Genomic DNA, 144,179 nt, shown 5'->3' on the forward strand with positions numbered 1-144,179 from the left:
TCAACTTGTCTGACCTCGAGAAATGGTATGAAAATGAATCCCAATAAATAATGCTAAATCATGTGATGAAAATACCATTAGCTCATGTGAGGATAAAATCTTGAAATGTCTAAGTGTGCACGATGATCATGATGAGAACATTTCTAATAATGAAGCATGTCTATACGTTACTTGAAAACCTTCATGAGCATTGCATGGTACTATCATTTATGGTATGGAAATGAATCTCAATGAATGATGTGAAATCATGTGATGAAAATATCATTGGCTCATGTGAGAATATAATCTTGAAATGTCTAAATGTGCATGATGATTATGATGAGAATATTGCTAATAATGAAGCATGTTTGATATGTTCATTTGAAACCTGCATGAGCATTGCATGATATTATTATTTGCGCACTTATTATTTTGCGCGGCGGTTATGTATCGGTGGGTGAGAAAAGGATATCCTAAAGAGCGCCTGACGCGGGAAATGTGGCCATAGACCCGGTAGACAATGCTCAAGCCAAATTAATGGCTAAATAATTTTTCTATGTATATGTATGCATGCATGTGAATGAAAGGCCTTGAGGGCTGATATGCTGCATGGAAAATTATATATATTCATGAGAAATGAAATGATGCATGAATTGCATAACGCCAATGGCATGGAAATGATCATAATGATTGAGAAATGAAATGATGCATGAAATGCATAATGACCATGGCATGGGAATGATAATAATAGTGGGATCTAATGGGAAATGTTACTCGTACTTGGAAAGTCGAGTCTATTCCATTTTGGTTTATCCATGTCTTGACTCTATTGTCCTTATTGTTGTAATATATATACTTGCTGAGCCTTGTGGCTCACCTTGCTTATTCCTGTCATTCCAGATAAGGGATAAGCTATTGCTGAGGGCGAGTCCAAATGAGGCTAGAGCCCGGGTTTAGTTGTGTACAAGGATGTCCCAGCTTCAAGATCTATGGGTGTAATGTTGAGGGCAGAAAATAAAGGGTTTAATGTGTTGTTAGAACCTTAGTGTCCTTTTATTTGAAAAATGTATGGGTGGTAAGCCCAAGATGATAATGTAAAGGGTGTGTAATATTTACCTTGAGCTCTATTTGATAGTGAGCAAATGTGGAGATGTTTATTTTGGCTCCTGATGATTAGTGAGCAAGTAAAAGAAAAAAAAATAGTAATATGGTGTTTATTTTGAGTTATTATTTTTGTATCTATTTTGTGACGACCTCCTTTCGGATTTCCTATGCTAGCGGGATGATCCGAGAGAGGGCCGCTACACTTTCACCATTGTGTTGTCCAAAGGTTCTCTGATCAAGTCGCTCAACATTATGGGAAGTGCATGGAGCATTATGAGAAGTGCATGTATGTTTCTGTTTTTTCTATAGATTAGTACTAACTATCTAGAACATGGAGCATTATGGGAAGTGTATGTATGTTTTTGTTTTTTCTTCTTTGTACAAGTTAATGTATTTTTTTTCTTTTGATAATTTCTATCTTATGCAATCAATGGTTAACTATATTGTTTGTTTTACAAGCTTAACAATTACAGTAATATTTCTAAGTCTCTCCTCAACATTGTAGAATACATTATAGTTTCATTTATATGTTTTGAGAACTATTTAAAAAAAAAAAATCTTTCAAAATAAAGCAATTGTAGGAAACCATAAAAAAGTATTTTATGGGTTCAATTGAAATGATTTTCACATGAATATGAAAATTATATAAAATCAATGGTATTTTCAAACGAAGAAGAAGGAAGAAGGGGTAGAAAAAGAAAGCGATGAGCTTTTTCATGTGAGTAGAGTCGTAGGCAAGACTTGGAAGAGACGTATAATGGGGAAAGCAACGGGAAAAGAAGAGGAGGGCAACACGTACAGGTCATTTCCCGAAAAAGGTATCAGTTTTCACTTTCTTTATTTACCTATGCATGTATATACATATGTGTATGCTTAGAGATGCATATTTATGTTAGGGCCATTTGCTACTCCCTACAATTTTGCATATTATTCTTTCTACAATTTTTTGACAAAGTATCAACATTTTGACCTTTTTTATTTCGCTAAAGTCGTGATATTAAAAATGATTAAACGATTTTCAGCTTAATGCATGTTTATATTCATTGTTTAATTATTTCATGTTTAAGAACTATATACATTGCTTTCAAACACGTGACATAGGACAAGTTTAGCCTTTCAATTTAATACGTATCTGAATTCAGTGTTGGATTATTTCACATTCAAATTCGATATTCAATTTTTTTTAGTTGCACCATGCCTTCAGGCATGGGTTATCTCTAGTATACTTATATTATAAATCTAATAATTATAATAAATTAATTTGATATGTTATAAATACTATTTTAATAAAAAATTTGTAAAAGATAAAAAAAAATTCAAAAATGTTGTCACGGTATTCTTTATATATTTTGAATGTTGAGTAATCTTTAATTTTTTAAAGAAGAAAATTTTGATTATTTTCTCTATCATATATAAAGAGAAAATAAGACATTAAGACATATTTTCTCTGATATATTTATATATATATATATATACATATACATACACACAGACATGCACCTAATCCTAATCCAAAACCATTCTAAAACCCACCTGTCTAGCGTCTGCAGAAGGAGCTTCTTCTATGGCGGTGTGTCCTCTTCTCATTTCTCCGCCATGCCAAGTCTCCCCCAAATTCAGCCCTTTCCAATTCATTCACTGTGCTATCATATACGGATCCAATGCCGTTTCATCCACGCCAAGAAGAGTTGCGGCTATCTCTGGAAGAAGTAGTAGCACCGCCGCATCTCGAGCAGCCTCTGCCGCCGCAGTAGCTCCTTCGCCCCAGGTTTACGCTGGGGAAGAAGACCTCGACCTCGCCGTCAACATCGCCGACGATGTAACCCAGGTTCTACTCTCAATTCGCCCCTTTCTCTATCTTTGTAAACAATTATGTTACGAAAATGCATTGACTGCTGATAGGAAGTATACGTGATCCCTAATTACCTTTATCATTTGAGAGACGATATCTAAATGGTATAGTTTGGTTATTGGAAGAATGTTTCAAATAGTATTCAACAATATGGCTCTTCATGAGGTAAAGCGATTCTGGCAATTAGGAAAATGGTTTGGTCATTGCAATTGTAATGTGATGGCCTCAACTAGAATCAACTTGGGAAAAGATCTAGATAACTCTAAATCGACATGGATGTCCATATAATATTTGGCATTGATATTGAGTTATGTGCGATTATATTGGTTTCACGAGACATTGCATTATGATTAAGCTAGTACTTGTGTTATATGAAATATTGCGTGTCATTTCATTACATGAGAAGATTAATGATTGTAGTTTTTTTTTTTATTATGTTATTACAAAATCCTTATATTCTAGTTTTATATTAATTATTGCAAAACTTATTACTCGGTAATCTGTGGGCTCACCCATCATCTTTTTACTATTTTGGGTGACCAAGAGAATGAATAGATTTGGACTCTGGTCTGGTGCTGCAAACCAATACGTTGTGACTTATAAGATTTGTTTTTTCTGATTTTCTTATTTTATTATGCTTTGGACATTAATTGAATGCATTTGGTGTATTTTAATGGAGTTCATGGGCTATAAATGGTGATTAAATTTGAGTATTTTAATGGAAGTAAAATATATATTATTGACTGAATTAGGTTTCTGTGTTTCTTGAGCTAAGACTTGAGTTTCATGGTTGGTCTTGCCCTTAGTGTGTGCAACACAGAAATAGTGTGGTTAGGTTTTTATTTTTATTTTCCCAATTTTTGTTGGAGTCAAATCTTTTTTTGAAGTTCTGAGCAAACTACATGCCATACAAAGTTCTCTCTCTATCTCTATATATATTCAAATAAATAGTGAGCTATATTAGAGTAAATTCATATGAGTGCCTCTTGTGATTTATGCCTAAATCACTAACCCAGAAGAGACATGGATGTTTGTTTGTTTTCCATCATGTGTCTGTAGGAAAATGCTTGTAGACTGCAACTATATTGAGTATCATCTTAAAAACTAGAGCTCATAACCCTTCTTTGCATGCTAACATTATAACATTGTATACAGAGAGAGGGGGAGGGAGTACCCTGCCTCCTCTTTGCTTTTATATTGGCGCCACATATCACCAACTAAAAACCATCTTCGAAGATATACATTCGGCATTATCTATTCAGGGTTATATATTATGGGTGGGCATCCTGGTTGTCCAACTCAAATGACCAACATCTTATGGCACACTGATGGTTACTGTTTCTCCCAATTTTTTGGTAGTAGAGAAGCATGAGGCCATACTACCTAATAGGTTTTGTCTAAAGGTATTTCCATATTGTGTTTGATACTTATGTCTGACTATTACACATGTTCAGAGACATTTATGCTTTCAATGAGTTCCTATTTTTTGTTTCTATGTATAAACTACTGAATAACATTATACTTTTGGGATATTCATATATCAGTTTTTTGTTTTTAAACATTGGATGTTGAAGAATAGTATGTTTTAGGAGTCCAGAAAAATCTTTGGAGAATCATTTGGATGATTTCCCAAATCTTAATAATGAATCCTCGTTCAGATGTACCCTAGGACTAATTTATTTGAGAACAGTTAGTTAGCTGATATTTAACATGTAATTTCCTCCTTAGAGTTCCAAACTGATGCCAACAACATATTTTTTTTACTATGGTTGCTTACCTTTCTGTGTTTTTGGCTTCTTATGGTGACAAATTGATATAGTTGATTGGGCAAACACCAATGATATATCTCAACAAAGTTACAAATGGCTGTGTGGCAAATATTGCTGCAAAACTAGAATCTATGGAGCCTTTCCGAAGTGTCAAGGATAGGTAACTTTCTATTTGGGAAAAATGATGCTTTTCAAGTTTATGTCCTTCTAGGAGTATTTGATCTGTTTGCGACTGCTTTTTCTTTTGCTGTTTGATTCTAAAGAATCATCAGAGTATCTGGTTTATCTTCTTAGTTCGAGCTCTTACATAACTCACCTAGATGGTCACTCATCATTTGGCAATTAATGAATAACAGAATCACATACAATGTATGCAGTTTTTGCTATTTTGTGCCTGCTGGATTTTGACTTTTTATGCACTTGATGTTTCAGAGTTGGTTATTGTATGATATCTGATGCAGAAGAAAGTGGGGCAATTTCTCCTGGGAAGGTTAGCATTGTTTTTCTATTTTTGATTTGCAAGAGTCAGGTTATATGCTCATCTCATGGGAACGATAGCATGATTTTCTGTTGCTCTAAATTACAGGAATGAATTGCATATGTCAGGTTAAAGGTTCATCAGTAAACTAATTACTTATTTTTTCTTCATAAATTAATGCTTGAATAAAAGCATGCATTCGGTAGTAACAAATATGTCTTAATGTTTGTACAGAGCATATTAGTTGAACCGACTAGTGGAAATACAGGACTGGGTATTGCATTCGTTGCAGCAACTAAAGGGTACAAAACCATTCTCACCATGCCTGCATCCATTAATCTTGAAAGACGGCTCCTTCTGCGTGCACTTGGAGCAGAGATTGTTTTGACAGACCCAGAAAAAGGAGTAAAAGGAGCTGTTGATAAAGCTGAAGAAATTGTTCTGAGCACTCCAAATGCATATATGCTGAAACAGTTTGACAATATGGCAAATGCAAAGGTCATTGCTGTTTTTGCATTTCTATGCATTTTTATGCATCTTGCTTGTGAACAAATTTTGTTTGTGTTTTCTCAAAGTGCTTATTTCCATGAACACAGATCCACTTTGAAACCACGGGCCCAGAAATATGGGAGGATACCAGGGGCAGTGTTGATGTCTTTATTGCAGGAATTGGAACTGGTGGTACCATCACTGGCAGCGGACGCTACTTGAAAATGATGAAAAAAGATATTAAGGTAATAACCATTCTTTCCGGGAGGGACACAATCCTTATACTTAATGGTATATTTCACAATCATGAATTATAGTTGGTATCATACAAGATGATTTATGGTTATCTTTCATTGTTTTTTCCTCAAGGATTATAGTAATATGTTGCATTAAGACTTGGCATGTTGGCTACAATAGTGGACTATAGTTAATATTTACCGATCATCTTTATGTGGATTTATTGGAAATTATATTGAATGAATTGCAATGATTAAAGAGCATGTTGGTGATAGGCTTGATGCAAGCTAAACGTTAAGAAACTAATCTGTCTTGTTATTTGGCACTAGTCTGATTCCCTGGCTGTGCCATAGAGTCTTGTTTCAGAAACCTAGTTTATTGAACCATAAAAATGTAAGTACTAGTGCCATAATCAAGTTTTTGTTCCTTACACATCAAACAATAGGTTCTGATATAGCACCTGTAGCAAAGAAGGAGGGGGGAAGGCATGATTAACAATATTTCAATATTCAATAATCCTTTCCTTAACCCTCTTAACATTCTCATTCTTGCACTAGAAATATTATCAAGACCATGAAATTAATGAAAACTTAAAACAGAAAATAAATCTTCAATTTGTCATCCACCACATGGAATATATATGCAAATCCCTTTGCTTAGCCTAGGGTTGTGCATAATTTGGTTCAAATCGTTGAACCAAACCGGACCAGTGAGTTTGATTTGGTTTGAGTTTTTTTTTACAAAATGGTTTACAGTTTGGTTTAGGTTTGTGAAACAAAAGACCATAAACCATAAACCATATTATATTATATATTATACAAAATCTAAAATTCTAAACTAGTAAAGCAACACAGTGCAACATGTATAAATTCTGTTTAGTTTTGTGAACTGCTTAATTATATTGTATTCTATTTTTTTGTTTCATTCGCAAGTGGATAGTTTCAGCTTTGATGGATAAGTATTAGAAGTTTGGTTGATGTTTTTCCCAAAAGAGTTTTAATCGTAGTGTAGTGGTTGTCTTGTAAGTGTATAAGTGTAATAGTTGCTGCAAACTGTAAAATATGTTTATATATATATAGCCATTATATTGTTTAAACCATGGTTTTAACCAAAAAAAACTGCAATTTTATGGTTTGATTTTGTTTGGTTTCACCACTAAAATGGTTTGGTTTGGTTTGAATTTCTTCAAACCGTAATATGTGGTTATATTATTTCAAAATTCTTCCAAAGCAACCCAAACCAGACTGTGCACACCCCTAACTTAGCCAATCCCCTTCAATTTCCTTTCTTCCTGCAGATTAAGATTGTGAAACATTTCCACACCACTTGATGGTATAGTACAAACTTAATGGTTGATAACCTCTGTATTTAATAATGAGTCCTGAAACCTTCATGCACTAGTACTCTCTCTCTCCCCCTCCCTCCCTCCCTTTGTGTTGCATTTTTGTGTTTGGAATGGGTAACCTGAGCAAGGTAGGTGTATTCGGACCTACATTTTAGAAGTCAAGGTCTATATTGCTATGGTTCCAATCTAGATACACTTACGTAAATAATGTGAAGAATTTGATAATAGAAAATTTTGAAGAAATGGACACTAAATATTCATGGATGTTTAGAACTATTTCCTCATGTTAATTCTTGTTGCATGAATAACTTGGCGTTTCTCTTATTTTGGGTAGGTGACTTTTCTCTCTCTTTCCCTTTATTTGTACTAGAGGTGATAGGCACACACCGTGCTACAATATGTCTATGGTGTTGCCTTTTTCAAGTTTTCCTTTTTTTTTCATCATTCTTCTTCTCCCTGTATACTTGTATATCAAAGAATTTGTAGGGCAACAGTGGAATTGGTTTAAGTTAAGGTAATTGGGCAACTATGGCTGGTATATATATTACTCAAGACAAAGGTGTCAAAAAGAGTGTATGTAAAATTTATTTTTAGGATCACCCTAGCAAAGCCTTCAAAAATGGGAAACACTAACAGGTGTTGTCCCTTTATATTCATTTTTTATCTTACTGAAATGCCTTATCCTAGCCATAATAATATAATTTGCTTGGTGTGATGGTCAAGAAGATTTATTGTAGCTTCGTAGGTAACAGTAAAATTTAATTTAATTGAATGGGCTTTGGTTTGTAGCAAGCTAACAAAATTGGTTTGAGTCTTAGCTCAGGTTTGAACTAATATGAGCATGATATGTTATGTCTCTGAATTGCCTTTCTATTTCCTTTTACTTGAAAAGCCTAACATTTTTGTGAGATTTATTTCCTTCCCTGTATTTAGACATGTATAGAATGTGTTTATAGTTAACTAGTTATTAGCTAATAATTAGGGTAATTAGTCTCCATGATTTAGGCTGTAATTATCTCCATGATTAGTGAACAGATTTGGTCCCTAGAGTAGGGAACTCGAACTCAAGTCGAGTTTAGATCAAAGAACTCGCTTACTTTGATTCAATAGATAGGAAACCTATTTATACAAGATTCTATTGCTATCTAATCCTATAAATTAGGAGCTAATATACAACAGAAAATAAGATAAGAATATTTCTATCTTCTCCTATTATTTTTCCTAAATTTTAGGAACTTATCTAGCTGCTTCTTTATCTTCTTTCTTTTGAACTGCTGGTGGCTTATCTACTGAATCAGCCTCTTTATCTTGCTTCCCGTGACTTCTTCATGGGCTATGACTCTGTCCAAGTAGTAGTGGGATCCCAATGACTTTCTTCCACTTGAGATGCAGTACTGGTGTGATAAAAGGCTGTTTCATTAAATATTACATCACAAGAAACAAAGAATTTTTGTGATGTGGGACAATAACATTTATATCTCTTTTGGGTAGGAGAGTAACCAATGAAAATACACTTGAATGACTTTGGTTCTAGTTTGTGACGGTTTGGGCTGGTTTGATAGACATAGGCTACACATCCAAACACCTTTGGGGTAAGAGTATTGAGAATCCGAACATAAGGAAATGTAGTCATCAGGTTGTTCAAGGGTGTTTGGTATTTCAGAACTTTGGTTGGGAGCCTATTAATCAAGTAAGTAGCTGTTAGAATTGCCTCCCCCCAATACCTATTAGGAGTAGAACTTGTGAACATCAAGGATCTAGCCACTTCAAGTAAATGGCGGTTTTTTCTTTCAGCTACCCCATTTTGTTGGGGAGTGTAGGGGGATGTTCTTTGATGAAATATTCCATTTGTAGTGAGATATTGGGTAAATGGGTAAGAGAAGTATTCTCGGCCATTATCAGTCCTAAGGATGCAAATAGAGGACTGAAAGACATTTAGAACAAGCTTATGGAAATTCTGAAAAATTGCACATACCTCAGATTTTTCTTTCATTAGATATACCCAACATACCCTTGTGTGATCATCAATGAATGTCACAAACCATCTGGTACCATTCAAGTTTGAAACCCTAGCTGGACCCCATATATCACTATGGATCAAATGAAATGGTTTGGAAGGATTATATGCCTTTTGAGAATAGGAACTGTGAGTTTGTTTGGCAAGAATGCAATGGTCACATTTGAGCTCCAAATTAGCTTTATTGATGAATAAATTGGGAAACAAATGTTTCAAATACTGAAAACTAGGATGACCAAGACGTTTATGCCATAACAAAATTTCTGAATTCACACTAACCGAAAAAGAAAAACTACGAGTCAACTGACTAAGAAAAGCCTTGTTGTCCAATACCCAATAAAGCCTATCCTTCTCCTCAGCACTGCCAATCATCTTTCCCGTGGACCGATCCTGAAAAATACAATGTGAGGAAGAGAATGTCATGGTGCAATTTAGGTCATTAGTGAGTTTACTCATAGATAACAAGCTACACTTCAAATTTGGCACATATAAGACAGATTCAAGAACTAAACCAGCCACACATACTTTCCCTTTTCCTTTAACTGAAGATATTGTTCCATCTGCCATTAACACAGTTAGATCCCTATTTTCCAACTGAAAATTTTCAAACATAGCCATGGAACCGGTCATATGATCGGATGCTCCTGTATCCACAACCCAACTGCTGTTGCTTATCCTCCTAGTAGTTAAGGAAAAAACTGTGTTACCTCTTTGGGTGAAAGATGGTGCTGGAGTTGTTGCTGCTGGTCCATCTAATTCCTTTTGAATATGTGCTCCATTCAGTAATTTCTGCAAGAAATCTACTTGATCTGCTGTTAGATTCAATCCCATACCTCTTTCGTTGTTGGGAGGACTTGCAGTTGCAGGCATACTTGTAGCTGTATAGGCTGGTCTTTCCCTCTCCTTCTCCTTCTTGTTTCTTGGTTGCCATTTTGGTGGCTTCCCATGGAGTTTCCAGCAGTTGTTTTTTGTGTGGTAGGACTTATTACAGTGTTCACACCACTGTTTAGCCTTCAGATTTTCTTCTTTTCTTGTTGCAGCAAGGGTAGATCCAGAGTTGGGTTCTGCTAAAACAAGCATGACTCTCCTTCTGCTCTCCTCACGTCTAACTTCCGCGAATGCTTCTCTAAGTGTTGGTAGAGGCTTGATGCCTAAGAGGCGTCCTCGAACCTTATCCAAGTCTGAATTGAGGCCTTGAAGAAAGTCGAAAACTCGCTCCTTCTCCTGCATCTTGTTATATTTCTGGCTGTCACTTGAGCATTCCCACTTCGGGTCATAGTACAAATCCATTTCTTGCCATAGCTCTACTAGATTGTTGTAATATTCAGTAACCGAGAGTCCACCTTGTTTTGTAGTCCGAATGGCTGCTCTAATCTCGAAACATTGAGCAGTATTCTCAAGGTCGGAATATAGCTCATGGACTGCACTCCATACTTCTTTTGCAGTTTTATAAAACAGATAGGTTCGGCCTATCTTTGCTTTCATCGAGTTGATTAGCCATGCCATGAGAATAGAGTTTTCTACTTCCCATCGCTGGTAATCCTCGGACTCTTCTTGAGGTGTTGGGATGGTTCCAGAAAGATAGCCGAATTTTCCTTTGCTCTTAATCACCAAAGCCACGGACTGAGACCATTCCCGAAAATTTCTGCCATTTAACTTGTGCTGTGTGATTTGCAGAGGTTGGCTATCCATGGAGAAGGTGCTGGTGGGCTGCATGCTAGACTGCTGAGATGCTGATCCGAGGGAAGACTTCTCAGTCGCTGGAATGGCTGTTGGATTAGGGCTAGCTGTCTTGATCAAGATGCTCAGCTATAAAGATCGAGCTCTGATACCATGAACAGATTTGGTCCCTAGAGTAGGGAACTTGAACTCAAGTCAAGTTTAGATAAAAAAACTCGCTTACTTTGATTCAATAGATAGGAAACCTATTTATACAAGATTCTATTGCTATCTAATCCTATAAATTAGGAGCTAATATACAACAGAAAATAAGATGAGAATATTTCTATCTTCTCCTATTATTTTTTCCTAAATTTTAGGAACTTATCTAGCTACTTCTTTATCTTCTTTCTTTTGAACTGCTGGTGGCTTATCTACTGAATCAGCCTCTTTATCTTGCTTCCCGTGACTTCTTCATGGGCTATGACTCTCTCCAACAATTAGATCCATTATTTAGGACTTACTGTAATGAGCCTATAAATAACATAATTGAGGGACTAATCTCTCAAGTTCTCTCTCCTAATCACTCTCACATGGTATTAGAGTCTGTATTGAGAAAACCCTAAAAATCCCCCGCTGTCTCTATTTTGGCAGATCTCACACCCTAATCTTTCTCTCTACCCACAACTAGTTGAGCCTATTGGCACTTTTTCCAGTGTTTTTTTTCCAGAAAACCAATCACACTATCATCCTCGAACACTTCAAATCGGCCAACCCCCAGTGTCGCGCAGCCATTGATGAAGAAACGCGCCCCCACGTGCCACCGCACACAATCTACTTCTGCCTCCACGTGCCAACTTGTGTAGGCGCGTCCGTTGTCGTCTTGCCTTCAACCACTCCAGATCAGACCTCCAGCACCCCCTAAGTCCATTTCCTTTGTCAAAACCCTTGCCATGTCTGGCCTTAGTGACACCATTTTTGCCTCTAGTGCTCTCATTTTAGCATCTGACACCTCTGCTGCTGCTCAAACCTTTGTTGTCTCCAATCTCAAGACACCTAACACCACCACTATCAAGTTGATAGGGTCTGCCAACTATCTCTCATGGGCATCCTCTATCAAAATGTGGTTCAAAGGACAAGGCCAAGCCAATCATCTTACCACAAAGGCTGAAAGTGTGCCAGTAGCAAACCGGGCTAGATGGGAATAAGTTGATGCCTAGTTATGCAGTATCCTATGGCAATCCATTGATCCATCAATCTTACAACTCTTTCACCCCTTTGAAACTTGTGCTAACGTATGGAAAGAAGTTGAAGAGTGCTATACTAATGCTATCCAATGCTTGTATATTGTGGTCTCTAATATCAAGAATCTCAAGTAAGAGACATCCATGGAATCTTATATTGGGTAGGTTCGAGCACTCATGTAGGAATTTGATGCTCTTCTCCCTCTTACTACTATCCGCACTTAACAGATTGCACAAAGAGAGAAATTTTTCATGGTTATTGCTCTCTCTGGACTTAAACCTAAATTTGACGCTATCAGACATCAAATCCTGACTAGCTCCACTAATCCTACCATGAAGGATTCCTTCAAAAGGTTGTTGAATATGATAGGTGCACACGATGTGTCCTCTTCATCTATTGTTGTTCCTCCATTTGAATCTTCGGTTCTTGTATCTCAGGCCTCCAACTTAGGAGGAAACAAGGGACGTAACAATAGTTGTCCATGTCCACAGTGCACTTTGTGTAAGAAAATGCGTCATTTTGAGGAAAAATGGTGGAAGAAACATGGTCGCCCAGCTGGTCCACCTATATCATCTACCAGTACTACTAATGTGTTTTAGAGTGATCCTAGTCCCACCCTATCTCCACCGAGTTCACAGTTGATACCTATATCTGTAGTCGAGTATGATGCTTTCTTGAAATTCTAGGCCGCACAATAGTCTTACTGTGGTAACCCCATTGCTTGCATTGCTAAAGGTCTATCTCTTAGTCCTTGGATTATAGATTTTGGTGCCACTGACCATATGTGTGGTAATAAACTTCTTTTCTCCTTACTTACCTATTTTGATACTTTGCCCACTATTACCCTTGCTAATGGCACCAAAATTGTAGTTAAAAGGATAGGCTAAACTACACCCATCTCATCTTTATCTTTAAATTATGTTTTATATGTTCTTGGTAGTCCTTTTAATTTAATTTCAATTAGCCAGCTCACTAAAACCCTTAATTGCTCAGTCACCTTCACTCCTACCTATGTTTGTGTACAGGATCGGGGTATGGGCCAGACAATTAGCGTCGAGCATGAGTCACAGGGTCACTACCATCTAGCTATGCCTAGTTCACCAGTAGCCTACACCAATATCACCTCTCTTGAACTCCTCCATCGTCACCTTGGTCACCCGAGTCTCTCTAAATTCAATAAATTTGTTCCAAGTTTATCCTCTTTATCTATTTTAGATTGTGAGTCCTATCAACGTGGAAAACACACTTGTAGTCATTTTCCCCATAGAGTCCCCAATTGAATTGAGTCCCTTCTCTCTTATTCACACAGATGTCTGGGGTCCTAGCCATGTTACTTCTATTCTTACTTTGTTACCTTTATTGATGACTATTCTCATTGTACTTGGCTCTTCTTATTGAAAAGTCATTCAGAGTTGTTTTCCATATTTCAAACATTTTGTGCTGAAATAAAGACTCAGTTTGGCAGAACTATTTGTGCCTTGTGTAGTGATAATGCTCCAGAATATTTCTCATATCAATTTACAACATTTATGGCTACTCAAGGCATTTTACACCAGTCTTCTTGTCCATATACTCCACAACATAATGGAGTAGCTAAAAGGAAAATTTGTCATTTAATTGAGACTGTCTGAACTCTATCATAATCATTGCATGCCAATTTTCCTTCTCAATTTTGGGGTGACATAGTTCTTACTGCCTATTGTCGCGACCCTAGGGTTTAGCTAGGGTCTAGGAAGGAAATGGGAAGAATTTGGGAGAGGAACAGAGAAGAAATTGGAGGGAGATATATAGCAGAAATTAAGAGAAAGGGAGGGAAATAAGGAAGAACTAGAGAGAGAAAGTAATGAGGGAAATATGAATTCACTAAATCATTCCAACATACATTTCTCTATATGTTATGGCTTATTTATAGGCTGTTCAAGTAATAGAATATTGTAGAATAGCACCCATGTGCACTTTAACAGAATGAATAGCATCTCCTAACCAACAATTGTAACTAATGGCAGCATTGCCCCTCTAATTCCTCTTGGGTCATGACAATTTCCCCTCCTTGAAAGGTTTCTTGTCCCCAAGAAACTTATTACCATTGAACCGTTGTTATTCATCCGGTGCCCATCTTCACCAACTGATTTCTTCTTCGCCTTTTCTTGTTCTCCTTTCGTATTACCCTTTTCTTTTGATTTCTCTTTCCTTCTTCCTTAATAGAACTACGACTAGCGGCAACCGAGATGCAGCTGATTGATTGCACCTTCAACAATTCCGAGTCTCACTGCAAAGAGCTGCCATAATCACACTTGAATCGCTGCTATCCATTTCCACAGCCGAGTTTCCAGCCACGAGGCTACCACCTGCTTCGTCTTCAGCTTTTGGATTGCCTGAATTGCCTAGCCTTGTTTCGCTCTAGGCAACTGATCTGTAATCGACAGCCTTCCTTACTCCTAGAATCTTAGTTCCATGCTCGCCCAGACCTATTCCCCCTTCTATGTTGGTCGATTCTGCTGCAACCCATAAAATGTGCCAGAATCAAGTCAGAATTTGCCTAGAACTCACCTTTCGCTCAACTTCCAAATCTGAGTTGAGAATCACAATTGAAATCGAGGCAATTGAGAATTGCTGCTTGCAGAATTCTCCTCTGGACCGTTTCCGATGGTGCCTGCCTTCACAACTCGATCACAGGCAGTGACCTAGATTTGCTTTGGATAATAGCCGAAGTCACATGTAGTGGCCGCGCCTTCCTTCTTGCCTCGCTCAAGGCTATGATGCTTCCTATTCTCCTGAATCAACACCTCTGATCTGCAATTGAATTGTCGATTATCGAAATTGCTTGCAACTAATCGCTATCTACCCATGGTCCAGTGGATTCAATGATCGCCCAGGCCGGTGCCTTCTTCTCCACCCAATCACCGACCTCTAGTTGTCGAAATTCACCTGAATTCCGTGCCTCAATTAATTGGATCGGCTCTGCCTCAATACGTTTCTGCTGGAATCTAGTTAGAAATAACCTGGAACTTGCCTCCCTCAGCTTCCAGAGAACCAAGCAGATCCACTTCGCTAGGATCACTTCTGATCAGCAATTCGCTGATGTTCCACAATCACACAAGAGATTGTTTCTTGCCTTCGCCTTCCTCAAAATCCAAATTCAGCAGTACTAAGCTCGCCTCAATCAACTGCACATGACCGCGTATGTTCACAGTCACCGTCGGAATCGCCTTCCAAGTTTCGAACACAATTTACTAGAATTCATAGTCGGAATCAACTCCGAACTCCGCCTTCAAGATCCATTTTCGATCCCAAAACCCGCTGCGCCACTCTGATAACAACGTTTCTGCTGTGCCAATACTTTCGGAACTTGATTGAATCGATTCGGCCTCCAATTTCAAGACATATCAGATTACGGAACCAGCTCCGCCTACGCAATTCAAATCTGAGACGAAATTTACAACCACAAGACTACCTTACTTCTCGACTGAATCAAGTCAGAGATAACCTGGCCACAATTCACCGGAATTCCACCAACCTCTGTTTAGTCAAATTTGATAGATTCACCTCAAGCTCCATTGCAAATGCCAACGTTCTGCTATTATGAACTTAATCGCCGCTTCGTCTCCAATTCCGAGCCCGAAGTGCTTTGCTCTGATTAATTTTCCAGTCACCAGAATTGCAACCAGGACTGTTGGAAATTAATCCGCCCTAAGTGTCGAAAATCATTGCTTCGATCAATTCCGCAATCTATTGTTTGAATTTGCTATGGAATCGCCTTGGTCAATTGCTACAACTTCCGATTCACAACCAAGAATTGTCGGCTCTGATACCAAATGTCACGACTCTAGGGTTTAGGAAGGAAATGGGAAGAATTTGGGAGAGGAACGAAGAAGAAATTGGAGGGAGATATATAATAGAAATTAAGAGAAAGGGAGGGAAATAAGGAAGAACTAGAGAGAGAAAGTAAGGAGGGAAATATGAATTCACTAAATCATTCCAACATACATTTCTCTACATGCTATGGCCTATTTATAGGCTGTTCAAGTAATAGAATATTGTAGAACAACACCCATATGCACTTTAACAGAATGAATAGCATCTCCTAACCAACAATTGTAACTAATGGCAGCATTGCCCCTCTAATTCCTCTTGGGTCATGACACCTATTACCTTATTAATCGCATGCCCTCTTTCGTTCTGCAGGATCAAATCCCTCATAGTATTTTGTTTCCTACTCAGCCACTTTATTTCCTTTCTCTTTGTGCCTTTGGTTGTGTTTGTTTTGTGCATTGTCTTAACTCCTAGATGGGACAAGCTCACTGCTAAGGCTCTTAAATGTATTTTATTGGGCTATTCCCGATTACAAAAGGGCTACAAATGTTATTCTCTTGAGTTAAATAGATACATCATGTCTATTGATGTCATTTTCTTTTAATAACAATCCTTCTTTCCAATTGCTCAGCTTGACTCGCAAAGCATTGATCAGGTTTTACCCATTCCCTTTTATTCTCCTTCCTTGCCTTTAGAGGATTTGCTATCTCTTCTCCTACAGATCCTCCTCTTCTCACTTACCATCGTCATCCTCGTCCTGTTACCAGAGCTAGCCAACCCATGCAGACTCACTCTCTCCGGCTGACGTCCCTCATACCACGAATCTGGATCCAGATAGTCTCCCTATTGCCTAACACAAAGGTAAATGGTTTACTCACAATCCTTACCCCATTTATCATTTTTTGAAATATGACTGCCTATCACCTACCTATTGTGCCTTTGTTTTGAGTCTTTCTTCTGTCCCTATTCCTAAAGATACAAGTGAAGCTTTATCTCATCCTGGTTAGTGCTAGGCCATACTTGATGAGATGGAAGCCTTGCACTCTAATGCAACGTGGGACCTAGTTCCTCTCCCGCAAGGAAAGACCATAGTTAGTTGTTGATGGATTTTTACTCCCAAGATTGGCCCTGATGGAACCATTGATCATCTCAAAGTGTGTTTGGTCGCTAAAGGGTATACTTAGATCTACGGGCTGGATTACAATGGTACTTTCTCTCGAGTGGACAAGATGGTCTTTGTTCGTCTATTCCTTTCTTTGGTTGTTATGCATCATTGGTCACTCCATCAACTTGATATTAAAAATGTGTTCTTCATGGTGACATGTAGAAAGAAGTGTACATAGAGCAACCACCTGGGTTTCTTGCTCAAAGGAGTCTGGGTTAGTTTGCAAACTCCGTAAATCTTTCTATGGATTGAAACAATCTCTACGAGCGTGGTTTGGTTGGTTAGTACTGTGGTTCAGACATTTGGAATGACCCGGAGTGAAGTCGATCACTCTGTCTTTTATCGATACTCACCATCACAACAATGCATCTACCTCGTGGTTTATGTAGATGGCGTTGTCATTACTGGGAGTGATCAGGTAGGCATACAGTAGGTAAAGGAACACCTATTCAAACATTTTCAGACGAAAGATATACGGTAGCTCAGATATTTCTTGGTTATTGAGGTGGCTTAGTCAAGAGATGGTGTTTCTATATCACAGAGAAAGTACGGATTGGATATCTTGGAAGAAACTGGTCTATTAGATTCCAAGCAAGTTGACACTCCAATGGACCCTAATACCAAACTTCTACTAGGTCAGGGGGAGCCATTGTCAAACCCTAGGAGATATCAGAGACTGATGGGAAAGTTGAATTACCTCACAGTAACACGACCGGACATCTCTTTCACTATGAGTGTATTTAGTCAATTTCTCAACTCCCCATGCAACTTTCACTGGGATATTGTTCTCCGTATTCTGAAGTATATCAAGAGTACACTAGGGAAAGGATTGCTCTATGAGGATAGGGGATACTCAGAGATTTGGCGCTATTCATATGCTGATTGGGAAGGATCTCCTTTTGATCGGAGATCTACTTTAGGGTATTGTGTTCTGATTAGAGGTAATTTAGTTTCTTGGAAAAGTAAAATGCAAAATGTGGTAGCAAGGTTAAGTGCTGAAACAGAGTACCGAACCATGGCTAATGCGACACGTGAGTTTATGTCGCTCAGGCAATTGCCACAAGAACTAAAGTTGTGTGGAACGTCTCCCATGAAGCTTGTGTGTGACAATCAGACTACACTCCATATCGCCTCAAATCCAGTATTTCATGAAAAGACCAAACATATTGAGATTAACTGTCACTTTATCAGAGAAAAACTAGCTGAAAGTGTTATTGTCACTAAGTTTGTTAATTTCAATGATCAACTAGCAAATGCCTTTACAAAGTCACTCAGGCGTCCTCGAATAAATTACATTTGTAACAAACTTGGCGCATATGATATATATGCTCTAGCTTGAGGGGGGTGTGAGATTTATTTCCTTCCAATGTATTTAGACATGTATAGAATGTGTATATGGTCAACTAGTAATTAGCTAATATTTAGGGTAATTAGTCTCCATGATTTAGGCTATAATTATCTCCATTATTTAGGACTCATTTATTGTAATGAGCCTATAAATAACAGAATTGAGAGACTAATCTCTCAAGTTTTTTCTTCCAATCACTTTCACAATTTTGATATTCCTCTTTGGAAATGTATAGGAATTTCACGATGGTACTGCTAGGGAACGCTTTATTGTGTACTATGGAAATATTGAATAATATTTCTTCCTTATTCTGAGATATTTGTTGGATTATAAGATTTGAGTACCATAATATGACACTCTTAGTTGTCAAACAAAAAGAACACATGCTATAATTATCATAAAATGATCCCATCTTTTTATCTGTCTGGTCTACACAATCCCTGGATTGCAAGAGCTTTACTTATCATGCAATTTTATGCGTTCTCTGGGTGAATGCATTCTTACTATTAGTGAAAGTCTATGCAGTTCCTAGTGGTTATATGGAACTTGTTTTGTGCATTTCTCCTCTGACAAAATGAACGGTATGGGATTGGATATCATAGATGCTTATTGGGCATGAGTCCTGCTTCTTTTTGTTCTGAGTGCACAATGTCATATAAAGTTTGAAGTATGTCATATTTTCTATAATCAGGTAATTGGAGTGGAACCTGCAGAGAGGAATGTAATATCTGGAGAAAACCCAGGTAGAAGTATTCTTCATATGAATATTTTTTTATTCAATTCTTGCTTTTGGTATTATTTAAAGGATGATTTTGTTGGTTCCTCCTGAAAAGATATGATACATTGTGCAGGTTATATCCCAAGTATATTGGATATTAATTTACTTGATGAGGTTTTAAAGGTGAACTTCCCTTCTCTTGGATGTTATATCCCAGACTTGGTGTTTATGATCTTCCTTTGGTGGAAGAATGGTATTTTGTTAGTTTCCCAAACTTCAGCATTATCATTTTCCATATAAAACTAGTGCATTGTCATGGTTGAGGTGGTTTACACTGCTTTTTTTACCGACTTTTTTTGTTTGTTTGCTTAAATGTTTCATCTTGGGAGATATCATTGCCCTGGCAGCTCCAAGATGATACCGTATTTTATGCTACTGCTTTTCACATCAAACCTTTAATTCCTTGTGTGCTTTTTCCTTTGTGATTTAGCTACAATTTTAAATATGTGTTTCAAAAGCCTATGGTTTTACATATATTGAACCCAAGTCTAGCCTGACTTAACTAAGAAAAGCTTTGACCATGGTTTCTTTTGTGCAGCTGTTTGCAAGCGTTATCGTAAATTTAATTTTTAATTATCTATATTAAATATATAAATTTTTAGATCATATGAAAGTTGCCTTGCGCTTTCTTTCCTTTTTTTTTTTTTTCATTAACTTGGGGATACATTGACTGAATGTTGAAATTATTTCTTTGTGGCACAAAAGTTGATTCAAGGATTTCTTAAGTCCTTCAATTATTATCCAAAAAAAGTTCATTTCATTATGGCATGAGAGTTAATGGTTGATGCATGGTACACATATAAAATGGCTAGGACCAAACTAAGTGACCAATCCTCTTAGATGAACATTATGTGCGCTGAATTTATCTGCAAGAAAGTAATGAATTCTTTACATCTGAATTATGTTTCTTCTTCATTTTCTTTTCATGCCATGATATCTGATACCACCAATTTAGATGTAATTATCTTGACAACTTGATTTCAGTTTTTGGCATTTGGAAAATGTAGGTTACCAATGATGAAGCTGTTGAAATGGCAAGAAGGTTGGCTTTGGAGGAAGGTTTGCTGGTAAGTAGCAAGTGTTTTCAATGTCCAACTTAGAACAAAAGTTATGCTCACTTTTAGTGTTCATTTTTTTATGGCTTACATTAAAGATTCTGGTAAGAAGTTAATTTACCTGATAGCTGTGACAATATTGATCATGCTGCACCAAGAAAAGGGACGAGCAACATACCTACCATCAGAAAGGAAAAAGAAATAAAAGGATAGAAACCTGATCTTTTTAGATAATTTAACTTCTTAAGTTGAGTGTGTGGTGTCTTCTTTTCTTGAAAGTAAGAAGAGAATAACAAGCCCCTTGTATGTATTTCCTTTTTGTGTCTGTGATTCATTAGTGGGAGTTTTTCATAACTTGCTTATTATAGGAAAATTATTATCCAGTAATCTGAAACTGCCCTCTAAAAAGTTTCCTTGTTGATCCTGCTTGTTAATCCTAACTTGTTATCAGTGGAGTCCTAATCATCCCTGTATTTTAGACCATTTTGAAACAGTGACTCATTACATTATCTAATTAGCTTGTGAAGACTATAACGTGGCTCACTAAAATTATGAATTCATAAGTAAAACTTGTATAGTGGTTTTTCTGGTACTGCCAAGTTAACTTATAACTTTATCACATAGAAAGAATGTGTAATTTCAAGACCCCAAAGATTTTAGTCATTCAAGAAGACCTGGACAAACTTTTTGTAAGTTCTCGTTGATGAATTAGGATGATATCTATGAAGGTGCAAAGGCTTGAGAAGCTGTAAAAGACCTTTCTTTAGGTGGTGTGGGAGATGGGCGCAATTATCATTTGGTGGACTGGAATTATGCATGCTCCATTAGGGTGGCAGGTTTCTGGATTGAAGAGTTGTGGTTGAAATCAAACTTTACTGGGCAAATGGCTGCAGAGGTATTCTAAAGGGGTTTTCTCTCTAGGGTTTAGATTTCACCTCTCTAGGGTTTCCATGAAGTTTCTTTCATGATGAAGCATGCATGTTTCATGCTTATTCTTTGGCCTTAGACACCCTGAAGCCTTGTTATTACCCCATGGTTCCTTATGGATTTGTTTGTTTTGATCTCCATGCTTGTTACTGTTTAAATCTTTTGGTTTTGCAGAGAGTTGATTCTTTCACCTCCGTTCTTTACTTTTACACTGAAAATATTTGCTTAGGCCTTATAAGCATTTGTCAGTCATTGAAACAAAAGTTTGGGGTTAATGGACAACTTATGCAAGTTGGCACGACACTAAGAAGTGCTTCTAGTTGTCTCATGATTACCTTGTCAGTAATTGTAAGCTTGGGGGGCATTCATGATTTGCTTATTTTGGGGGCTTTTTTCTGTCTATAGCCTGTTTCGATGGCAAGCGCCTTTCAAGCTTGGAGGGATTTATTCTGCTTGAGCTTGGTGGAGTTCCCTTTCCAAGGCAATGGCTGTCTTGGCTGTTGGGCTAGTTTCTTCCAGTGGGTTATTAAGCCCAAAAATTTTGAACTAACAACCTGATTGGCGTAGATTATATTGCTATATCTTCTGCTTCGATCAGTTATTTTGGATGGTTTCTTTGTTCTGTCACATGGGGTGGTGTGAATAGTGAATGTTTTGAGATTATCAGTGAAAGTCATCTTTTGCATGGTTTTGGCATTCATGAATGTAGCTATTTGGCTCTATGACCTTGGTTTTGAAGTCCAGTTTTGACTTTTGGCCTCTGTCATTCCTGGGTATGCAAAGGTTATGCTTCTGGTGAGATTTTTAAGCTTTTGATCGATTATATTGTCCTGCTGGTTATGAGTGTAACATCATTTGCTATTTATGATTACTCTCTACCCTGCTCCCGTCTCTCCCCATTATCCGTTCTTTGTTAGCGATTGAAATAGTCACAAAATCCTTTGTTCCATTGTACTTTATGGAGATCATGTGGATGCATGAGAGGATATTTTGAGTAATATAAAGGGCAAATTGCACCTAGACTCCCTATGGTCTGGGTCATTTGCACAGAGACGTGCTTTAAAAATGGCTATGGAGGTCTTTATGGTTTAGGTTTTTTTGCTTAGACACCCCCTCTATTACTAACTCTGTTACTTAAGCCCTAATTAAGATAAATTAAATCAATTACAATTTACATGCTAATAAAGTTAAATTAAAGCTAAATTTTAATCAAAATAAAAACAAAAAAAATTATCATCAGCTGGAACCCATTGCCAGCAATGGGTTCTAGCCGGCCACTAGTGGTTTCTGAGAACCAGCTGACCGCTGGTGGGTTCCAAAGAACCCATCTGGATGATGGATTCCAGTGAACCCAACGTCTAGATCTGGGTCTGGGGAGAGAGAGAGGGAGGAGCAGAAGAAGATGGGTTCCAGTGAACTCATTGTCCAGATCTGGATTTGTGGGGGAGAGAGGTAGAAGAAGAAGAATCTAGCCTAGCTTCAAACTGTTTGCAAACAGTTCCGTTCTCTTGCAATCCTAGAATAACATCACCTCTTGCTGGAAGCAGGCTCGATGAGATCATAATTCAACATTTTGGCTTCATAACAAAAACAGATACTGTAGCAGAAGAGAGTAAGCAGATCTTGTTGTAGCAGAAAACAAACTGAACGAAGTTACCAAAAAATCTTGGGTTGAGTCACAGACAAGGTCGCTTTCTTTAAGACGTTTTGCGGCTCTACCCAAGGTTGTGCAAGCAGTATAACAGCCACATCTTCCCCAGGATAAAACAGCTCAGAATCACCTCTGTCTAGGACCTCCCTTGCACTGAAGGCCAGAATACAAACACCCTTTAATTGCTAAAAAAAACCAGAAACAACCAGAAAATTTTCAGTTGTACAGAATAATTTTTTTCCTTTGAATGCTGGTTTTTTCTCTCTCAGAAACTACTGCTTTCTGTTCATTTAAATAGCAAAAACAGCAACATAAAAGAAGGAGATAACAGGGAAGAAAACATGGGTAGAAGAGGAGATCATGGAGAGATTTTTTTTCTTTTTTTGAGAGAATAATCAGGTAGTATATTTTTTTTTAAAAATTGTGGACTGAGTCTCCCCTTTATTTTAGGAACAATGGTATGCACGGTTGGCCACAATCTTTAAGAGATAAACACTGATTTTTGTTTATGGAAAAATTTACACATGTTCCAACAATCCCCCACTTGAATTTTTAAAACATTTTCATCGAGCCATACAATGTAAAATTGTGCATAAGCAAGAGGGTCTATCGACTTGAACCCTTACATAGTGTAGATGATTTAGATTTTGCTGGAGCAACTCGTAGTTTTGAACTCTATCTCTAATAGCATCCCACACACGACCCTACTAGGGTGAAGTTCAAAGCCCGTGCTTTACGGCCATGCACGTGTTTCCCAGTGTAGTGAATGCTCTAGAGAATTTGCTCACTATCCCATAGGAAGCGCCCACACTTCCACATTCATTTAGGTGAGTCTATCAAGAGTACTCCTGTAGCTAGGTACTCCACTCCACATAGAGCTTTAGAACCCATTAAGAGTTAGAAATAACTCAGCCTTATACCACTTCAGGATTTCATGCTTCAAAGTACGATATTCAGAATAAAATTTATATTTATAATAGCATGATTCGTCTCATATCACATCATGACTTGTTATTACCCATTGAACCTATTTCTTGGGATCTCCAGTCTACAGGTTAGGTTTCCCTCATAAGTGGCTCATCAATCTATGGGCTCAAGTCCCATTCCTTTCGAGGTTTTGAAAACCTTTTCTCGAGCTAATCCTTCAATAATAGGGTTAGCCAAATTTTCATCAGTTTATACATGATCCACTCTCACAGCTCCAATAAAGAGAAATTCTCTAAGGGCCTGTTTGATTGGCCATATTTTCCATGAAAAATGGTGGAAAATGGCCATTTTCCACCCAAATTCCAGCTTTTGAGGTGTTTGATTGACCAAATTTTTCATGAAAAATATTTTTCAAGTTGTGGCCACGTGATGCTCTTTTCCCACTTTTGTTGGAAAAGAAATTCTCACGGGGCCGGGGGGGGGGGGGGGGGGGGAGAATAAATTTTCTTGGCAATTGCACTCTCACTCTTGACCGCTCCTTCATCCTCTTGTTTTGATTTCTGACTTTCCCCAAGATCTGAAAGTAGATCTGCAGTGAGAGAAGGGCAACGAGAAGGGGAGAGGCTGTGACAGACTGAGCGAGAGAGGGCAAGCAAATGAGAGGCAGCGGCAGAGTGAGCGAGAGAGAGGCTGAGGGGTGAGCGACGGCCAGTGACAACTGCTCCTTCATCCTCTTGTTGGGTTTGTATGTATATTTGATTTATTTTTTGTTGATGTAATATGCCTCAGTATCTGCATAAATTGAGAATGCTAATGTAGCTGTAAAGTGCCTGCAGTGGGCTGCAAGGCATGAGGTGGAATATTCAAAATGAAAGATAAGCTGGCATGGATATAGACATGCCACATATTCTAGTTTTGACCTGGTTTTTAGGTTTCTGTTATTGAATCTTGTTAGAATTATTAGTATATATTATAATTATTATATGTGCGTTTTATTTTGTAATTAGATTAAGTCCATAGGTTTAAGGCCCATTATGCTAATTATAAATAACAAGCTAAGAGAGGCTAGTCTCTTAGGTTTTTCTCTCCTAATTATTTTCTCACATGGTATCAGAGCCACCGGAGACAAAAAAACCCTAGCCATCACTGTGTATCGTTTTCCAGCCTACTTTTAAACCCTAACTGTCACTGCTTATACCGAAACCACACTGTCTGGCCACCACCTCACCACACCGCCACCACCATCGAGTTCACCGCCTCTAGATCGGCCGACCGCCGAAGAATCGCTGCCGCCAGACCAGCCACGCGCCCCCATGCGCCACCGCCACGCGCTGCCTCCGACTCCACGTGTCGGCGCGTCCACCGGTCTTCTTTCGCTGAATTCTCCAGATCTGACCGCCGACGACCCCTAAAGCTATTTCTGGTGTCAAAGTCCTCATCATGTCTGACTTTAGTGCCGCGGTTTCTATCGGTGCTACCCCTACTTTGGTTTTTGCCGTTGCTCCTACTGTCTCTCAATCCTTTGCTGTCTCTAATCTTGAGATAGCCAATATTACCACTATCAAGTTGATAGGGTCTTCCAATTATCTCTCATGGGCAGCCTCTGTCAAAATGTGGTTCAAAGGGCAAAGTCAAGCGGATCATCTTACCACGAAGACTGAAAGTGTGCCAAAAGCTAATCGGGAGAGATGGGAACAAGTTGATGCCCAATTATGTAGCCTCCTATGGCAGTCTATTGATCCATCCATCATGCAGCTCTTTCACCCCTTTGAAACTTGTGTTGATGTGTGGAAGGAAGCTGAAGAGTGTTATACAAACGACATCCAACGTTTGTACACTGTGGTCTCTAATATCAAGAATCTCAAGCAGGAGTCATCCATGGAATCTTATCTAGGGCAGGTTTGGGCTCTAATGCAAGAATTTGATGCTCTTCTTCCTCTTACTACGACCCACACCGAACAAATTGCTCAACGAGAGAAGTTTTTTATGGTTATTGCTCTCTCCGGTCTAAAACCAGAGTTTGACGCCATCAGACATCAAATCTTGACCAGCTCCGCTAACCCTACCATGAAGGACTTTTTCAAAAGGTTGTTGAATATGACAGGTGCACATGGTATGTCTTCTTCTTCTCATGTTGTTCATCCAGCTGAATCTTCAGCTCTTGTATCTTAGGCTTCCACCGTTGGAAGAAATAGAGGACGCAATAATAATCGCTCACGTCCACAGTACCTTTTGTAAGAAACTGGGTTATCTTGAGGACAAATGTTGGAAGAAACATGGTCGGCCAGCTACTCCACCTGCATCATCTACCAGTGCAGCTCATGTATTTCAGAGTGATCCTAGTCTTACTCAATCTCCACTAGGTTCACAATTGGTACCTATGTCTGCAATTGAGTATGATGCCTTCTTGAAGTTCTAGGCCACCCAGCCGTCTCATCCTGGTAATCTCGTTGCTTGTGTTGTTCAATGCTCATATGTTAGTCCTTGGATTATAGATTCTGGCGCCACTGACCATATGTGTGATAATGAACTTCTTTTCTCCTCACTTACCTATTCTGATACTTTACCTATTGTTACCCTGGCTGATGGTACCAAAACTGCAGTTAAAGGGATTGGCCAAATCACACCCACCTCTTATTTCTCATTAAATTCTGTTTTATATGTTCCTGATAGTCCTTTTAATTTGATTTCACTTAGCCAACTCACCAAAACCCTTAACTGTTCTGTTCGCTTTACTCCTACCTCTGTTTGTGTTCAGGACCAGGGTACGGGGCGAACGATTGGCGTCGGGTGTGAGTCACAGGATCATTATCATCTTGCTGTGCCTAGTTCACCAATAGCTTGCACTAGTGCCGCTTCCCCAGATCTTCTCCATTATCATCTCGGTCATCCTAGTCTCTCCAAATTGAAGAAATTAGTTCCTAGTTTGTCGTCATTGTCCACATTTAATTGTGAGTCGTGTCAGCGTGGTAAACATGCTCGTCATTCTTTTTCTTGTCGGGTCAATAATAGGGCTGAGGCTCCCTTTTCCCTTGTGCACTCTGATGTATGGGGGCCCAGTCGCGTCCATTCTACTCTTGGTTTTTCATATTTCGTTACTTTCATTTATGACTTTTCTCGTTGCAATTGGTTGTTTCTTATGAAAAATCGGTCCAAGTTTTCTATTTTTCAGACATTTATTGCTGAAATAAAAACACAGTTTGGAGTTTTTATATGTGCCTTACGTAGTGATAATGCCCTTGAGTATTTTTCTTCTCCATTTACTACCTTTATGACTTCTAATGGCATCTTACACCAATCCTCTTGTCCTTACACACCTCAACAAAATGGTGTTGCTGAGCGTAAGAATCGCCATCTTATTGAGACTGCACGGACGCTCCTTTGTCATCTTATTGAGACTGCACAGACGCTCCTTTGCCATCTTATTGAGACTGCACAGATGCTCCTTTTACATGCCAATCTTCCCACCAAATTTTGGGATGATACCGTTCTAACTGCATGTTATCTCATCAATCGCATGCCATCCTCAGCGTTACAGGAGCAAATTCCTCATTCCCTTTTGTTCCCTACACAACCACTTTATTCTGTTCCTCTTCGTGTTTTTGGATGTATCTGTTTTGTGCATTCTTTTTCACCTGGACAGGATAAGCTTGCTGCAAAATCTCTCAAGTGTATCTTCCTTGGCTATTCCCGGTTGCAAAAAGACTATAAGTGTTACTCTCCTGAACTAAATTGTTATTTTTTGTTTGTTGATGTCACATTCTTTGAACATCAGTCTTTTTTTTCTGTTGCTTAGCCTGATTCATAGTCTTCATCAGGTTTTTCCTGTTCCTTTTTTTTTTCTTCCGCTGTTCTCCTCGGATCCGTCTATCTCCTCTATGGCGCCTACCCTACTGTTTTTCGGTCCACCTACCACGGCTCCTCCACTTCTTACATATCACCATCGTCCTCGTCCCACTACCGGTGCCAGCATTCCTCTAGCCCAGGACTCTCCTGACTTGCTTTCTTCGTCTGTTGTCCCTCCTGCCCCGGATCCTGAGCCCGACAATCTCCCTGTTGCTCTTCACAAAGGTACACGGTCTACTCGTAATCCCCATCCTATTTATAACTTTTTATGCTATGATCGTTTGTCTCCTTCTTATAGTGCCTTTGTTTCGAGTCTTTCCTCTGTTTCTATTCCTAAAACCACAGGTGAAGCTCTGTCCTATCCTGGTTGGCGCCAGGCTATGTTAGATGAGATTGACGCCTTACATTCAAATGGTACTTGGGATTTGGTGTCTTTACTACCAGGAAAGATTCTCATTGGTTGTCGTTGGGTATTCACACCCAAAGTGGGTCCTGATGGCCAGATGGAATGTCTTAAAGCCCACTTGGTTGTCAAAGGCTTTACACAGATCTATGGGCTGGATTACAACGATACTTTCTCTCATGTTGCGAAAATGGCCTCTGTTTGCCTCTTTCTCTCTCTAGCTGCTACGCGTCATTGGCCACTCTATCAGCTTGATATTAAAAATGCATTTCTTCATGGTGATTTGCAAGAAGAGGTATATATGGAGCAACCACCTGGTTTTGTTGCTTAGGGGGAGTCCAATGTAGTCTGCAAACTCAAGAAGTCTCTCTATGGTCTGAAACAATCTCCACGGGCGTGGTTTGGCAGGTTCAGCACTATGGTTCAAGCCTTTGGTCTCACTCGAAGTGAGGTTGATCATTCGGTTTTCTATTGCCATTCTTCTTCCTTATGTATCTACCTTGTGGTTTATGTAGATGACATTGTTATCACAGGGAGTGATCAGGTTGGAATACAGAAGTTGAAGGAACATCTACATCAGCACTTTTAGACCAAAGACTTAGGCCGACTTCGGTATTTCTTGGATATTGAAGTTGCTCAATTAGGAGATGGTATCTCAATTTCTCAGAGGAAGTATGCACTGGACATCTTAGAAGAAACTGCTATGGTAAATTGCAAACCAGTTAACACCCCAATGGATCCGAATGTCTGACTCTTGCCGGGACAGGGGGAGCTTCATTCAGATCCTGGAAGGTATAGGAGATTGGTAGGCAAGTTGAACTATCTCACAGTCACTCGTCCTGACATTACTTTTGTTGTGAGTGTAGTTAGCCAGTCCCTTAGTTCACCATGTGATTCTCACTGGGATGCTGTTATCCGGATTCTGAGATATATCAAAAGAGCTCCAGGTAAAGGGCTACTCTATGAGGATAAGGATCACATAGATATTTGTTGTTATGCAGATGCAAATTTGGCAGGATCTCATTCTGATCGTCGGTTAACTTCTGGGTATTGTGTTCTTGTGGGAAGAAATCTAGTTTCTTGGAAAAGTAAGAAACAAAATGTAGTAGCTAGATCTAGTGCAGAGGCAGAGTATTGGGCTATGGCTAATGCAACTTGTGAGCTTATCTGGTTTAAACAACTCCTGCAGGAACTCAAGTTTTTTGAAGTGTCTCATATGAATCTTATTTGTGATAATCAGGCTGCCTTACACATTGCTTCCAATCTAGTGTTCCATGAGCGGACTAAGCATATTGAAATCAACTGTCACTTTGTTAGAGAAAAACTGGTTGAAGGTGTTATTGTTACAGAGTTTGTTAACTCCAATGATCAACTTGCAGATGTCTTCACCAAGTCTCTAAAGGGTGCTCGAGTGGAATATATTTGTAACAAGGTTGGTGCATATGATATCTATGCTCCAACTTGAGAGGGAGTGTTAGAATTATTAGTATATATTATAATTATTATATGTGTGTTTTATTTTGTAATTAGATTAAACCCATAGGTTTAAGGCCCATTATGCTAATTATAAATAACAAGTTAAGAGAGGTTATTCTCTTAGGGTTTTCTCTCCTAATTATTTTCTCACAAATCTTAGTTGCTATTTTTTAGCTAATGTAATCTCAGTTCATGGGATCATGGGTAGTTTTATTTGGCTTTGGTGGTTACATTTGGTTGTATTTAAATCTTCTTTGGATTCAATAGAATGTGAGTGTTGTTCATTAAAAAACCCTTCTCTATTTTTCTGCTGTCATATTTTTCAGTTTGCAGTCCTTTGTGTCTTCTTGAGTTTTTTTGCTAACAAACTGGTATCAGAGCACTATTCTTACGAGATTGTGAGAATTTGAGTGTTCACCTTGCTCAAAATCAAACCAAAAACCATTACAACCTCATCCTCTACCAAACATGGATGCTGAAGCATCTTTCACAGTTGCTGCTCCTCCAGTGTTTGAGGGTGAAAATTACCAGGTATGGGCAGTCAGAATGGAAGCTTATCTTGATGCAAGTGATCTTTGGGAAGCTGTGAAGGAGGACTATGAGATTCCTCCTTTTCCCAATAATCCAACAATTGCACAAATCAGGAATCACAAGGAAAAGAGGCAAAGGAAGTCAAAGGCAAAAGCATGCCTGTTTGTTGTTGTCTCTCCATCAATCTTTTCCAGAATTATGACCCTGAAATCAACAAAGGAGATCTGGGATTTTCTCAAGCAAGAACATGAGGGCAATGAGAGAATCAAAGGGATGCAAGTGCTGAATTTAATTAGGGAGTTTGAGATGCAAAGAATGAAGGAGTCAGAGACAATCAAGGAGTACTCTGACAGACTGTTGAGCATTGTCAACAGGGCAAGATTGCTTGGAACTGAATTTCCTGATTCTAGAGTAGTTGAAAAGATTCTTGTTACTGTCCCTAAAAGGTTTGAAGTCACAATTTCCTCTTTGGAAAATTCTAAAGATCTGTCAAGCATTTCTTTGGCAAAATTGTTAAATGCTCTACAAGCTCAAGAACAAAGAAGGCTCAGTTGAAGGAGCATTGCAAGCTAAACACGAAGTCAATCAAGGCAGCAAAGGAAAAAAAAAAAAAGAAAGGGAAAAAGAACAATGCAGAGCAGGCTGAAGCTGCAAACAGCAGCAATGGAGGTGAAAGCAAGCCATCCTAACCTCCATGTCAACATTGTGGGATCCTCATTTCAAGTGTTGGAGGAGGCCTGATGTAAGATGCAACAAGTGCAATCAATTAGGCCATATTGCAAAAATTTGCAGGAACAAAAGACAACAGCAGCAGCAAGCTGAGGCTCAAATTGTCAATCAGCAGGAGGAGAACATTTACTTATGGCAACCTATTTTGCTACCAACAACTCAATTGAAAGCTGGCTCATTGACAGTGGCTGCACCAATCATATGACATATGATCAACTTTTCAAGGAGCTTGACAAGTCTAAAGTGTTAAAAGTCAGAATTGGCAATGGGGAGTGTTGGTTCTGATCTGGACTCTCTTAGACACACACTCCTTTCTTATGATAAATATCAACTCTCAAGAAAAAAAAAAAAAACAGAACACTGTTAATCAAGAATTCTCTACTTATTATTGAATAAAAAGCAAGACCCTTATATAGGGATATTACATGCAGATTACATGGGAAAATCATAACAAACTAGAACATTATTAACAAACTAAGTTGTGCCCCGAAGAATAAGTCATCAACTAACCCACTGCCTACAAACAAGGACATTATTATTCCATCACTCCTGCTGACTCAGTCACATAGCAGACCTGGTTTGCTAACTCCAACACTCCCCTTCAAACTAGGTTTGATTGTGTTCTCCTTCACACTTAACTTCCTTCATCCCAAGCAGGCCTTGAATATTTGAAAAACTCTTGAATGACAATGGCTTGGTGAAGATGTCAGCCACCTGCTTAAGTGTGTGGCAGTAAGCTAACTTCACAGTCTCTTGTCTAACATGATCTCTGATAAAGTGGAACCTGGTATCAATATGCTTGCTTTGCCCGTGTTGCACTGGATTTTTGGCAAGTTTAATTGCTGATATATTATCTACATAAATCATGATTGAGCCTTCCTGTGGATACTTCAATGTCAGTAACAGATTCTTCAACCAAATTACCTCTCAAACAGTGGCGGCAGCTGCAACATACTCAGCTTCACATGAGGATAAGGCCACAATGCTTTGCTTCTTTGATGACCAAGAAAAAGCAGTTGAAGTTCCAAAGAAAACATACCCTGTGGTGCTCTTTCTCTCAATTGGATCTCTTCCCCAATCACTATCCGAGTATCCAATCAGCTCAAACTTCTGTCCATATGCATAATGTAAACCAAAGTTCAAAGTCCCTTTAATGTATCTTAAAATCCTCTTGGCTGCTTGCCAATGTGATTCCTTTGGTGCCTCCATATATTGACTCAACAAGCTAACTCCATATACTATGTCGGGCCTCATCATGGTCAAGTATATGAGACTTCCAATTAGACTTTTATATTGTGTTGAATCAATGTCATCACCCTCACCTTCTTTGGAAAGCATATGATTTGTCACAACAGGAGTGTTAATGATGGTGCAACTAGTCATCCTGAACTTGTCAAGTATTTCTTTCATATATTTCTTTTGAGAAAGAAATATTCCATCACCACCTTGATGCACTTGGATGCTCAGGAAGTAAGACATGAGTCGCATATCAGTCATTTTAAACTCCTAAAACATGTTGTGCTTGAAATGAGCAAACATACCTTTACTATTTTCAATGAACAATAAATCATCAACTTAAATACACAGCACCATAAATTCCCCATTTTTGGCTTCTTTGGTATATATATTGAATGATCGTATGTGCATTGCTCAAAACCATTCCGTTTGAGATATTCATCAATTCTTGAATTCCAAGCTCTAGGGGCTTGTTCAAAGCCCATACAAAGCTTTCTTCAAACGATAAACCTTGCTTTCATCTCCTGGTACACAAAAACCTTCGGGCTGTTGGACATATACCTCTTCTTCAAGTACCCCATTAAGAAAGGCGGATTTGACATCAAGCTGATATAGTTTCCACTTTTGGGTTGCTACAAGTGAAACAACTAATCTAATTGTATCAAATTGAATTACTGGAGCAAATATCTCGTCATAATCGATCCCATACTCTTGTCGATACCCTTTTGCCACAAATCTCGCTTTATAGCGATCCACACTACCATCTGTAGTTCTTTTAATTTTGTAGACCCATTTTACACCAATTGCCTTGTGTTGTGGAGGAAGTTCAGTGAGTGTCCAGGTGTCATTCTTCCCAAGAGCCTGAATTTCCTCTCTCATGGCAACTCTCCAGCACTCCTTTTCATTTGCTTCCTAAAAATTCAGTGGCTCATGGTCAACCAATAGACACAGCAAGTTGGTGTTCACTTCTTCATCATAGGTAATCTCTTGTGTTGCTTCATACAGGTCCCTCAAGCTTCTTGTATGCAAAGGAGGTGTTGAACTTGTCAAAGGAGTAACATCACCATGTTCTTCTTGTGGTGGCATTGGGAATGTCTGGACTAATGGTGATGGTGTTGAGGTTGTATCTCCAGAACCTTGGTGCCCTTCATTGTCTTCTAGATAAATTGTTTCAGCCACTGTCTCTTGATTGTCCCACTTCCATGTAGCTCCCTCATCAAAAATAACATCACGACTGATGAGCAACTTCTTTGTCAAAGGATCATATAGCTTGTACCCCTTTGATTCTTCACTATATCCCATGAATATGCACGACACTCCATGATCATCAAACTTTTGCTGCCTAGCCTCGGGTACTTGAGCGTAGGCAATACACCCGAACACTTTAAGATGTGAAACATTGGGCTTTACTCCACTCCATGCCTCATGAGGAGTCTTGTGCTGGACACTCTTTGTGGGACATTTATTCAACAGATAGACTGCACATGCAATTGCCTCTTCCCAAAACACTTTTGGCAGCTGTCTTTCTTTTAGAAGAGCCCTCGTCATGTCCATTATGGTGTGATTTTTGCGTTTCGATATGCTGTTTTGCTATGGAGTATAAGCAATGGTGAGCTGATGTCGAATTCCATTTTCCTTGCAAAACATCTGAAAGCTAGTGGAGGTATAATCCCCTCCATGAATGGTAACAAGCTTACACCCACTCTCATTTTCAACAAAAACCTTGAAAGTTTTGAACACCTCAAATGCAACAGATTTTCCTTTAAGGAAATATACCCATATTTTTCTACTAAAATCGTCAATGAATGTAATGAAGTATTTATTACCTCCAATTGACATAGGCTCAAAAGGTCCACATAGTTCAGTGTGGACAAGTTGTAAAGGTGTTGTAGCCCTCCATCTTTCTTCTGTAGAAAAAGGTTGTCATGTCTGCTTTCCAGCAACACAAGTAGGACAAACACAATTTAGCCCCTCAATATGTGGCAGACCTTGAACCATTTCTTCCTTCTATAATAACTGTAGGCCATGTAAATTGAGATGCCCGAAACGTAGATGCCACTTCTCTGTCTCATTCTCTAAATGGGTAAATAAGCAATTTCCTGACATTATGTTCAACTGTAAGGGAAACATACGATTTGGACTCATCTGAATTTGAGCAATGAGTTGTCTTTCAGCATTTCTCAGTTCCATAAAATTGCCCTCCATATAGATCACATGCCCCTTTTGAAGTAGTTGCCCAATACTTAAGATGTTGCTTCTTATGTTAGGAATATAATAGACATCAGATATGTGTGTAATTGAACCATCCTTTTGAGAGATAGTTACCTTTCCTTTTCCAGCAATTTTGAGCTTTGACCCATCTCCCAAACTAATTGTTCCACCTAAAAGTTCTTGGAGTTCCACGAAAAACTCCTGTCTTCCACACATGTGGTTGCTTGCGCCCAAGTCCAGGTACCAAATATTTCCTTCTTTGAGTGCCTCAATTCTAGCTACTAGTAATGTTAGTTGCTCCTGTGACACATCTGACTCTTCACAAATAACAACGTTGGCTCTTCAAATGAACCACCTGATTCCTCAGCAAAATTAGCCAACTTATCAATCTTGGTTGGACAATTAGAGGCACAATGCCCATACTGTTTACAGTTCCAGCACTGCACATTCATTTTTCTTTCACCATACTAACCTCTACCCTGCATTGAATTACCACAGCCACCTCGACCTCGATAACTGTAGCCACCACAGCCTCGTCCTCGTTCCCCACTAGTACCTTCGAGGACAAGCTTCGATTTTAAAGCCTGCTCAATAGTTGTTCCATCCCCATTTTTCCGAAAACGTAATTCATGCACTCTTAGTGAGCCGAGCAATTCTTCCGTACTCATGACCTCCAAATCTTTGGATTCTTCAATTGTTGTAATGACATAGTCAAAGTTTGTTGTCAATGACCTTAGCAACTTTTCATTCACTCGAACATCATCGAGTTTTTCACCATTCCTTCGCATTTGATGGATAATCCCAATCAACCAAGTGAAAGTAAAGCAAGATCGCTACGGGGCAAGCAGCGTAGTTCAAAATTTTGAACCTTACCCCGATCCCGGCGATTGGATCAACGTCGAAATTAAATCATTCACAAACAAATAAATAAATCTAACCTTTAGATTACCGAGTCGTTCGCGGATTTAAGCCGTCCAAGTGTCCGGCCTCTAACTCGTGATACGCGGCACGCGTCCGTTGGCAAGGAGAGCGGAATAGGAGTGCTAGCTCCTTCTCCTTTGCGCGGCTTGTGTATGGACGGGAAAATAATTGATTTTCAACTCTTGAAAACCAACAAAATAAGAGGCATAATTTGGGCATCTCATAAAGGGCTATTTATAATGAAGCATCCTCCTAGGGTTTTCCCAAACCCTAGGGAACATGGATTGGGCTAGCCCATTAATCATAGTCCAACTAGAAATTAAAGTGGCCCAAATTCATTTATAAATATGTGGCCCAAATCTAATTCAAGCCCAAATAATTAATATTTAATATTTGGCCCAAATCTTATTTAGCCCAAATATAATATTTATTATTTAATATTTGACCCAAATCTAATTTAGCTCAAATATTTAATTTAATTTAATATTTGGCCCAAATACTTTATTTGGCCCAAGTATTAAATTAAGCCCAAATTATTAAATTAGAAACTTCTTTCTAATTTAATCATTAAGTTAGAAACTACTTTCTAATTTAATCAATTGCTATTTTAGGAAACTTTTTCCTTTATGACGACCCCTCGTCATATCGACGTCATTACGTCTGTTTGTTCTTTTCCCGTGAGAACCTACAACGGCACAACTTCTTGCCGAAGTGTCCCACTTAACCATACGTCCGCTTTCCTAGTTTAAACCAGGGACCGTGCCTATTGCGTATGACTCATTAGGCTTCCGAATATGTTGGCAATGTGTCGGTACGAACACATAAGACAAGATTGGCCTCTAGCAAGGCGTCATGCCTACCCAATTATTCAGAAGGATTCATAATCCGCAAATAACCTTTCACGAGCATGGTTACCGTGTAATACGATCCTCTCGTCAATGTATCTTATGTGATCTCAAGTATGGCGATGTGTTGCTTGATAATGATCACATGAGTTTTCTTCGGTCTTTCGGATATCTTCACTTAATAGAAAGTGAATCAATAACTCCTTATTGATCTCTTTCACCATGGCCATGGATTTAAAGTGAATATCCACCGAAGGCGCCTTAGATACATCATCCTCTATCAAGGGATAGACGAGTCCCATCTTGGCTATGCACCCATCTCCATAAGCCTCATGATATACCCAACGATCGCCCACGTGCAGCCTTTGTCTAGGCCCATCGAAACGATGTCAAAGCATACCGGTCTTCTTATGAGATGACCGTGACAACCTCAGGTCCAAGGATTAGTTACACCCATCTCGTATGAGAATTCCATCAACATATAACCAAAATGGATTCTCATGGCGAGTCATGTCCAGTGACACGTTCTCCAACATTGGTCACCTATGTACTTGTCTAGGCATCCCCATGCCTATGGGTGTGAGACCCCCATTGCTATCACATAGCAAAAACATAACACATACAAGTCTTACCACAATTGTCAATGTCCATTCTTGACATTGCTACGACTTGGGACGTTTAATGATGTCTATAAACTGTGATGCATCATCTCACATCTTTATAGATTATTCACAGTATACATCATATGGACTTCTATCTAGTTTCATTCGGTTATTACAATAATAACAAGAAACTAATAGAATGACTTCTTGTGAATTTGAATAACTCCTTATTCAAATAATAACATGATTACAATTGTCAGTGTACAACATGCCCAATCTGATTGGGTCTAGAGCACCTACACTAACAATCTCCCACTTGCACTAGAGCCAATCACTCATGTATCTTATACCTGATGATCGAACATGACTTTCATGTTTCTCCTGGGATAGAGCTTTAGTTAAGAGATCTACGACGTTGTCATCCGTCGACACTTTCTCTATATATGTCACCATAGCTGATAATCTCCATTATCATATGGTGATATCGCAATACAAATTTGGTCCGTTGATGAGACCGTGGTTCCTTCGCTTACGCGATGGCTCCATTGTTGTCCCAATAACTGTTATTGGATCAACAATGCTGGACACCACTTTAAGTTCATCAATGAACTTACGGATCCATACAACCTCCTTAGCTGCTTCGAAGGTTGTTATGTATTCGACTTCAGTTGTTGAATCTGCCACTATCTCTTGTTGGAACTCTTCCAACTCATGGCCCAGCCATATAGGCGGAATATGAATTTCGACTGTACGTGATTTAAAATCATCATGGTCAAATTGGAAACTGGCATCCATGAACCCCTTCATGGTATGCTCTTATTCTCCATATGGCAAAAAACATCTCTTTAGTGCTTCACAAGTACTTAAGAATGTTTTTCACAGCAATCCAGTGTTTCTAACCTGGATCAACTTGATATCTACCACATATGCTCAAAGTATATGCGATATCAGGCCTCGTACATAACATGACATACATGATCGAGCCAATAGCCAAGGCATATTGCGCTCGACTCATCCTATCTCTCTCATCTTGTGTCTTTAAACACATAGCCTTGGAGAGATGTATTCCATGTGACATGGGAAGACTTCTCCTCCTAGAATCTTCCATGCTAAACCTCTTTAGCACCTTGTCAATGTACGCACTATGGGAGAGTGCTAGCAACCTCCTGGATCTATCTCTATAGATCCTTATTCCCAGAATATAGGCTGCTTCTCCCAAATTCTTCATGGAGAAAATATTTTGAAAGCCATATTTTAACTAATTGCATCATGGGAACACCATTCCCTATGAGCAATATATTGTCCACATATAGGACTAAAAGGACTACCACGCTCCCACTAACCTTCTTGTAAACACAAGGATCAACTTCCCTTTTGTGAAAAATCAAACTTTTTTGATATTTTCATCAAAACATTGATTCTAACTCCGGGATGCTTGCCTTAGTCCACAAATGGACCTTTGCAAGTTGCAAATCTTATTTGCATGTTTATGAGTAACAAAACTATCAGGCTGTGTTATATACACATCCTCTACCAGGTTTCCTTCAAGGAAAGCTGTTTTGTCATCGCCAAAACCCAGAGTCAATGTCAGACATTGCCTCATCATAGGTAGTAGGCTCATCGTTCACAACCAGAAGCACATCTCCATGTGCCGAGATGAGAAATCCATATCTCTCTTGCTCGCGACGAACCCTTGTCGACCTATGAGGTTCTTGTGTAGAAGGTTGGGGAGTTGACACAACTTCTTGTGTATGATCTTTCTCGAGTTCCTGAAGGGGAGTATTTGTTTGTGGTTTGCCTCGAATATTATTCGAGCTTAACATTCCTCCCACTAGCCACAGCATCTAAGAATTCCTTCTCAAGGAATACCACATGCTTGGCAACAAAACACCTTTTGTTCACATGGGTGGTAAAATTAATATCCATTTGGATATCCCACAAACAGATATCTCGTCGATTTGGGTTGTAGCTTATTACTGTCAACACGTTTAACATAAATTTGACAACCCCAAATCTTAAGGAAAGACAAATTTGGCTTTTTTCCTTTCCATATCTTATATGGAGTCTAAGTAACTGATTTACTTGAAACCCTGTTCAAAACAAAGATCGCGGTGAGGAGTGCGTATCTCCAAAATGAAATAGGGAGTTCAGCGCGACTCATCATGGACCAGACCATGTCCAACAAGGTCCTATTCCTCCTTTAGACACACCGTTCATCACTGGTGTTCCAAGTGGAGTCCATTGTAAGAGAATCCCATTCTACTTCAGATGATCTAGAAACTCACTGTTCAAGTATTCACCACCTCAATCTGATCGAAGTACTTTGATACTTTTCTCAGTTTGTTTCTCTACTTCAAATCTGAATTCTTTGAACTTTTCAAAAGTCTCAGATTTGTGTCTTAAAAGATACACATAACCAAAACATGATCTATCATCAGTAAAGGTTATGAAGTAGACATACCCACCTCGAGCCTAGGTGGACATGGGCCCACTCACATCAGTGTGCACAAGCTCTAGCACTTCTGTGGCCCTCTCTCCCTTTCCTTCAAAAGGAGATTTAGTCATCTTACCAAGTAAACAAGATTCGCAAGCACCATCTGATTCATAATCAAATGTGCTAAGGTATCCATTTTTATACAAATTGGATATGCGAGTCTCATTTATATGACCAAGGCGACAATGCCATAAATAAGTGCTATTTAAATCACCCGATTTCAGTCGCTTAATATTTATGTTATTAATAGGAGTATCAACATCAAGAATATACAAACCGTTACATATTGTTGCTTTACCATAAAACAACTCATTTTTATAAAATGAACAACTATTGTTCTTAAATAAAAATGAAAATCCATCTTTGTCCAAACAAGAAATAGAAATAATATTCCTAGTCAAACTAGGAATAAAGTAACAGTTATGTAAATCTAACACAAGCTATGTGGATAATGTCAATAAATAGGTCCCTACAACCAATGGAACAACTTTTGATCCATTTACCACGTGTAGGTACACTTCTCCTATTATTAATCTCCTCGTACTCCTAGGCCCATACACAAAAGTGTAAATATGAGCACTAGATCCAGTATCTAATACCCATGTGGATTGATCAGAAGTAGATAGATTAATTCTAATAACATAAATACTTGAAGTGCCTTGAGTAGAACTCTTCTTGCTCTACACTTCTCGGTTTATCACAGTGGAGATAGATTGCATCATTTTTGCCTTTTGGGTTTTAGTCTTCTGGACTCTTCCAGATTGCGCTATGGAAGAACTCTTCTTCCTTTTGGCTTTCTTACTCTTGGGCTTACCCCTGTACGCCTTGGGCCCTTCAACTAAGAGAACACTTCCCTTAATCTATAATCAATTTTAGGTTTGGTCTCCCTTAGTATGGACAACCACTCTCCAAGAGTCTTTTCCATAACTTTTAGGGAGAGACTATAGCAGCAAATCTAAGGTAAGTTTCAACATCCATACCCAAGTTCAGCTCTAGCAACCTATTGATAAAACATATCATCTCCATGACATGCTTCTCAACAGATGATCCTTGAGCCTAGCCATGATCTCATAGGTATCATAACTCTTATGTGGCGACCTATGTTTCGGGGTCATGGCAGCTGAGACGATATATCAAGCGATGATCATATCACCCATGTGCATCGTCCAGGCCTAATGTGCTATTATTTCTTTAACTGGTGGCTTCGTAAAAAGATAGCTCTTTATCGCATAAAGAATCTTATCACACATGAGGACTATCCTCAAGATGATCTCCCAGTCATAGAAATTAGTCAGTTGAAGGTATTATTGCCCTCGAGTATCGATCTTATCGACATGTTTCCAGACATTCTGGATCAACAACTGAATAGAGATATTATTATAATCATATTGAATTACGAAATCATAAATTGCAAGAAGTAACATTTTATGATTGCTCCCACTATTTTCTACGAGTTTGCCACCCTCAAGACATAACTCGGGAAATCCCGTTGGAAGATTTCCTAGTGAGCTAGGATCCCATCTCCCCTCGCACAACCTTGAGTGACTCAACAAATTGTGTTAGGATCGATTAGGTAGGTACTTGCTACCAATTGCATCTCCATGCAACTCCTAGATTCATTGGGTTGACAACTCCTTGCCAAGCACATCTTATGTGACTCCCAATCTTTGCCTCTATACTCAGTAAGGCCTTGAGTGACTCAACAAACCCCACCTTTCTAGTTAAGTCGAACCCATCATTCAGGGACATCTCATGGCCCATGAAGCATAGGAATCATAGGTGACACATGACCTTGAGTGACTCAACAAATCAAGTGCCAGCTAGAAACCTAATGCTTCATAATGATGGAAGGCAAGTTGGCTTAATATTAATGAGGGATTTATTATTTATTTATTTAGGTCTCATCACATGCAATTAATCAAATTAATAATGCATAATAAACGACTCAAACCGGTGTATGGTATGGATAACTACGGCTAGTCCCCTCGAGCCATAGAAGGGAAGCTAGCTGGTCAAACCTAGGTGAAGAATCACATCTTGCTTCATAAGCACATTCTTCAAGCCTTCATTGGTCTTCGAATCTTGTCTTCAATTTGGCTCCATCTCTTGCTCTTCATACAAACTACAACTATCGCTACTCTATTCTATTCTACATACATTACATAGAATCAGAAACCCCGAGTTACATTCGGGGGGAGTGAGATGAGAAGAGAATGTACATCAGAGTATAAGAGAGGCAGGACACGCAGGCCCTATTTCAAAAACCAAATTTACAAGCATTCATTCCCAACATAAAATAAATGGTCGACTCGATCCATACCATACACCCATGCAATCAATCTAATTGATTCATTTAGATTATGTTAATTAATTGTCGCATCTATTTCAAACTTAATGAAACGCTTTCAATAAATTGAAAATTTGTATAATTTTGGAAAAACAAAATTGTTTTAATTGTGTTGGGTTTGGGCTCCATCCATTAGTCTAACTAACAAGGCTCAACAGGCCTTGGATCAACCAATGTATGTCAAACATACATTAGCAGCCCAATAATTAATAAATAACCCAATTAATGGCCCTGGCCCATTTTTAATCACGGCCCATAAGTGTCATACACTCATGGATCGGATAAAAATAAAATTAAATAGCCAAACAATTTGGCCGGGCCCCACCAAAGAGAACAGAACGCACTAGGCCACCGAAGGGTCGGCCCGGATGCTTCACGGGGACCCCCGGGAAGGGTCAAACCGAAGCCCGAGGGAGCGGGAGGGGCCGGGAGGCGGTTGGGCAGCATGTCAAACATGCTGCCAGGCCTGGGCGCGCATGGGGCGCGCATGGGCCGCGCCTGGCGCGCCCGGCCGCGCGGCAGGGGCCGCTGGGGGCGAGCGCGGCCCACTGGGGCCGCGCGGGGCGCGCAAAGGCCTTGCGCGGGCAGCTGGGGGCCGCGCAAGGCCGCGCGCGGGTCGCGGGTCGCACCCGCGGGCCGCGCGCTGCTCGCGGGTCGAACCCGCGGACCGCGTGCGGGTCGCGGGTCGCGCCCGCGCCCGGCCGCGCCTTGCGCGCGCGCGCGGCCGCGCCTGGGGGCGCATGCGCGCGCGCGCGGCTGCACCTGGGCGCGCCATGCGCGCGCACGGCCGCGCACGGCCGCGCCTGGCCGGGCCCTGCGCGCGCCCAGGCCGCCCCAAGCCATGCCCAGCGCACGCGGGCCCCGCTCGGCCGCGTCTTTCGACGCCCCGGTGCATCCGTATGCACCCCGAACCCCGTTTTGCCCTTTTTCGTGTCATACACGATCTTTTTCCCTTCACCCAAAAACGTTTTGCAATCCAAAAATACAAACGCAACAATCATTTAATTATTTCACAAATAACAACATAACCGAATCCGCACGTAAGGAATTGAAATATTTCGACGATGGCTCTGATACCACTGAAAGTAAAGCAAGATCGCTACGGGGCAAGCAGCGTAGTTCAAAATTTTGAACCTTACCCCGATCCCGGCGATTGGATCAACGTCGAAATTAAATCATTCACAAACAAATAAATAAATCTAACCTTTAGATTACCGAGTCGTTCGCGGATTTAAGCCGTCCAAGTGTCCGGCCTCTAACTCGTGATACGCGGCACGCGTCCGTTGGCAAGGAGAGCGGAATAGGAGTGCTAGCTCCTTCTCCTTTGCGCGGCTTGTGTATGGACGGGAAAATAATTGATTTTCAACTCTTGAAAACCAACAAAATAAGAGGCATAATTTGGGCATCTCATAAAGGGCTATTTATAATGAAGCATCCTCCTAGGGTTTTCCCAAACCCTAGGGAACATGGATTGGGCTAGCCCATTAATCATAGTCCAACTAGAAATTAAAGTGGCCCAAATTCATTTATAAATATGTGGCCCAAATCTAATTCAAGCCCAAATAATTAATATTTAATATTTGGCCCAAATCTTATTTAGCCCAAATATAATATTTATTATTTAATATTTGACCCAAATCTAATTTAGCTCAAATATTTAATTTAATTTAATATTTGGCCCAAATACTTTATTTGGCCCAAGTATTAAATTAAGCCCAAATTATTAAATTAGAAACTTCTTTCTAATTTAATCATTAAGTTAGAAACTACTTTCTAATTTAATCAATTGCTATTTTAGGAAACTTTTTCCTTTATGACGACCCCTCGTCATATCGACGTCATTACGTCTGTTTGTTCTTTTCCCGTGAGAACCTACAACGGCACAACTTCTTGCCGAAGTGTCCCACTTAACCATACGTCCGCTTTCCTAGTTTAAACCAGGGACCGTGCCTATTGCGTATGACTCATTAGGCTTCCGAATATGTTGGCAATGTGTCGGTACGAACACATAAGACAAGATTGGCCTCTAGCAAGGCGTCATGCCTACCCAATTATTCAGAAGGATTCATAATCCGCAAATAACCTTTCACGAGCATGGTTACCGTGTAATACGATCCTCTCGTCAATGTATCTTATGTGATCTCAAGTATGGCGATGTGTTGCTTGATAATGATCACATGAGTTTTCTTCGGTCTTTCGGATATCTTCACTTAATAGAAAGTGAATCAATAACTCCTTATTGATCTCTTTCACCATGGCCATGGATTTAAAGTGAATATCCACCGAAGGCGCCTTAGATACATCATCCTCTATCAAGGGATAGACGAGTCCCATCTTGGCTATGCACCCATCTCCATAAGCCTCATGATATACCCAACGATCGCCCACGTGCAGCCTTTGTCTAGGCCCATCGAAACGATGTCAAAGCATACCGGTCTTCTTATGAGATGACCGTGACAACCTCAGGTCCAAGGATTAGTTACACCCATCTCGTATGAGAATTCCATCAACATATAACCAAAATGGATTCTCATGGCGAGTCATGTCCAGTGACACGTTCTCCAACATTGGTCACCTATGTACTTGTCTAGGCATCCCCATGCCTATGGGTGTGAGACCCCCATTGCTATCACATAGCAAAAACATAACACATACAAGTCTTACCACAATTGTCAATGTCCATTCTTGACATTGCTACGACTTGGGACGTTTAATGATGTCTATAAACTGTGATGCATCATCTCACATCTTTATAGATTATTCACAGTATACATCATATGGACTTCTATCTAGTTTCATTCGGTTATTACAATAATAACAAGAAACTAATAGAATGACTTCTTGTGAATTTGAATAACTCCTTATTCAAATAATAACATGATTACAATTGTCAGTGTACAACATGCCCAATCTGATTGGGTCTAGAGCACCTACACTAACAATCTCCCACTTGCACTAGAGCCAATCACTCATGTATCTTATACCTGATGATCGAACATGACTTTCATGTTTCTCCTGGGATAGAGCTTTAGTTAAGAGATCTACGACGTTGTCATCCGTCGACACTTTCTCTATATATGTCACCATAGCTGATAATCTCCATTATCATATGGTGATATCGCAATACAAATTTGGTCCGTTGATGAGACCGTGGTTCCTTCGCTTACGCGATGGCTCCATTGTTGTCCCAATAACTGTTATTGGATCAACAATGCTGGACACCACTTTAAGTTCATCAATGAACTTACGGATCCATACAACCTCCTTAGCTGCTTCGAAGGTTGTTATGTATTCGACTTCAGTTGTTGAATCTGCCACTATCTCTTGTTGGAACTCTTCCAACTCATGGCCCAGCCATATAGGCGGAATATGAATTTCGACTGTACGTGATTTAAAATCATCATGGTCAAATTGGAAACTGGCATCCATGAACCCCTTCATGGTATGCTCTTATTCTCCATATGGCAAAAAACATCTCTTTAGTGCTTCACAAGTACTTAAGAATGTTTTTCACAGCAATCCAGTGTTTCTAACCTGGATCAACTTGATATCTACCACATATGCTCAAAGTATATGCGATATCAGGCCTCGTACATAACATGACATACATGATCGAGCCAATAGCCAAGGCATATTGCGCTCGACTCATCCTATCTCTCTCATCTTGTGTCTTTAAACACATAGCCTTGGAGAGATGTATTCCATGTGACATGGGAAGACTTCTCCTCCTAGAATCTTCCATGCTAAACCTCTTTAGCACCTTGTCAATGTACGCACTATGGGAGAGTGCTAGCAACCTCCTGGATCTATCTCTATAGATCCTTATTCCCAGAATATAGGCTGCTTCTCCCAAATTCTTCATGGAGAAAATATTTTGAAAGCCATATTTTAACTAATTGCATCATGGGAACACCATTCCCTATGAGCAATATATTGTCCACATATAGGACTAAAAGGACTACCACGCTCCCACTAACCTTCTTGTAAACACAAGGATCAACTTCCCTTTTGTGAAAAATCAAACTTTTTTGATATTTTCATCAAAACATTGATTCTAACTCCGGGATGCTTGCCTTAGTCCACAAATGGACCTTTGCAAGTTGCAAATCTTATTTGCATGTTTATGAGTAACAAAACTATCAGGCTGTGTTATATACACATCCTCTACCAGGTTTCCTTCAAGGAAAGCTGTTTTGTCATCGCCAAAACCCAGAGTCAATGTCAGACATTGCCTCATCATAGGTAGTAGGCTCATCGTTCACAACCAGAAGCACATCTCCATGTGCCGAGATGAGAAATCCATATCTCTCTTGCTCGCGACGAACCCTTGTCGACCTATGAGGTTCTTGTGTAGAAGGTTGGGGAGTTGACACAACTTCTTGTGTATGATCTTTCTCGAGTTCCTGAAGGGGAGTATTTGTTTGTGGTTTGCCTCGAATATTATTCGAGCTTAACATTCCTCCCACTAGCCACAGCATCTAAGAATTCCTTCTCAAGGAATACCACATGCTTGGCAACAAAACACCTTTTGTTCACATGGGTGGTAAAATTAATATCCATTTGGATATCCCACAAACAGATATCTCGTCGATTTGGGTTGTAGCTTATTACTGTCAACACGTTTAACATAAATTTGACAACCCCAAATCTTAAGGAAAGACAAATTTGGCTTTTTTCCTTTCCATATCTTATATGGAGTCTAAGTAACTGATTTACTTGAAACCCTGTTCAAAACAAAGATCGCGGTGAGGAGTGCGTATCTCCAAAATGAAATAGGGAGTTCAGCGCGACTCATCATGGACCAGACCATGTCCAACAAGGTCCTATTCCTCCTTTAGACACACCGTTCATCACTGGTGTTCCAAGTGGAGTCCATTGTAAGAGAATCCCATTCTACTTCAGATGATCTAGAAACTCACTGTTCAAGTATTCACCACCTCAATCTGATCGAAGTACTTTGATACTTTTCTCAGTTTGTTTCTCTACTTCAAATCTGAATTCTTTGAACTTTTCAAAAGTCTCAGATTTGTGTCTTAAAAGATACACATAACCAAAACATGATCTATCATCAGTAAAGGTTATGAAGTAGACATACCCACCTCGAGCCTAGGTGGACATGGGCCCACTCACATCAGTGTGCACAAGCTCTAGCACTTCTGTGGCCCTCTCTCCCTTTCCTTCAAAAGGAGATTTAGTCATCTTACCAAGTAAACAAGATTCGCAAGCACCATCTGATTCATAATCAAATGTGCTAAGGTATCCATTTTTATACAAATTGGATATGCGAGTCTCATTTATATGACCAAGGCGACAATGCCATAAATAAGTGCTATTTAAATCACCCGATTTCAGTCGCTTAATATTTATGTTATTAATAGGAGTATCAACATCAAGAATATACAAACCGTTACATATTGTTGCTTTACCATAAAACAACTCATTTTTATAAAATGAACAACTATTGTTCTTAAATAAAAATGAAAATCCATCTTTGTCCAAACAAGAAATAGAAATAATATTCCTAGTCAAACTAGGAATAAAGTAACAGTTATGTAAATCTAACACAAGCTATGTGGATAATGTCAATAAATAGGTCCCTACAACCAATGGAACAACTTTTGATCCATTTACCACGTGTAGGTACACTTCTCCTATTATTAATCTCCTCGTACTCCTAGGCCCATACACAAAAGTGTAAATATGAGCACTAGATCCAGTATCTAATACCCATGTGGATTGATCAGAAGTAGATAGATTAATTCTAATAACATAAATACTTGAAGTGCCTTGAGTAGAACTCTTCTTGCTCTACACTTCTCGGTTTATCACAGTGGAGATAGATTGCATCATTTTTGCCTTTTGGGTTTTAGTCTTCTGGACTCTTCCAGATTGCGCTATGGAAGAACTCTTCTTCCTTTTGGCTTTCTTACTCTTGGGCTTACCCCTGTACGCCTTGGGCCCTTCAACTAAGAGAACACTTCCCTTAATCTATAATCAATTTTAGGTTTGGTCTCCCTTAGTATGGACAACCACTCTCCAAGAGTCTTTTCCATAACTTTTAGGGAGAGACTATAGCAGCAAATCTAAGGTAAGTTTCAACATCCATACCCAAGTTCAGCTCTAGCAACCTATTGATAAAACATATCATCTCCATGACATGCTTCTCAACAGATGATCCTTGAGCCTAGCCATGATCTCATAGGTATCATAACTCTTATGTGGCGACCTATGTTTCGGGGTCATGGCAGCTGAGACGATATATCAAGCGATGATCATATCACCCATGTGCATCGTCCAGGCCTAATGTGCTATTATTTCTTTAACTGGTGGCTTCGTAAAAAGATAGCTCTTTATCGCATAAAGAATCTTATCACACATGAGGACTATCCTCAAGATGATCTCCCAGTCATAGAAATTAGTCAGTTGAAGGTATTATTGCCCTCGAGTATCGATCTTATCGACATGTTTCCAGACATTCTGGATCAACAACTGAATAGAGATATTATTATAATCATATTGAATTACGAAATCATAAATTGCAAGAAGTAACATTTTATGATTGCTCCCACTATTTTCTACGAGTTTGCCACCCTCAAGACATAACTCGGGAAATCCCGTTGGAAGATTTCCTAGTGAGCTAGGATCCCATCTCCCCTCGCACAACCTTGAGTGACTCAACAAATTGTGTTAGGATCGATTAGGTAGGTACTTGCTACCAATTGCATCTCCATGCAACTCCTAGATTCATTGGGTTGACAACTCCTTGCCAAGCACATCTTATGTGACTCCCAATCTTTGCCTCTATACTCAGTAAGGCCTTGAGTGACTCAACAAACCCCACCTTTCTAGTTAAGTCGAACCCATCATTCAGGGACATCTCATGGCCCATGAAGCATAGGAATCATAGGTGACACATGACCTTGAGTGACTCAACAAATCAAGTGCCAGCTAGAAACCTAATGCTTCATAATGATGGAAGGCAAGTTGGCTTAATATTAATGAGGGATTTATTATTTATTTATTTAGGTCTCATCACATGCAATTAATCAAATTAATAATGCATAATAAACGACTCAAACCGGTGTATGGTATGGATAACTACGGCTAGTCCCCTCGAGCCATAGAAGGGAAGCTAGCTGGTCAAACCTAGGTGAAGAATCACATCTTGCTTCATAAGCACATTCTTCAAGCCTTCATTGGTCTTCGAATCTTGTCTTCAATTTGGCTCCATCTCTTGCTCTTCATACAAACTACAACTATCGCTACTCTATTCTATTCTACATACATTACATAGAATCAGAAACCCCGAGTTACATTCGGGGGGAGTGAGATGAGAAGAGAATGTACATCAGAGTATAAGAGAGGCAGGACACGCAGGCCCTATTTCAAAAACCAAATTTACAAGCATTCATTCCCAACATAAAATAAATGGTCGACTCGATCCATACCATACACCCATGCAATCAATCTAATTGATTCATTTAGATTATGTTAATTAATTGTCGCATCTATTTCAAACTTAATGAAACGCTTTCAATAAATTGAAAATTTGTATAATTTTGGAAAAACAAAATTGTTTTAATTGTGTTGGGTTTGGGCTCCATCCATTAGTCTAACTAACAAGGCTCAACAGGCCTTGGATCAACCAATGTATGTCAAACATACATTAGCAGCCCAATAATTAATAAATAACCCAATTAATGGCCCTGGCCCATTTTTAATCACGGCCCATAAGTGTCATACACTCATGGATCGGATAAAAATAAAATTAAATAGCCAAACAATTTGGCCGGGCCCCACCAAAGAGAACAGAACGCACTAGGCCACCGAAGGGTCGGCCCGGATGCTTCACGGGGACCCCCGGGAAGGGTCAAACCGAAGCCCGAGGGAGCGGGAGGGGCCGGGAGGCGGTTGGGCAGCATGTCAAACATGCTGCCAGGCCTGGGCGCGCATGGGGCGCGCATGGGCCGCGCCTGGCGCGCCCGGCCGCGCGGCAGGGGCCGCTGGGGGCGAGCGCGGCCCACTGGGGCCGCGCGGGGCGCGCAAAGGCCTTGCGCGGGCAGCTGGGGGCCGCGCAAGGCCGCGCGCGGGTCGCGGGTCGCACCCGCGGGCCGCGCGCTGCTCGCGGGTCGAACCCGCGGACCGCGTGCGGGTCGCGGGTCGCGCCCGCGCCCGGCCGCGCCTTGCGCGCGCGCGCGGCCGCGCCTGGGGGCGCATGCGCGCGCGCGCGGCTGCACCTGGGCGCGCCATGCGCGCGCACGGCCGCGCACGGCCGCGCCTGGCCGGGCCCTGCGCGCGCCCAGGCCGCCCCAAGCCATGCCCAGCGCACGCGGGCCCCGCTCGGCCGCGTCTTTCGACGCCCCGGTGCATCCGTATGCACCCCGAACCCCGTTTTGCCCTTTTTCGTGTCATACACGATCTTTTTCCCTTCACCCAAAAACGTTTTGCAATCCAAAAATACAAACGCAACAATCATTTAATTATTTCACAAATAACAACATAACCGAATCCGCACGTAAGGAATTGAAATATTTCGACGATGGCTCTGATACCACTGAAAGTAAAGCAAGATCGCTACGGGGCAAGCAGCGTAGTTCAAAATTTTGAACCTTACCCCGATCCCGGCGATTGGATCAACGTCGAAATTAAATCATTCACAAACAAATAAATAAATCTAACCTTTAGATTACCGAGTCGTTCGCGGATTTAAGCCGTCCAAGTGTCCGGCCTCTAACTCGTGATACGCGGCACGCGTCCGTTGGCAAGGAGAGCGGAATAGGAGTGCTAGCTCCTTCTCCTTTGCGCGGCTTGTGTATGGACGGGAAAATAATTGATTTTCAACTCTTGAAAACCAACAAAATAAGAGGCATAATTTGGGCATCTCATAAAGGGCTATTTATAATGAAGCATCCTCCTAGGGTTTTCCCAAACCCTAGGGAACATGGATTGGGCTAGCCCATTAATCATAGTCCAACTAGAAATTAAAGTGGCCCAAATTCATTTATAAATATGTGGCCCAAATCTAATTCAAGCCCAAATAATTAATATTTAATATTTGGCCCAAATCTTATTTAGCCCAAATATAATATTTATTATTTAATATTTGACCCAAATCTAATTTAGCTCAAATATTTAATTTAATTTAATATTTGGCCCAAATACTTTATTTGGCCCAAGTATTAAATTAAGCCCAAATTATTAAATTAGAAACTTCTTTCTAATTTAATCATTAAGTTAGAAACTACTTTCTAATTTAATCAATTGCTATTTTAGGAAACTTTTTCCTTTATGACGACCCCTCGTCATATCGACGTCATTACGTCTGTTTGTTCTTTTCCCGTGAGAACCTACAACGGCACAACTTCTTGCCGAAGTGTCCCACTTAACCATACGTCCGCTTTCCTAGTTTAAACCAGGGACCGTGCCTATTGCGTATGACTCATTAGGCTTCCGAATATGTTGGCAATGTGTCGGTACGAACACATAAGACAAGATTGGCCTCTAGCAAGGCGTCATGCCTACCCAATTATTCAGAAGGATTCATAATCCGCAAATAACCTTTCACGAGCATGGTTACCGTGTAATACGATCCTCTCGTCAATGTATCTTATGTGATCTCAAGTATGGCGATGTGTTGCTTGATAATGATCACATGAGTTTTCTTCGGTCTTTCGGATATCTTCACTTAATAGAAAGTGAATCAATAACTCCTTATTGATCTCTTTCACCATGGCCATGGATTTAAAGTGAATATCCACCGAAGGCGCCTTAGATACATCATCCTCTATCAAGGGATAGACGAGTCCCATCTTGGCTATGCACCCATCTCCATAAGCCTCATGATATACCCAACGATCGCCCACGTGCAGCCTTTGTCTAGGCCCATCGAAACGATGTCAAAGCATACCGGTCTTCTTATGAGATGACCGTGACAACCTCAGGTCCAAGGATTAGTTACACCCATCTCGTATGAGAATTCCATCAACATATAACCAAAATGGATTCTCATGGCGAGTCATGTCCAGTGACACGTTCTCCAACATTGGTCACCTATGTACTTGTCTAGGCATCCCCATGCCTATGGGTGTGAGACCCCCATTGCTATCACATAGCAAAAACATAACACATACAAGTCTTACCACAATTGTCAATGTCCATTCTTGACATTGCTACGACTTGGGACGTTTAATGATGTCTATAAACTGTGATGCATCATCTCACATCTTTATAGATTATTCACAGTATACATCATATGGACTTCTATCTAGTTTCATTCGGTTATTACAATAATAACAAGAAACTAATAGAATGACTTCTTGTGAATTTGAATAACTCCTTATTCAAATAATAACATGATTACAATTGTCAGTGTACAACATGCCCAATCTGATTGGGTCTAGAGCACCTACACTAACAATCTCCCACTTGCACTAGAGCCAATCACTCATGTATCTTATACCTGATGATCGAACATGACTTTCATGTTTCTCCTGGGATAGAGCTTTAGTTAAGAGATCTACGACGTTGTCATCCGTCGACACTTTCTCTATATATGTCACCATAGCTGATAATCTCCATTATCATATGGTGATATCGCAATACAAATTTGGTCCGTTGATGAGACCGTGGTTCCTTCGCTTACGCGATGGCTCCATTGTTGTCCCAATAACTGTTATTGGATCAACAATGCTGGACACCACTTTAAGTTCATCAATGAACTTACGGATCCATACAACCTCCTTAGCTGCTTCGAAGGTTGTTATGTATTCGACTTCAGTTGTTGAATCTGCCACTATCTCTTGTTGGAACTCTTCCAACTCATGGCCCAGCCATATAGGCGGAATATGAATTTCGACTGTACGTGATTTAAAATCATCATGGTCAAATTGGAAACTGGCATCCATGAACCCCTTCATGGTATGCTCTTATTCTCCATATGGCAAAAAACATCTCTTTAGTGCTTCACAAGTACTTAAGAATGTTTTTCACAGCAATCCAGTGTTTCTAACCTGGATCAACTTGATATCTACCACATATGCTCAAAGTATATGCGATATCAGGCCTCGTACATAACATGACATACATGATCGAGCCAATAGCCAAGGCATATTGCGCTCGACTCATCCTATCTCTCTCATCTTGTGTCTTTAAACACATAGCCTTGGAGAGATGTATTCCATGTGACATGGGAAGACTTCTCCTCCTAGAATCTTCCATGCTAAACCTCTTTAGCACCTTGTCAATGTACGCACTATGGGAGAGTGCTAGCAACCTCCTGGATCTATCTCTATAGATCCTTATTCCCAGAATATAGGCTGCTTCTCCCAAATTCTTCATGGAGAAAATATTTTGAAAGCCATATTTTAACTAATTGCATCATGGGAACACCATTCCCTATGAGCAATATATTGTCCACATATAGGACTAAAAGGACTACCACGCTCCCACTAACCTTCTTGTAAACACAAGGATCAACTTCCCTTTTGTGAAAAATCAAACTTTTTTGATATTTTCATCAAAACATTGATTCTAACTCCGGGATGCTTGCCTTAGTCCACAAATGGACCTTTGCAAGTTGCAAATCTTATTTGCATGTTTATGAGTAACAAAACTATCAGGCTGTGTTATATACACATCCTCTACCAGGTTTCCTTCAAGGAAAGCTGTTTTGTCATCGCCAAAACCCAGAGTCAATGTCAGACATTGCCTCATCATAGGTAGTAGGCTCATCGTTCACAACCAGAAGCACATCTCCATGTGCCGAGATGAGAAATCCATATCTCTCTTGCTCGCGACGAACCCTTGTCGACCTATGAGGTTCTTGTGTAGAAGGTTGGGGAGTTGACACAACTTCTTGTGTATGATCTTTCTCGAGTTCCTGAAGGGGAGTATTTGTTTGTGGTTTGCCTCGAATATTATTCGAGCTTAACATTCCTCCCACTAGCCACAGCATCTAAGAATTCCTTCTCAAGGAATACCACATGCTTGGCAACAAAACACCTTTTGTTCACATGGGTGGTAAAATTAATATCCATTTGGATATCCCACAAACAGATATCTCGTCGATTTGGGTTGTAGCTTATTACTGTCAACACGTTTAACATAAATTTGACAACCCCAAATCTTAAGGAAAGACAAATTTGGCTTTTTTCCTTTCCATATCTTATATGGAGTCTAAGTAACTGATTTACTTGAAACCCTGTTCAAAACAAAGATCGCGGTGAGGAGTGCGTATCTCCAAAATGAAATAGGGAGTTCAGCGCGACTCATCATGGACCAGACCATGTCCAACAAGGTCCTATTCCTCCTTTAGACACACCGTTCATCACTGGTGTTCCAAGTGGAGTCCATTGTAAGAGAATCCCATTCTACTTCAGATGATCTAGAAACTCACTGTTCAAGTATTCACCACCTCAATCTGATCGAAGTACTTTGATACTTTTCTCAGTTTGTTTCTCTACTTCAAATCTGAATTCTTTGAACTTTTCAAAAGTCTCAGATTTGTGTCTTAAAAGATACACATAACCAAAACATGATCTATCATCAGTAAAGGTTATGAAGTAGACATACCCACCTCGAGCCTAGGTGGACATGGGCCCACTCACATCAGTGTGCACAAGCTCTAGCACTTCTGTGGCCCTCTCTCCCTTTCCTTCAAAAGGAGATTTAGTCATCTTACCAAGTAAACAAGATTCGCAAGCACCATCTGATTCATAATCAAATGTGCTAAGGTATCCATTTTTATACAAATTGGATATGCGAGTCTCATTTATATGACCAAGGCGACAATGCCATAAATAAGTGCTATTTAAATCACCCGATTTCAGTCGCTTAATATTTATGTTATTAATAGGAGTATCAACATCAAGAATATACAAACCGTTACATATTGTTGCTTTACCATAAAACAACTCATTTTTATAAAATGAACAACTATTGTTCTTAAATAAAAATGAAAATCCATCTTTGTCCAAACAAGAAATAGAAATAATATTCCTAGTCAAACTAGGAATAAAGTAACAGTTATGTAAATCTAACACAAGCTATGTGGATAATGTCAATAAATAGGTCCCTACAACCAATGGAACAACTTTTGATCCATTTACCACGTGTAGGTACACTTCTCCTATTATTAATCTCCTCGTACTCCTAGGCCCATACACAAAAGTGTAAATATGAGCACTAGATCCAGTATCTAATACCCATGTGGATTGATCAGAAGTAGATAGATTAATTCTAATAACATAAATACTTGAAGTGCCTTGAGTAGAACTCTTCTTGCTCTACACTTCTCGGTTTATCACAGTGGAGATAGATTGCATCATTTTTGCCTTTTGGGTTTTAGTCTTCTGGACTCTTCCAGATTGCGCTATGGAAGAACTCTTCTTCCTTTTGGCTTTCTTACTCTTGGGCTTACCCCTGTACGCCTTGGGCCCTTCAACTAAGAGAACACTTCCCTTAATCTATAATCAATTTTAGGTTTGGTCTCCCTTAGTATGGACAACCACTCTCCAAGAGTCTTTTCCATAACTTTTAGGGAGAGACTATAGCAGCAAATCTAAGGTAAGTTTCAACATCCATACCCAAGTTCAGCTCTAGCAACCTATTGATAAAACATATCATCTCCATGACATGCTTCTCAACAGATGATCCTTGAGCCTAGCCATGATCTCATAGGTATCATAACTCTTATGTGGCGACCTATGTTTCGGGGTCATGGCAGCTGAGACGATATATCAAGCGATGATCATATCACCCATGTGCATCGTCCAGGCCTAATGTGCTATTATTTCTTTAACTGGTGGCTTCGTAAAAAGATAGCTCTTTATCGCATAAAGAATCTTATCACACATGAGGACTATCCTCAAGATGATCTCCCAGTCATAGAAATTAGTCAGTTGAAGGTATTATTGCCCTCGAGTATCGATCTTATCGACATGTTTCCAGACATTCTGGATCAACAACTGAATAGAGATATTATTATAATCATATTGAATTACGAAATCATAAATTGCAAGAAGTAACATTTTATGATTGCTCCCACTATTTTCTACGAGTTTGCCACCCTCAAGACATAACTCGGGAAATCCCGTTGGAAGATTTCCTAGTGAGCTAGGATCCCATCTCCCCTCGCACAACCTTGAGTGACTCAACAAATTGTGTTAGGATCGATTAGGTAGGTACTTGCTACCAATTGCATCTCCATGCAACTCCTAGATTCATTGGGTTGACAACTCCTTGCCAAGCACATCTTATGTGACTCCCAATCTTTGCCTCTATACTCAGTAAGGCCTTGAGTGACTCAACAAACCCCACCTTTCTAGTTAAGTCGAACCCATCATTCAGGGACATCTCATGGCCCATGAAGCATAGGAATCATAGGTGACACATGACCTTGAGTGACTCAACAAATCAAGTGCCAGCTAGAAACCTAATGCTTCATAATGATGGAAGGCAAGTTGGCTTAATATTAATGAGGGATTTATTATTTATTTATTTAGGTCTCATCACATGCAATTAATCAAATTAATAATGCATAATAAACGACTCAAACCGGTGTATGGTATGGATAACTACGGCTAGTCCCCTCGAGCCATAGAAGGGAAGCTAGCTGGTCAAACCTAGGTGAAGAATCACATCTTGCTTCATAAGCACATTCTTCAAGCCTTCATTGGTCTTCGAATCTTGTCTTCAATTTGGCTCCATCTCTTGCTCTTCATACAAACTACAACTATCGCTACTCTATTCTATTCTACATACATTACATAGAATCAGAAACCCCGAGTTACATTCGGGGGGAGTGAGATGAGAAGAGAATGTACATCAGAGTATAAGAGAGGCAGGACACGCAGGCCCTATTTCAAAAACCAAATTTACAAGCATTCATTCCCAACATAAAATAAATGGTCGACTCGATCCATACCATACACCCATGCAATCAATCTAATTGATTCATTTAGATTATGTTAATTAATTGTCGCATCTATTTCAAACTTAATGAAACGCTTTCAATAAATTGAAAATTTGTATAATTTTGGAAAAACAAAATTGTTTTAATTGTGTTGGGTTTGGGCTCCATCCATTAGTCTAACTAACAAGGCTCAACAGGCCTTGGATCAACCAATGTATGTCAAACATACATTAGCAGCCCAATAATTAATAAATAACCCAATTAATGGCCCTGGCCCATTTTTAATCACGGCCCATAAGTGTCATACACTCATGGATCGGATAAAAATAAAATTAAATAGCCAAACAATTTGGCCGGGCCCCACCAAAGAGAACAGAACGCACTAGGCCACCGAAGGGTCGGCCCGGATGCTTCACGGGGACCCCCGGGAAGGGTCAAACCGAAGCCCGAGGGAGCGGGAGGGGCCGGGAGGCGGTTGGGCAGCATGTCAAACATGCTGCCAGGCCTGGGCGCGCATGGGGCGCGCATGGGCCGCGCCTGGCGCGCCCGGCCGCGCGGCAGGGGCCGCTGGGGGCGAGCGCGGCCCACTGGGGCCGCGCGGGGCGCGCAAAGGCCTTGCGCGGGCAGCTGGGGGCCGCGCAAGGCCGCGCGCGGGTCGCGGGTCGCACCCGCGGGCCGCGCGCTGCTCGCGGGTCGAACCCGCGGACCGCGTGCGGGTCGCGGGTCGCGCCCGCGCCCGGCCGCGCCTTGCGCGCGCGCGCGGCCGCGCCTGGGGGCGCATGCGCGCGCGCGCGGCTGCACCTGGGCGCGCCATGCGCGCGCACGGCCGCGCACGGCCGCGCCTGGCCGGGCCCTGCGCGCGCCCAGGCCGCCCCAAGCCATGCCCAGCGCACGCGGGCCCCGCTCGGCCGCGTCTTTCGACGCCCCGGTGCATCCGTATGCACCCCGAACCCCGTTTTGCCCTTTTTCGTGTCATACACGATCTTTTTCCCTTCACCCAAAAACGTTTTGCAATCCAAAAATACAAACGCAACAATCATTTAATTATTTCACAAATAACAACATAACCGAATCCGCACGTAAGGAATTGAAATATTTCGACGATGGCTCTGATACCACTGAAAGTAAAGCAAGATCGCTACGGGGCAAGCAGCGTAGTTCAAAATTTTGAACCTTACCCCGATCCCGGCGATTGGATCAACGTCGAAATTAAATCATTCACAAACAAATAAATAAATCTAACCTTTAGATTACCGAGTCGTTCGCGGATTTAAGCCGTCCAAGTGTCCGGCCTCTAACTCGTGATACGCGGCACGCGTCCGTTGGCAAGGAGAGCGGAATAGGAGTGCTAGCTCCTTCTCCTTTGCGCGGCTTGTGTATGGACGGGAAAATAATTGATTTTCAACTCTTGAAAACCAACAAAATAAGAGGCATAATTTGGGCATCTCATAAAGGGCTATTTATAATGAAGCATCCTCCTAGGGTTTTCCCAAACCCTAGGGAACATGGATTGGGCTAGCCCATTAATCATAGTCCAACTAGAAATTAAAGTGGCCCAAATTCATTTATAAATATGTGGCCCAAATCTAATTCAAGCCCAAATAATTAATATTTAATATTTGGCCCAAATCTTATTTAGCCCAAATATAATATTTATTATTTAATATTTGACCCAAATCTAATTTAGCTCAAATATTTAATTTAATTTAATATTTGGCCCAAATACTTTATTTGGCCCAAGTATTAAATTAAGCCCAAATTATTAAATTAGAAACTTCTTTCTAATTTAATCATTAAGTTAGAAACTACTTTCTAATTTAATCAATTGCTATTTTAGGAAACTTTTTCCTTTATGACGACCCCTCGTCATATCGACGTCATTACGTCTGTTTGTTCTTTTCCCGTGAGAACCTACAACGGCACAACTTCTTGCCGAAGTGTCCCACTTAACCATACGTCCGCTTTCCTAGTTTAAACCAGGGACCGTGCCTATTGCGTATGACTCATTAGGCTTCCGAATATGTTGGCAATGTGTCGGTACGAACACATAAGACAAGATTGGCCTCTAGCAAGGCGTCATGCCTACCCAATTATTCAGAAGGATTCATAATCCGCAAATAACCTTTCACGAGCATGGTTACCGTGTAATACGATCCTCTCGTCAATGTATCTTATGTGATCTCAAGTATGGCGATGTGTTGCTTGATAATGATCACATGAGTTTTCTTCGGTCTTTCGGATATCTTCACTTAATAGAAAGTGAATCAATAACTCCTTATTGATCTCTTTCACCATGGCCATGGATTTAAAGTGAATATCCACCGAAGGCGCCTTAGATACATCATCCTCTATCAAGGGATAGACGAGTCCCATCTTGGCTATGCACCCATCTCCATAAGCCTCATGATATACCCAACGATCGCCCACGTGCAGCCTTTGTCTAGGCCCATCGAAACGATGTCAAAGCATACCGGTCTTCTTATGAGATGACCGTGACAACCTTAGGTCCAAGGATTAGTTACACCCATCTCGTATGAGAATTCCATCAACATATAACCAAAATGGATTCTCATGGCGAGTCATGTCCAGTGACACGTTCTCCAACATTGGTCACCTATGTACTTGTCTAGGCATCCCCATGCCTATGGGTGTGAGACCCCCATTGCTATCACATAGCAAAAACATAACACATACAAGTCTTACCACAATTGTCAATGTCCATTCTTGACATTGCTACGACTTGGGACGTTTAATGATGTCTATAAACTGTGATGCATCATCTCACATCTTTATAGATTATTCACAGTATACATCATATGGACTTCTATCTAGTTTCATTCGGTTATTACAATAATAACAAGAAACTAATAGAATGACTTCTTGTGAATTTGAATAACTCCTTATTCAAATAATAACATGATTACAATTGTCAGTGTACAACATGCCCAATCTGATTGGGTCTAGAGCACCTACACTAACACCAAGAATGATAGTCTGATACAATTTCTCTATCCTTCATGCGAGCTTCTTCAAATTCTCTTCGTAGTGTCTGTAGATGCACTTTCTTGACTCTTTCTACACCCTTGTAGATAGTCCCATACCTCTTTACTAGTGACAGCCTCTGAAATCTTCTCAAATGTGTCATTCTCCAGACCTTGATAAAGAAAAAACATGACCTTTTTATCCTTCTTCCGTTGATCTTTCAGAGTGGCTTTTGCATATGCATTGAGAGTGCTCTCTACTTCAGGAGTGGGTTCAACATAGCCGATAGTGACAACATCCCACAAGTCTTGTAACCCAAACAACACCTTGAATTGAATGCACCACTTGCTATAATTGTCTTGTTTTAGCACTGGGATTTGTAGTTGAACGAATTTGGAACCCATCTAGATCGAAACCTGGCTCTAATACCACTGTATTGGTTCTGATCTGGACTCTCTTAGACACACACTCCTTTCTTATGATAAATATCAACTCTCAAGAACAAAAAAAACAGAACACTGTTAATCAAGAATTCTCTACTTATTATTGAATAAAAAGCAAGACCCTTATATAGGGATATTACATGCAGATTACATGGGAAATTCATAACAAACTAGAACATTATTAACAAACTAAGTTGTGCCCTTAAGAATAGGTCATCAAATAACCCACTCACTGCCTACAAACAAGGACATTATTATTCCATCACTCCTACTGACTCGGTCACCTAGTAGACCTGGTTTGCTAACTCCAACAGAGAGCACTTGGCTGTCAAAGGAAAAGGGGAAGTAGCAATTGAAAGTTGCACAGGTACAAAACTCTTAATTGATGTTCTTTTTGTACCTGAAATTGATCAAAATTTGATTAGTGTGGGACAACTGCTAGAGAAAGGTTTCAAAGTCATCTTTGAAAACAAGGAGTGCCTGATCAAAAACTCAAAAGATCAGGATATGTTCAGAATCAAAATGAGAGGAAAAAGCTTCTCATTAGACCTTATGGAGGAAGAGCAAGCTGCATTTCCAGTCTCAATCAACTCAGCTGAGCTTTGGCATAAGTGACTTGGGCATTTCAATCATGCAGCCTTACTTTTGATGAGGAAAATGGAAATGGTGGAAGGCCTACCTCCATTGGAAGAACATCTATCAAGCTGCAGTGCTTGTCAATATGGCAAGCAAGCCAGGCTGCCATTCACAAAACAGATTGGAGAGCATCTCAGAAGCTGCAATTGATTCACACTGATCTCTGTGGACCTCTACCTATTCCATCCTTAAAGGGAAGCAAATACTATGTTGCATTTATTGATGATCTTACCAGAATGTGTTGGATTTATTTCATGAGGTTTAAATCAGAGGTTGCAAGTTTGTTTTGGAGATTCAAGGCTTGGATTGAGAATCAAAGTGGTTGCAGAATTCAAGTCTTGAGATCTGACAATGGGAAGGAGTATACTTCAGAACAATTCAATCAGTTTTGTGAAAAGACTGGAATTGAGCATCAACTCACTACTCCCTACACTCCACAGCAAAATGGAGTAAGTGAAAGGAAAAATAGAACCATAATGGAGATGGTCAGGTGTATGTTACACGAAAAAAATCTACCAAAAGAGTTCTGGGCAAAAGTAACAAATACAACAGTGTTTCTGCTGAATAGACTTCTCACTAAGGCTGTCAAAGGAAAGACTCCAATCAAGGCTTGGTATGGACAAAAACCCTCCTTACAGAATCTTAAAATATTTGGTTGTGTTTGTTTCTCACATGTTCCTCAGGCAAAGAGGGACAAACTGGATAAGAAAGCAGAGCCAAGCATTTTCATTGGCTACAACAATGTTACGAAGGCTTACAAGATCTTTCAACCTCAAACAAGGAAGATCTTGGTAAGTAGAGATGTTCAATTTGTTGAGGATGAACAATGGAGCTGGAACAGCAATAAAGAACATCAAAATTCTGATCTTTCGTTTAAACAAGATGAGAATTTTGATGACTTACCTACAAGAGGAACTAGATTGCTTTCTGACATTTATCAGAGATGCAGTGTTGCTATTCTTGAACCTGCAGGATATGAAGAGGCTGAAAATTATCCAAGATGGATGGTTGCAATGCAGGAGGAGTTGAGAATGATAGAGAAAAATCAGACATGGGAGCTAGTTGATAGACCTGAGCACAGAAAAGTCATTGGTGTCAAATGGGTGTTTAGAACCAAGCTGAATGCTAATGGATCCATTAACAAGCACAAGGCAAGGCTAGTGGTGAAAGGCTATGCTCAAGTGTTTGGTGTAGATTACTCAGAAACTTTTGCTTCTGTAGCAAGATTGCATACTATCAGGTTGCTGCTGGCACTAGCTGCTCAAAATGGATGAAAGGTATTTCAACTTGACGTTAAATCAACTTTTCTCAATGGATATCTGCAAGAGGAGATTTTTGTTGAACAACCAGAGGGATTGTTGTAAAGGGTCAAGAGAACAAAGTTTATCTCCTTAAGAAAGCTCTATATGGATTGAAACAGGCTCCAAGGGCTGGGTACAACAGAATTGATCAACATTTGTTGAACCTAGGCTTTGTGAAGAGTCTGAGTGAGTCCACTCTTTATGTTAAGCATGCTGATAAAAATATTGTGATTGTCTCACTTTATGTAGATGATCTCTTAGTGACAGGAAGCAATGCAGCACTTATTGAGCAATTAAAAAAAGAGATGACTAGGGTGTTTGAGATGACAGACTTGGGAGCTATGGCATTCTTTCTCGGCATGGAGATCAAACAGAATCAGCTTGGCATTTTCATATGCCAAAAGAAGTATGCTAAGGAGATCCTAAAGAAATTTTAGATGGAGGAGTGCAAGCCAATGAGCACTCCTATGAATCAGAACGAGAAGCTTTGCAAGGAAGATGGAACTGAGAAAATGGAGGAGACTAACTACATAAGTCTTATTGGTTGCTTGATGTATCTTACAGCAACAAGACCTGACATACTACATGTTGTAAGTGTTATGTCTAGATTCTTACATTATGCTAGTGAATTGCATCTTAAAGCTGCTAAACGTGTGCTTAGATATGTCAAAGGAACAGTTGATCATGGAGTCAAATCAACAAAGTCAGGTTTTTCAGTTTCTTGGTTTTCTGGATAGTGACTGGGCTGGTTCCCTTGATGATATGAAAGTACTTCAGGGTATTGCTTCACACTTGGCTCAGGAGTATTTTCATGGAGTTCAAAAAAGCAGGAGATAGTGGCTCAGTCAACTGATGAAGCAGAGTTCATTACTGCTATAGCAGCAGCGAATCAAGCTCTGTGGCTAAGAAAATTATTGGCTGATTTGTATATGGAACAGAAGGAAAGCACAAAAGTCTTTGTGGATAATCAGGCTGCTATAACCATTTCTAACAATCCAATTTTCCATGGAAAAACCAAGCATTTTAACATTAAGTTGTTTTTCTTGAGAGAAGCTCAAAAAAATGGTGAAGTTTGTTTGTTGTATTGCAAAACAACTGATCAAGTTGCAGACATATTCACCAAGGCATTTCCTACAAGCAGGTTTGAGTTTTTTAAAAGGAGACTTGGAGTTTACAACTACTGATGCAAGGAGGAGTGTTGATGTAATATGTCTCAGTATCTGCATAAACTGAGAATGTTGATGTAGCTGCAAAGTGCCTGCAGTGGGCCGCAAGGCATGAGGTGGAATATTTAGAATGAAAGATGAGCTGGAATGGATGTAGACATGCCACATTTTCTGGTTTTGACCTGGTTTTTAGGTTTTTGTTATTGAATCTTAGTTGTTGCTATTTTTTAGCTAATGTAATCTCAGTTCATGGGATCATGGGTAGTTTATTTTTATCTAATGTAATCTCAGTTCATGGGATCATGGGTAGTTTTATTTGGCTTTGGTGGTTACATTTTGGTTGTATTTAAATATTCTTTGGATTCAGTAGAATGTGTGTTGTTCATTAAAAAACCCTTCTCTATTTTTCTGCTGTCATATTTTTCAGTTTGCAGTCCTTTTTGTCTGCTTGAGTTTTTTTGCTAACAAACATTTTTTGAATATTTTGTGTATGTATATTTGATTTATTTTTTGAATATGCATATATTTTATTATTTTATGTAATTGATTATTGATTTGTGTATTTATTGATTATCTGCACGTGTGTGTGATTATTTTCATGGAAATGGCAATCAAACACCAAAAGTTGAAAAAATATAATAAATTAAACTAATCAAACACCTTCAATTGACATTTTCCCTGAAATTTAATTATGGGCAATTCAATTGCCTGGAAAATATTTTTTTTTTTATGCAAATTCTATGCTTGCAATCAAACGCACCCTAACAATATTGTGTTTGCGACGTATCTATCACCTTTTTCCATTATAATAACGGTTTTGAACTTTTGCAATAGCCGCGACACTATCATAATAGATCAAGACAACTAGAATCGGTCTCTCCCATAAAGGAATATCAATCAACAGACTCAAACTTCTTAACCATCCTGCTTCCTCACTAGCTGTGGCTAGTGCTATCATTTTAGACTCCATTGTAGATTGAGCCAAAATAGTCTGTTTCTTAGACTCCCATGATACAGCTCCACCAGCTATACAAAATATGTATCCACTAGTTGCCTTGGAATCATCTGAAAGGGTGTTCCAATCAGCATCACTATATCCTTCTAGGACAGTGGGAAACTTCTGATAATGTAATCTAAGGTTCATGGTCCCTTTAAGATACCTCATTACCCTATCAATAGCATGCCAATGCTCAATGCTAGGTCTACTGGTATACTTGCATAGTAATCCTGCAACATAAGCTATGTCGGGCCTAGTGCAATCAATAGCATATTGTAGACTGCCAATGATGCTTGCATACTCAGATTGTCTAACACTGTCACTGGTGTTCTTGAACAACTTTACACTAGGATCATATGGTGTACATGCAAGTTTATAGTCAAAATATTTATATTTCTTTAAGATCTTCTCAATATAATGAGATTGATCCAAAGAAATCCCCTTTTCAGACCTAGTGATCTTGATTCTAAGGATCACATTCTCTTATCCAAGATCTTTCATTTCAAAGTTAGCACATAACATAGATTTCACATTATTCACGACATGAGTATTAGAACCAAAAATAAGCAAGTCATCCACATAAAGACATATGATAGTGGAAAGGTCATTTCCTGCTTTATAATAAATGTATTTGTCACTTTCATTCACTTTGAACCCATGTGAGATGACAAGATTATCAAACTTTTCATGCCATTGTTTGGGTGTCTGTTTCAATCCATAAAGAGATTTATTTAACTTGCAAACTTTGTTTTCTTGACCTGGAACAACAAAATCTTCAGGTTGGTCCATGTAAATTTCTTTCCCTAAATCACCATTTAAAAAAGCATTTTTAACATCTATTTGGTGCACTACAAGATCATGAATAGCAATGAGAGAAAATAGCACACGAATAGATGTAATTCTAGTAACATGTGAATAGGTGTCAAAGAAATCTACATTTTCTCTCTATCTAAATCCTTTGGCAACAAGACATGCTTTATATTTATCAACGGTGCCATCGGGTTTCAATTTCCTTTTCAATATCCATTTGCAACCTATTGTTTTACAACCTGGAGGTAAATCTACTAAATGCCGAGTTCCATTAAACTCAAGAGACTATTTCATCATGAATTGCTTCTTGCCAAAAGTCAGCCTCTAATGAGGTTAAGGCTTCCTTGAGGGTTTGAGGATCATCTTCTAAGGTAAAAGCATGGAAATCAGAACCATAATCTTTAGCAGTTTGAGCACGTTTACTTCTCCTAGATTCAGATTCTAACTCCTTATTAGATCCATTAACACTAGTCATAGGCACATTATTAGATGTTGAACCCCCACTATTCTTCAATATAAAAGGAAATCTATGCTCATAAAAATCAGCATCCATTGATTCAATAGCAACATGAGCATTCAAGTCAAAAACCGGTAAGCGTTACTATTCTCACCATAACCAACAAAAACACATTCATATGCTCTACTAGCAAGCTTATTCCTTTTGGGATCCGGAATCCGAACATAAGCTAAACAACCCCAGATTTTAAAATATGACGAATTGGGTTTCTCATTTTTGAAAACTTCATAAGGAGAAATTTTACTTTTTGATTTGGGAACTCTATTCAACACGTAACAACAGTCAACAAAATTTCTCCTCACCAATAAGAAGCAGCACCAGAATTAAGTAAAATAGCAACTATAGATTCAGCAAAAATTCTATTTTTCCTTTCAGCTTTACCATTCATTTCAGGTGAATAAGGTGCAGTTTTCTCATGAATAAGCCCATGGGTTTTATAAAAATCAATAAACATGCCAGACTCATATTCAGTGCTTCTCTATCACTACATAATTTCTTTATCTTTCTATTAAACTGATTTTCAATTTTTGTCACAAATAATTTGAACATGTCAAACACTTCACTTTTATTTTTTGTAAGGTAGACAAAAGTAAAATTAGAACAGTCATCAATAAAAGTAATAAAGTAGTGTTTTCTGTTTCTAGTCAAAACACCATCAGATTCACATATATCAGAATGAATCAAATCAAGTGGCTCAGTTTCTCTAACTACTGATTTGTGAGGGGTTTTGGTAATTTTAGCTTTACTACAAAATTCACATTTTTCAAAGTCATTCAAAGACAATTTAGGAATAAGTCCTAAGCTACTCATGTTTTTAATGATGCGTTTGTTAGCATGACAAAGTCTGGCATGCCAAGTATTAAAAGAACACATGTAAGCAGAATGTGCAATTTTATTAGCATCAACATTTAACTTAAACATTCCATTAGTAGCATAACTTTTCCCAATAAAAACATTATTTTTAGTAATGGTATACAAATCAGCCCCAATAGTTTTGAGTAAACCCAGCCTTGTTGAGAAGATAGCTCGAAACTGAGTTATTTCTCATCTTTGGAGTATGCAAAACATCTTTAAGTATAACAGTCTTTCCAAAGGTAAACTTTAATTCCACCTTGTTAATTATGAAGCTCCAAACGGTGTCGTCTCTCTTTGCTGACTGGATGGCCACGTGCAGCAACCGCGTGCTGCCATTTGGCAGCCGCTGGATGGCTGCACGTGGCAACCATCAGCTGACCCTCAGCTGGCGCCTGATCATGCTCCCTCATCCTTTACCCGATCATCTCCTGCTCTCCTGCTCCTCTGCCGTTTTCTGTTAGGATTCTAATCGTGCTTGCACGATTTGATCTGGTCCATTAATCCTCACCTTTTTGAGGCGCAATCCCAGCCGCTCTTGATCGCTTTTAATTGTTGCCTCGAGATGTGAACCGTAGAGAGAGGCAAAAGAAAAAAGTCGGAAGGAAAATCAGAAAGGGTTTCTCTATCGGGTTGGTTCTTGCGGGTTGAAGGCTCTCGCCTTCTGGCTAGGGTTCTTTCTAGTTTGTTCCCGAATTCTTTTTCTGTACATGTCTGTATAGTTTTAGTGGTTCGATAGGTTTGCCTTTAATCTGTATTAAGTGATTGATTGGCAGTTTGTGTTCTCGAACCATTGATTGTTTGAGGGTTTTGTTTGAGGGCTTATGAGAGTGTAATCCGATTTTTATCTCATAGTGCAGTGAGCTCTTATCTCTCGAGCTCAACGTGGATGTAGCCTCAGTTTGAGGTGAACCACGATAAAAACTCTTGTGTCTCTGTTTTTTTTATATTTTTTGTTTCTCTGCGTTTGTAATTTTTGATTCCAGCACTGTGAATGTTTGTTTCATTTAGACCATCAAATATTTTGTGATTACTTAAGAAAAACCCTAAGTTTTCTGTCGAGTCTCAACACACCTCACCAATTCCAGCAACAATAGTGATGTGGGCATCACCCAACAGCATTTTTTTGTCCTCAGTTTCAGAATAGGACTTAAACATAACACGATCATAGCAGACATGGCGAGAAGCACTTGTGTCTACCCACCACCCTTCGGATCCTCCAACAATGTTGATTTCAGAAATCATAACAATAAGTTGCTCTTTGGTAAGGTTCACCTGTGGAGCAGGACAACGCCTATTCCGGCAATTCCGAGCCAAATGGCCAGGCCTGTTACAGTTATAACATATAAATTGTCCAGAATCATTCCTTGAAGGGGTTGTTGTCCATTCTGATTCTGTGGACCATTCTTGTTTTGATTGTTGTGGTTGTGATTGCAATTCTAATTTTTCATGTTTTTCCCTTTGGGTTTTAGAATAGCAGAGGTTGATTTCTTGTTGTTATTTTTGTTTGACATAACAAGTACTTCATCTTTCTAATCCTGTTTGCGGGCTTCCTCCTCAATACGAAGACGAGGGATCAAACTTTCTACATAAAGCTCTTTAGTTTTTTGCCTAAGGAACATTCTTAAAATCTTTCCAGGTAGGGGGTAATTTGTCAATCAAAACAGCAACTTGAAAATTTTCATCTAGAGCCATACCTTCAGAAATAATTTCATGTGCTATTTTTTGTAGCTTGTGTGACTGAACCTCCACAGATTTGTCATCAGTCATTTGGTACTTCAAATAGTGGCTGACTGCATACTTCTTTGTTCCAGCCTCTTCAGTGTTGTATTTTTTCTGAAGTGCATCCCAGATTTCCTTTGCAGAGTTTTTAGAACAATAGTAGTCATACAAATCATCAGACAGCCCATTAAGAACAAAGTTTTTGCAGAGAAAATCAGTATCGACCCAAGACTCATATTCTTTAGTTTGTGTATCAGTAGGTTCCTTAGGCAATTCTGGTTTTTCAGAATTAAGGACAGATGCTACCTTTTTCATGGTTTGGAAAAACAACATTTTCTGTCTCCATCTTTTAAAATGAAGCCCCTCAAAACGAAAGGGCTTGTTCTGATCAGTAGTGGCGTGATCAGTCAGTATTCATGGCAGAAAGAAGCCATCTTAAATTTGTAGCAGCAGAAAGTAAACAGATCTTGTTGCAGCAGAAAATAAACAAAATAAAGTTACCAAAACATCTTGGGTTGAGTCGCGGACAAGGTCGCTTTCTTTAAGACGTTTCACGGCTCTGCCCAAGGTTGTGCAAGCAGTATAACAGCCCCTTCGTCCCTAGGATAAAACAGTCCAGAATCACCTCTGTCTCAGACCTCCCTTGCACTGAAGAAGGCCGGAACACAAACACCCTTTGATTGCTCAAAACAACTAGAAAATTTTCAGTTGTACAGAATAATTTTTTTCCTTTGAATGCTGGTTTTTTCCCCTCTCAGAAACTACTGCTTTCTGTTCATTTAAATAGCAAAAACAGAAACAGAAAAGAAGAAGAAACAGGGAAGAAAATGTGGGGAGAAGAGAAGATCATGGAGCGATTTTTTTTTTTCTTTTTTTGAGAGAATGATCAGGTAGTATATTTTTTTAAAAAATTGTGGACTGAGTCTCCCTTTTGTTTTAGGAACAATGGTATGCACGGTTGGTCACAATCTCTAAGAGATAAACACTGATTTTTTTTTATGAAAAAATTCACACATGTTCCAACAGGTACAAGCAGCTTGGGACAGGTATTGTTAAGCTGAGCACTTATGGGATTTATTTGGTTTTGAGTCTTATCTCCATTTGCATCTCCTCTGTGTTGCCAAATAATTAGTGCATACTTCTAGACACCATAATTGCTGGTTCCTGGTTTTTCATTTTTTGTGTAAATTGTTTCAGGTTGGAATATCGTCGGGAGCTGCAGCTGCTGCTGCCATAAGCCTTGCAAAGAGACCTGAAAATGCTGGAAAGCTAATTGTGGTGAGCAGTTAATTTTTTTTTTTGCTTCTCTGTGTGTACAAATTGGCATACACATATTCCTTAAATTTTATGTGAATGAATGAGAAAACTCTTAACTTTGATGAGGACATGTCTTGCCTTATCTAATGCTTCGAGTTGCTTAGCTTGGCATCATAATTCCTCTATTTTACTTTGTCAAAAATATTTTGACTCCCACATCTTCATACTGGTTTCCATGACCAATATCAATAATACAAGTATTGGGGAAGAAGCTAGGCAACTAACTAAAGTAGAGAGTGTCTATTACCTTGATGGTAATGAAAGAAACCATCAACATTCTGTAAGCCTTTAATGATTGAACTGTATGTCAAGAAACCTAAAATGTGGCCTCCAACAAACAAACCTATCCTTGATTCAAGTACAAAGAGATAAAAAGAGAGGTTTAGGATGTAGAGATAAAGAAGTTGTAGGTTCGGAGATGGGTTGGATTTAAGCTTCTTTTTATAAGTATTCAATTGTCAGAATTCTGAAAATAAATTGTTGGAAATTCTGTCCTGCTATATAAATGTTTAAGGAAAAAAAGATGGAGAAGTAACGGGTTATGACCAAGGGAATGACCAATTAGACTGTTCTTGTGAAGATAATAGCTGGATGCCAATTGACTAAGTTTGGAGATTGAATATGGTCTATATATTTACCTGCAAGCCATAACTTCGACTGTACTTGTGAGAGAGTAGAAACAAATGACTGGATCAAGTATGTTTTAACTTATTCCTCAAGGTCACTGTCTAACATTTTACATTTTATGGTTGACAATGTTCAATAGTTTTGTCAAGGATCAAGTATGTTAGCTTGTAATAACATGTAAAAGTTGTAGGCTGCTGATCTTTCTTTCCAGGTGACTGGATTACAGTATGGACAATACAGAGCTTTCTAGCTTTACGCCTAATATATAACTAATTTAAGCCCATGGCATTAGAGCATTAGAGCATTAAAGCAGGGGGTTTCTCTCTGCAATCCCCATGTCTGGGGGCCCCCTTCTCGACTCTCTCTGTTGTCTCTTGGTGAAGCTAAGCACTGCCGCTCAATCACTGTTACCATACTCCGCTGCAGTTGCCACCACCGCTAGTGACCATCTCTTCTCCTTGGCTCCTCTTCGTCGAACCACCACAACTGTCAATTGTTGTGGCTACCACCATCACATTTTCGTCAACCCTTAGGGGTGCTGCATTAATTTACCCAAAATCAAACTACAGATTCAGTTTTGATTTTTCCAACTGAAAACAAAAACTAAACACAAAATTTGAAAACTTAAACTAAAAATGAATACGTGAAAATTAGGAACAAAATCAAACAGGCACTTGATCTTTGTCATGCCCCGCCCCCAAACTTTTGTGATTTGTCATAGCTGGCACCCCAACTTTATTGACACAGTCACTGCCACAAATGCCCTGCTGGCATTTTCATTTGCCTTGTAGTAGTGCTAACCCATAGCAGGCAGTACTTATTTTACATATTAACAATCCATATAGTCAAGACCATCTCCAAGGACCAGTCAGAATCACTGCCTATTTGGTATTTATCTCATCTATCACAACCTGATTGCCACTGCTGCCAGTACTAATTATTAGTTCATTGAATAAGAAACTAAACACCACTAGCTTATTGAGCAATTTCTCAGGCTGCTCTTACACTTAGTTGTTTCCCATTTAGTACGACATTATTTTCTTATAAAGAGGAACATTAACTTGTAATTTAAGTGTATTATCATTTTTTTGACTGGTGTAATTTTAAGGATAGTATTTTAGTTACATGGTGTGGGAATTTCAAGATTCATTTGATTGAACTGTGCTGGAGAATTTTTTATTGAATATTCCTGCCTCTTGTGGACTATTCTTGTAATGGTCTGGGAAGGCTTCTCTCAATAATTTTAAAATATTTCTTAGAACCAAGTTTTCCACTGAAGTTCCTCAAAAATGTATTGTGGTCACTGGGAAATGAATTGCCGTTTACATTGTACTATGTTAAAAGCTTTATTGATAGGAGAGTGGTGTAGCTGGTGATGTTACATATTTGTTTTCATGAAATGCTTCATGGCCCATGCAACTAGCTCTTAGGAGCAGTCTGAACCATTTAGATTTGGTGCAAGGATCCAAAGATAAAACCTGCCCGCTCTTGACCATGTGAACTGAGAGTAAATTGTGTAGGTTAGCTCTTGTGTCAAGAAGTGTGTGGCTGTGATTCTAGAATCTCTTTTCTTTTAACTGAAAAAAGTAAGAAAGATCAAAGAATTTTCACAAAGACATTTGTATGTGTATATATCTATTTCTCGGTTGGTAATAACATTAAGTTTGCTCCTTTGTGATTAAAAGCTCACTGGTTCAACTTGTAAAATAATTTTTTTTGCCAAAACACACACACACACAAGGGGAAGGCTGCGTACATGGGAATTTTGTGCACTAGCGATGCCATTTATGCATGCATCTGTGTCACGAAAGGGAACTTACAAGAATGTATATCATAATTTCTCTATGGACATGAACATGAGGACTCCACTTCACTCTTTTCTCTGCTGATTTCCACTCTGACTAGCAGCTAACTCTTCTACTTACGCAGGTTGTATTTCCAAGCTTTGGTGAGAGGTATATTTCTACTGTTCTTTTTCGTTCTATTCATGATGAGGTTCGAGAAATGCAGCAAACATAGTGTACATCTTGACCCTTTCACCTCCTCAACGGCAAGGACAGCCTGTCTTCTTCATGACTAGGTAAGGTGTTTAAGCTACTTCCGTTGATATATCCATTCCATGCCAGACGACCTCTCATTTGTTCTCAATCATGACTCGACACAGAAATTTGTGAATGTGTTCGATACGAGGGACTGCTGTTTTCAAAGTTTTAATGAGAATGTTGCTCATATTTCTCATAAGGATACGAGTTACAAGTTGTAGTCCAAAGGAGTGGCATTTACCATGGCTTGATGAGGGAGCTACATCTACTTAGGAAAGGGAAGTGAGCAACAAAATGAGGAGTAAGACCCTCTAAATCAATTCTGCCTTAAAAGTTTTATAGTACACACCATAGTGATACAGACACATATGCACGCAAAGAGTTTGAAGTAATGCTATGACTTGCATAGCCGTAGTTTTCCCCATCCTTTGTTACTTTTTGGTGGACTTCTCATTTTGGTTGAATCCTCTGGAGACAATGTCGAATCATGTTGTAGTTGTACCATTTAAAACAATGTTTATGTTGCAAAAATGCCTCATCAGCTGCATTATGCAGACATGGGCTGCTGACATGTGCATGGGAAGTGGTCAAACTGAATATGCCATGTCTTACCAAATCTTTAGGAAGTTAGTAGTGGGTTAGTGGTGTTTGTTTTTTGGCTTGCTAATAGGAAGATCATGCCTAGTAATTTGGAGTCATTTAGTTTTCTGTTAAAACTCTTTTGTATTTAAGGAAGATGAATTGAATGAAGTAGTAGTACAACTTTTTCAGTTTTACATTCTCATTGTTCCTTCTTAAGACATTTTTTATGCTTTATCTCTATAAAAATTCAACAAAATTGGTATTAGAGCTTATTTCTTGAGGGATCTGAGTATCATTAATCAAATGGTGGCAGATAAAGCATTCTCAGTTGAACCACCGGTCTTTGATGGTGACAACTATCAAGCCTGGGCTATTAGAATTGAAGTTCATTTGGATGCTTCGGATTTCTAGGAAGCAGTTGAAGATGACTACGAAGTTCCTGCATTACCTATTGTGACGCCCCGGCCCCACTACCGGGTGCCACCATACCATACATTACAACCTAGGCCCCCTCCAAAGGACGACTATACCCCTGCCAATATAAAGTATTAAAATAATATGGGCGCCCTGGGAGGGGTCCAAGCTTCGCCGCCTTCGACTGGTCGGGAACTTGGGAGTAAAATGCATAGGCAACGAAAACTCACCCGAATCTCGTGCCTGATTAGGCCCTTGGAGAATGATTTCAATTTTAAATAAGCAAATACCAACATGCACAATAAACTATTCCAACCATCAAACATATTTAAACATATCTCAGATTCCGGTCGTAGCCGACCGGTACAAGTTTCCTACACCTATTGGGTTTATTCATATATTAACACACAGTAGATATATTACATTATTAACATTTGGGGTTAACCCACACCTTCACGGTTAACAATCACTACCAATTGGCGGCTCATCTATCAGCATCGCCTTTCCCTTCTCGGATCCCGAGCCACCTGTTGGGTTAGTGGAAAAAATATAGGAGTGAGTCCGAAGACTCAGTAAGGGCAATATGAGTTTCAGTAAATTAAAATGCATAACAATTATAGAATAATGTGAAGTGTATCATGCATGCAGACCTGTCTACCTCACCCTGATCTGGATTTTGGTGGCCCCACTGATTTCATTTAGGACCCCATCTCGAGACTCACACGGCCCAAATCTACAGCCCCATGCCTAGACACTTCTCCCACAGTCTAATACAAGCCATGCTAAAATAAATTTACTCGCAAATCATAATAAACCTTACCGCGCGCTAACCACTTGCTTCGCGTCGGTTTTACGTTCCAATTTCCTATACAATTATAAAATAAAATAATTTAATTAAATACACAGTTAATTTTAATTATTACCGTTACATTGCTAAATAATATAGCTAAACATGTGATTAATCTTTAATTAACACTATTAAATAAATTTAAAATATTTTTATACCTCGCTTATATCCTCAGGCAGAGTTTCTGCGTGTTAAAAATTACAGCGTTACAGCAGTGAAATCACTACTATTTATAGGCGAGGAAGGGAGGAAATTCGGCTGAGGGGGTGAAGAATTTGGGCTACAAGGAGCCCCCAAATGCAGCCACGTGGTAGCAAGAGAGTTGGTAAGGGTGGCTGGCCAAGAGAAGGCCACGGCCGCGCCACATGGTGCGGCCTGGGCGTGACCTGAGGTGCGCTTGGCCGCGCGCGCCCGCATGCATGGGCGCCAGCTGGCGCCTCCAAACGGCGCCGTTTGGCACCTAGAATTAATTCCAGCCAAAAAATCACCCAAGCCAATTCGATCCCGCGCCTGCCTAGTAGACATGGCCAAAATTGAACCGGACCGGCGGTTCGAACCGGAACCGGACCGGCCGGAACCGGACCCGGAACCGGCCGAACCGGAACCGGACCGAACCGGCGAAATTCGGTCCGGTTCCGGTTTAAGGTTCCGGAGAACCGGAACCGCCGGTTCCGGAGAACCGGAACCGCTGAACCGGAACCGCCGGTTCCGGTTCCGCGGAACCGGCCCCCCTCCCCCCCCCCCCGTGCGCGTAAGGCCGCGCACGGTGCCCCCCCCCCCCCGCGCGCGCGTAAGGCCGCGCCCCCCCTCCCCCCCCGTGCGCGTAAGGCCGCACACGGTGCACCCCCCCCCCCCCCCCAACGGTCCAAATTTGGACCGTTGGACACCCCCCCCCCAACGGTCCAATTTGGATTGGACCGTTGGACCCCCCCCCCCAAACTTTTTTTTTTTTTTTTAAATTTTATAATTCCTATCTATATATACCCCTCCCTCCCCCACTCATTTTTCACACTTTCTCTCTCTCTCTCTCAAGTCTCAAGCTATTATTATTCTCTCAATTTTGTCTCTCATTTAATATTTTAATTTCAATCTTCTCATTTTGTTATTTATCAATTTATTCAATTATATTGTTAATTATTTATTACTTGTTACTATATTATTTTATCATTATTATATTTTTTTATTATCATACTTTTTTCAAAAAAATGGCAAGTGAAGGTAGAAATGTTGAAAATGTTGAGTTTGAAGCTCAAAATTTTCAAACACAAGAGAGTGAAACTCAACAAAAGGGAGGTGGAAAAATTTCTACTTCTGATATTTTTAATATTCATTTCAAGAAAACACCAAAAGGAGATGGTAAATTTGATGTATCTTGTAATTATTGTAATCAAGTATACAAATTCAAGCAAGGAGGTGGATATGGCACTTTCGCCCGACATTTGCAAACAAAGCACCCGCTCAAGGTTGGATTGAGCCGCGATCAAACACAAATATCCGGGTTTGATACCTCTTCAAACTCTCCTCAATTATTTCATTATAATGAAGCTAATTGTAGGTCTGGTTTAGCTGAAATGGTAGCAATTGATCATTTATCTTTTAATTTTGGTGAAAAATTAGGTTTTACTCGATTTTGTCAAAACTTTGTTAATCCTAGTTTTAAATCAATTCCTAGAAATACTTTGAAAAGGAATTTGTTAAAATTGTTTAAAAACTCAAAAATTGAATTGATAACATATTTTCAAAACAATAATATTAATGTTTCTATTTGTAGTGATATTTGGAGTGATCATTGGCAAACTCATTCATATATGGGTATTACTTGTCATTGGGTTGATGAAAATTATGTTTTACAAAAAAGAATTCTTGCGTATCGATGTTTTGATGAAAGTCATAATGCTGAAAATATTTGTAGATTAATTCAACAAATTTTACAAGAATATAGATTAGTTAATAGAATTTTTTCAATTTCTTTTGATAATGCATCGGCTAATACTGCTTCTATTAATGAATTGAAAAGAATTTGCCAACCAAATTTTGGTGGAAGATTTTTTCATGTTAGATGTGCATGTCATGTTTTAAATTTATGTGTTCAAGATGGTATTAAGTCACTTAATTCTTATTTAGATCCAATTAGAAATGTTATTTCTTATATTTGGGTACACCCTCGAACTGCAAAAGCATGGGCACATTTTTGCACCTCCAATGGTCAAACCCCAAAACGTTTTTCAAAAGATGTCCCTACTCGTTGGAACTCAACTTTTAAATTACTTAATCAATCTTTTGAATATAAAGATTTATTGTGTTCTTTTGCAGCAAATTATATTCCACAATATCCTATTTTTCCAACTATGTGGAATGTTTGTAGTTCAATTTTGAATATTTTACGAATTTTTAATGATGCTACTCATACACTTAGTAGTGTTTATAAACCAACTTCACATCAATTTTTAATAGAAGCAATGAATGTGGCCGGTGTATTAATGGAAGGAATTAATGTTGAAGAAATTTGTCATGCTGTTTTAGAAATGAGAGAAAAATGGTTACGTTATTATCAATTTATTCCTGAAATTTTTCTTGTTACTATGGTATTTGATCCTAGGTGTAAATTTGATGGTTTAATTGAGTGTTTGTCTAACTATTATTCGTTGTTAGGATTAGAAAATAATGAAGAAATTGATGTGAATATTATAATTTCTAAGGTTAGAACTTTATGCAATCAATTATATGAAGCATATGTTATTGCTCCTAGTAGTGAAGAATCATTTCCATCCATGGCTCCGCATTCCTCTTCCTCCCAACCAATGAAATGGGGTCATAAATTTTTAGATCAAAGGAGGAAAAAACCTAGATCGAGCTCACATTCGGAGCTCGAAACTTATCTAACCACAGTTTTTGAGTTTGGTGATGATACAGGTTTAAATTTTGAAATTTTGGAGTGGTGGAAAAGGCACAAGGAGACATTTCCAACTCTTGCAATTATTGCAAGTCAACTTCTTGCAGTTCCAGCTTCAACTGTAGCCGTTGAACAAACATTCAGTAGTGGAGGCAACATTTTGGACGAAAGAAGATCAAGATTGGCTCCAGAATCATTGGAAGCTCAAGTTTGCCTCGATGATTGGGAAAGAGCTAACATGCGACGTCAAGAAGAACTTATCCATTCATCATCATCTGACGAATGGGTTAATGATGGTTCAACAACGGCGACTTCCGACTCCAATGAAGATGCGTAGGATCCAAGTCCATATTTTATTTTTTTTCACATTTGTAAAAATTAATTACTTGTATTACATTTTTGTTGTAATTATTTTTTAATGAAATTAAGTCTAATTCTATTTTTTATTTTTTATTTTTCACATTTGTAAAAATTAATTACTTATATTACATACTTGTTTAGTTGTTTTAATTATTTTTAATGAAATTATTACTTATATTTCTTCAATTTTTAGTAGTGTTTTTTTATTAAAAATATGGTTGAGAATATTTATATTTACAATTACATTTAACAATTAAAAATCGAAACCAAACCGAACCGAACAACGGAACAAGGACCAAAATTGAATACAACAATATTTAAAAAAAATTAAAAAAATTCGGTTTGAACCGGAACCGGAACCGTTGACCGAACCGGCTCAAACCGTTGACCGAACCGGTTCAAACCGTTGACCGAACCGGCACGAACCGGAACCGGAACCGAACCGTCCCAAACCGCCCTTGGGCGGTTCGGTTCAGGTTCAAAGATTTCTTGAACCGGAACCGGCGGTTCATGAACCGGAACCGGCGGTTCATGAACCGTGGCCATGTCTACTGCCTAGTAGCCTCCCACTCGTGCGACCGCTCGCGCTGCTTCTCGCCCTCAAACAATATGCATGCCCAATTAATTTTAAGGTGATCTAGGGCCATTTTCGAAAATCACACCACAGCCCCCCAATCTTCCAGAATTCACACACACCCCCACACCTCATTTTCCTTATTTCACCTACACCCTAAAATTTCCAAAAACTCATTAATTTGATTTATTCTTTTTTTTTTCCCACTATTTCTATAAATATCCCTATAACTTTAATTCTTTAATAAATCACAAATTACCATAAACCCAATGATTTATTATTTTTTTTCAAAGTCTAGGGTGTTACAGTCTCCCCTCCTTATGAAATTTTGTCCTCGAAATTTTATACACTTTATTCTATCATACATAGATCCTCAACATTAAGTGTGACTATCAAATAGGTAAGGATATTTCTCACGCATTTCTTCTTCCATTTCCCAAGTCGCTTTTCACTTCGAATGTTTGACTCCATTGCACCTTTACCATAGGTAGACTTCTACGTCTTAATTGGCGGTCCTGGCATTCTAGCACTCGTACAGGTTGCACCTTGAATGTCATATCAGGTTGAAGTTTAACATCCTCAACGCGCACTTCCATGTCCGGATTATATATATGCTTTTGTAACTAGGAAACATGAAATACATCATGCAGTCCGATTAATGCCTCTGACAACTCCAGACGGTAGGCAAGTGGCCCAACTCGATCCTTGATTCGATATGATCCCAAATACCAAGGTCCTAGTTTTCCCCTTCGTTGATGTCTAAATGCTAGGCGTATTGAGGTAGCTCGAAGGTATACTAAATCTCCTTCCGCAAACTCTAAAGGTCGGGTCCAATGATTTGTGTACTTTTTTCTGTCGGTCTTGGGCCGCTTTCATGTTCTTACGGACTATTTCTATCTGTTGTGTTGCTTTCTCCACAACATCTGTTCAGGCAAGCTATTTCTCCCCTACTTCAAGCCAGCACACCGGTGATTGACACCGTCATCCATACAATGCTTCATATGGAGCCATCCCTATGCTTGCTTGATAGCTATTATTATAGGCAAATTTTGCCAAACTTAGATATTCATCCCAATTGCCTCCAAAATCTTACACACAATCCCAATTGACTGTCTGTCTAAGAATGATAGGCTGTGCTAAAATTTAATTGAGTCCCTAGTTCATCTTGCACAGCTTTCCAAAAATTTGACATAAATCAACTATCCCTATCCGATACAATGCTTACAGGAACCCCATACAGCTGAACAATTTCCTGGATATAAAGTTGGGCAAGTTGCTTAGCGCCCATAGTGCTCCTTATAGGTAAAAAATGCGCTGACTTTGTTAGTCAGTCCACAATAACCCATATAGCATCAGCCCTTCTTAGGGTCCGGGGTAAACCCAAGATAAAATCGGTTGTTACATGTTCTCATTTCCATTCCGGGATTTCTAAAGGTTGAAAGCTCCCCGATGGTTTTTGATGTTTGGCTTTTACCCGTTGACAGGTGTCGCATTTTCTTACAAACTTTGCCACATCTCTCTTCATTCCTGGCCACCAGTACATTTCCCGAAGATCACGATACATCTTGATAGCTCTAGGGTGTACTGTGTAGGGTGTTCGATGTGCCTCATTCAGAATTTCCCATTGTAGCTTCCCCAAGGCTAGCACATACACCCGCCCATTCATTCGGAGTATTCCATTGCGATACTCAAATCCCGGTTGCTTAGGTAGTCCATTCTCATCTATCCATTGTTCCAAATTCCCTTCCTGAGTTGTAGCCAGTTTAATCTCATCCCACAGATTAACTTGTAATCGCATCTGTGCTACAATCGCTATGTCGCCTTGTGGTTCTACTTTCAGGGTTAAATTTGCGAGCTCTTCAGTTAAGGCATGTAAACGGATAGCCAAGCATACCCCTGACGCAACGCCTTTCCTACTCAATACATTTGCTACCACATTTGCTTGTCTTAGGTGGTACTGGATGGTACAGTCATAATCTTTTGGGAGCTCCATCCACCGACGTTGTCGAAGATTTAGATCTCGTTGAGTGAAGATATACTTTAGACTCTGATGGTCCACATATATAACGAACTTTTCTCCATACAAGTAATGTCGCCACAATTTTAAGGCATGTACCACGATTGTCAATTCCATATCATGTACCGGGTAATTCTTCTCATGGGGGCGCAGTTGTCTAGATCCATATGCAATCACCTTATCATGTTGCATCAATACGCACCCCAGCCCTATTCCCAAGGCATCGGTGTACACCTCATATCCTTCAGACCCTTCAGGTATAGCTAATATTGGTGCTTCAGTTAACCTACACTTGAGCTCCTGGAAAGCTTTTTCACAAGATTCATCCCAGACAAAACTTGGTTCCTTTCCGGGTCAATTGAGTTAAAGGGGCAGCAATACTCAAGAATTTCTCAACAAATTTTCGGTAATTCACCGCTAAACTAAGAAAACTTCTAATCTCAGTGACAGTAGTAGGTTGTGGCCACTCTTTTACCGCTTCCACCTTGGCAGGGTCCATAGATATGCTTTATCCTGAAATTACGTGCCCCAGGAATGCAACTTCCTTCAACCAGAAATCACATTTGCTAAATTTGGCATAGAGCTTGTGCTCCCTCAGCGTTGACAAAGTAATTTTCAAGTGCTTCCGGTGAGCTTCCTCATTAGACAAGTATACCAATATATCGTCAATAAATACAATAATAAATTTATCCAGATAAGGTTGGAACGTCCGATTCATAAGATCCATAAAAGCTGTTGGTGCATTGGTTACCGAATGGCATTACTAGATATTTGTAATGGCTATACCGTGACCGAAACGTTGTTTTGGGAATATCCTCCTCTTTTATCCTTAATTGATAATACCCTGATCGTAAATTAATTTTAAAGAAAATTCGAGTCCCTTGTAACTGATCAAATAGGTCATCAATCCGGGGCAAATGGTACTTATTCTTTATTGTAACTTTGTTTAGAGCACGATAGTCAATGCACATTCTCAGACTACCATCTTTCTTTCGTACAAACAATACAGGTGCACCCCAGGGCCATATACTGGGGCGAATAAAACCCTTGTCCAATAAATCTTGCAATTGAACCTTAAGCTCTCGCAGCTTTGTTGGGGCCAATCTATATGGAGGGATAGATATCGGTTGAGATTGAGCTTCAGGAGATAAGTCAATAGCGAACTCAATTTCTCTGTTAGGTGGTAAACTCGACAAATCCTCTAGGAATACATCCGGGTACCCCCTTACAATTTCAACATCCTCACATTTTCTTTGTGCTTTTCCATTAGTCACCATCTGCATCGCGTACCCTAGGGCCCATTTTTCGAGACATTTTTGAACTCTTAATGCAGATACAATTTTCAAGGGTTTCCCTACTTGGGTACTGACAAATCTTACGGTCTATTATCAGGTCCAATTAGTCTGACTGCTCGTTTCCTACAGTCCAGCTGAGCTTGGTTTTAGGATAGGAAATCCATCCCTAATATAATATTGAAATCTTGGATCTCCAACAAGTTCAGGTCCACTAGAAATATGGTTTCCCCTATCGTAATTGGACACTCCGGCACTATCCGTTGTGAACAAAACCAAGTTCCCATTGGGGTTTGCACACTCATAGGTACAGTGGACTCTTTGGTGCTTAGTTCCACACATTCTACTGCGACATATGATATAAATGAGTGGGTGGCTCCTGAGTCTATCAATGCATGCATACATATATCTTGAACAAGGAGCTTGTTAGTGTAGATGCTCTAGACCCAATCAGATTAGGCATGTTGTACACTGACAATTGTAATCATATTATTATTTGAATAAAGAGTTATTCAAATTCACAAGAAGTCATTCTATTAGTTTCTTGTTATTATTGTAATAACCGAATGAAACTAGATAGAAGTCCATATGATGTATACTGTGAATAATCTATAAAGATGTGAGATGATGCATCACAGTTTCTAGACATCATTAAACATCCCAAGTTGTAACAATGTCAAGAATGGACATTGACAATTACGGTAAGACTTGTATGTGCTATGTTTTTGCTATGTGATAGCAATGGGGGTCTCACACCCATAGGCATGGAGATGCCTAGACAAGTACATAGGTGACCAATGTTGGAGAACGTGTCACTGGACATGACTCGCCATGAGAATCCATTTTGGTTATATGTTGATGGAATTCTCATACGAGATGAGTGTAACTAATCCTTGGACCTGAGGTTGTCACGGTCATCTCATAAGAAGACCGATATGCTTTGACATCGTTTCGATGGGCCTAGATAAAGGCTGCACGTGGGCGATCATTGGGCATATCGTGAAGCTTATGGAAATGAGTGCATAACCAAGATGGGACTCGTCTATCCCTTGATAGAGGATGATGTATCTAAGGCACCTTCGGTGGATATTCACTTTAAATCCATGGCCATGGTAAAAGAGATCAATAAGGAGTTATTGATTTACTTTCTATTAAGTGAAGATATCCAGAAGACCGAAGAAAACTCATGTGATCGTTATCAAGCAACACATCGCCATACTTGAGATCACATAAGATACATTGACGAGAGGATCGAATTACACGGTAACCATGCTCGTGAAAAGTTATTTGCGGATTATAAATCCTTCTGAATAATTGGGTAGGCATGATGCCTTGCTAAAGGCCAATCTTGTCTTATGTGTTTGTACCGACACATTGCCAACATATTCGGAAGCCTAATGAGTCATACGCAATAGGCACGATCCCTGGCTTAAACCAGGAGAGTGGACGTATGGTTAAGTGGGACACTTCGGTAAGAAATTTTACCGTCGTAGGTTCTCACGAAAAAAGAACAAATAGACGTAATGACGTCGATATGACGAGGAGTCGTCATAATGGAAAGAGTTTCCTAAAAATGACAATTGATTAAATTAGGAAGTAGTTTCTAATTTAATAATTTTCTATTTGTTGGAGTGGCAAATAGGAAATAAAATATATTTGGGCTTAAGTTAATATTTAGACTAAATTAGATTTGGGCCAAATATTAAATTAAATATTATATTTGAACTAAATTGGATTTGGGCTAAATATTAAAATAAATATTATATTTGGACTAAATTAGATTTGGGCCAAATATTAAATATTATATTTGGACCAAATTAGATTTGGGCTAAATATTAAATAAAATATATTTGGGCTTGAATTAGATTTGGGCCATAATATTTTATTTAACCTATAAAAGGATTGGGCCATTTAATTATATTTCTAGTTGGACTAGAATAAGCCCACTTAAGATTCTAATTAAATTAGAATTAATGGGCTAGCCCAATCCATTAGGGTTTTAGAAACCCTAGGATATTTCACTATAAATATCCTTTTATAGGTTGCCCATTATTGAAGTGTTTTTGGTGTCGTTTTTCAAGAGTTGAAAAACGTATTGCCGTTCACTCTTCCCGTTTCTTTTGGCATCGATTTGAAACGTGGGTGTTCTTTTACCGTCCATACACAAGCCGTGCAAAGGAGAAGGAGCTAGCACTCCTATTCCGCTCTCCTTGCCAACGGACGCGTGCCGGGTATCACGAGTTAGAGGCTGGACGCTTGGACGGCTCGAATCCGCGAACGACTCGATAATCTAAAGGTTAGATTTATTTATTTGTTTGTGAATGATTTAATTTCGACGTTGATCCAATCGCCGAGATCGGGGTAAGTTCAAAATTTTGAACTACGCTGTTTACCCCCTAGCGATCTTGCTTCACTTTCAGAGCGTACCTTCAATCACTTGTGGGTTTGATACCGCGTCCACTTTGGTCAGATTGAACACCCTCCCAGTTGCTGCTCGTGCTCCCTCCCCGGTTGATCTCGGCGGTCTAGTCCTTCCACGTTGGGGACACCAAGAAGCTATGCGCCTTGGTGTATTGCAATTAAAGCATACTATCGGTTTCCTCTGGACCCCTACAACTGGCGGGTCTATCTTAACAGTATTCGTCTCCAACCATTTCAGACAATTTCTGACTATATGCCCCGTCTCACCATAGTGATAGCACTCCCTGGTGACTCTTGAAATTCCGCAGGGGAGATTCCACCAGTGAGGTTTATGACATTTGGGGCATGCTTTTAACTCCTCCTTAAATTTACCTGCCCCCGGGCGAGTGAACCGATATCCCTGCTCTGGCACAACCTTTTTTAGCCCCTCACTGGACGGTTCCTTTGCTCGAGTGATCTTCCCATAATTCATTAGTCTCTTTTCAATATTCACGGCCTTAGCCACAACTTAATGAAAAGTATGAGCCTCAACATAGCTCATCCCTCGACGTACCTCCGAACGTAACCCTTGGATAAACTGGTCCATCTTATCAACCTCTGACAACATATAAGTTGGGATATATTTCAACAACTTCACAAATTCATCTTCATACTATGATACCGTTAGGTGAGACTGTTGCTTGAGTTCCATGAAATTTTGTTTCTTCCGAATCTACCAATCGTGTGGATAATACTTCTCGTTAAACGCTTCCCTAAACTGTTCTCAACTTATTGGTTGTGCTTGCTCCTCGATCGTAGCCAACCGAGCATTCTGTTCTCGTAACGTCTCAGTTGTCAATCGCCACCACACCCTGGCTTGTTCGATGAATACAAAAGTGGCGCATCTCACTCATTGGTCTTTAGGACAATCCATATATTCTAACAACTAATAAACATCTTCTACCCAATACTCCACTATGCTTGGATCAGCCTCCAACTGTCCTTTGAACGTTGGAGGGTGCAAATCCACTAATGCTTTCAGCCAGCTGGACGCTTTGGTATCCACTTGGCGACCACCAGCTGGTTCTCGCCCCATTAAATGACTTTGGACCTCTTCAGAACACTCAGTCCCCCTCCTTATGGCCTCTGGGCCAGTATTTCCTGACTGAGAATTACGGATAGTTGCTCGTGTCACTGGCGCCATCTGCACGCTACAACTATTTTTCATTAAACACGTGTCATCAAAACGTAACAGCGAAGGTTTATTAATCACAAAGAAATTACAGTCTATTTCTTACAAGCACACAAATTTACAATTTATTAACACACTCTTAACTTGACCGACACGTTACTAACCAAACTAACTGCCCATATTTTACATTAACACACCATCTACATTTCTAGTATCACACACAAAGTTAGTAGTTCCCCAACTATCCAACCCTCAACTTTGGTTTGACATTCTCGGCTAAGTAGCACTCGCGGTATCTCCCACAACTCGGGAGGTCGTTTCATCAACCAGCTGTGATAGATCCCCATTGCTCGATACGCTGAAAAAAGGATTCAGGGGCAACGCCTCCATGGTCTCCATGGCTCCTCACATCTCAACCTCCATCGGGAGTGCGGTGGGAAATACCCCAATCCTCGCCAGATCGTCAGGCTCCACGCACAGTTCCCAATCCATAGCCTAGCGCTCGATCGCATGAATGAAGTTACCATAATTGAATCGTAAGGTCATATTCCACATTAAGGCATCCGTACGCTCTCTCCAGATGTCGTTCATATGCTTTCTTGCGAATAACACTTGCTTCTCTGACAGACCCCATAACTCCGTACATATGGTGTTTCGAAACACCTGGTTTACCCTATACAGGAAGCTTAAAATTCCCTTATTGAAATGTTGACTACCTCCTATCAGAACAGACAATTCTTGCTCCCACTACCACCATAACAGATCCACGAGTGAAAGATTCGGGTCTGGACCCGGCACGCTAGGGCCTGCCTCACCAAAATTCATGATGGTATTCTATTATCTGCACATAAAATCGAGGGTTAGATCGATAACCAGCATAAATTTCTCCCCCCCCCCCCCCACGAGGCCTAGATTCAGGGATTCACACATCCCTCTGCTCGCTATCCTAGGAAACACAATTCCTAAGAAAGCCCACAATACAGACCATGCCTACCCAGGGGAGTATTTCAACTCCAGTTACGACCTACCCCGTCCCAGATGTGCATTCCCAATCCCATCATCCACATTTTGGTGTCGCCGATTTTTTTATATTTGGCCCTAATCAACACATCATGCCGATCACAAACCCCGCTCTGATACCACCTTGTGATGCCCGGGCCCCACTACCGGGTGCCACCATAACATACATTACAACCTAGGCTCGCTCCGAAGGACGACTATGCCCCTACCAATATAAAGTATTAAAATAATATGGGCGCCCTAGGTGGGGTCTAGACTTCACCACCTTCGACCGGTTGGGAACTCGGGAGTAAAATGCATAGGCAGCGAAAACTCACCCGAGTCTCGTACCTGATTAGGCCCTTGGAGAATAATTTCAATTTCAAATAAGCAAATACCAATATGCACAATAAACTATTCCAACCACCAAACATATTTAAATATATCTCAGATTTTGGTCGTAGCCGACCAGTACAAGTTCCCTACACCTACTGGGTTTACTCATAATGAGAACCTTAACTTGATTCCAATTTACTTCTGATTAAATCATAACTGCCACTTATAATTAACACACAGTAGATATATTACATTATTAACATTAGGGATTAACCCACACCCTCACGGTTAACGGTCATTGCCAACTGGCGGCTCATCTATCAGCATCGCCTTTCCCTTCTCGGATCCCGAGCCACCTGTTGGGTTAGTGGAAAAAATATAGGGGTGAGTCCGGAGACTCAGTAAGGGCAATATGAGTTGCAATAAATTAAAATACATGACAATTATAAAATAATGTGAAGTGTATCATGCATGTAGGCCTGTCCACCTCACCCCAATCCGGATTTTGGTGGTCCCACTGATTTCATTTAGAACCCCATCTCAAGACTCACATAGTCCAAATCTATAGGCCCATGCCTAGACATTTCTCCCACAGTCTAATACAAGTCATGCTAAAATAAATTTACTCACAAATCATAATAAATCTTACCGCACGCTAACCACTTGCTTCGCGTCGGTTTCACATTCCAATTTTCTATACAATTATAAAATAAAATAGTTTAATTAAATGCACAGTTTATTTTAATTATTACCGTTACATTGCTAAATAATATAGCTAAACATGTGATTAATCTTTAATTAACATTATTAAATAAATTTAAAATATTATTATACCTCGCGTATATTCTCGATTAGAGCTTCTGCGCGTAAAAAATTACAGCGTTACAGCAGTGAAATCACTGCTATTTATAGGCGAGGAAGGGAGGAAATTCGGCCGATGGGGTGAAGAATTTGGGCTGCAAGGAGCCCCCAAATGCTGCCACGTGGCAGCAAGAGAGTGGGCAAGGGTGGTTGGCTAAGAGAAGGCCACAGCCACGCCACATGGTGCAGTTTGGGCACACCTGAGCTGCGCTTGGCCGTGTGGCTATGCGCGACAAGGCCGCGCGCGCCCGCGTGCATGGGCGCCAGCTGGCACCTCCAAACGGCGCCATTTCGCGCCTGGAATTGGCTGAAATTAATTCCAGCCAAAAAATTGCCCAAGCCCTTACGTTGATTCGATCCCGTGCCTGCCCGATGGCCTCCCACTCGCGCGACTGCTCATTCTACCTCTCGCCCTCAAACAATATGCATGCCCAATTAATTTTAAGGTGATCTAGAGCCATTTTTGAAAATCACACCACAGCCCCCCCAATCTTCCAGAATTTACACACACACCCCCACACCTCATTTTTCTTATTTCACCTACACCCTAAAATTTTCAAAACTCATTAATTTGATTTATTCTTTTTTTTCCCACTATTTCTATAAATATTCCTATAACTTTAATTCTTTAATAAATCACAAATTACCATAAACCCAATGATTTATTATTTTTTTTCAAGGTCTAGGGTGTTACACCTATGAATCCAACAGTTGCTCAGATCAAGAATCATAAGGAGAAAAGGACCAGAAAGTCAAAGTCAAAAGCAAAAGCTTACCTGTACTTTGCAGTTTCAAGCACAATATTTACCAGAATCATGAATCTACAATCAACAAAATAGATCTGGGAGTATCTAAAAAAAGAATACCAAGGAAATGAGATGACAGAGAACATGCAGGTGCTGAATTTGAGATGCTAAGAATAAAAGAGTCAGAATCTAGAGTACTCTAACAAGCTGCTCAGTATTGTGAACAAGGTGAGACTACTTGGTAAGAATTTTTCTAGTGAGAGAATTGTGCGAAAAATTCTGGTTATATTACATGAGAAATATGAATCCAAAATCTCTATTTTAGAAGAGTCAAAAGATCTGTCAATCATTTCTTTGGCAGAGTTGGTGGATGCATTACAAGCACAAAAGCAAAAAAGGATGATGAGACAAGAGAATTCTATGGAGGGTGTTTTTCAAGCAAAGGCACATAAATCAAGAGAAGACAAAGAAAGGAGGAACAATAGGAGGCAGAACAACAAGCAGGCTAGCAACAATGCTGGCAAGAACAAAAGCAAGGATGGAACTTATCCACCTTGTCCATACTACAAGAAGATCAATTATCTACAGAAGAAGAATTATCTGTAGAAGAAGTGTTGGTAGAGGCCAAATATTCAATGTAGAAAATGTGGTCAGATTGGGCACATGGAGAAGATTTGCGAGTCACAGAAGCATGAAGAAGAAGCAAATGTCGTTGTTGAACAATATCAGGAGGAACAGTTGTTCGGTGCATTATGCTTTGTAACAAACATCAGTTCTAGTGACTCTTGGCTTATCGATAGTGGTTTGTACAAACCACATGACAAATGATCGAGAGCTTTTTAAAGAACTTGATAAAACTGACATTTCCAAAGTCAGGATTGGAAATGGTGAATACATCGCAGTCAAGGGCAAATGAATAGTGGCTATAGAGAGTCTAACAGGTTTGAAATACATTACTGATGTTTTATATGTTCCTAACATTGATTAAAACCTGCTTAGTGTTAGACAATTACTTGAGAAGGGCTTCAAAATATTATTTGAAGACAAATGGTGTAAGATTAAAGATGTAGAAGGCAAAGATACATTTAAGATAAAAATGGGAGGAAAAAGCTTTGCTCTAAGTCTATTAAAGGATTAGCAAATAGCCTTTCCATGTAGCACAAGCAATGCAGAATTATGGCACAGGAGGCTTGGGCATTTTCATCATCCCGGATTTCCTTATATGCAAAAACATGATCTGGTGAAAGGATTGCCACTGTTGGAAGAAAGGGTGGTAGATTGTGTAGTTTGTCAATATGGAAAACAAGTTAGAAGTCCCTTCCCTCTTATTGCATGGAGAGCAACACACAAGCTTCAACTAGTTCACACAAATGTTAAAGGACCTCAAAAACATCATCTTTAAATGGTAGTAAGTACTATATTGTATTTATTGATGATTATACCAGATTTTGTTGGATTTATTTTTTGAAGTTAAAATCTGAGGTTGCTAATGTATTTTGGAAATTTAAAGCATGGGTGGAGAATCAAAGTGGTTCCAAAATGCAGGTAATAAGGTCAGATAATTGGAAGGAATACACTTCTGACAAGTTTAACAAATTTTGTGAAAAAACTAGTATTGAGCATCAACTTACAACACCTTATACTCCACAGCAAAATAGAGTAAGTGAAAGAAAAATGAGAACTATAATAAAGATGACAAGGTGTATGCTGTATGAAAAGGAGCTGTTGTAACACCCCAATTCCTGGGAGCGTTAGGTAACGTAAGATTCTGGGGATATATTTTTTTTTCTAACAAACAACAGAAACTCAACATAAACTGTTCCTCGAAGATCCCGTTACACCTTTTCAGTATATCAACTATGAACCATCAATAACTAAGACAGGTTTACCAACACAAATGCGGAAGCTAGATTGAAACCTTAACAGGTCATAACTGAAACCACTTTATTTATATTATAAAGCTAAGCCAACGTTTACATGATGTTTTCAAAATAAACAACATAACTGAAAATGACATAAAGTAAACTATCCATTAATCGTCGTCATTCCTCGACAATCCCTTTTCCTTTTGCACCGCTACCTTCACCTGGAACGTTTGAATATTCCAGGGACATAGTCCAAATTAGATGATGAATCATCTAAGTGAGAGTTCAAAATCACATTTTTCGAATGAATACAAGACATGAAATAAACTAGTACACCCGGTAAGCCTTAGCCCAAGAGAATCCCACGCGCTTAACCCTACCACGGGAAAAGAGCAATCTCTCTAAAAGTTATGCCACCATACCGACTCGACGACACGACACGATTCTAGCTTAAATGGGGCTGCCAACGCATCTCACCAGAATATGTTCCCACCTTAAGCATACAGGAATCACCATACAATCCCAACTCCAAAATTTCACATGGACCACCTAGTCATCCTAGTGCAACTTCCCTGGCCAAACGGCCTGGCATGAAAATCAAGGCGGCTATCTTGACATGCTCACCAGCATCAGATACCCCTATTATTCCGTCACGCCCTTGGAGAATTACGGCTATATTATCCAGACAACATTCTAGGATGATATCCCACATGAACAACACTGTATGGACCACCTAGTAGTCCTAGTGCAACTTCCCTGACCAAACGGTCTGGCACGGAAACCAAGGCGGCTATCCTGACATGCACACCAGCATTAGATACCCCTATTATTCCGTCACACCCTTGGAGAATTATGGCTACACTATCCAGACAACATCTGAGGCTGACATTCTATACGTACACACAAAACTCAAGACAATACCATATTTCACAATTCAATGCATCATATAAACAACATTTTATAAAATGCAATGCACCAGTTCAAAACGTTTAGGGATAAACCTCTCTCATAAAAACCAACCGTCACCGGTTACCATTTCAATGCACAAAACCATTTTGCATGAAATCTACAACACATTTAGGAAACACAAACACTAAGTTTTAGGGTAAACTTCTCACCTCGACGTATTTGGATCGCCTCGATCCTTGTGCACGACCTCGTTTTGCGTGCCAAAATACAAGTACTTGAACTTATAGTCAACCTCGAACCACAGCACTTCCTAAACACCATAATTAATTAAGGAAGCATTAAAATCTATTTTCTTCAAATTTTCCATAATTTTCTCTATTTTCTCCCATTTTTCACCTCGATAATTCCAAAATAATTATTTTCTCAACTATTTTTCCAAATATTTCAACACCATAATCCCTAAAATAATTAAATAAAAATTTTGGAAAATAAATTACCAAAATGCCCTTGCTCACGCGCTTGGCGCGTGTGTGAGGGTGAAGGCTGGCGCGTGGCTGCACGCGCCACCGTCTTCTCCAAAGATCCGGTCGCCGGCGGTTGCTCCAATGTCCCTGAAACGCATACCCCCTTGAAGCCCTCTTAATTTCGATCACGATGGCACCAAAATCAGGCCGAAACAACACCAAAAGGCCCTCCAAAAATCGATTTACAGGCAGCCCTAGGCGATCCGCCTCCCACTCACGGCCAAGCTTCGATTAGCCACCAAACGAACACAAAAATACCTCAAAATGCTCCCAAAATGATCCTTGATGCTTCGCGACCAAAAGCCCTCTATCCCTTGCCTTCGATTCTCTCTAAAACGCAAGCTATTTGATGCTAAAAAATCGAAACTTCCGACCCTTATTTATACTAAAATTCCGATCACCTCATGGCCAATCAATGGCCAAAGCTTGGTCCCCAAGCTTCGTACAGCCGGATTACGACCTTCCCCAAGCCACCCTCAGCCGTCCCATCGCCGGAAACGGTGGCCATGTGCGTGGAAGGCGGTGGCCGATTTTCCCTGCTACGTTCACACCTACCATTTTGATAATTTGCACTTTTACCCCCTATTTTCTTCTAATTCCATTTTAGCCCTTTTTCCCTTGAGTCCCTGATCATTCTAACACCATTACAAAGACCCACAAGTCCTGTATTTTTCACTTGACACTTGAAACTTCTGAAAAATTACTGTTTTGACCTCCCTTGGGCAAAATTAGAAAAATTACACTTAGGCCCGATTGATTGTTTTTACCTTAAATCCATTCGATTCAACCAGAAATCACTTAAGGGTTGTTCTACACATAAAATATTGGTCCTTGACACGCTCCGTTGACTTTCTGGACGTCTCCTACGTCGATTCGGTTTTCTCAGCCCGGTCGACAACTCTACCGAAAACTGTTCCCGATCCAACTTCTTTCATCACTAAAAATCATAATTTAAATCACTCATCGATACTATACAATTTTCCTTAATCTTCTAGGGTCCGGGGTACTCCCTTTAACTAATTCGGCTGCTTAAAGCTATGATAGTGTACCTTAAAGTCTCATTTTTCCGAAAATTCCAACTATACCCTTCATTAAATACCATTTATATCCTCATACCATTCCCGGGTATTACAGCTGCCAAAGAAATTGTGGGCAGAAGTTACAAACGCAGCAGTATTTCTGCTAAACAAACTACCAACCAAAGTTCTGCAGAAGAGAACCCTATTTGAAGCATGGTTTGGTTATAAACCAGACTTACAACATTTAAAAACATTTGGTTGCGTATGTTTTTCTTATGTGCCACAATTAAAAAGGACAAACTAGATAAAAAAAAAAAAAGCAGAACCAGGAGTCTTTATTGGATATAGCAGCTCATCCAAGGCTTATAGAATCTTCCAACCACAAAATGGAAAAATTCTTATAAGTAGAGGTGTCAAGTTCATGAAGGATAAACAATGGAACTAGAAGGAGTCAGAAAAGGAGCAACACTTAGAGTTTCAACATATTCTTGAGGATGATAGATGAAGTACCGGTTAGAGGTACAAGGCTATTGTCTGATATTTATGAAAGGTGTAACATTGTTGTTTTTGAGCCTTCAAAGTTTAGAGAGGTAGAAAAGGATAACAAGTGGATTGAAGCGATGAAAGAGGAGGATCAGAATGATTGAAAAAAATGACACTTGGGAGCTGGTGGACATATTCCCGAGGATGACATAGATGATGTATCGGTTAGAGGTACAAGGCCATTATTTGATATTTATGAAAGGTGTAACGTTGTTGTTTTTAAGCCTACAAAGTTTAGAGAGGTAGAAAAGGACAACAAATGGATTGAAAGCGATAAAAGAGGAAGATCAGAATGATTGAAAAAAATGACACTTGGGAGGTGGTGGACATACCTCAACACAAAAAGCGTATAGGTGTCAAATGAGTTTACAGAACCAAACTAAATGCAGATGGTTCTATAAACAAATATAAAGCTAGACTAGTTGTGAAAGTGTATGCTCAAGTGTTTGGAGTAGATTTCTCTAAAACTTTTGCTCTAGTAGCACGACTTGATACAATCAGAATGTTATTTTCCTTGGCAGCACAAAAATGATGGAAGGTTTACCAACTGGATGTAAAATCTACATTTTTAAATGGTTATTTGCAAGAGGAGATCTTTGTGGTGCAACTAGAAGGTTTCCAAGTCAAGGGACAAGAGGAGAAGGTCTATTTGTTAAATAAGGCCTTGTATGGCCTTAAACAAGCTCCCAAGGCCTGGTATACCATGATTGATAAACACCTACTAGATCTTGGCTTTGTTAAAAGCCTAAGTGAAGCTACATTGTATGTAAAAGAAACTAATGCTAATTTGATCATAGTTTCTATTTATGTTGATGATATGCTTGTGGCAAGAAGTGATGAGGAGCTAATGCAAGAGTTTGAGTCTGAAATGCTCAAAGTATTTGAGATGGCAGACCTTGGCCCAATGTCTTATTTTTTTGGGAATGGAGGTGAAGCAAAATCAGGATGGAGTCTTTATATGTCAAAAGAAATATGCAGGGGTGATAATTAAGAAATTTCATATGAAAGACTGTAAATGCACAAATACCCCCAATGAATCAAAAGGAGAAATTTAGCAAGGATGATGGATCAAATAAAATTGATGAAGGTTAGTATAGAAATTTGATTGGTTGTTTGATGTATCTTACTACCACTAGACTAGACATTATGTTTGCAGTGAGCCTACTTTTAAGATTCATGCATTGTGTAAGTGAGGTGCACGTTCAAGCTGTTAAAATGATTGTCAGATGTATCAAGGGCACAATAAATTATGGTATCAAATATTTCTACTGTCAAGATTTTAAACTTCATGGTTATTTTGATAGTGATTGGGCAGGTTCACTTTATGACATGAGAAGCACAATAGGTTTTTGTTTTAGCTTTAGATCAAGAATATTCTCATGGTGCTCAAAGAAGCAAGATGTGATAGCTCAAAGCACAGTTGAGACTGAGTATGTTGCAGCCACTGCAGCTATGAATCAAACACTTTGGCTAAGGAAGATACTTGCAGACTTACACATGGAAGAGAAGGAGTCGACACATTCATATAGATAATCAAGCTACAATTTCAATCTCAAATAATCCTATTTTTCATAACAAGACTAAACATTTTAAGATCAAGTTATATTTCTTAAGAGAAGTGCATAAAGAAGGTGAAGTCAATTTGCTTTATTGCAGAATTGAGAATCAAATTGCAGATGTGTTAACCAAGGCCTTATCCAAAGCTAGATTTGAAGCTTTAAGAAACAAACTAGGCCTCTGTATCTACTGAGGCAAGGAGAAGTGTTGCAAAAATGCCTCATCAATTGCATTTTGCAGACATGGGCTGCTGACATGTGCATGGGAAGTGATCAAACTGGATATGCCATGCCTTACCAAATCTTTAGGAAGTTAGTAGTGGGTTAGTGGTGTTTGTTTTTTTGGCTTGCTAATAGGAAGATCATGCCTAGTAATTATGAGTCAATTAGTTTTCTATTAAAACTCTTTTGTATTTAAGGAAGATGTATTGAATGAAGTAGTAGCACAACTTTTTCACTTTCACATTCTCATTGTTCCTTCTCAAGACATTTTTTATGCTTTGTCTCTATAAAAATTCAATAGTTTATATCATCTCTCAAATTTCGTCTGGTTATACGACGCGATTATTAATATTTAGTTTGGAGAGTGCATTGATTAAATTTACAAGGAGAATGTAATGAATAAAACATATAAATCACATTCATTAAGGACTTCTTTGGTATTAATATTTTTCTTGACAACCATTAAAAAGTTTTAAGCGATTGATTATAACTATTTAAATGAAAAATTTAACATGTTTTTTCGAAACGATATTAATGTGCCGCGTTTGACGTTAATGTTCCCATAAATGTATAATTGTGTAAATAAGATATCTAAATAAAAATATATTTATATTTACAATCGTTTAATCAATAAATCTATAAGAATTTTAAAAACACCCATGATATATGAGTTGACACTTCACACCCAAAAGTCACCAAAGGGTAACATTAATTACAAAATATTGTTCATACTACCAGTGGCCACACATCCATGATGGATCTAAATCTTGTTTGAAGTTGGTTGCACAATAAATGGTTAAGTTGACTTATAGTCCACTGTTGATATTGTAGACGCCAAACAGTACATTGGTGGTCAAGTGGACTTTCAACGGGCTTCTAATGCTACAGCCTACGAGCACTAAACGTAGATGATGGTCAAGTGAACTTTTAATCGATTTGGGATAATTTTGGGATGATCGTTCTTGTGCGATTTTCGATATTCGTATTTTGATTATGTTTGGAAAGATAAATCGCAAGCGTGAGTGATAATGCAGAAGTCGATCACCCTCTCTTGCCTTAGACCAAGTACCTGCAAAAGATGAAGTCAGGGACTTGCTTCCCCGTGATCACTCCGACGATCCAATCAATTTATCGATTGGTCACGAGTTTTTTCGTATGCAGTAGAGAATTTAGAAAAAAAAGAGGAATCCCCTTACCAATCTTGGTTGCCTTCTTTTTATTCTCATGTCAAGATAATAATTCTCTTTTTTGGATCACCGGAATCCGGATCCCACCCCTTGCAGAACCATGATCTTAATGATATGGATATAACAATCGTTTTCGAGGGGTTCAGGATAATCCCTATCTCCACGATCCTCGGAGCAATGATTGATGTCGAGAATTTGGACAATCTTTGTTGAGCAATAGATTTAGCCAATTTGTTAAGATGTCTCTACCACGTGTCCTTCCCAAACTCGGGCCGGATAGCGACCTTAGATTGGTCTCTAATAGACACGTGTTTTTGCCATTACTAGTTACATAAAGAGTAATTATGAATTCGAAGGGTTTTTTCTCATTTGTGAGACTTCATTTTATTGTGCAAGGTGAAAATTAAAATCACTACCCACTAAACTGATACGATATATAACTTATTCGACCATTTGAGTTATGCTCTGAGTGTGGTCTAAAACAATCTTGTATTGATTTGAAGTTTGTTGATAAGGCAAGCAAGCGCCGGAGGGGTTGGTGGTGGTGGCGGCGGTGCTCCACCGTGGATGTTTGAAAGTCAAGGTTTGTGGGTATTCACTATTCATTGGGTTCACGTACGCCGCCAGGCTGCAGTGATACTAATGAAAGGCTGTAATTAATTAGGCAAGGTGGTTGTCCAATTTGGTCGGTCTGATGTATCAATAATTACCTTCGCTTTGCTCTTTGCAGTGTACCAAACGCCATGATATTTACTGGGTGGCGGCTTCTCATAAATGAATGCTTCTATTATTATTATATTATTGATTGCATTTACTTCTTTTATAAATAAATAATAATAATTCACTACCACAAAATCCAACTTTCTTTGTGGTTTTTGTACTAAGCAATATATAGTACATGGTCAAATTTTACATATTATTATTAAATTTTGTACGAGTTATATTCATCCTTCTTGTATATAATTGACAGTAGTTAATTTTGTAAATATTCTTAAAATATCATCTCTTCTATTTGCTTTCTTCTGAAGTCAAACAAAAATAAAAATAAATTATAAAATACTATCGACGCTAACTTCTTCCCTTCAGAGATGGGCATTGATGAAGTCCATTGCTGACGAGAGAGGTTGAATATGAATTGAAAATGGCAAAATTTAGATCGACTTGTATTATTCAAACCCAAATCTTCGGGTTTGAAGGAATCTTGGATGTCAAACCTAAATTAATCTAAACATGAAAATGAATCCAGAATAGAGAGAGATAGGAAAGATAGAGAAAGAGAAATATAAAAAGAGACTTACAATTAATATTTGTGAACTTTATTGTTGTTTCCACTTTACTTGTCTAAAAATATCTTTTGATCAACCCAAACCCAAATTAATGGTAAGGGAAAGAGATTTTTATGTGAATAATGGTGAAATGATCATTGATTGGGGTTTTTGAAAAAAAAAAAAAAACCAACTAGGGTTTTTACAAGAAAGAAAAAGACGACTACGACTAATAGGAGAGAAAGAGATGAGAGAGCTATCAAACCCCCTCGTCAAAATCGATTTGCATCGATTTGCATGAGATGAGAAAGAAAGGGAGATGAGAGAGAAAGAGGGAACAAAAATGAGAGAGAGAGAGAGAGAGAGAGAGAGAGAGAAATGCTTGAATATAAGAACAAATAGTCAATCTACTTGGTCTATTAGTCTCAAGTGAGATTTGTGCCATTTTAAAAAATACAGAGATAATCAAATCAATGCAATTTAGATAAATTCTAATAACGGTCTATAAAATTTACCTATAATATAATCGTTACAAATAATAAAAAAAAAGATTATTAGTCACCAATGTCTACCAAAAGGTAGTAATTATTCTTCCTTATTATCAACCAAAAAAAAAAAAGAAAAAGAATGAGAAGCCACATTTCATTAGATAAGAAATTTCATGATTTACTCAACACTTTGTAAATAAGATAACAAAATTCTTTTGATTGTGTTAAAAAAAAAAAAAAAACGTGGATGGACTTAATTTGCATGTTTTTTGGAGCCTTCATTTGCTTTTGTCTTAATGTTTGTCTCCTTTTAATGTGACTTTTTTTATTCAGGTCTTAGACCTTATTTTTCAAACCAAAAAAAAAAAAAGAAAAGAAAAAGAAAGATATAATATGACTTCTGTTTTGATAAGTAATTAACCAAAATGATCACTTGAACAACTTAATAATAATTTTGAAACTCAAAAGCATTTAATCTCTTTAGTGCTAAGACTGACATTTCCCTTAGTAAGTTTGCATTATCATTGTGTAAGGATGATAAAAGTAATCAAAATAATTATATCAACTCAAGGTGTTTACTTAATTGTTAATCAAATTCAGCTTAATTCCACTGGCCACATGCACACCCATATATATATATATATATATATATGCAAGTACTTTGCCTAATTTGAAGGCTATGAAGGTGCCCACTTAATGCAGAAGACTTGTAGCAAGCAGCCGACCATTTCTTCTTCCACAGTATTAATGAATTGAAGGTCCCATTTCCATTAATTATAGATGAAGTTGAATTATCAACAAACCGTGATTCAATAGGAATTTGTGTTATATCTGTGCAGCTTTGATCTTGTACTCAACTACTCAATGCAAAATATAGTAATTTGTGTTGTCTATATATATATTCAGCTTCATCTTGTACTCAACTACTGAATTCCCCGAGTTTAGGGCTTTTGGCATGCTTTCTTCTATAAATGATCTTCTCTATGGACTTAAGCAGTGTTTGGTATGGAAAAAGTAAGTTTTTTCCTAATTAGAGTATGATTCTTAACAATTAAATTATACATATATATATTATACATTATGAATATTTATCAATACTTAATAAATAACTCTTAACAACATAAAATTTCATTTTTAAGTTACGGAGGTATTTTTAGAATTTTGAAGTACTTCTCCAAAAAAGTGTAGAAAAATACCGAACACGATAATCTTTCATTTTTTATGAATGTGATTCAAAAGAACAAAAGTTGAGAAGGTGCCAAAACCCACCTTAAAAGTGTACCTTGTCTAATAAGTAGATTAAGCCAATAAAAAATAAGATAAATTTTAATTTTCAATTAACAACTAAATGAATTATTTATATATGTTGCTTTTGTTTTATTTCTTTGAAAAATGTAAATATAATGTCATGAGTTATGCTTTGTTCTTGTTATTGATTGCTGGTGAACTATATATCAAGCAAATTAAGTGCTTTCAAGGGTTTGTAGGCAGTCCTGACCTTGGCTTTGGTGCTTTCTTTTCTCTCTTTCTTCATGCCATTAGGCTATATATGGTGGTTTATTATTGGTTGGTTGATTAGACTTGCATCTTCTGTTTGGCCATGACATACGTCCTTGGTTATGGCAACTCTTCATCTGCCAAATTTGGCTCGCTTATGCATCCATTCTCCTTAATTAGCTCATCGATCGTTTTTTGCAGCTCAACTATGAGGTGTTTGCTGATAGAAACAAAGTGAGGATAAGAAGAATCAATAGAGGAAGCATTGATGATGGTTTTGGGACTTCTTATAATCATGACAGCAAGATGACTAATTGTGTATAAGAAGGGACTCTTCAGGACTGGCAGTTGTCCATCGTTAGCGGTGGCAATATGTATAGTTCGCCGATCTTTAATTTTCCACTAGGGTTTTAAGTGGTTGCTACGAAATTGGCTTCTTGTTTGAGCCTTATTTTGTCTTGTTTAGGCCAACACTATTTGAAAAATGCTACTTTGCACGAATGAGGATGACCGAGGGCTCTAAATAACAAAAATATTCTCACCTAATTTATAAATTCACCGCCCATATCCTTAGCCGTCTCCTTTCTCCTTTGCCATAACTGCCTCCAACAAGCTCCGCCTCATTTTGTCTCGCCGACAAATCTTCTCGTCACCTCGCTATGATGCCTCGTGCGACTGCCGCTGTATCCTATTGCCGCCTCACTGCAGTGCCTTGAGCTGATGGCAGCTGCACCATCTCGTCCGAGCTTCTCCTATCCGCAACGCCAATGAAACCCGAGCTTCTCTTGTCCACAGCGGTTTGATGATCGGACTTCATCAATAAAGTTTGATTTAATTATCGAATCTGTCATCTCATCGATACAAGTAGCATGGTTCATAGTATTTTAGGCTTTGTATTTCATAAATTGAGTTCAGGTGGAGGTCTATATATGCTTGGTGTATGTCTTATTCTCCTTGGTTATCAATATTTTTGGCTATCGATCATTTATCTAAAAACATAACAAAATAAATTAACATATTTAAAATCTCTTTGGCACATTGCGTCACAAGAGAAAACACATTATCGAATTCCCTTTTTAAACCGCCCCATCTCCTACACATACAACTTGACAAGTTATTGTTTAACAACACACCATTGAGTCCCATTTTCAAATTAACTATCCCTTCCATCTCCTAAACATAATAAAACTCACAAATTAATTGTTATCCTTTTTTTCCTTTTTGTATGTGCTTTGGACCCCTCTTTTCGTGGAAATGGATAAGTATTGTAATCCAACAAGCCATGTTGTGATATTTGGTGTGTACACACACACACACGTATATATATATATATAGAAGAGCCAGCTAGGTAGAGCCCCCATTATACGAAAGTTCAATTTCCAAATTAATGGTGGCCTGGAGATGCAGCATATACATTATATGGGCTGTTTCCCCACACCGAAAGGCATATGTGTAGAGATCTCACATGTTTCTTTCTTCTCCTCACTGTTAAAGCTCATCTCTGAAGCAAAAGTGTTCGCCATTTATGGTAGCAAGACTTTCGTGACACTGTGCCATTCACTATTAATTATGGCAAAAAGGGTTTACATTTATAAATATATACACATAAACTTGTTTAAGGAAAAAGAGAGTGTCTTTATACACTTGGTTTTGATCTTAAATTAATTAGTTGAATCTCATATATATATAAATATATATATCTTAAAGTCTGCAAGCGAAGGGTTTCTTATGACAAAAAGGCTATTGATTATATATTTATGATGTTGGTCTTGTCACTGTCTTTTTGGTTAAGTGGGAGTTTTCAGTTCTTAATGTTGTCATGCAATTTGTGGGTCAGATGCCCTGATTTTCTTCACAAGTTGTATATATCCACGCCAATTGTACGTACTAATTAATTAATTAATTAAAAGATCAAGTACGTGGCTAAATTAATTAATTAATTTAATTAGTTAGTTAGTTGATTTTTTGTTAAATGAAAATGGAATAATTCAGTCTTGAACGATGGAAAAGAAAATAAAAAATAATGTCGTTTGGGTAATGTGTCACATCACAAAGAAATATATATGGTGCTGCATATATGCACAAATTATAAATTACATATTAATTATTAGTCCAACTAGCTAGCTAGCTTTTCATCACCCAAATTAATCAGATATGCAAATTACGAGAAAAAAAAAATAATCCCAACTTAATTTTAATAAGTCTCAGTTAATTAATTAAAACATCAAGGATTAATTAATTAATCCTTGAGAATTGATCAGAGGTGTTCATTCTCTTTATTGTTGCCTTTTCTTTCATACAATATGTAGCAAATTAAGAATACGTAAAAACTCGATAAGAAACCGTGCAACAACGATAATCCCAAGAATACGTAGAAGTCACTCAGAAAAAGATGATCAAAATATATGAGGCAATTCCATAATTTCTTGCACTTGACCACTGCTTTCCCCCAAGAGCCAATTCTCAAGAAACAAGAATGGCTGATCGTTCTCTGATCTTTGCTTCCTCTCATTGGCAGCACATTGGCAGTCTTTAAGAGTAGAATCACAAGAAGACTTGTCCCATCCCATGCTGCTGCTGTTCAAATTATCAAAAGAAAGCACAGACTCAAACTCTTCATTGTTGGAGCCTCCTCCTCCTCCTCCTCCTCCTCCTACTCCTCCCAACCGGCTGCAGCCATCTTGCTCGGCCTTCTCTTCAACTGGAGCATTCGATGACGCACCATTATTCTTCGTTGGGGAAGTTCTCATCCAATCTTGAAGAAGCCTCGATATGTTTTCAGTGCTCGAGGCGTAGGATGAAGAGGCCAGCTGGTTCAAGTTGATAGTAGCATCTGAAGTAGTAGTCGCTTTGTCCGTGGTGATGCTCTTTGATACGAACTGCTGGCAGATAGAGGAAGATTCTGATGCCATTCGGGGATCCGAAGCTGACTGAAATTTCTTGATCTTCTTCTTCAAGTGGGTGTTCCAGTAGTTCTTGATGTCGTTGTCTGTTCTTTGTGGGAGGTAGGAAGCTATGGCAGCCCACCTGCACCCAAGTTTGAAACCCTAATTTTTTGACAAATTAAGAAACGAAGTGCATGAACCAAACAAAGAAATTCCTATATATGACTAGGTTGTACAAATTAAACTGGTGTTGCAGAATTACTTGTTACCCAGTAGGGCCTGCAAGTGCACTATCATCCCTTCTTCATTGGGGGTGAAGTTGCCTCGCTTGATCCCGGGCCTGAGATAATTCGTCCACCTAAGTCTGCAACTTTTGCTGCACCTTAACAACCCTTTTGCAAGCACAAAGAGATGGAAAAATCAACAACTTCTAACGATCATTATTAAAAACTGCGTGTGTGTGATGTGCAGCAAGCGGTATCATCAGAGTTACCCCTAACAAAAATAAATTGAGAAACTTCAGGGATGTAGTCGTAGATAGCTACCGGTGTTTGTGGGGACTGATCTCCAATTGCCAGGGCCATGTTCTTGGATATAGGAGACCAAGATGATGTCTTCTTCAGGGGTCCATGGACCTTTCTTGATTCTAACTTTGTCACAGCATGGAGGTCTTCCCATGGCTTTCTTCTTCTTTCTTCTTTGTTGATTCACTCTCTTTCAGCTGGCCTTGGATGAATATATATCCTAAATGGTAGCATGAGCTGATGTTAGTTTTCTGTGTGTGTGCGTGTATATATATATATATACATATATATATATATTGAGAGTACTCTTCACACAGTTGTTGATCTACAAGGCTGAGGCTGCTGCCCTTTACACAATCTTTTACACACACACACACACACACATATATATATATAGACTCTAGTGAATGGGACAACCAAATTAAGGAGGAAAAAGTTCAGCTCTTTCTGCGTTCTTCCCACTGGAGGTCACGGGGCACAACAGCTTCATCACCAAAGCTAAGGCATTGATTTCATTTTCTTTTGGACCATGCTATTGGCACATCAAGGGTTACACCTTGAGCTATACATATGCACACAAATGACAAAAATACCCCTCGTATCTCGCCGCCTTACTTCATCTCATCATCTTAGATAAAGGGTATTTTAGTCATATATCTCATCGCATTACATGAGGGGTATTTTTATCATTTTATATATTTTGTGTGACTTAAGGTGTAATCCAGAGGTACCAATAATATTTTTCTTTTGTTAACCTCTAGATAGATTCATTGGTTCTTTCGAGAATAGCTAAATTTGAGCTAAACTGACTTGTCATTAAGCATTTGGATAGTGCCTTACAATCAGGGAATCGTATGGAAATAGTAATAATAATAAATAACAACTTATATTTTGGGCACATTGATACTTATAAAATATTATTTTAATTTGTGGTGAGCAAGTGTGGTAGGGGCCTCCATTAATATATAGAGCCCACAATTAACTTTTTGCTTAACGGTAAAGTCAATCACAACGGTTCAAATACCTACTAAAGACCCAAATTTACACCCATAAAAAAAATAAATACAGCTCACAAAATTGCTCAATCAATCCCTCTAACCTGAGAAAATGAACCCAAATAAGAGGTTTGAGTATTTGAAACGACCACTTTGCCCTCCCGAATCAATGGAATGGCATCACACTATACCCAATAAATAACAGAGACAGAATCGTCATTTAAACCACTAAAACTCCCATTTGAGCTATAGGAGTCTTGAACTAAAAATTGTGATCTTAAACGCGTGTGGGGGAGGGCTGGGCCTATGGCGTGCGTAGCAGCAGTTGAAGGGCACATGGCAGGCAAGGGAGTGATTTTTCAACAGGGAAGGTCGCCTTCTCTCAACTCAATGCCCATTAAACTCAAACAAAGGCACAAATCATCATGATACCTGGTATTAATAATTTACTTCAACTTAACTGTTACAGAGCTTGAGCTAATTTTGCAGCTGTCGCTATACCCACATTAAAAGGCTGGCTCATTGCTCATTGCTCATTGATCATTGATTAAGACGAACACCCCTCCCCCCCACAAAGAAAGTGAAAGAAAGAAACACACAACCAAGCCTCAGCTTGTTGACCTGCGAAGCTGGGCCCCACAGCCCGAGAACAAATTCGTGGCCGAGTAATGGCATATTTTCAATCGGGATAACTTTTTAATGAAATGACGTAACACATGTTGTTAGTCAATTTTATGTAATGGGATTATTAATAAACACTAAGCAATGACCCCAACCCCAACCCCAACCCCAGCCCCAGCCCATTACAATCATCCATGAGGCCCAAGAGAAGTCGTCCAAACCTCACTCACAGACAGAAGACCCTTTAATGCATAACAAGGGGTACAATGCTGCTTCTGCTCCGCCGTGGCTTCCCTTTGCTCCCACCGGATATGGTTGTTATTGTTATACATAGAACAAAACCATTAATACTAATAGTACCCAAGAATAAAAATAAAAACTATACTCTTAAGATAAAATGTTATTATTATAACGAACTTCTTTGAAGAACTTATCATTTTATATTTATGAAAAGTGCCCAATTTATAAATCTTCATATTTACCTTTTGTTCTCCATCTAAACATTTTAGATGTCATATAATAATTCACCTATAGATATTAAACCCCATCTCTACCTGTAGTTCTTCAAACTTGAACATTGTGGTCATTAGTAAAAGAAATCTTTAAAATTATTCTGGTTTAGTAAGATTAAGACATGTAACTCGTGATTCAAGTGCTTGCCAAAGCACCCAACGAGGCTTAAAAGCTGTGCAACCTACTCAAACAGGGCATGCAGTTGGTCTAGCTAGGTGGGGAAGGATTTTCCATCCCTAAGGTGCCTTTCAAAGATTACAGAGAGAGAGAGAGAGGTTATGGGTTTTTGTTGTGCAACCGACTTTTCAATGGTCATGCCAACCAATTAAAGGCATGAGCCCCTACACCAGTACCCCTAAGGGGTCTTGCTTTTATAGATAGGATGGATTTTCCATCCCTAAGGAGTCTTGCTATTGTAGGAGCTCCCTTTTTACTACTCTTTTCAAAACAATATTAGAACGTGTAGAAAACTAGGAGATAAAACTGGGTGTTTTCATTTTTTTTTTGGGTATGGCTTTTAATTGTGTTTTCTCATGCTAAATAGATTGTTAGGATTCAAATGTAATAGAGATTTCAGTTGCTATAAAAAAAACCCTACATTTTAAAAAGGTGAATATGCACTCACAATATTATAGTTTATCTGATTAAACTGTCAAATGATAATTATGAAAAATGACAATTATTTACTAAGATTTCAAGTTTTTTATAGAATTAAAAGCTCAATTTAGGCTATAAGAACCAATTGATTGAATAACTAAGCCAAAGTTCATCAATTAAAATATTCATTAACACTTTATCCTAAAAAGTCAAATCTATCATAGAAACCCTATCTTTTCCATTTCTATCATGAGTACAATATATATTTCAAGACTACAAATCAAATACAAGTAGTTCAAAAATAAAGCATTAAATTAAGTACAACTCCTCCTCCACTACAAATCAGAAAAATTCTAAACATAGCCTTGAAATCACTTTTCCATTAGTTTACTAATTCTCCCCCCAAACATAGTAACAAAAGGGACACTTAAATTCCTTGAAAAGTGATTAACCATGCACATCATCAATAAACGCAATAATAAACTTATTCCAATATGATCTAAACTCACTTGTAATGTCCATACCTAAATCTAATGATAATCTTTGCACCCAAATTTCAAACAATGTTCTAAAACGTGCTAAGCATTAATTGGGCACCAAACTAGCACCTAGGATGAGACCTAAAAGGATTACTCTTTTTTTTTTTAAGTTTTTAATATAATTTCATGTTATTTTCAAATAAATCAAAGTTAAAAAAAATAAATAAAACCTCAACTCATATATATATATAAATCAAAAATTTATATATATTGTTTATATATAAATAACTGGGTGATAGCTAGCGCAGAGAAAAAATAACCAATAACGAGAGAGACAATTGGTGGCAACAGCTAATGGGCCATGGAAAATCAGGAAATTGGGGCCAAGAAAGATGACCAGCAATGACGGCCAAAGGAAATCGAGAAATTAGGAGTCAAGAGAGATGATTGGCGATGACAAGAGAACTTTTTAAAGAGGTGATTGGCAGCGACGACGAGAGAGAGAAATCGGCTTAGGTGCCGCCTAGGCCCCGATGACGACTGGTTAATCGGATCGGTGTCTAAGGAGGCTGATTAGCCTATATTCGCAGCGACCAGGGGTTGCATAGGCCAATTTTTAGAGACAAAGCTCACCCCTTGTAATTGACCAAATAGGTCATCTATCTTTACCCGGAAGTACTTTTTCATGATCAATGATCGACAGAGCATCATTCAGCTCAGCTGCCTATGGTCATTAATTTCAGTGAGGCACCCTTGATTGCCAGAATCTGAGTCATTTAATATCAAGCTAAGAGCTTTCATCAAAATGTTCTTAAGGAGTAACATTGCCTCCTCCTATTGCAAGTTTGCAACATTCATTTGATACTCCATTAGCTCATTATTATGATATTTTTAGCAGAGCATCCATACCGTTTCAAGTTTCATATGGAACTGCAGTGCAGCAACCATTAGACAAGCCCTTCAAACGGAATGTTCCAGAAGGCAATGTTTTACACTACATAGGTTCTCTACATCACAGGCTAGTGACAACTACAAGCATTTGGCTTACCAATGGAATCAATCTTCTCTGACCACAACAACACAACAATCATGTTGATCTCCTGCTGATCCCAACAACTTCATCCTCAACCGCTTAAACTGTCTAGCCAAAAGCAGAAAGTCTAATGCCCGAGGAATGAACGTAGGCTTCAGCCAGAAGCTCATCAGGTGCTCCGCTTGAGGTAATGATCAAACAACTCCCTGAGATCATTGGATCTCATCACTGACTCGACAATACCATTGAAGGGCTATAGCTTCCTCATAGCATGCATCCAGAAGTTCTTCTGATGGTCACAAGATGGAAAGGAATTGATCAAGTACACAGATATATACCAGCAAGGAACTCAGTCAATCAGATGTTAATGGTATTCAGTGGTTAGACAAATGTTAACGATTTATTCAACTTCAAAACAGACAGAATAACAATTTTCTTTCAGAAGCCTAATTATGACAATGGTAAACAACAATCACAAGCTGGCTACATAATTCTAGAACTCCAGTCATCTGTATCTATAGCCATATCCTCTACACCTAACAATCCATCCATGTACATACAGTTACAAGATCAACCTTTTAACTCTCCCCTATTTTCTCTTTCCACTACCAGTACCACTATGAATTTGACTTCTATCTTCTCACATCTCAAAATCTGATAGTCCACTACAAGTTTTGACTTCTATCTTCACATCTCTTACAATCTGAAACTATTATTCAAACACATACCCTAATTAACTTTTTTAGCATGCAGAGTATCAGCACCTGCTAAGTGGGTTTATCTGTAAAGAACACTGATATAAGTTGTTTTTTATCAAACACATCCTAAGCAACTGTATTAGTATGCAAAGTATCAGCAAAAGCTGAGTGGTTTATCTCTAAAGAACATTGATATAATTATAAGTTGTATGAAAACAATGATGCACCCAGTAACAACTCATGGTCTTTGTTAGCAAGTAAGCATGCACACGCTAAAAGAACCCAACTACCGAAACAAGAAAGAAACACACAGAGAAACAAACTTTAAATCTTAATGAATTGTTCTATTCCTGTTCTTTTGATTTATTCTTATTATTTCAGCCTTATAATATGTTGGTATTGAATAATTGTTCTATAAGAACAGAACTACGGAAATAATTATTAGATCATAAATACAATGTACAGAAATCAGGTTGGAGCAAATTTAAGAGTGTCTAATCCAACATAAATTACTGGATTTACAATTTTCACATAATCTACAGTAGAAATTTAAGTCCTATTTGACATTTTATTTCACATAACAGTATTTTGAAAATCAAATATATTTTCCATGCTAAAGCTCAGTTTTTACCACGACACTGCAAGTGTCAAAAAAAGAGTGACTGAACAGAACAAGTAATAAGAGAATATCATTACGACTCAACTCAACCCTAAGAATGCAAGGTCTATTTTCAATTACACACAACCATTGAGTTTACCAAAAAATACAACAGTCACAAGCTTTAATCCCACTAGGTGGGGTCAGCTACATGAATTTTAACTCTCCAACCATCACTATGCATGGCCATATCTTATGTAAGGTCATTATATTTGATGTCATGCCTAAGTGTTTTGCACTAAGTTTACTGTGGTTTCTTCTACCTCATTTGCTACAAGCTTCTTACATTTGGAGCTTACCCAAAAGTAAAATAAATAAATAAATGTCAAAATTTATGAATGCTTGCAAATACAGAACTAGAGAATAAGTATAAATCATGGTCTCCCAACTAAGTGCCAGTCAACCTAAGGACTTAGATTCCAAGTTCTATACCTTTAGAGGCAAAATTGTAAATGAAGGAAGCAAGCAAAACCCAAATACATGGAACAAATTCCAAGAGGAAACCCACCAAATGGACACCCCCTTTACTTTAAATTGGCCCTAGAAGCTCCTGTACTTTCAATTTTGTGAATGTACACACTCTTTGTCAATAGAGTAGGAAAGTGTATTCTTTCTCTTCAAGAGAGAAAAGCACGCAAGTGCAACAAATAGAGAGTCGGAATTTTTATTAGATGGACTATTTTAAACAGGTTTCCTATGTCAAATGCATAATTACCAAAGGGAGTAGATAATATCTGTGCTTAGACATAGATCAAACAAACATGTTCAAATTGACTTATGCTGCAAAATGCACTTAACAGTTCCTACCTTATGCTACTGACTTTACACCATTCTCATGCTTAATATACAATATTTATGAAATAAATACCTCGCCCTAGCAAATTAAAAAAAAAAAAAAAGCTAAATTAATAACAATGCTCTATCATCCTTGGATTTGGAAATCGTATGAATACACCACCTCTAGATCCAATTGCCACATATGACTAAAGCACAAAATGGAAGCAGACATGGAGGTCAGACTAGCTTGCCATTTATTTATCCAATGCTTTACGAATTCTTAACATGAAGACAATTCAAATAGGAGGGGAATTCACCCAAACTTTAGGAAATAGCCAAGGTCTAACTAGCAGAGCCACTCAGGTTTCAAGGAAAAACCGAGCACATTACAGCAAGTCAGATTGAACTCGAAGCCCCTCCCCTCAAAGGACTTTCTTTAATTATATTATGATATACTTAAAACTACCTTATCATACCATGTAATATAAATATGCACAAGATGAGATTCTCTCCTTGTAACGACCTGTTAGTGGGTCTAGATTATTTTGGTATTATTTTGATGTGCATTATGTTTCGATATTATATGATCCATTTAATGTGTTGTGGAAAATTCAAGATGAATGAGATTTATGTGGGTGGGGAAGTTAAAGGAAAATTGTTGAAAATTTTGATATGAAGAAGAATTGTGAAATAGACAAAGTGCAAAAAAGTGGAAGAGTCAAAGCATGATTGTGTGTGAGCGGAAAAGTCTAATGAATTAGATTGGAAGAGTCAAAATTCAAAGATTGAGGAAAAGTCAAAATGTGTGGACTTTGTTTTGAAAGCTCGTCGGGGGTGTGTGAGATTATATATATGTTTTATATTTGTTTAAATGAATTAAAGAGGGGATATGTGTGGCATTTCTTCAATTATATAAGGGCAAAGTGAAGAAAGTGGAGAGTATATATATATAGCCTTAGTAAGTCACCACTTCTTCTTTCTCTTCTCCCATTCTTCTTCTCTTCTCATCTTCTTCCTTGCTTCTTCTTCTTCTCCTTGTTTTTGTGCTCAAAAAAGTTGGAGTTGTGGTCCTAGAAGCTTGCTCGTTGGGGTTAGACATCTAAAATCAGCTTAAGACAAGTTTCTCTCTTTTTATTTCTCATATGATGCAAGTTTGTAGTAAGTTCCCTTTCCATGGCAAGTTTTTCCATCTTCTTTGTATTCTTGTGAGTTTTCTTTCCTATTTTCCTTTCCAACGCAAATTCCTATCTCTTTCTTGTTGTTTGTTTGCAAGATCCTTAATTTTTCTTTCATTTCAGAAAGTTATTCTTTAACTGTGACGGACCACCTCCAAAGCTACCATTAGACTCACCTTCAGCTTTAGCTTTGCCTTTTCCTGGAATGATGCAAAGCAAGAGAATGAGCCACAAGCCCCAACAAGCATAACAACGAAAAATGGAAGATATGATACAACATGAATAAATTACTACAACCCCACCAAGGGTAAACCCACAGAGAATAAGGGAATTGAGCCCAACGAATCATGTCCACGACCTGCACTCAGGACCCATGAGCAAAAGAATATGCATGCATACATTCAAATCCTGTTAAACTTTCACAAATAATAACGGACACTTGGGGCCAGATAGCTCAACTCCCAGGATTATACTCATGAGTACATACTACTCTGGAAGCCAGTCAGTTTCACTCAAGGTCATAGCCATATCAAATCCCACGAGGTCATTGGGGCAGATAGGTCCACTACAAGGGTTAGGTTAGCGAATACATACTACCCTTGAGGCCAATCAGTTCCACCCAATACCTTGGCTCACATACATATAATACATAATATATGAAAACATGCACATTTATTCCCCAAGAGGTGGAACAAAGATAAAAACACTTAAGATGCACATGCAAACCACACCAAATCCTTTGTATGATCTACACCCTAACAAGAAATACATCATCTCAATCATAGGTGGAATAGACAACACCAAAAAGATTAATTAAACTTAGTTTCAAAAAATTCCAGATTTTAGACCGAAAGTAACGAGGCTGTTTCGGGTGTAATTCATAACCAAAAATTTCAAGTCATATATCGAAACGAAGCCTATGATATCTAGTTTACAGAGAAACAAACGATTTACAAATCGGATATAACCATAGAGAGTCATATCCCAAAAACCGAAGAAAGGCAGATTGTGTGCTACAGTAAATTTCGAAATTTCTGGCAGAGTTTAACAAGGCCGCTATGGTTTCAAATAGAAGCCAAATAATTCGAGCCATATATCAAAACGAAGCCCATGAAGTCTAGTTTCGGATACAAAAAGTGGATCTTAGTTTGGATATATGCACATAAAGTTATATGCAAAAGAACACAGCAAGGTCAATTCCAAAAAACAGAGTTTCAGCAACAGTAATACCGAAGTGGAAAGAATAACTTTCTGAAACGAAAGAAAAATTAAGGGCTTGTTCTCTTTATTATTTTCGGGCTGTTTTCTGTTTTCAGCTTTTCAAAACACTCAAAACGTGTTTACTTACCCATTTTCAAAAATACATTTTCCAAAACACCAAAAAAAATTAACACACAAAACTGAAAACGCCAAAAACACGTTTTGGCCGTTTTCAGCTAAAAACACGGTGCAAACCAAAACACGGAAAACGCCGCCTCTGCCTTTCAGTCCACTTTCTGCCTCTACCTTTCAGTCCACTTTCTACCTCTGCCTTTCAAAGTTCTGTATTCTCTTCTCTCTCTCTCTCTTATGTATTCTCTTCATTCTTCTCCTCTTCCACAGAGAACACCATCGTTGACCAAGATCAGCTCTTCCGATCATCGTTGTCGGTTCTCCTCCAGCCACCAATGCCTGAGATCAGCCCCTCCGACGGTCGCTGTTCGTCCTCAGCCACCGCCTTCTTTAGCCAGATCCGTTCGTCCCTTCCTCTGTTTGTTTAATTGTTGGCTGTTGGGTGATTGTTTTAGAGGTTCCTCCCAACACAGACGCGCACATAGGTGATTTATGTTTGTTTTCAACTCTGTGCTTCTTGTTTGGCTACCTAGATAAATGAGAAGAGAAAAATGAATTTCTATGGGGTTTATTGTTGAAGTAAAACGAAAACATCTAAGGATGTTGAGTCATGTTGTCTATCTTAACTAATGGTTTTGTATATTAAATTATTAAAATTTAAATAATAATTAAAATTTAATAATTTATTAGCATTAAACTATTTTAATTTAAATAATAATTAAATTTAATGAGTAAAATATCATAAAATAATTTTTTTCAAAATTTCAAAGTAACCATATTTTTAATTTTTAGTTTTGAGAAACAGTTTCTCAGAATGACCAAGAGAATGCGTTTTCAAAAATCTCAAAACAAATATTCAAAACACAAAACTCAAAATGAATTCAAAACTCAAAACTGAAAAATGAAACACAAAGAGAACACCACCTAAGGATCTTGCAACCAAACAACAAGAAAGAGATAGGAATTTGCATTTGAAAAGAAAATAGGAAAGAAAACTCACAAGAATACAAAGAAAATGGAAAAACTTGCCATGGAAATGGAACTTACAACAAACTTGCATCATATGAGAAATAAAAAGAGAGAAACTTGCCTTGAGCCGATTTTAGATGGCTAACCCCAATGAGCAAACTTCTAGGACCACAACTCCAACTTTCTTGAGCACCAAAACAAGGAGAAGAAGAAGAAGCAAGGAAGAAGAAGACAAGAGAAGAAGAACTGGAGAAGAGAAAGAAGAAGTGGAGACTTACTAAGGCTATATATATATACTCTCCACTTTTCCCACTTTGCCCTTATATAATTGAAGAAATGCCACACATATCCCCTCGTTAATTCATTTAAACAAATATAAAACATATATATAATCTCATACACACAGCCGACAAGCTTTCAAGGCAAAGCCCACACATTTTGGCGTTTCCTCAATCCTTGAATTTTGACTCTTCCAATCTAATTCATTAGACTTTTTCACTCACACACAATCATGCTTTGACTCTTCTACATTTTTGCACTTTGTCTATTCCACAATTCTTCTTCATATCAAAATTTTCAACAATTTTCCTTAACTGCCCCACACACATAAATCTCATTCATCTTGAATTTTCCACAACGCATTAAATGGCTCAAACATCTAGATCATATAATATCGAAACATAACACACATCAAAATAATACCAAAATAATCTAGACCCACTAACGAGTCATTACAATTTCTCCCCCCCCTAAAAGAATTTGGTCTTCCAAATTCGTACATAATTATGCAAACAACTGAGGGAATGAACGCTTCATGTCGTCCTCAAGCTCCCATGTGGCCTCCTCAGGGCCATATTGCTGCCATTGAACTTTCACATATGGAATAAACCGATTCCTTAGTACTTTTTCCTTTCGGTCTAGGATATCTATGGGAAACTCCTCATATGTTGCATCTTCATGAATCTCAAGAGTATGGTAATCAATAATGTGCTAAGGATCTGGCACATACTTGCGCAACATTGATACATGAAAAATATCGTGCTCACCTGCCAACTATGGCGGCAAAGCCAAACGGTAGGCTAAAGACCCTACCCGCTCCAAAATCTCGAAGGGCCCAACATATCGCGGGCTGAGTTTCCCTGAAACTCCAAATCTCCGCACACCCTTCATAGGCATAATCGTTAGCCATGCATGATTTCCAACATCAAATTCCAAAGCACAGCACTGTCTGTCAGCATAACTTTTCAAACGGTCTTGGGCCGCTCTCATCCAAGCCCTGATAAGACGAATCTTCTCGATGGTTTGTTCTATCACCTCAGGCCGTAGTAACACTTTGTATCCAGCCTCCTCCCAACCAATAGGTGACTTACACAGCCTATCATATAATGCCTCATAAGGCAGTATCCCAATGCTGGAGTGAAAACTACTATTGTATGTAAATTATACCAATGGCAAGTGGTCATCCCAATCCCCATGAAAGTCAAGCACATAGTCTCTCAACAAATGCTCCAAGTTTTGTATGGTCCGCTCAGTTTGACCCTCCGTCTGTGGATGGGATGCGGTACTGAATCTTAACTGGGTCCCCAATGCCTCATGCAAGGGTCCCCAAAAATGAGAAGTGAATCTACTGTCTCTATCTGACACAATATTAATTGGGACTCCATGTAGCCCCACAATCTCCTCAATATACAATTTAGCTAGACGACTCAAGGAAAAGGTCTTCTTAACTGGTAAGAAATGGGCTGACTTCGTCAGTCAATCCACTATCACTCATATCGCATCGTATCCCTTCTGAGTCCTAGGCAAGTTCGTAACAAAATCCATAGAAATGTGATCCCATTTCCATTCCGAGACTAGTAACAATTGTAACAGTCCAGCGGGCTTCTAATGTTATGCTTTTATTTGTTGGCACACTATACATTGGGACACAATTTAGCCACATCCCTTTTCAGTCTATCCCACCAAAACTGGCGCCGCAAATTCTAATACATTTTGGTCGTGCCTGGGTGGATAGTATAGCGAGTTTTATGAGCTTCTGTCAAGATTTCCCGTCTTATTTCTTCACCCTCAGGCACACAAATCCAACCCTGATATAGTAATAATCCATTGTCCCTTTGACCAAATCCCAAGGCATCAAATTTTTCCATATTAGACAAGATCACAACTAATTTCTCATCAGTAGGTTGTGTAATACCCCAAGAGCCCAGAGAATGGTAGTATATATCGAGGATAAATAAGGAAGGAAACACCACTAATTGGATATCTTTTGGGCTGAATGTAGGTAAAGAACTCCCGGGTTAAACGTGCTTGAGCTGGGAAAGCTCAAAGATGGGTGACCCCCTGAGAAGTTCGCGTAGACTCATCAGGGTAAGTTGTTCTGCTCCTTCCTATCGCTCAATGCGGGATGTTACAGGTGGTATCAGAGCCAACCCTTGGAGAAGGCGGTCCGATGAGGACGGATTGTGGCGTCGGGGCGCAAGAGCCTGAGCAAGGAGCAGCTCCTAGCAGGCTTCTAGGATGGCAGCCCTCAAAGGGGAGAAGGTCTATGACCAATTGTAAGGTTGCCTGACGAGAACGTTATGTGCTCAAGGGGGGGAGAATGTAATACCCCAATAATCCAAAGAATGGTAGTATATATCGAAAATAAGTAAGGAATGAAACAACACCAGCTAAATACATTTTGGGCTGAATGTATGCAAAGAATTCCCGGGTTAAGCATACTTGAGCTGGGGAAGCTCAAGAATGGGTGACCCTCTGGAAAGTTCGCGTAGACCTATCAGGGTAAGTTGTTCCGGTCCTTCCTATCGCTCAATGGGGGATGTTACAGGTTGAGTCACCCGAATCCATTCAACCAAATCAGAATGTACCATCATGTGGCCACAAAACATAATAGGTCTCCCTTCGGAAGGCGAAATGGATAAGCTACTCAACTGTTCCAACAATTGCCACTCATGTACCATCATAGCTGCAATAGAAGCTCCCCGTCGACTCAAGGCATCTACTACCACATTGTCCTTCCTTGGATGATACATGATATCACAGTCATAGTCCTTGAACAATTCAATCCACCGCCACTGTCTCATGTTCAATTCTTTCTGAGAGAAGAGATTTTAAACTCTTGTGATCTATATAGACTTTCACCTTCTCACCATATAGATAATGTTTCCAAATCTTCAACGCAAATACCATGGCCGCCAATTCAAAATCATGTGTTAGGTAGTTCATTTCATGCTTTTTCAATTGTCGGGAAGCATAAGCAATTACACGACCATCCTGCACCAAAACACATCCTAACCCCAAATAAGATGCATCACTATACATGGTGAATTTCTCCCTACTTTTAGGAATAGTTAACACTACGGTGGTAGTCAGCCTTTGCTTCAATTCTTGGAAACATTTCTCACAAGCCTCGTTCCATTCAAATTTCGCTCCCTTTCGAGTCAATTTCGTCAATGGAGAAGACAAACAAGCAAACCCCTCAATAAAACACCGGTAGTATCTAGCTAACCCAAGGAAACTGTGAATCTCTATCACTGTCGTGGGCCTAGGCCAATCTACCACTACCTTAATCTTTTCTAGGTCAATAGAGATACCCTCCCCTAAGACCACGTCCCAAAAATCCCACTTGTGACTACCAAAAATCACACTTACTGAGTTTGGCATACAACTGCTCCTCCCCGAGTCTCTACAAGACAGCTCTAAGATGCTCCTCATGGTTCTCCGTACTCAAGGAATAAACCAAGATATCATCTATGAAGACAATTACACAGCTGACCAAGTACTCCTTGAACACCATGTTCATTAGATCCATAGAAACAGCTGAAGCATTAGTTAATGCAAATGGCATAACTATAAACTCGTAATGTCCATTGCAGGTCCTAAAGGCTGTCTTCTGCACATCTTCTTCTCTAACACGCACTTGGTGATAACCAAACTTTAAATCAATATTAGAAAATACAGACGCTCCACGAAACTGGTCTAATAGGTCATCTACCCGTGGCAATGGATATTTGTTCTTCACTGTCACTTGATTCAACTGGCGGTAATCAATACATAGCTGCATGGATCCATCCTTCTTCCGCACCATAGTTCTGAAAGGCGCGAGGCGCAAAAGGTCCTGGAGCCTGAGGCGCGAGGCGCACCTTTTAGGAAAAAAAACTCAAAATCTTGTAAAATCATAAACAACTATCAAATTATCAATAATAACACATTCATATCATTCATGATTCATTATCTTCAAATTCTATAAACTAACAACATCAAAGTTAATTCATTCATCATGCAAATTCTAAACTAGAAACATCATCAAAGTTCAAACTTAAAGTCTTAAACTTTACCAAGTACCAATTATAATGCAAAGTTCTAAACAAACACATAAACATTACAAGTCCACAATCAATATAAAAAAGTTTTTTAATCAATCATCATCAAGGAGATCATCAACATCAAGGTCAATATCTTCATCATCCCCTTCAATCACCCCTTCATCTTCTTCTTCATCTCTCAATTCTTCTCCCTCTTCCAAGTCTTCATCATCTTCGGTCCCTGCCTCACTTTCCTCCTCTTCAATCTCTTGAGTTACTCGCCGCTTTGAAGTCGAAGCCGAAGTTGATCCCAATTGTGATCGAGTTTGTTTAGTTCTAAATTGATAACTAGGCTCTCCAACTCCTGCAGCCGCAGCAACATTACTCCATGTCAACCCATCCCCAATGTCATCTGGAAAAACAGTTTCATCATCTTTATCATTCTCCTCATCAAGTTTTCCAGTCAACCATTCATTGCTTTCATCAATGTCGGTCAATATGATAGGGTCAATGGTATCACGCATTTGATATCGACGCCTCAATGCTCTATTGTATTTCACAAACACCAAGTCGTTTAAACGAAATTGATCAAGCCTGTTTCTCCGTTTAGTACGAAGCTGCAACAATTTATGCAAAAACATACTAAGAATAAGTTACATGAAACAAACCAACTACTAATAAAAATTGTAAGTGTATATGTACAATGCACTTACATTTTCAAACACACTCCAATTACGTTCACACCCAGATGAACTACAAGTCAAGCTAAGAATTTTAATTGCAAATTTTTGCAACGTGGGTGTTGACATTCCATATGAAGCCCACCATTCAGCTGTCCAATAAAATTCATGGGTTAGTTATTATCTATTATCTAGAATGATTATATATATAATGTAATATATATATGTACCTGGTGATTTCTCAGCTCTCTTTCTAATAGCCATATAGTTTCCAAAGAACCCATCTGCATTGTTATACATCGAAAGCTCAGCATCAATTTGGTCTTGAACCTTTATATCTGGATTTAACTTTCTAATGTATTCATATAAGCCATTCATGATCTCTGTATCTATATGTTCAGCCTTGTAGAAATATTCTGGGTTCAAGTACCAACCAGCTGCGTGCAAGGGGCGATGAAGTTGAACATCCCATTGATTATCAATAATCTGAAAAATGGGTGCATACTTCTTTTCATCCCCATTAAAAGAGTTAGCAATCGCTTCTTTGGCCCTATCCATGGCCTCATATATGTATCCCATAGCAGGCTTCTTCTCACCATCCACTAAGCGCAATACACGCACCAATGGACCAGCCACCTTTAAAGCAAATACAACATTGTTCCAAAATGAAGGCATCAAAATCACTTCTACAACCTTTTTAGCCCCCGCTTCTTTTACCCACTTGCTTGTCATCCACTCCTCGGAGGTAAACATCCTTCTAAGGTTGCTTTTCAGACTATGCATCCTGCCCAAAGTGATAAAGGCAGTTGCAAACCCTGTTTTTGCAGGCCTCAACAACTCTTTCTTGTCAGTAAACCTTCTAAGCATGTTTACTAGACCCGAACGAGTATAGATATAGCTATTCACCATAACAGCTCTCTCAAATGTCTTCTTCATATTAGGCAACTTGAAAATATCTTCCAACATTAAATCCAAACAGTGCGCTGCACATGGTGTCCAAAACAACGTAGGATATTTTGCCTCCAAAAATCTTCCTGTTATTATTTAGAGTGAAATTAACAAGATATTAGTAAATAATAAATATCTAATGAATATTCAAATTGTTCTATTTATAAACATAATACAAATTACAAAAATGAATTTCATACCTGCTAAAACATTGTTTGAAGCACTATCGGTGACCACTTGCACCACATTTCTTACTCCAATCTTTTCCACACATTTACTTAATAATTGAAACATCTTTTCCCCAGTCTTTGAATAGCTAGAACCATCAACAGACTCCAAGAACATACTTCCTTTAGGAGAATTGACTAAAAAGTTAATCAATGTCCTTTCCCTCTTGTCTTTCCAGCCATCTGACAAAATGGAACATCCATATTTGGCCCACGCCTCTTCATGATCTTTCATCATTTCACGAGTGGCTTCCACCTCTTGTTTGAGAAGAGGAACCCTGACTTCATGGTAACTAGGCGGCTTCACACCCGGACCATACTGACCAACTGCTTCTATAAATACTTTAAAACTGTCATATGTCACTGCATTGAATGGAATGCCTGCATCATACATCCATCGTGCAAAGCTTCTACAAACTCGAGCTCTTAACTCTTTTTTTGCAAAATCATGCTCACCCAACCTTGTTTGCTTTCCTTTGCCCTTGCTTTTCAACACATTAACTTCTGGGTCTTTAAGAAAAACATCAAGTGGACCTTTTTGTGTTGGCCCTTTAACACTACCAATACTACCAGTACCGCTTCCACTTCCGGTAGATACATTGGGTCTTTTTCTACTTTGAGGCAGCGGCTCATCATCATCATCATCATACCCTTCACCAAATTGAATATCATCATCTAACGATGCTATATTTCGCTCATCCCTGTTATTTTTCTTCTTTTGCATGTACTCTCCAATCTCTTCTTTTACTGATGAAGGACATTTTGGACAAGCTTTAGTATTCCTAAAACCGCCCACAAGATGTTGTTTCGCCCACAAGATGAAGGACATTTTGTTACTTTACGACAAAATTTACATGTGGTGGTATTTCTATCATTAGGATCAGCTTCAAAATAATTCCATGCCGGGTCCGTTTTGGAAGTGGTTGACGACATTTATTGGGCTGTTGCAACACAGTTCCAATTTCATCAAAATTCTCCTAATTATAGAAATAAATTATAAAGACTTAAAAGCAAATTTCAGCAACCAGCTGCCAGCAAAATAAATTAAGCAAAAATGCAAGAAATAAACAAATAAAATACAACTAAAGAACTTACAATATGAAATTATGAATATAGGAGAAGATGTGGGCAGCGGCGGCGGCAGCTTTAGGCCCTTAGCAGCTTCAACTTGAAGAGCTCAAGAGCAGATGAGAAGAGGCGAGGAAGAGAGGAGAAGACCGTGGCGTGGGCAGACTCAGTAGAGGAGAATAGAAGAAAGGGTGCGGCTGGAGACTGGAGAGGAAGATCGAGCAAGCAGCGAGCTGGAGAGGAGAGGAAGAGAGGAGGCAGGCGCGGCAGAGAGGAAGAGGAGGATCGGGCTGGGGCTGGAGAGAAAGAGAGGAGGGGGTCGCAGCTGGAGAGGAGAGGAAGAAGAAGATCGGGCGAGGGCGAGCTGGAGAGAAGAGGAAGAGAGGAGGCAGGCGCGGCCGCGCGGCTAGGGCTAGAGAGGAAGAGGAAGAATGGAAGATCGGGCGAGGGCGAGCGAGCAGGGAGGGCCAGCGAGCAGCGAGGGCCAGCGAGCAGCGAGTTGGGAGGAGAGGCAAGCACGGTAGATGCTATAGTCGGGAGGAGCGAGCAGCGAGCTGGAGAGGAGAGGCAAGCGCGGCTGGATGCAGTCGGGAGGAGAGGCAAGCGCGATTGGGCTGCAAGATTTAAGTAGAAAACCTCAGTTTCATGAGGCACGCCTAGGCGTGCCTCACGCCCCAGCGCCTAGGCGCGCAAGGCGAGGGCCTCGCCAAAACCGCCTCGCCTTGGCCAAGGCGAGGCGCCAAACTGGCGCCTTAAGGCGCCTCGCGCCTAGGCGCGCCTTTGATAACTATGTTCCGCACAAATAGCACCGGAGCACCTCACAGAGACGCACTAGGTCGAATGAACCCTTTATCAATTAGTTCCTACAATTGGGCCTTTAATTCCTTCAACTCATTTGGGGTCAATCTATAGGGAGCTTTTGAAATAAGTTGGGTGCCCAACACCAAATTAACAGTGAATTCAACTTCCCTTAGAGGCGGTAGTCTTGGCAACTCATTTGGAAACACGTCTGGAAATTCACACACCACAAGAATTTCAGATAACTTTACCTTACTACCCACACTAGAAGTTACAAAGGCCATGTACGCCTCACATCCGTGTCGCATCAATTGTTCAGCCTTCATTATTGAAATCATTGGGGTCGAACTCATCAGTTTAACACCACTATACACAATCACTAGTTGCTGTGGAGGCTCAAGATAAACTATCTTCTTACGACAATCCACTTTAGCATAATGGCGGAATAACCAATCCATGATGAGAATCAAGTCAAAATCCTAAATGTCCAACACTACTAGATCACCCAAAAAATCTTTGTCACGCACCCTAATCTCACAATCTCGGAGTACATCGCTACTCACCAACACCACATCCCCAGATGTAGACACCAACAAATAGTATGGTAATGCAATACCGGGGATAGGGACATGGCACAAAACATGTGGTGCAATAAATGAATGCGTGGAGCCCGTATCTAAAAGCACACATACATCCACAACATATAAAGAGAGTATACCTTGAACAGTCTCATTGCTCCTCTCAGCATCAGCGACTGTCAGGGCAAATACCCAGCCCTGCACGTGAGTTCGATCTATAGCGATAGGCCTCTGGGTCGACGGTGCTGTCACCTGAGGAGTTGCCCCTTGCATCCTGGGCCCTCCTTATCTCTGAATAATCCTTTGACCTTGGCCTCCCGACCTCTAATCCCTGAACTGAGGTGGTTGTGGGCAATTGCTAGCTATGTGTCCTCTCATGCCGCACCTGTAACATATCACATCCTAGGCAACTACCGCCCCCTGGCGCTAAGGACAGTCCCTCGGTATATGTCCCACCTAGGCACATAGATAACATGCCCCTATGGTCGGACGACGAGGACCCCTATGCTACCTCTCACAGGAACTACATACTATCGATCCCGCAGAATGTCTAGCTGGACTAGATCCCCACCTCCTCTTCCTATCGCCACTGGGACCACGCGATGAACTAGCTCTTTTCTGGCTATCCTGACCCCTTCTCATTTCATTTCTATTCTGCTCAATGGCATAGGTTCTCTATACCACAATAGGGTAATCTATGATCCGTGCACCTGCCAATGCATCTCGGATCTCTAGACTTAAGCCCGGCTAAAATTTGGTTGCTTTCTTAGCCTCTGTGGATATCATGTCAGGAGCAAATTGAGCTAAAGAGATGAACTCGGACTCGTATTGTGCCACCGTCATGTTCCCCTGTGCTAGCTCTATGAACTCATAAATCTTTTGTTCTCGAACCCACTCAGGAAAGAAATGCTCACTATAGGCCTCTTGAAACTCCGCCCATGTAGGTTCCCTATTAGCATACCGCTACCTAACAATCTCCCACCATCGCTCTGCGTCACCTCTCAACAAGAGAGACGTTAATCGTACACTCTAGAGATTGTCACAACCCATAAAAGGCAATTGCTTCTCCATAGATAATATCCAATTCTTTGCTATTAAAACATCAACGCCTCCATAGAACTCAAGGGGTTGGAGTGCCACAAAATCCTTAAGCAATTAGCTGCCAACATGACTACCTGTGTCTTAGGCCACAGGATGAGGAACTGAGTAGAATTGTGGAATAGACAAAGTGCAAGAAAGTGGAAGAGTCAAAGCATGATTGTGTGTGAGTGGAAAAGTCAAATGAATTAGATTGGAAGTCAAAATTCAAGGATTGAGGAAAAGTCAAAATGTGTGGGCTTTGCTTTGAAAGCTTGTCAGCTGTGTGTGTGAGATTATATATATGTTTTGTATTTGTTTAAATGAATTAAAGAGGAGATAGGTGTGGTATTTCTTCAATTATATAAGGCAAAGTGGGGAAAGTGGAGAGTATATATATATATATAGCCTTAGTAAGTAAGTCACTTCTTCTTTCTCTTCTCCCATTCTTCTTCTCTTGTCTTCTTCTTCCTTGCTTCTTCTTCTTCTCCTTGTTTTGGTGCTCGAGAAAGTCAGAGTTGCAGTCCTAGAAGCTTGCTCCTTGGGGTTAGCCGTCTAAATCAACTTAAGGCAAGTTCCTCTCTTTTTATTTCTCATATGATGCAAGTTTGTTGTGAGTTCCCTTTCCATAGCAAGTTTTTCCATCTTCTATGTATTCTTGTGAGTTATCTTTCCTCTTTTCCTTTCAAATGCAAATTCCTATCTCTTTCTTGTTGTTTGGTTGCAAGATCCTTAATTTTTCTTTCATTTCAGAAAGTTATTCTTTCCACTTCGGTATTGTTGTTGTTGAAACTCTATTTTTCAGAATTGACCTTGTTGTGTTCTTTTGCATATAACTGTCTGTGCATATATCCAAACTGAGATCAGCTTTTTGCATCCGAAACTAAACTTCATGGGCTTCGTTTTGATATATGGCTTGAATTATTTGGCTTCGATTTGAAACCGTAGCAGCCTTGTTAAACTCTACCAGAAATTCCAAAATTTATTATAGCACACAATCTGCTTTGCTTTGGTTTTTGGGGTATAGCTCTCTATGGTTATATCCAATTTGTAAACCGTTTGTTTCTCTGTAAACTAGACATCAGAGGCTTCATTTCGATATATGACTTGAAATTTTTGGTTATGAATTGAGCCCGAAACATCCTTGTTAATTTCAGTCTAAAATCTGGAATTTTTTGAAACTATGTTTAATTAATCTTTTTGGTGTTTACTATTCCACCTATGATTGAGATGATGTATTTCTTGTTAGGGTGTAGATCATACAAAGGATTTGGTGTGGTTTGCATGTGCGTCTTAAGTGTTTTCATCTTTGTTCCACCTCTTGGGGAATAAATGTGCATGTTTTCATATATTATGTATTATATGTATGTGAGCCAAGGTATTGGTGGAGCTGATTGGCCTCAAGGTCAAGGGTAGTATGTATTCGCAAACCTAGCCCTTGGAGTAGACCTATCTAGCCCCAATGATCTTGTGGCATTTGACATGGCTATGACCTTGGGTGAAGCTAGCTAGCCTCCAGAGTAGTATGTACTCATGAGTATAACTCTGGGAGTTGAGCTGTGTGGCCCTAAGTGTCCGATATTATTTGTGAAAGTTTAATGGGATTTGAATGTATGCATGCATATTCTTTTGCTCATGAGTCCTAAATGCATGCCGTGGACATGATTCGTTAGGCTCGATTCCCCTATTCTTTGTGGGTTTACCCTTGGTGGGGTTATAGTAATTTATTCATGTTGTATCATGTCTTCCATTTTTCGTTGTTATGCTTGCTAGGCCTTGTGGCTCGTTCTCTTGCTTTGCATCATTCCAAAAAAAGACAAAACTAAAGCTGAAGGTGAATCCAACGAGGGCTCCGGGAGGCGGCCCGTCACACTTCTTCCCTCTCTCCCATGTTCGTTTAATATATGTTTTTAACTCTATCTACAATTCTAGAAAACATAATTTTGGTTTCATTTGGAACACCTTTACAAGTTGATTTGTTAACTATCATATTTCCATGTTGCACTAATCAATTTCACAATATCAACTATATGATGAAATATGACCATATCAATTATCTTCATTCACCATGATCTCATGAAATTTTTCCATATGAAGATGGTGTTGTAACTTTATCGCATCATTCCCTCATTAGAGGGTTGTGTCTAAAAGGGCATTTGGTGTAAAATTTTGCCACATTGTTCTTCTGCATGGATTTGTATTGTCAACATGATTGTCAAAAATTAATTGACATTATAAATGTCGTGCCATGCCGCCAACCCCAGCTTGGTAAGGATAAAGTGCAAGTAGTGATGACAAGTTGATTTACCAAAGGAGCTCATATTTATTTTTTTACAAACGCTTTTATGAACTTTTGATAAACTAGTCAGACTTGTACACAAAAAAGAGCTCATATTTCTTTTTTCACAAATGATTTTATGAATTTGATGAAATAGTCAAACTTATACACAAAAGGCACATAAAAATAAAAATTAAAACTGAATTTCGCTTGAAAAACTAAAGAAGATAACAAAGAAGCTACTAAATAAGTTGACAAAGAGTATTTTTCTAAATGAAGTATATGTTTAGAGATTTAATTCAGCAAACAAGCAAGCTTTACGAAGACAATAATTAAGGATGCCCATGCAAAAGGGAGAAGGGCCAATGTTAGGTGAATCAATATATGAAGTTAAGATGGCCATGTATTTTAACTAACATTATTCATAGTTGGGAATTAGTATGAAATCGACCTTGGAATTTGGTAATTCTTTGGCTTACAAAGTTACTTGGTGAGAATCAATTGAAGCACATTCAGTTAGAAGAGACACCAAATAGGTTTAAAACTAAATTCTTAAGCCTACTAAAAGAGTTGGACTCCCTCCCTAGATGGTCAACCAGGCCACTCAATAAGTTCTTATTGGTTTTTGTCAACATAATTCTATACATGAGTGGGAGCCCTTCCAATGTCTCATATAGAATGAAAGAGATGGAAGAGGGAGGGAAGAAAATCAGACAACGAATTTTAATCCTGACTAGTGAAATTTACAATCAATTTATATATATATATATAAGGAAGGAGATAAATTATTAAAAAGAATAACCAAATTTTGGAAGCAAAGCCTTACATTTGACATGCTCCCTTTTCAACCTCTTCCTTTTATCATCAACCCCATCAACAGTAAATCTGTGATCACGTAAGGGGTGATACTTAACAGATGCCAACTGCTCCTTGGCTGCATCAAGCCTTTTTCTCTCCTCTTTCTGGCACATTATGTATACAAGCATTATAAATATTCTGTAGAATTGAACACCAAAAAGAACAACTGAATCCAGTGGGATGTAGTCAGAAACTCTACTAACATAAGCTTTATGAAGACCCACAATTTGCTGCTTGCAGAGCCTAAATTCATTCTCAAGTGCATGTATTCGAACGTCAGCAGGTACAGGACATTGCTCAACTATTTCTTTATGCCTACCCCGGACCACCTCTGGCTGCCACACATTTAAGGCCACTGAAGCTTGCCTGATAGGATCATATCATATACACAAGATCTTGCCAGTGAGCTAGAAAATTGAAATTTAGATAAAGCAAGATAAGTTCTAGGAAAGAAAATGTAGATAGAGGATCCATCAGATTTGTAAGTGCTTTAGTATCTTTATAATATACTATTATAGACTCTAACAATCTCAGTAATCCAACTTTAAGTTTTACATTGAATACAAGATTGATATTAGACTGAAGAAAGTAATGTTCATCCATGGCAAACCAATTGGTGATGACTCTACATGTCAACTACATCAAAAGGCACAGCCAATTGCGAATAGTCAATTGAAATAAGTTCTGATCAAAAGTTGGAGATCGGGAATACTTAATTCTTTTGGCATTTTTTATGGGTACTTGATGTAATTATGACTGAGTGGATCTTATCTAAATTTTTAAAATTAGTATTTTTATTGTGGATATGATTGTCATAGGCATAACTAACAAACCCCATACCACACGTGTGCGTCCCTATACACTTGTTTATCCATTCCCACAGATTTATTCTCCTGCTCATGTCAAGTCTGCCCGACCCGGGGGGGGGGGGTTGCCTTCAGAAGGTTGATGCCTATCCCAAACTAATATACCCAGAACTCCCCCTTTGGCAGACCAACGTGGGATTCGGCACGCTACAGTAACACATGCCATCCCCCCCGAAGTGTCCCCATTGCATGGCCCCCACCATTGTCAGACCAGCGAGTCGGCTCTAATACCATACTATCATGGCCACAAAATTTTCTCACTTTTTTTTTTTTAACAAACTCTGATACCATACTATCACAGAATAGGCAACCACCTTCAAAAAGTTACTTCCTAACCCAGACTAATATACCCAAGACTCCCTCTCTGACAAACTGATGTGGGATTTAGCACACTACTATCACAGCCTAGGCAACCATCTATTGTGTCCAAGGAGATTTACATTACACCCGGAAGTTCTGCTAGCATAAGAGTCTGTGGTCTTGTCAAAATGGACACAAAAGCAAACTCAAGAGACACATTCTCAAATTCCCTTCATTGTTTTACACAACGGAAGCAAGGCACAACATAATCCACAATTCTTTTACACAATATTCGGGCCCATCCACCCATAAGGCTCAAAAAGAGCAATACAATTTAACAAAATTAAACAGTGTCCTCCTTGGACACAAAACAAGCAAAATCGCCCAAGAATCTTCCAATTGGGACTGCCCTATACACATCTCTACCCTAAGGATTTCCCAATGATAAATCAGTAAATATAATAGTAGGAATTTACATTTCTTTTTGTATTTTCTGTTATAGGGCTTTGTCTTTAGCTAATAAGCAGTTGGGTTGTTTGTTACATTGCACATGGGTGCATGTGAAAGGCTGTTAGGCTATATATATAAGCCTTAGCTAAGGATGGAAGAATCATGTTTGAATTGATAATTGAATGCTCTCATTTCCCTCTCTTGAATCCTCTCAATCTCCCTCCAAACCCTTTTAATCTCTCTCTTAATTTCTCTCTCTTTCTCTCGATTCTTCCTAATCTTCCTCTCTGTTCTGTTCTTCCTTAATTTCCCTCCATTTCTTCAGATCTAACTCCCTCAATTCCTCCTCAGTTACTTCTTAAACCTATTATGAACCCTAGGTTCATGACAAATGATATCAAAGCGGTTAATCCTTGGTTATGGTTTTGATTCCAGTTAAAGGCCGATGAAATCAATTTCAGTTATTATAGTCCAGATTGAGGAGACTTAAAGGCGACTATTGTGAGGTGAGTGATTTCCCTTGGCGATTGCAGTAAGGCGGATTTCGACAATGAACTAGCCAGACGAATTCCGATCGGGTCGGGGCTACCACTTCTGGATGCGGTTAATTTCCAACGTAGGACTCTCAATGATGAAATATGGTGAGTCGATTCGAAGGGGAAAGGTGAAGCAATTCCGACGATATAGGCCGCGATTGTCAGTGATCTAGGAGAGAAGCAACATCCAACCAATTCTCAAGGAGTTACGCGATTGAGGCAGTGGGGCTTGAGGCAATTCAAGTGGTCCGGTGAATTCAATGGAATTGACAGTCCTAACCATTGACCAAGCCGACTTTCAGGAACGAATCAAGCTGAGCGCTTGAATTCCCGAGCAATTTGAGGTAGTATAGATTCGGAATTTGACTCACGTACAGGAGATGAGTGATTGATTTTGACGCACTAAGGTTGAGTGTTGACTGATAACTGAGGCTAAAGGTGATTTACGAAGGTGGTCCTGTGGCAGATTCGACGGTGTTCAAAAGGCGAAATTCGTCGGTGATCTAATCAGGCGAATTCCAATCAATCCTAGACTGTCACTTTTGATGTGGTTAATCTCCAAGCAAGCAAGCACCCTCAGTCCAAACTTGGAAGGCGCAACAGGTGAGTGACCATTGGCCAATAATTTCGGTAATTATTATTTGGAATTGAAGGGAGAAGCAGGATCTGGTGATTTCTGATCACCTCACGGTCTAAATCGGAAGGAGTCACAGAGCGAGGCTATCCTCGTGACTGTAACGGACCAGTGATCAAAATTTTCATCTAACTTTTGGAGGCGAGTAGGCTGCCGTTTTCCGATGGTGATTCTAACAAGTATTAGGTATTATTGCACCAAGTGAGACAAGATATTCGGTGGCCTTAGGCAACTCTTGAAGGCCAATCAAAGTTGTTGTTACGTGCAATTTATTCCGGTCCTGAAATAGGATCGACTTCAAAGCATAACAACGCCTACAATTTGCCACCTCTTGGATCAATTCAGAGGTGACTGTTGTGAAGCAGATATAGAAAGGAAGTGTTGGATTAAGGATGTACAAAGCTCCTGTTTATTGGCCTTCGGCTTATCTTGCTCATGAGAAGTCTGCCATGGGGAGTAGTGCACGCACAAGACCATTGGAGTCTCAATCACAACAGAAGAATGTTGCATTTTCAGGGGGACGTCTTGCTCATGAGGTCATAGGAGGCAGTACATACATGAAACAAACGAGGTCGCAATTGCAGCAAAAGAATGTTGCATTCTCAGCTGAAGGCAGACATCATGAGGAGTTTGGCCAGAAGCCTCAGGGATGGGAAAAGAAGTTTGACAAGGGGATCAACCAATTGGATAAGGAAACAAGAAGTCTGGTATATGATACGAGCAAAGAATTCAGCCGTATGTTACATGAGCAGTTGCAGAAGTTTGTGATGATACTAACTAAGAAGTATCATTACAGCTTCCCCACGGAATTCTTTGATGATTATCGTGGAAGTTTTAACAAAGAGGAATTTCTTAAAATGGAGCAGCCGAAGAAGAACTCAAGGTGAAGGGAAACTAATTCACTGCTTACCTCCAATGTGGAGTGGAAGAAGTACATCAGTTTAGGCGGAATTGATAAGAAAGGTGACTATAAGGACAGTGCTGGCAACAACCGTAGAAATCCCGAAGGTTTGGCCCAAGGTGTGTGGGCAAAAGGAGAATTAAAGGAACACACCAATCCCTTTGGAAAAGAAGTTATTGATGAGGATGTTCCAAATGATAATCATGGAAGTCCTAAACTAGAACTGAATGATGCAGCCAGTCGGATGACAGGGATAACAGGAGGCAACAAGGAGTTTCTAGAATTGGAGACAAATTTTCCTCCTGAGACGAAGAAGCTAGAAGAAGAAATAACCTCTCAAGATGCACCTACTAAAAGACTACAAGGGAATAATGGGGAAACATTTGAGGAAGTGACCGAGGAAGCCAAGGCCAACTTGTTACCCCCCGGTGGCTAGTGCATGGGCTAAAGCATTTGGTGGTGTTTCAGATCGGGAGTTTGTGGGAAATGGAACAGCATTAGATCGGGAAAATTTGATTGAAGGACCATCAATCCATACGGATATTGGAGTTCTTACGGACATTGTCTTATTGCCTTTGATTCCAAACAACCCTAAGGATTCAGTTGATAAGCAGGCTGTAAAAAAGGATTAGGATGGGGGCCATATGGCAACCACTGAGGAACCATTGGCTGGGATTGAAGTTGTAGCAACTCCTAATTCTAAGGCTCACAAACAGCCTTGGTCTGATTATCGAAGGCAAGTCTACAATTCCCCATTGCCGCATTTCCAGGATGTTGTTGGTAGTTTTACAGTAAAACATGGCAGTGGGCTGGATGGAAATGCAATAACTGCAACTAGGGATACGTGCTTGCCTTGTATGGGACAGGGATGAACTATCAAAGGAAGTCACAAACACAGTTAATTCTTCCTTTAGACTGTGATTATAGGAATGATCCCACGTGGCCATTTAAGTCACCTCCAATAGAAGCATGGAAATACATGGGAGAAAATGGCATCTTCTAACTAATGAAATTATTTAACGCGATCCTTAAATCAAAAAAGATGGCAGATGAGTGGAGGAAGAGTACTTTGGTTCCTATATACAAAAACAAAGGAGATGTTCAAAACTGTGAAAATTATAGAGAAATTAAGTTAATGAGCCATACCATAAAATTCTGGGAGAGAGTAATAGAACAAAGGCTTAGAAAATAAATAGACGTCTCAAAAAATCAATTTGGTTTCATGCATGGTAGGTCAACAATGGAACCTATATACCTACTGAGACACCTAATGGAAAGGTATCGAGATCATCAGAAGGACCTGCATATGATGTTTATAGATCTAGAAAAGGCTTATGATAGAATCCCTAGAAAAGTATTATGGAGGGTTTAAGAGAAGAAAGGAGTTCGAATAGCCTATATACAAGCCCTTAAGAACATGTATTACGGTGCAAAGATAAGGAGTCAGAACATGCAGAAGGGATACTGAACTGTTTAAATTTACAATGGGACTGCATCAAGGTTCTGCACTAAATCCATACTTATTTGCTTTAGTAATGGATGAACTCACTAAACACATTTAGACAAAGGTGCCATGGTGTATACTATTTGCAGATGAAATAGTGTTGGTGGATGAAACAAAAGAAGGAGTGAACACTAAGCTTGAGTTGTGAAGAAACAATTTAGAATCTAAGGGATTTAAATTAAGTAGAAGGAAAACAAAATCTATGGAATGCAAATTTAGTAAGAATACAAGAGTGGAGGATGTTATAATAAAATTGGAAGACCAAATCATACAAAGAAAATATCATTTTCGATATTTGGGATCAGTGATTCAAAAAGATGGAGAAATTCACGAGGATGTCACGCATAGAATTAAGGCAAGTTGGCTAAAATGGAGAAATGCATCGGGGGTGTTATGTGATGGTAAAATCCCATTAAAACTGAAAGGAAAATTCTATAGGACAACTATAAGACCAGTTTTGTTGTAAGACTCAGAATATTAGGCAGTCAAATACCAGCATAAGCAAAAGACAAGCGTAGCAGAGATGAGGATGCTAAGATGGATGTGCAGCCATACAAAAAAACATAAAATTAGAAATGAGATTATTCATAATAAGGTAGGAGTAGTGCCAATCAAGGAGAAGATGAGAGAGACTAGACTAAGATGGTTTGGTCACGTGAGAAGAAGACCAAGAGACGTTCCTGTAAGGAGAGTTGATGAAATGGAACAATTAGTCAAAAAAAGAGATAGAGATAGACCCAAAAAGACTTTAGGAAAGACATTAAAATTTGATATGAAATGTATGGGCTTAAATGAAGATATGACAAAAGACAAAAATACATGGAAGTCTAGAATTCATATAGCCGACCCCACATAGTGGGATAAAGGCTGAATATGTTGTTGTTGTTGTTTTAACGACATGGTAACACCCTAGAAAGCATGCCTGGGCAAACTAACCCTTATTTAACGAAACTTGCATTAATACTTTGAACTCTTGTTGCTCACTCTATTTTATTTGTCCCATTCCTTTTACACTTTGCCTTTCTCCCACAGTGGAAGTTTATATATATATAACTTATTTGACTGCCAAGTCAACCTATAATTCAATTACCTATTCATCCAATCAGCTTAATCGTAGGTCCCACATATTCTTCAATCACCCCCAATTTACTGTCGAGGAATCCTATTTCAAGTTCCTCACATGTGCACTACCAAAATTACTTACACTCTCATCAATTGCAGTCAAACCACACATAACTAAGCAACTATTACTATTAGCCTTAAACAATAAATCACTGACAACTCAATCCTCAAGCTTCCATATTCAGACCTTTTTTTTTTTTTTTTTTTGCTTTTAGGGGTCAGATCGCACGAAAGCTAACTGCACTTCCTTCCTCCAATGATGCGGGTCTATCAAGAGCGTAGTTTCCCTAACCCAACATCCCAGCACATTTTTCATTCACTCCCCTTCCAAGCATGTAGAATAGATTCGCATAACAAAGATCTATTAAATATATCCAAGTTGTTTCAAGACAAAACTCTCTTTTCATTTCAATTCTACATATATTACACATACTTCACCCTTTACATGAGCACAAAACTATAACTCATAACTACATCCCAGCTAATGCAAGTAAGTTCGTATGCCACTTATGGCACCTCCACCTTAGTACTAACTATTCTTACCCCCACAAACATAGTCACAACCTTGCTACGTGGTGCTCTTCTCATCTCCCACGGCATAGGACGTGGCCTCAACCACCAGATCAGCTAAATCCTCATTGCCTTCCACACTTGACAGATCTCAATTCGGATATACAAATAGAAAGTTATACCCCAAAATGTACAACATGCGTAATCTGGCCGAAAATTAATAACTCCGAATACCAACATTTCGAAATGAAAGAATGCGTTTCAGGAATAAAAAGGGACTTTAGGAACTTGCAAAAATGGAATGAAGGAGATAGGAATTTGCCTTGAAGGATTACTCCCTTGATTCTTGCTTGGAGAGCTGCCACGAGGAAGAAAAACGCAAGCCCGTAAGGCCGAACAGAAACAGATGAGGTACCACTAAAGCTCGTCCCCTCCTCTTTCAACAGCTTCAAAGATCAAAAAGAGAAGAAGAGAAAATGGAGGAAAGAGGGGAAGAGAGACAAGGAGGAAGAAGAAACCCTTGTTCAACCAAGCCTCCTGAAAAATCTGCTGCTACTTTCCCCTTTTCTTTTCTTTTCCTTTAATATATATATATATATATATATTCTCACACACACACATATATATATCCACATAAATAGATATTCACTACACTTCACACTTCATTGCCCGTCTTTTCCACAACTTATTCTAACTTTTCACCCATAGCATATCTATAACTCCTCAACATCTTGATCCATTAATAACAAAATATAACACACCTCCAATGGTGACAAAACGTCCTAGACCTGCTAATGGATCGTTATGGGAGGGCCACGTCCCCCCTCTCATTTTGCCCACGTCGGGCAAACGTTATGTTGTCTGATGGGCCACATAACATTCTCGTCCATTCCCATACTTATTAGTGCATCAGAAACAAAAAACGCACCAATCCCCATAATAAGAATTCTATTACTCGAGTCCTTAACCTGCCTCCATCTCCCTAAAAGAAATAATAGAAAATACACAAAAAATAAAAATACAGGATCGGTTCTCAGGTGTCCTCCTGTATAACATAAATATAATTTCAGATCTACAGAATCATTCTTCTGTTACTGCTAACCAGTGCTGAATGCAGAAAGCACATTACGAACGTAACAAAAAAAATTGGCACCAGAACTTCCAAAGAGAAAGCGGTAAAGGAAATGCTTATCAAAAAATTAAAAAAGGGTAGAGTGAATATGATCAAGGAAATCAAAATATCTGAAGTTCCTCGTGAGAAATAAGAACAAAGTTCCATGCGATGCCTCATGTATTTCCAAGAAACGATTTCGCCAGTGTCATGAAAAACAATCCGCAGAGGGAAGTGCAAAAGAACATTTGAATAATAACATTATCAATATTACCTGACCTTGCGTACGTTTGATAGTTCCGCAACGGTTGCCTTCATTTTCTCGTTCTCCTCGTCTAACTGAAGCTGAATCTCTTGCATCTTGCTCGAGTGCTGTGCAACCTGGCTCTCGATTCTAAGCACAGCTCGTTTATGAGCTGCAGCCTTCCGTGCCCTGTCTCTCTCAAAACTATTCCAATTTATCCAAAATCAGCACGTCAACCGAAAATAACGAGAAGAAGAAGATTTCACGAAAAAGGAAAAACATCCGAAAGTTCAAAGACAAGTTGCTTTGACTTCTAGGGTTTATAAGAACTAGTTTTACCTGATCCTGTAGAGGGTTTTGGAAGAGGAGGAATTGGGCGGAGAATTGCGGCGGTGGCTAGATGAAAGGGGGAAATCGGAGGAGAACAAGGAGGACCAGAGAGAATCGTCGCCAGACAACCGGCGGAGGCGTCTGCAAGTGATGGAGAGGCAGCAGAGGTCTTTGTAGCCGAGCAAGTTGGGGGTTTCCACAACTCCAATCTCCAGTATTCGCCTCCATAGCTCGTCTGGTAGATCCGCCATTTCTATCAATTTGTTCATGAAATTATCAAAACGGTAAGGACAAATTGTGAAATACCAAACGGAGAACATGGAAACGAGGACGAGGATTCAGATGGATTCCGGCGCCGCCTTCTTTCCATCCCACTAAATTTGGGATTTTAATTTTTGCTCTAATTCATCATTTAATTAAAAGTAGATTCACTTTATTTTAGATAATTTGAATTTTATTATATTTTTTTTAACTTAGAAATATTCTTATTGATTAATAAAAATATATTTATATTTTATAATATTTTATTAATTAATAAAATTATTTTAAAATTAAATTAAAGTATAATAAATCTTTTCTTATATCATTATTCTATAATGATGAGGTTAAATATTTTGCCCTCCAACCAATTAAAGTGTCACGTGGCTCAATTCAAATGAAACATGTGAACCAATGAATAGAAAACACACGGTTTGAATCTAACCATGAGATCGGATCACCACTTGAAAGATATTCTAACTCACCACGTGTCAAAATTTAAATGCGTTGACAATTAATGAGCATGGTTCAACATGTATGGTTCAAACCCCTAAACGAATATTCATGCCCAATCGTGTCTCGTCTCAGATGGATCACCTAATCAAGCTCAAACCATCTCCCACACAAACTACAAAAATTCTCAATTCTTTATGCATTAAGAGTATTAAGAGTTTGTTCGATTACACATATTTATTATTATATAATTTTTATAAAAAATAATTAAATATTTTTAATTTTTTTATAAAAAAATGTGTATAGTATAAACATTTAAAATTTTTTTCCTTGAAATTCATTTTTCAAGGAGTGAGATGGTTTTTGTTTTCTAATCGAAATTATCTAGAATTAAATTTTAGGTAATAGAATTAAACACACCTTAAGAGTGCGTTTGATTTCACACATTTACTATTATATATTTTTTATAGAAAGTAATCAAACACTCTTAATTTTTCTATAGAAAAAGGTGTATGGTACAAATATTTAAAAAAAAATTTCTTGAAATTCATTTTTCAAGGAGTGGGATAGTTTTTGTTTTCTAACCAATATTATCTAGAATTAAATTCTAGGTAATGCAATCAAGCACACCTTAAAAGTGTGTTTGATTACACACATTTACTATTATATATTTTCTATAAAAAGCAATCAAACACTCTTAACTTTTCTGTAGAAAAATGTGTATGGTACAAGCATTTAAAATTTTTTTTCTTGAAATTCATTTTTCAAGGAGTGGGATGATTTTTGTTTTCTAGTCAATATTACCTAGAATTAAATTCTAGGTAATGCAATCAAACACACCTTAAGAGTGTGTTTGATTGTACACATTTATCATGAAAAATATATAATTATTATACATTTTCTATAGAAAATAATCAAATACACTTAATTTTTCTATGAAAAAATATGTATAGTATAAGCATTTAAAGTTTCTTTTAATGGAATTCATTTTCTAAAGGGGTGGGATGGTTTTTATTTTCTAAGCAATATTATCTAGAATTAAATTTTAGATAATGCAATCAAACACGCCTTAAGTGAAAATAGACCTGAACTTATAGGGAATTGTTCAATGTATTAAAAAAATTTATCTAGCATAGTAAAGAGAAATTATATACACATTTTATGTAATTTCACCATTTGTAAGAATACCCTTTATATTTTAAAGTTAGTCTTAGCAACCCCTATTGTTCAAATTTTTTTGTGAGTACACCCCTTCAACAATTTTAAAACAATGTAATTTATCTCAAAATAATAATTAAAAATAAAAAATAAACTTAGCTAAAATAATAAAAAAAAATTAAAATAAAGGGTTGTTGATCGTCGTCGACTATAATCGATCATCGACAAGGGAAAAAAATAATGAAAGAAAAAAAAAATCAAGAATTGAACCTTGAAAGTTCAATTTGACACAATAGGAATCTCACCTTGAAGAAAATGTTTTGTACAATCAAGAGTTTGAATAGGGCAAAACTCATGATGTTTTGATTTCACTCCATTAAACAAAATAGAGTTCTATTACTCAATTTCACTAAAGTTTCGGAGTCAAAATCTCACATTCAACGTTCTATTTCACTCAATTAGTGATGAACGCTTCTCTTCGTTATCTCTGTATAACCCAAAAAAGTTTAAGATAAGGGATAGTTTGGTAAATAAATAAATAAAATCAAAATTTTATTTATTCATTTGATGTGATACTCCAACTATAAGTTTTATTAAAAGTTAATGAGGTAAAAAATTAAATTTATTTATCTAATAATTTAAAAAGACGAAAAAAAAGAAAAGAAAATGTTAGGTTGGCCATTTGACTAGGGGTGAGCAAAAGTTTGGTTAAACCGAACTAACTGAACCGAACCAAAAAGTTCGATCGGTTCAGTTCGATTTTTCATAAAAAAACGGTTCGATTCGGTTATATTTTCCTTTAAAAATCGATTATTCAGTTCGGTTCTGTTATTTTGATAAAAATACTTAAAAACTGAACTGGAGTTGTAGCAAATAAGCGAACCGAACCAACCACACCGCCCCCCCTCCCGGCGCTAATCGAACTGACCTCCCTCCCTCTCTCAGGCACGCGGGCACGACACCCCATTTCGTATTCTCTTTATTCTTCTTTTTCTCCCTGTCTTTCTCTCTCGCGTCTTCTCTTCTCTTTGAGTTCTGGCGATGGCCAAGACGAAGACTTTCTTTGAGTTTGAGTCTTCACAGATCTGGCGATGGCGAAGACGAAGAGGAAGGTTCTTCGATGGCAATTGTAACGCCCCGCTCCCACTTACGGGTGTTACTCTTGAACAATCACCCGAATTGTCCACCTACCCAGCCTTTGGCGAAGGGTGGACCATGTTTCAAGATGAAACGCCCTAGGTGGGAACTAGGCTCGTCCTTCCCTTCGCTGAATCTCAGGATTTACTAGCAGAATTGGGTTTTAGCCACACCACATTGGCTATAAAGAAAATCTCACTCAGATGCCCAGGCACCATTTACTCAATTATTTTTAATTATTTTCCCATTCAAGAATTTTTACTAGGCTCCATAAAATCACCATTTAAATCAATCCATTGATTGATTGCCAAATTTGGAGGAAAAACTCAATTTTTCAAAATTTCAGCATTATTCCCAAAAATGCCCGAAATACCCCTTTATTTTGAAAATTCCTCCGGGGCCCCAAAATCAATTTAAAAATGCCCCCTTAATTCCCAAAAATTCCAAAATTTAAAAAAATTTGGCCAACGGGACCCGCTGGCATGCTCGAGGCCCCGCAGTGCACCAGCAGCGCGAGCTGCGCGCGTCTGCCGTGCACTCGAGCGGGGCCTCACGCCAGCGCACGCGCGCCTCCTCACAGCTGCCCGCGCCCGCAGCCTGCTGCTGCCTTCTACTGCCTCCAGCTGCCTCTTCACTTCTTTTCTTTTTTCTTTTTTTTTTTCTTTGGTCTATAAAACCCCAAATTTTCCAGAAATTTAAATGAATGAAAAATACTTCACATCCTTCAATTTTTGCCTTTATTTCTCCATAATTAAGGTTTAAACAACACCCTTGATGCTTCCACAACAACTCATACCAAAGTGAGATTTAACCTAGGCTTCAACATGCCATAAACCTCAATCTCATTTCAATTTAAAATCAACACTTCAACGAAAATACACCCATAGCTTTGGCTTTAAAAAGTCATTATCAATCAAATGAGTTTTACATCTCATAAATCAAACACAATCACATAGGCTTCCATAAGCCATAAATTTACAAAAAAAATAATTAAACACCATGAGCTTCCCACCACAAGCTTGCAACTTTTTCTCATCTCTTTTGACATGAGAACAACCTACAAGGGGAGGATAAAACCTCATGAGCTCAAAAGCTCAGTAAGGGTGCACATGCAAAGTAAATACAAGCATAACAAATCTATGTAATGGCAAATGCATGCAAGCATGGTTAGGTTATTTCATCCTCACAACCCAACATGGTTTGAGGCATCAACCCACTACTTCTTTCCCACCCCCATGGCCATAGGTCTCATGAACAATAAAAGCATGCAAAGAGATACATAAAAGTTTATGCAACCTACTTATAATGCAATGCAAGGCCTCCTCCACATGGGACCATCCCTTACTTCTTCTTGAATATTTAAATCTCCATTTCAAGAGAGCTTTCATCTTCATTATCTCCCATCTAAGATGGCATTCCAAAAGATATTTACTTTCCTTGCATACAAGAACACTAAATAAGGAGAAGAAGAATGAGACTTACCTTGATTCTTTCTTCATTTCTTCTCCCTTTCCTCTCATTTCTTCTTTCTTTTCTTTCTTCTTCTCTCTTTCTTTCATTCAAATGGCCAAAGGGGAAACAAGTCTTCCATACTTGCCCTTATATACTACTATTTTCCAATTTCAAGAATGGATCTTCACCATCCATTTAAAGCACAATCCATGTGCTTAAGGGAGACTTAATCTCAACCATCCATTTCAAAAAAATAAGACTTCTTTCTAGGAGAAAACACACTTTTAATAGGTTGGCAATCCATGCCATTTACTCTCTTTAAATCCCCACCATTGGATTTATTCTCTATTTCAAGAATATATCTCAACCATTGAATCCTTCTTGAAAATTTCATTTCTTTCTCATTTACTTTAATGAGACAATTTTCATATCTATTTTCAAGACTTCAATATAAACCATTGGATATATCTCACCTTTTCAAGACTTGATCCTAACCCTTGGATCATTTAGTCTTCCAATACCAAAATTAACCATTTTCTCAAATATTTATTTTGACTAATTTTAACAAATCAACTTGAGTGACTAAATTCACTCTTTCTCATTTAATAAAATCTCCATATTTTCCAAGGCATTAATGGGAGACCATTTTCTCATTTTCCTTTAAATTTTTATAATTCACCATAATTTCAAGTATTAATGGTGACTAATTTCACATTTTTTTTTTGGATTTTCCTTAATCCATATAATCATGCATCTCATTAAATACTTGAAAGACCAATTAACTTTTTTTTTGCATTTAATTAAATCACCCCATTTAACTTGGACCACAAAATGCAAATGTCATTACAAGACACTAACCTTGGCTTCCAAGCTTCCATCTCCACCATCCATGTGGCATCACCACAATTATCCACCAATTTAGGGAAAAATATAATTATTTCCTCCAATAATTTCATATTCTCCATTTTCCCTATTTCCATAATTAATTTCCTCTATGGAATTAAATTATAAAATTTCCAAAATACCCTTTGTGAATTTATTAATCCCATATATCTCCACATAAATACCAAATTGGGATTTTATTCACTTACATACCTAATTCCACATAGGAATTATTTTTAATTTATCAAAATACCCTTTATTGGACTTCTCTATCTAAATTACCAAAATACCCTTCTCATGGGCATTCTCAATCTCAAAGATCCATCACCTTCTCAAGGGCATTTTTGGAAGTTTCTCACTTCCATTCTCATTCTCCTAACACCGGTTACACCGGGTGTTACATCAATGGCGATGGAGAAGACGAAGGCTCTTGCCTCTTCGATGCTTTGTAGATCAACACTAGCAGCCCACAGATCTTGCGATGGCGAAGACGAAGACAAAGGCTCTTTGTTACTTCGTAGATCAGCACTGGCTAAAGGCTCTTCATCTTCATCTATTCTCTCTCCCTCCACCATCCGTCGTCGTCGCAGATGGTGAAGAAGAATATGAAGGCCAAAGATGAAGACGAAGATGATGCCGATGATTTTTATGTAAGTTTTCCGGCTACTTCTCTTTCACATTGAAACTTTGAAACTTAGATCTACTAAAATTCAACCATTAGATGCTTTTAATTTTTAAGTATGTGGGTCACCGTGGTTGGGGGAATCCGATGATCTATTTTGATCATCGGAATCGCCGGCCGGCTAGGTGGCTGGTAACAACAGCAAGGCTGTTCTCTTAGTTATTTTGTGTTCCAGTTCGGTGATTCGGTTCAGTTTGGTTAGCACGGTTTAGGTTTCGGTTTGTTGAGGTTAGTCAGTCAGTTCGGTTCGGTTATTGCATATGGTTCGGTTCGATTCGGTTCATAATTTTTGGCTGGTTCGGTTCGATTATAACCGATTGCTCACCCCTACATTTCACAAACCTAATTTTGAACTAGGTAAGCAAATTGGCCAACCTAATTTGTAATTCAAGCAGGTTGTATTTACCTTAGGCCCCAACTAGAGACTCAAGTCAAGGTCGACCTAATTGGGTTGTATGAAAAAGAAGGAATGGGGCAACCAAGATATGGTGAACCTTTATAGCATGATACACACAACCCTTTCTCTCTTATTTGTCATTGTTTAACACTAGCATCGATGTGCACAACACATACTACTATCTAACACTGCAAAATACAACCATTACATTTGTCACTCTTTTTCTTTGATATGGCGAAAGCCACAGCCACAGCCACACCAAGAAACCACCATCTCTAATTTCTCAATTCTCTCTCCAATGTCACAACTATTGATCCCTACCAATCATTACACCTTCATTATTCTCATCCGACCATCATCCATCTTCATCTCCACCAATCTCTAAGTCACAACATCACCATTATCACCATCTTCCCATTTATCTTTTCTATATTACCATCGTCCCTTCATTTTCTATTCTAGCCAACCCTCTTACTCACTACAATCACCATAAATAGCCATCTTTGAGTATGATATTCTCTCTCTATTCTTCACCTCTCAGTCCAACACCTCCATTACAATGCACCGACCATCTTTATTTTTGTTGCCCATCATTGTGAACTATTAGATCTACTCTCTCTCCAATGTTTTTTTAAATAAGAATTGTATTAAAAACTAAAAAGCGTCTATAGCTTTATGCTAATGCATACCCCAAACATCACAACGAAACCAATAAAATAGAGAAAGACTAATTAAACTAACGAAGAAAGAACTTTCCTTCGAATAAAACAAAACAAAAAAAATTATATTCAATAATATATAAGATTCAGAGGAAGTCTTCTAAATAACTGCCTTTCAAAAAAAAAAAAAAAAAACCTTTAATCTAAATTGTTGAACCTCTCTAAGCACATGAAAAATACTTGGGGAGAACACAAAAAATCTTAGAAACCATCAATTCAATCAACATCCCTAAGCATTCAAATGGTACATCTGTGCAAATGTCGATATCGATGATGAAAACACCCAGCTACTCCCTAAATAATGGCTTAGATCTAATGCTAAAAACATACTTATGAATTAAACCACTATTTGATGTGATAATTGATACTTGTGACGCCAACCCCCAATTACTAAGCAATTAACTCAGTGGAGTGGAAGGAATTGGGTTGGCTAGTAGCTACCAAACATGTCGCAATGCACGACTCTAAAGAGTTTACAGGAAAGAGATGGTGGACAATCATGTCCAGACAACACATTGGATTTGATGCGCCAATTGGGACACATAATGTGACACCCCGGCCCCCACTACCAGGTGTCACCGTAACCCATGGTTACAACCCCGGCCTATCTCGAAGGACGGTTATGCCCCGTCATCATAAAGTATTTTAATAATATGGGCGCCCTAGGTGGGGTCCAGACTTTGCTACCTCTGACTGTCTAGTATTTGGGTTCAAGTACGTGGGTGTGCACTCACCTTGGCCACTGCTCCCTTACATGGCTGTAAATTGGCTTCACAATGAGGGTATGAAAGCTGTGAAATAGAGAGGAAATTGGCAGCTGGCAGAAACCAAAATCAAGGTCAATTGCTGCTAGATGCATGGTTGCAACTTGGCAACTTCTTGGGCTTCAATTTGACACTGAAAAGGCTGCTCCATCAATTTGTTGGAAAATTCTAGCTTTCTTCCCCAAAATCTACTTTCAAAAATTTTCCCATTCTTGGATCGAACCCACGGTCAGAGAGAAACTCCTGTGAGTGCATAACCAGCTTGGCTATTAGCCCCTTCAATTCCTTGCTTACATTTGTGTATTTAACTTGTTCTTTGGTTGTTCCTTAATAATTTCCAACATCTTGCCCGTCCCAAGGTTTGAACTTTCCAACATTCCATACACACTTGCACTTCCAACCATTAGGCAACAAGCTCCCTTATTGCTTTATCTTACCTAATTTAATTTTATATTAATTAAGTGCTCAATTTTTCACTTTGTACTCAACCTAAGAAATTTCATAATTTCTTATTTACTTCCCTTATTCAAAACATATTAGATTTAAAATTACTTTCCTCAAAAACAAGTATACTCATAAATTACCTTCAACGCACCAAATCACTTATTATTTATTATTTTTTTCCAAGGTCAAGGATGTTACACATAACGCTTCTGCTCTCGAAAGCAACGACTATTGCTTTCCCTCCAAAGAAGGTACACCATAGCTTGCAAAATCAAATGATTAGCAACCTATCAAGGGCTCTTACCACTCCACCTCGCCGCTACCCATAATACTCACGTCTTCCATCGATGCCAAGGCCATCTAAATTTCTTCAAATGATGAAAGAAAGATAACACCTGATGAGAATAGGAGCAATCAAAGATTAGGTGGCAATGTCGCTTCACTACCTTTCTACAAAGAAATCATCTATTCAAAAAAGGCAAAAATAGGTTAATACGATTCAGAGTAAATAAACTCTCTCTAATCACTAATAAAAAAAATAAAAATATGTGAAAAAATACCCAAACTATGCCATACTAAACAATGCTAATGAACACGCGGAGGCTGCATCAGAAGGCCTTACAAGGTAGAACGAATAGAAAAAACCCCATCCAAGGCTAGTAACCATCTCAATTCATCCCCACGCCTAGCCCTAGGAGGGCCGGACATTTGGTCTTCAATAAGGATTAAGTTATTTGTACATATGCCTTTACCGAAACTCTTATCGAAATAAATGATTTAAGTTTTGATTTATTTTTTTTTAGCTTTTGTATCCAGCCCATTTTCTCTCTCTCTCTCTCCCCCCCCATTCGCACTGCTCTTTCACTCACTTTGTCTCTTTCATCGTCTCTCCCTCAAACCCACACGCTCTCTCCCTCAAACCCACCGCAACTAAGAGAACTGGCTGTCGGCCCCCTTGCTTGCCCGACCAGCGCCGTGAGCACCGCCATCGGCCCCCCACCGTTGCGAGCACCTTCCGCCATCGTCTCCCCCACTACAGCGAGCACCTCTCGCCATCGCCCTCATCCCTCACCGCGAGCACTATCCGTCGTCGCCTCTCCCTTTGCTACTCGCACCGTCCGGCCCCACCCACCGTCGCCCGCTCCCACACCACCTCTCGAACCACCATCAACCCCCCGCATCTCGAACCAGCATCATTCGGCCCCATCAAGGTGGAAATTACTAGGTCTTCCAGTTCCAGTTCTAGGCGAGTCTTTTATAGGAAACCTATCAAGGCGATGGACGAAAACCCTGGGAAAATGACGTCTTTTTCAACGCGTTTCATGTTTTCGATGCTCCTCAAAAGGGGGACAGTTTAGCCTTTGTTCTAGTTCCCATTGGGTTCCCTCTGGACATGTTCGATGGCGGCCCCTGTGGGCTGCTAAGTGAGAAGAAATTCAGGACTCTTGGTGTTGAATTCAATACATTTATGGATGATGAATTTGGTGATGTGAATGGCAACCATGTTGGAGTTGATGTCAACAGTGTAGTTTTGGTTAAAGTGGGCAATGCTTTTTCTATCAATTTGGTGCTGAATAGTGGTGAGAAATTGCAATCTTGGATCGATTACGAAGCGGCTAGAGATTAGGCTAGCTAAATTAGGGGGAATGAAGCCAATCGATCCTTTGGTTTCTTGCCCAATTGATTTGTCTAAGATTTGGAATGAAGAGGAGGTGTTTATAAGCTTAAGCTCGTCAAATGGGAATTCATCCCAGAGCTGTAATGTGCATTCATAGAGCTTTGAGCTTAGGGTTATGCCCCACTAGATGCATTCGTAGCCTCTGGATCCTAAGGCTTTCTCGAAGAAGATGAAGGCCCTGCCCCTGCCTAAGAGGCGCAGCTGCCTATCGAGAGTCCTGACTGTGCTGATCTTTGGGATTGGATGTGGGGTTTTGGGGCTATTTGTTGTGATGTTTATATGGACCATGTATGGGAATAGGCTGCCCGTGGTGCCAGAGGAGTATTCGTCGAAGCCCACCCCCACACCGCCTCTCGGACCACCATGAAAATACAGAACAAAAGAAAATAAAGTTTAAGTCTTCATCCTCTTTTGCTTTCATCAGTGATCAGTGGATGAAAGATTCTACTTAACCAGGTAAAATTATTCGCTAGTCTTTAGGTGTTTATTGTTCTGGTTGAACAAATACTTCAAGGTCCAGAGTTGATCAGCTAAAGTATCAAGTTCTTGCTTGATTCATTGGATTTAGATTCAATCTAAATTTGTGATTCAGTTGAATTAAAGAATGTTACTTTAACTTAGAAATTATTTGTTGAAGTCTCTTGATGGTTGTGCAATTGGAACTTATTATTTGTTTGTGCTTGATATATGGAAGTTCTAAGTGTTCCTAATGATGTAACTCTATTACCATATTTTCTTTTGCAGGGCACGGTCAAAACAGACAATGAAAAGGACTATAATTATTGTGTCTATGACTCGGATATTGCAATCGGGTATGGTGTTGGTGTGTTCATGTTCCTCATGGTAAGTCAATTTCTTGTAATGGTGGCAAACAAATGCTTCTGCTGTGGGAAGGCTTTGAGACTTGTAGGTGTAAGGGCGTGGCAATTCTTCTGCTGTGGGAAGGCTTTGAGTCTATGGAATGTCAGCATCATCACCATCTTGTTGCATGTCCCGTTTATGTTGGTTTGGGTTTCTTCACTTCTAAAGAGCTCAATTTAGTTTAGTTTAAGACAACTTGTACATTACCTGCTTGTATAGCAATTGTGTTTTATGTATATTTCATTTTGTTCTTGCTATTGAAAATTATGTTGTATGTGAGCTGTACATCATCGATGGGAACTTAATAATTGCTATCTACAGTTT

At 39.0% G+C, this 144,179-nt stretch overlaps 2 protein-coding genes across 15 annotated transcripts; one reads left to right on the forward strand and one right to left on the reverse strand.

The window, feature by feature from the left end:
• The first annotated feature begins 2,593 nt into the window (after window positions 1-2,593).
• LOC127788439 (cysteine synthase-like) lies at window positions 2,594-98,898 on the forward strand. Of its 6 annotated transcripts, none has more exons than XM_052316695.1 (11): window positions 2,594-2,911; window positions 4,755-4,864; window positions 5,137-5,194; window positions 5,417-5,680; window positions 5,779-5,916; window positions 19,192-19,246; window positions 19,352-19,401; window positions 20,286-20,345; window positions 69,014-69,094; window positions 71,690-71,840; window positions 98,592-98,898. In XM_052316695.1, exons 1-10 carry the CDS (start codon window positions 2,648-2,650, stop codon window positions 71,777-71,779), a joined length of 1,170 nt encoding a protein of 389 aa, XP_052172655.1. In that variant the 5' UTR covers window positions 2,594-2,647; the 3' UTR covers window positions 71,780-71,840; window positions 98,592-98,898. The 6 variants fall into 6 exon arrangements, with proteins under 6 accessions (XP_052172655.1, XP_052172653.1, XP_052172656.1 ...); XM_052316693.1 differs by lacking the exon at window positions 98,592-98,898 and adding an exon at window positions 95,644-95,943; XM_052316696.1 differs by lacking the exon at window positions 98,592-98,898 and adding an exon at window positions 93,832-94,156.
• Window positions 98,899-100,694: 1,796 nt separating this feature from the next.
• LOC127788530 (transcription factor MYB60-like) lies at window positions 100,695-133,360 on the reverse strand. Of its 9 annotated transcripts, none has more exons than XM_052316934.1 (6): window positions 132,980-133,360; window positions 132,671-132,844; window positions 131,608-131,643; window positions 124,666-124,828; window positions 124,431-124,566; window positions 101,873-102,019 (listed from the first exon to the last, which is right to left on the reverse strand). In XM_052316934.1, coding segments are annotated over exons 1-6 (822 nt in total). In that variant the 5' UTR covers window positions 133,291-133,360; the 3' UTR covers window positions 101,873-102,017. The 9 variants fall into 9 exon arrangements, with proteins under 9 accessions (XP_052172890.1, XP_052172892.1, XP_052172888.1 ...); XM_052316933.1 differs by lacking the exon at window positions 101,873-102,019 and adding an exon at window positions 105,862-106,326 and having other exon boundaries at window positions 132,980-133,359; XM_052316935.1 differs by lacking the exon at window positions 101,873-102,019 and adding an exon at window positions 108,995-109,545.
• Between the last annotated feature and the right edge of the window lie 10,819 nt (window positions 133,361-144,179).

Source organism: Diospyros lotus, chromosome 13 (assembly GCF_014633365.1).
Source record: "Diospyros lotus cultivar Yz01 chromosome 13, ASM1463336v1, whole genome shotgun sequence".
NCBI lineage: Eukaryota > Viridiplantae > Streptophyta > Magnoliopsida > Ericales > Ebenaceae > Diospyros > Diospyros lotus.

Excerpts from the sequence above, each read along its gene's own strand:
- LOC127788439 (XM_052316695.1), top strand. The coding sequence starts at position 2,648 with ATGGCGGTGTGTCCTCTTCTCATTTCTCCGCCATGCCAAGTCTCCCCC. Across the intron at positions 19,247-19,351 it reads ATCTGGAGAAAACCCAGGTA|GTTATATCCCAAGTATATTG; the intron begins GAAGTATTCTTC and ends TACATTGTGCAG. Across the intron at positions 19,402-20,285 it reads TACTTGATGAGGTTTTAAAG|GTTACCAATGATGAAGCTGT; the intron begins GTGAACTTCCCT and ends TGGAAAATGTAG.
- LOC127788530 (XM_052316932.1), bottom strand. The coding sequence starts at position 101,953 with ATGGGAAGACCTCCATGCTGTGACAAAGTTAGAATCAAGAAAGGTCCA. Across the intron at positions 101,668-101,820 it reads ATCAGTCCCCACAAACACCG|GGTTGTTAAGGTGCAGCAAA; the intron begins GTAGCTATCTAC and ends TGCTTGCAAAAG. Across the intron at positions 101,418-101,537 it reads CAGGCCCTACTGGGTAACAA|GTGGGCTGCCATAGCTTCCT; the intron begins GTAATTCTGCAA and ends ACTTGGGTGCAG.